Source organism: Lucilia sericata, unplaced genomic scaffold (assembly GCF_015586225.1).
Source record: "Lucilia sericata isolate MDLA Ls3-8-SP2 unplaced genomic scaffold, ASM1558622v1 Contig000367F_arrow, whole genome shotgun sequence".
Taxonomy (NCBI): domain Eukaryota; kingdom Metazoa; phylum Arthropoda; class Insecta; order Diptera; family Calliphoridae; genus Lucilia; species Lucilia sericata.
In genome coordinates, this window is record NW_023994386.1 from 155,079 (window position 1) to 282,500 (window position 127,422).

Here is a 127,422-nt window from a genome sequence, read left to right on the forward strand (position 1 = left end):
GTACAAAGTCTACCAGATTATTGAAGCATAAGCTAGAATTGGTTTAATAACACTTTTATAAAGTCAATGTGTCATAGTGGGACTAAGGCCCCACCCATTTTATGCCTATGGTTCTTCTAAATAGCGCTCAGCATAGGTGTGCTTTGTTGATACTATGCTCTATGTGGTGTCTCCATTTCCGGTTAAGGATTACACTTAAGTCCTTAACTTTGTCCATCATCGGTATCTTCTTGTCCAGGAAACAGGTTTCAGTATACTTAGAAATTTTTGTCTTTCTTGAGAAAAGAGAGATTTCCGTCTTCGCCGGGTTAACATTGAGGACTCTTGGTTGAGCCCAGCTCAAGGCCGTATTCAGAGCCTCTTCAGCTCTTCTACACAAGTAATTTGGTTCCTTTCCCCTTTGGTCTAAGTCCTTTCTCGGTTAGGATTCTTAAGAGGCTATTGATCGTGGTTATCCAGAGTAAAGGGGACAAAATGCCATCTTGTGGTGTACCGCGAAATACCTTTTTCCTGATAGTTATATCGTACATCTTGCAGCTTATCTATCTGTTCCTTAACATGTAGTTGATGCAGTTACGGAGCATTGGTCAACATAAAAATCAATGTGCACGTTATTGATGCCGCCTTTGTTTTCAATGCATTCCGTTTGCTATATAGTGGACAACTTCGTTTTACGCGGTTTCCACCGATCGTCCGTTTACATAAGCATGCTGCTTATTTTTGAGGTCTTTGCTTTTAACCATGCTGTCGACTATGCGTTCCATGGTTTAACGTAGGAAGGACGTCGATAGGTCTTAGCTGTCGCATAACTAGGTTTTGCCTGATTGTGTAAAGATATTACCCTTCCATTCTGCTAATTTCAAGTATGCAGTGAAAACCTTTGACGGATGTACGGAAACCAGCCCCGCCTTCATCTGCAAAAGTGTCGAAAAAATACCATACGTCCTGAAGCTTTATAGGGTGCAAAGCACTTGATTGCCTCCTTAACCATGTCAGTTGTAATCATTGTTAGCCTACCCATCCACTAATATCGGTTCATCTATGATAACCGATATATTAGGTGGGAAATTATAGTCCTTTAGGAGTTTCATTGTCTCCTCCAGTCTCTTCCCATGTCATCTATCATAGATTCTAGTTGGACATGAGTTTTGGATAGGAAATTTTTATCTTCAATACGCCGTTCCCGGTTAAATAGTTTTAGAAGAGTCTTTTAAGGTCAGGTCTCCTCTGTTTCCCGAGGTTTATCCTGGGCAGATCTTCAACCAGGGCATTTGTGAACGTTTCTAATTTTTTTCGACTAAAATGGGGGTATGGGGTTTCTTCGGAGACTCTGGACTAAAATTTGAGTTTAAGTTTTTCTGGCAACACTGGTAGTATTAAAGTTATTTTAAATTGTACAGCATAACTTTCAGCGCATGTACTAGAATTCAGTATCGGTTTGTGACTCGACTAATATTAAAGTATGTGCTAAATGTATTACCATATCATAGTTTTAAGTTATTGCCACATTAAAATTCTACTTTATTTTAGTAGGGTACAGTGTTGCCAGAAATATTTTGACTCTTGTCCCCAAAAAATCCTAATTTTTAAATTGAAATCCTCATTGTTTTGCCCAAAGACATCATCATTGAATATAGCTGAGACAATAATAAAAATTTAAAAATAATAAAAATTTTTGTTGGAAACAATGAAAAAATAGCTATCTGAACCCTTTGACAATTTTTGGTAGGACCAATAGGTGAAAAGTAACACTCATTTGAAGAAAACCCTGTATGACCAAAATGTCCAACTTTGACCCCTTCTAAGACCGACAGTTCTGGACCGATAGCACTCAAAATTTGTATCTGGCCTACTATCCAATAGTAGTAACCTTGGTGCAAATTTCGTCAAAATCGATTTTTTGAGTTGGGTCACTTGATATGAAAGTGCCCATATAAAAAATACAAACTTTTTTCGAATTTTATTTTAATAGGAGAATTCGAAAACATTTTAGCAGAATGATTTATCTATACACAGAACATACTCATGTAGAATTTTATCCGGATATAATTATTTAATAATGAATTATGTGATATTAAGTTATTTTCGGAAGTCGACTTTATATGAAAAAATTTCCTAAAGTGAATCATGTGTACTCAAAAGATAATTTCTGTGTCGAATTTTATCATATACATAGCTTTATTTGACAATGAAATAAAAATGTGCGTTTAACTGATTTTCCCATACTTATGTATATAGCCATATATATATGTATGTATTTCTACTACCACACGGTAAATAACGTCACATTGGGCACTTTTATCAAAAAACTCATTTTTTGGTATATATTTTTTTCGCATTAGGAATTTCGGTATTTGTATATAGAAAATGAGATAACTCGTAACGGTATTATTTTAGAAAAAATTCGTCTATATCCGTTCAAATTTTCCATTAATTCAAATTTTAAATTTGTAATTCTAAAAAATCTCTATGTTATGATTTTTGAACATTTTCGTAAATGCTGTAATAATAAAAGATCCGTTATATTATATATCTATTACAGTTTATTCCCCAAGTCATTATGTTTTCAATGATACCAAGTATTTGTATAAAAACTATAAACTTAATCTCCAGAAAGTATCAAAGTTATACTCCTTTTGATATTTTAAATGCCATTTAAAGATTTTCGGTTACTAGTCCTGCCCTAGAGTCTAATTTTATTTCATCGGATCTAGAAAACTGGCGATAAGTTTTACCCAATCGGATAATGAAAATTCCTGGAATAATGTCATTAGTTATCACAGAATTCTTTCAAATTTACCACTTTTTTTGTTTTAACCAAAATTGTTACATTAAAGAACCTGTTGTTGACCCCTCTACATGGAAATTTTTAGCAATTAAATCACCCTTAAAGCGGAATTATCCGATAATTCAGAAACGTGGTCTCTTGTACCTGTAATTCCATTAAATGTTCCTCAATGTTCTTTAGGAAAGCCATATACGGTAAAACATCACTTTCAAAATATTAGGAACTAATTTTGATAAAGGACTTGGCAAAGACATAGAACATATTACAGTGGCGAAGTTGTGTTCGTAGTCCTGTATGTCCGAAGAGGATACATACATACGTACCATAGATTCAGGAAAATAATCACAGAATGATTTGCATATATACATATGTAGGTATATAAAACATATTCGTTGAGAAATGCATCCTGATATTTCTGAGACCAAGTTATACTTTTCTAAAGTAAGTTCAATATATCTTGAAGAGAAAAGAAGATATATCAGATGTTATGACTTTATTTTTAAGCTCACAGAAGGACTTTCAAACAGCATACAGATTAGCAGAACAATCCTGTTTCTACACAACATATTCGTGTAAACTTGTATCCCGATATCATTATTTAGTAATTAGTTATTTACGATTAAGTGATTTTCAGAAGAGGGCTTTATATGGGAGCTAGGTCAAGATCACAAAATATGTTAAGTGATTTTCAAAAGTGATCTTAATACGGAAGCTGTTATGTGCCGATCCGGAAAAAATTTGTCTTTATAATTCGTGTATGTACTCGTTATTAATGGAGATATGTTTCTTCTCGAAATCATGCCTGCTATATAAGATAATTCATTATCAAATAACAAAAAAAAAACAAGTAAGAAAGCATAGTCGGGCGTGGCCGAACATATGATACCCTACACCAGTTATGAATATTAAATATAAAATATTTTCAATAGGCTTCGTCCTTGGGTCAAAAAAACGTGTGAGCCAAAATTCATCCAATTGCCTTGCGCACAAGGTTTACATGGACAGCCAGCCAGCCAGCCAGACGGACGGACATATCTAATTCGACTCAGAAAACGATTCTAGGCCGATTGGTATACTTTAAGGTGGTTATAGGACGAATATTTTTGTATGTTACAAACATCAGCACAAACCCCTCCCCACTAAAGTGGTGTAGGGTATAAAAATAAACACGAATTATTCAGTAAATTTTTTCTGGATCGACCTATTATAGCTTCCGTATTATGTCCACTTCCGAAAATGTTTATAATTTATTTAGTTGGATTTAAATAAAAGTGTTTGTTTCAATTATGTATGTAAACGAAATAAATTATATTAGTCACTTTTCATTTCAACGATTTTTTAAAAATTAAAATCACTTTAAGGACAAATATATCCTGATAAATGTATGACACATTTTGTATGTACATATGTATGAGTGTTAAAGCATCTACTTAATATGTACATTGTACAAATCTGGTAAATGTCACGCAAAATTGTATCCATTATTATAAAAGTGATTATAGAACAAAATTAACATGACAAAGTTCTGTTTTCCCGTGTTTGTTCTTTCGATGATTTTGTTTTGCAATTAATGCAATATGCAACAGAATCAGTCTATATGTATTTTTGTACCACGTAAGTTTAACATACTACATATGTACATATATGTAAATCGTTAAGTCGTAATTTAAATTTTAACATCAAAATATTATATTTTTTATATTCAATACAGCGATAGGTAGGAGTTTCTTTTGTACGAAATAAAATGTTTATTGCGAAATGAAAAGTATTGAGGGGCGTTGTCAGATTTTATGTTAAAGGGTGTGTAATTATTGCGTGACTGACCGATCACCTTTGACAAACGTTTATTAACATTTTCAGTGTTTGCATTATTTTTTTTTATAATGACATGTGTTAAAACATGATATCAATACGTTTTTATCTTTATGTAACGTTAAGGATGCATGGCGGAGGATATTTAACAACAATCTCTTTGATACAAGAAGGATTTGTGATTTTAAAGTGATGTTAAAATGTTTGACATGCAAATAAGTATTTACAAACATGTGATTAATATATACTACATATGTATGTACTTATGTACATAAAAATAACATGAATTATCCCAGCTAACATTTGGAGGATTGTTGGATGATTAATCAGTAAACTGAGTCTTTTTTGACTCCTTTTGATGATCAATAAGTTGTGCGCTTAAAAAATGATTCGAAAATGATCCCGATATATGAATAAAAAGTGATTATATGAAAACACAATAACAAAATGTATAGCATTCATAAATTGATCATCCTAGTGTTTGAAAGACGATAGCTTTCAAAATTATTTTGTGATCATATTTCAAGCAGTTGGAAAGTCTAAAATTGTTTCTTATGTAATTGTTTTTGTTTGTAACAAAAAACAACACCAACAATTAAAAAAGAATCAAAAGTTATTCAAAAATTAGTCGAAACTGATTAGAAAAGGGGCTCATAAAAGACTCTTTTAGATGAGTTGGCAAACAATTTTGTGTGGCCTAAAATGAGTTGATATAATTCTTATTTCGTTTTTAATATTAAATATATAATTATTTGAGCTTGTGTAGAATAAAGAAGTGTTTCTGTAAATTAAATTTAAATTATATAATGATTTAATTATAATTATAATAATTAACTATGTTTAACAAACTTCTACGGAAGATAGTTGGGTGATCACTAATCACTAAACTAAGTCTAGTGATTAGTCAGCCAACTTGGGTAAGTAGCATGCTTAATAAATAATCATTTCTATTTTATTTTGAAAAAATTAACGTTTATGTTTAAATTTGATGGCCCGAACTGATTTTTAACAATTTAAAAGATTATAAATTTAGGTCTAGTCGTCTGATTTACATTATTTCTTTAATGTAAAAAAAATAGGAAAAAAAGTGGGACACTTCTGTTAAATATAAGGAACTATGTAATCCTAGCTTATTCCCCTGTTTAGACAATTTTCATAGGCATTCCAACACGTCAATAATATTTTAGCCGCAAATTAATTATTGTAATTGGAATATAATCTTAAGATTGATAAAATTTTAGTTATTACAGTTATTCCAATAAATTTTGCAAATAAAATTTGTTAATTAATTAGGAAAATAAAAAAAGTTTAAGCAAAGATGCGTTAGAAAAATATATTCTAGTTCCTGGACTCCAATATTTTTAAAATTTACATAGGCTGTATTATTATTTACTCCAAAATTTAATTTAAGTAATCTTTGAATACAATGCAAATAAAAGTATTCGAAACCGATTTTTCTACCCTCCACCACCATCAGTGCTGATAGAGGATATATATAACTTTGTTATTCCGTGTGTAACACCAAGAAATATTCATCTGAGACCCAACAAAGTATATATATTCTGGGTCCTTATCAAATTCTGAGTCGATTCACCTATGTCCGTCTGTCTGTCTGTCTGTCTGTCTGTGTAAAACACACTTACTAAAACCGAAGCTAAGCAAATTAATGAAATTAATGAATCGAAAGATTCACTATTGTCCTAGGCAGTTTGGTATTGAAAATAAGTAAAATCGGTTAACATCGGAAGAAGTTATGAATCAAAATTTAAAATAACTCCGAAAAATTTACACTTTCTTTACACCTTATAATGTAATTTTCACAAAAACTGTGCAATATAATTTCACTTTTGTTTCTCCATGAATGCTTAACACCGGTTGAAAATTTCATATATGTACCTCCCATACAAAGGTACATATTACCGGAAAATGTGTTTATTGTTAATAACTTCCGTTATAATGCCGATACCTTCACAAAATATTACAAATACAAGTTTAATATCAATAGAATTCATACAAAGAAAAAACTTTCACGATCGGTTCATATTTGGTCATAGCTCCCATACAAGGTCTTTACCCGAAAATCACTTAAACACCCATAACTCATTAATTAATTATACTTTTGTATACAGAAATGTTACCGTAAAAGTTTTTTCCAATTGGTAGACAATTTGTCATAGCTCCCATACAAGGTCCTCTCCCGAAAATCACTTAAACGCACATAACTCATTACTTATACAAAATTTATAGAAAATTTGGCACAGATATTACTTTTTATACAGAAATGTTACCGTAAAAGTTTTTTCCGATCGGCCCACAATTGGTCATAGCTCCCATACAAGGTTCCCACACGAAAATCACTAAAACGCACATAACTCATTACTTAATTAATATATTTATACAAAATGTGTCACAAATATTACTTTAGCATACAGAAATGTTACCACAAACGCACAAAATTTGCCACAGGTAATATACTTTTGTATACAGAAATGTTACCATAAAAGTTTTTTTCCGATTGGTCTACAATTTGTCATAGCTCCCATACAAGATCCCCTCCCGAAAATCACTTAAACGCACATAACTCATTACTTATACAAAATTTGGCACAAATATTACTTTTTTATACAGAAATGTTACCGTAAAAGTTTTTTTCGATCGGCCCACAATTAGTTATAGCTCCCATACAAGATCCCCACACGACAACCACTAAAACGCACATAACTACCTAATTAAGATATTTATACAAAATTAGGCAAAAATATTACGTCTTTACACAGAAATGTAACTGTAAAATTGTTTCCTATCGGTCCACAATTGGTCATAGCTCCCGTACAAGGTTCTGTTCAGAAATGCACTTATATACAGAAAAGATACTGTAAATTTGTTTAACGATCATACATAATTGTTCTTAACTCCCTTACAAGGATCACTTTCACTCGCTATTAAAATATAAAAGAAAATGGTTTTTGTAATGTTCTATCAATTTTGCAATTGTAACAGATTTAAGCTATTTAAATCTTAGGATTTTTCTACTCAAAAACATGAGAAAACTTATTTTACAAATATTTGATCAAAGTAGCTGGTGGAGGGTATTTAAGATTCGAGACAGCCGAATATAGCACTCTAACTTGTTAAAAAGTAAAAACCGGGTTATTCGAACATTCAACAATCTACATTTACAAAAAACCGACACTGGTAAAGCAGAAAAACCGGTTTTAAAACCGATTGAAAAACCGAGTCGATCACCCTAGTAGATACATATAGATACTATATGTATGCTTATGCATGGCTAGATCGTCTTAAAATTGAATAAGGATGTAGAATAAACGTACATAAATATACACCTTTTCTGGGTATTATGCCAATATGTCGACTTGTTACAAACCGAATGACATAATCAATATATAATTATTTGATGTTGGGTATAACAAGAGAAACTGTGTTGAATTTACACAGAACTCGTCTGTGAAGAGAAGAAAATGTTATTGTTGTAAAACAATGTCATAGTCCAACTTCTTATTATTCTTTGGTTGTAAAGTTTTAAATTCCAATAAAAAACTATAGTAAAACATCTTAAAAAATTTCGATATTTTAAAAATATCGAAAATCGAAATAGACGACTTCAAAGAAACGAATAGGTTAGTTTAGGTTGTAGGAAATGTATATTAAGTATTACATCAAATCCGAAAAAATGCAGCTATTCCAGCATATCCAATGTAGTATAGTTGTGCCCGTAATCGCATTTGTACTTAGAATAAGTACCATCACACTAACCACCGACTTGCTCAATCTGAGGTGGCTTCTCGTGCCACTCAAGCTAGGTTTATGGGGATCTTAGTGATACTACCCACCGTTTAATTATTCCTAACAGCCTTATGGGATTCTCTTGTCCATAATTCAGCGTGGAACGGGTTTGCATTGGTTTACTACCTCGAGTTCTCTTCCCTTTAAAGCAAGTACATTCGCTGTTTCGTTGCCGATAATTCCCTAGGATTGGTACACATATTATGCAAGGCTTCTCTCTAAATACCTTTTCATCAGAAATCACCCTAATTTCATTCTGGCTGTCGTTAAATATATTAACCCCTATTAGCTCCATATTTACTCGAATCCAATTTACACATTCCAATATTGCACGGACTTCTGCTTTTCTTTGTTGAATGCCAGGCACGAACTGAATAACTGAATAAAAAACCATATACAATTCTATATTCGGGTTTCAAATCTTCAATTATTCTATCAGACATTAGTTCGAAAAGTTTGAAAAACCTCAAAATCAGTTCATAAATATGTCAGATATGGGCAAAATTCTGGAAAAAACATAATTTCTCCTAAAATGTTAACACATATGTTTAGAATCCCATGTTTGATATGTACATGTCATGGACCCTTCGTTTCTACAAACTAAATATTTTCCGATTTTGTGAATGGTTTTCAGTGACCACAATTCGGCAAAAAGTTGTTTTTATAGGAATACCACTCAAACGATGTGTACAAAATACGAGAACGGATTATACTGTGGTCGCAAATTTTAATCGTTTAATACCCCGTTCACATGATGCAATTATTCGTAATTCACGCTCTCATTCATCATTCAACCCCAATTACATACTGAATGACATGATTGACCATACATAATAAGGCTTTACCTCTCGACATACATACTATCACTAAGAATATAATGAGTTCTAGAAGTGATGATGACATCAGTTCCCGAATGATATTCAATAATCTGAAGTGAACTAGTTTTGTTTTAAGAACAAGTTCTAAAATCTTTTCATAGGTAATTTTATTTTTGTTCAAGAATAAAAAATCTTTCGACATAAATTCGATCCGAAAATTAATTAATTTAATTTTAATTCGATTAATATTAGAATTTGTAATCCAAAAAGTTTTTCGGTTACTTTTAAGAGAAACGAAATAAAAACCCTGTTATTAACATTATTCTATTATGAGAATTTTATTATACCCTACACCACTATAGTGGGAAGGGTATTATGCGTTTGTGCTAATGTTTCTAACGCATTAAAATATTAGTAATATACCCACCTTTAAGTATACCGAACGACTCAGAATCACTTTCTAAGTTGATTTAACGATGTCCGTCCGACCGAAAATAAATCACATTTAATATTCATAACTGATTTAGGGTATCATATGGCCGGCCACGTCCGACTATACTTTCTTACTTGTTTTTAATGCAAATCTCTTAAAAGTAAAATCACCATTTCCCTACATTAAAGTTTAATTAAAACAATTTGTTGTTTTTTTTTTTGCTACATAATAAATCTGTTTTTTATTTGTTTTTCTTTATTTCATCATTTTTAATGCATTTTTTTGTTATTGTATTAATAATAATTAATTAATTATATAATTAATAATAATGAGAAACATAATTATAAATTTATACTTTTGTTTTGTATTTAATAATATTTTGTTGTTGTTTTTTTGCAAATATAAAGGAAATGTAACTATTACTAAAAAAATTAACACTGATTATGGTAATAAAATATATAAAACTATTATAAATTAAGTTTGTTTTAAAAAAATATTTTGTTTTTTTTTTGTCAATTAATTAAAACTACAAACAAATTACAGCGACATACACGATTCAAATTTACTTACAGTTTTCAAAAAATTTGCAATTATTTAAATTTGAATTGATTACTGTTTTAGAACAAATTTACTTAAAAACTAATAACTTGACTTAAGAAAAAAAATTACAAGGAATTTGTTATTGTGATTTTGATTTCAAATAAAAATTGAAAATTAAATTACGAATAGAGAAATTTGATATAGAAACAGTGAGTGGTTTGATAGTTAATTAGGGCAGGAAAGAGAGACAGAGAAAGGAGGGGGTGTGTTAAAGATTCTTGTAAAAGTGTATTAATTTTTTTTAATAATTATTTTCTTAAATTTGGTTTTGCAAAAATTTTAAATTTCTAGCAATAATTTGTAGGTGAACTGTGTTGTGGTGGTGTTTTTTTTTTTTTTTTTGTGTGAAGAGTCTGTCTGTAGGTGAGGAGTTAAGTTATTTTTAATAATTTTATTTGTTAAAAAAATGTTGTGTGTTTTTATGAGTTTTTACAAAAAATTACATAAGGGTTTTTTTTTAAATTTATTTTCATTTAATTTGTTGTTTTTTTATATATGTATATAATTTAAGTTTATAAGTTTGTTTATATATATTTATAATATTTTATTTTGTTTTTGTTGTTACTTATAAATGAATATTTATAAATTGTTTTCAATTTTTTTTTTACATTATTATTAAATTTTTGTCCGGTTTAAAAAAATTTTACATTATTTTGTTTTTGTAAAAAGGTAGAGAAAAGATTGATTTTATTTTTGTTTCTTTTTGAAGAAATTATTTTGGTTTTATTCCAGGATTTTATTAAGCAAAAATATTTGCTTTCTTTTTGTATTTAAATTTTATTTTTATTTAGTTTTTGTCTACAGATATTTTATTTTATGCCAATTTTTCAGTTTCAATTATATAAATTATATATATGTTTGTATATCAATTGTTACTTCCTGTTGTTTATTATTTTCTTAAAAAAAAACTCCTTTAAAAATTTTATATTTATTTTCATTTTTATTTAACATGATGTTTGCTACAAAAAATTACTACTAATTTTATATTTTCTTATTATTTAAGGGATTTGTTTTACCCCTTTTTTAAATTTTATTTTATTATTTTTTTTTTTTAATATTGTTTTCATTTTCAATACAAATATTGTTGTGCTTAATAATTAATATGTTTGCTGCAAACAATTTATTGATTTATTTGAAACTTTCCAATTGAATTTATTTTTTAGTTTTATCATTTTTTTGTAAGAAATATATTTTTTTTAATCATTAATTTTATCTGTTGTTGCCGGGTGAAAATTTTTAAATTTAAATATTCATTTATGTATATAAATATATTTTGTTGTTATTGTTAAATGTATACTATTTTTGAATACAATACAAATACAAAGTTTTTAAGCCATTTGTTTTTTTAAATAATGCTCTTAAAAATTAATTGTTTTAAAAATTGTTTACTTTATAAATGTTTCTTTATATATAATATGTATAATATTTATATAATAATTAGTTAATTAATTAATTTTTATATATAAGTATGTATGTATATATACTACATTTAATACAAGTAAATATTTATAATTTTTTTTATATTCAATTAAAGACAATTATTTTATTTTCAATCTATCATTCCGTACTTTGTTTTTTTTCTCATTTTTCAATTACACCCCGTTTTTTCCAAAACAAAAGATAGTGATAAAAGGATTTATAGTTTACTTTTGCCAACATTCATATATTTTTTTAATCCTGATGTAAATGTCAATCAAATTTATTAAATTGCAATAAAAGTTTGCATTTCGCTTATTTACTACAGCACTGGCATATCATTTCAAGAAAAATGTGTTATGACATCACAACTAACATTTTTGGAAATTTTTGATCACATTCGAGTCATTTATGGTTCTCCAGCGCGATTAATATGATCATATATGCACTCATTTTCTGATCAAAAATGATACTTTCGTGGGGGGGGGGGGAAATGGTATGCGCGACTCTTCCAATTGAGTCTTTTATGAGCCCCTATTCTGAACGGTTCTGACTCATTTTTTAATCTTTTTTGAGTTTTATGAATTACTGGTCGTTGTAGAGTAATTTTTGAATCATATTCTAGTAATTTTTGAGTCTTTTCTGAGTCATTATTACAGACAAATAAAATAATATAGAAAACAGTATTTTGATCTAAAAGAGTCTTTTATGAACCCCTTTTCTAATCAGTTTCGAATCATTTTTGGAGTAATTTTTAAGTGTAATTACTGTTGTTTTGTTACACTCAAAAGCAATTGCATAAGAAACAATTTTAGACCTTCCAACTGCTTGAAATATAATCACAAAATAATTTTAAAAACTATTATATTTTAAACATCAGAATGATCAATTTATGATAACTATACATTTTGTTATTGGTTTTTTCAAATAATCAGTTTTTAATCATATACCGGGTTCGAATTTTGATAGTTTTTTAAGCGCGTAACTTACTTTTAAGTCTTCCAAAATGGAATACAACTCTCATGTATGGGGCTACTTGACCGCGACTGGAGATGGGGCGAAGGTATTTATCCGTGACAGTAGGGTATCCAACTCTATTGACTCATTGGAGCACCGTCGCAAAGTGGGGTATGTTTCACTGTTCTACCGATACAATGGAATGTGTTGTTCTGAAATGAGGCAACTTGTTCCCGAAACCCGCATATTTTTGCTTAACACACGTCTTTTATCAAGAACACACCCATATGTGGTCGACTGTCCAGTGGATCGCACAATGCATTACAGGGAGAATCCGTTCGTTAGTCGTACTGTCCGTATGTAGAACAAACTTCCCCCAGAAGTCTTTCCTGTCACCTGCAATGTAAGTAAGTATAAATCGAATGTCCACAAAGACTACTCCCTCTATCCTCCCTCCTATAACCTATTTTCCCAGTTCCAACATGACATTTACAAAAACAAATCAATGCAATTAACACGAAGTTTCTGAAACAAAAGTTTCTATGTGTAGACATTAAGGAAACTTTAAAAGGGAATTAAGAAAAAGTTTCTCAACTAAAGTTTCCGTGTGTGTACCGTGTGATGTTTTTTTTTGCAATTTACTAGAAATTCAAACATTTGACCAAGACATTTTCATTAGGTTGAAAATCATATTATATGACTTTTTCACTATAAATCCTTTACTTTTAGAAAATGTTTCTTAGTGTAGTGTTGTCAGATTTATGGATCAGTTATTCCCTTCACTAGTCAAAATCGCACATTTTAAATAAGATAATTGAGGTATAATGAGGAATTACTTATAATTCGTTTCGAAAAAATTTCGATATTAAATTTAAAACAAATTGAAAATTATGATCAATTCTATTCTCGATCATAAATCTTCTGTACTTCAGTAACAGAAAAGACGCTCTATAAATTGATGAATTCTGATATTGTGTACATAAAACACTTAGTTACGCTCATTATCCGAAATTTGTAGAAGATGAAACAAAATCGATCTGAACAATAACAAGGAATTGAAAAAAATTCCGATCGGAATAACCAGCCGGTATTATTTAATCTTGAAAATAGACCAGTAAATACATAACCTAAGTTCTGACGACATGTTGAATTACTTAATTCGCGCTCTGAATTACTATTGTGAATTAACCTTTTTTCACGACAGATTTGCAAATCAAATTGATAGTTTATCGCGATTACTTCTGGAATCAATTATGTTGAATATTGTTGTGATTTTAAACTACTTTTAAGAAGTTTTTAAGGAACTGGTTCTTTAGCAAAAGTTAGACATTGGTACTACTCTTGTTCCGCAACGACTTCTTACAACTAGTTAAAAAGAAGAAACGAATGTTCCGGGAGTATTGAATATTATAAAATATCGAGTTTAGCGGCTTAATGATATCAAAATATCGAAGTTATTTCTCTCAATCTTAACTGTTTTAAACAAAAATCTCTGGTTCAAGAATTGTTCTAAAGAAGGCGTTTTGTAAAGTTTCCCTAGAATTAGTTGAGAGGAATTCGAACAAGCCATTGATTAAATAACTGGTTTCAGAGCTGTGCTAATGTACGTCAATTCCATAACACTTCCACGGAACCACTCCCTAAAGTGACAATTTTAAACAAAAATCATTGGCCTCAACAAAAAAAGAACGAGTATAGGCTATAAGTATGCGTACTAGAATCAGTTGTGGAACTATTCCAATTTTTCCCGAGTTGTTTTTGCATTCAACGAATATTCCGGAAGTATAGAATGTTATAAAATATCGCGTTCAGCGTCTTAAATATTTCAAAATATCAAAGTAATTCTTCTCAATTTTAACAGTTTTGAACAAAAATCACTGAAATCATTGGTTCGCGAACTATGTTAGGTAATGCTTCCATAAAACTAATTGCGAGGATGATTGTTTCGAACAAAAGTCATTAATTAACGAACTGGTTTCAGATCTGTACGAAAGTATGGGTGTCAATTCCATAATGAAACCATTCCCGAAATGACCTGGAGAATTGGATTTATCAGAATCAAAAGTTTATTAATAATATTTCGAATTGGATTTTAAAGAGAATTGAAATATAATTTCAAGCTAAATTCAGCATCCTCTTTATTGAAACAGGTAAAACGAATAATTCGTATTCACTCTCACCTCTCTTCATATCTTAACTTAAAATGAGTAAAAATTTCCGAGTTTCGGACTTGATCATCTAAAACACTACACTAGATCATAAAAACCATACATTTAAATAGTAAAAATAAATAAATTATTTAAAAAAACACATTGTAAATGGTTGTGTTAGTCATTAAAATTATCAGTACCTTTTTTTTCAACTGACAACCCGTTTCCAAACAGAAAACAAAGGTGACAGTTGTAATAAAATTATTACAAAAAAAAAAAAACTCGAAATAATGTTGCATTTTAAAAACCTCTTAGAAATTTAACAAAGATTAACTTGTTTGAATTATAAGAAAATATAAAAAAATAACTAAATAAACTAAATAATTTTATACAATTTTACATTTGTTATGGTTTATTTTAATTTGTTTAAGTTCTTTAGATCATAAAAAACTTGTGCATTTTACCTAAATACTAACAGAAAAAAAATGTACAATTTTTATTTATTTTTCATTTTTATGTTAAATTCGTTATTCATTTTCTTTTTTTGTTTATAAGGCCAAATTTAGTTGTTAATAAATTAAACAATAAAACTATTAACTAAAGCAAAAAACTGGAGAAGAAGTAGAAAGAAAATCACGACACTTACTATTTCTTAAGATTGTACAAAAAATTTTACAAAATGTTTATAAAAATTTCTTTTAAAAAACTTTGAAAAATTTACAAATTTCGTTTGCGTTTAGTTTGATTTTGTACAAAAAACTTTGTTCAGCATATTTTACAAAAAAGCATTATAATTTTCACAATGTTTTTTTTTGTTTAATTTTTTTATACAAATATTTACTATTTTTTACAATTTGAGTTTGCTTGTTTTTGCATAGAAAATTTCTTTAAAATTATATTTTAAATTGAGGAAATTTTCTTATAACACAAAAACAAAATTTATTTTATTTTTTTAAAAAATAACTATTTGGTCTATTAGTTTCATTACTTTTTTTTATTATTTTTACAGAAATTATACAAAAAAATGTTTTTCAATTTTTTAAATAATGTACAGAATTTTTAGTAATTTTTTTTACAAATTTTTAGTAGATAATTTAAAAAAAATTCAAATAAAGTTTTCTTTTTTAAGTTTCTATATTAGGTTGAGAAAATGCAACAATTATTAAGTTTGTTTAAATAAATTAAAAGTGAAATTAATTTGTTAAAATTAGTAATTGTTAATTAAAAAAAATTATATATGTATATAGAATTGTTAGTAATTAAATAAAACATACAAAGGTGGGCTGAAAATTGACTTCAAAATAATATTTGTTTTATATAATGAAAATATTTGCAGGTAAATTATTTGAAAAATGTTTAATTTTAGTTTATGAATGTTTATATTGAATTTAACAATAATTAAATTAATTAAATGTTAATTTCTTTTGCAGTTCCTCTTGAAATGCAGTTCCTCTTTAAATCACATTAATTTTAGTTTTGATCGTAATTTTCCTTATTTAGATGATTCCATTCGAATCTAGTTCTAGTTCTATATTTAGCTATAAGTATATCTTTAGAAGCTATTGAAATATAATTGAAATTCTCTGAAATGTAATCAAAATGTTTCGAAACATAATAAGCAACTTTTGAAATTCATTTGAAATACAATTGTAAACGGTGTAGACACACCATATCAAACTAGCTTCCAATTTTTTTATATATTAGAAATCCCATTATAAATTACTGAAGCTAATAAAAGATTGAAATCTAAAGATCGAAATGTTTTCAAATTTGTAGTTATAACTCCGATATATATTAGGATTTTAAAATCATAATGTTCCATTTAAAATTGACTCTGAATTTATTCCGAAAGACATGTTTCTGAAGAAGCAACCGTATTGAAATAATTTCACTTTCGTACCAAATGGAATTCTGTGACAAATCCGTATAACAATTATGTAAATTGAAACCATTCTATATCTGAATGCATGAAAAGTTCGTATATTCCATAATAACCGAGAAATTAAAAGAATATTCAAATTGGATTCGAAAGAAAACGTTTTTTCCGAATCATATAACAGAATAACGTGAGATTCAAGCCTTATTTGTCATTAAACCTTTAAATTCAAAATTGAAAAGTCCACAACGACATAGATTTTATTTAACTTGAAACTTTATTTCAAATAAGAAAACTGGAAAACTGGGGGCACTTTATTGAGAAACTAGTTACAATATGACTCCACAATTAGACAGTACTATTGTACTTTTTGACAACGATAAATATCGCAATTATTTAGAATTATTAGAATTAGATCGATTATTAGTATTAGATCGATTTGAACTGAAAATGGAATTAGATCGATAGTATGAAATACTGCACAGACAACATAATACTTTCTATACCTATGCCTAAATTGTGGCATACGATATCTATCGAAATTTATATTTAGGTTCTATAGAGATTTCGATCGATAACGTAAGCCGAAATTTGGGCTCTGAATATAAAATGTTAACTAGTAGTTAGTATATTAAAGAATAGACAAATCATTTGACTAGTACCTAGTCTTTAACTAGTTAGTATATTAGAGAATATACTAGTATATAGTCCGTAGGCAGGACCATAGATTGGTCAAAAAATTAATCTAGAGACTAGTCCAAGAACTAGTCATTAAACTATTCCATGGACTAATCCATTAACTAGTCAATAGACGAACTATAGACTAATCGAGATACTATAGTACAATGATATAGTTCATAGACTAATCAGTAAACTAGATCGTAGACTCTTCATTAGACTAGCCAATGGACTTGTGAAAGGACCGGTCCATAGACTAGTCAACAGACTCATGAACATTTAAATCAATAGACCACTTGACAGACTAGCCGATACACTAGTTAATAGATTAGACCATAGAGATAGTCATTGCCCATTGACTAGAACATAGACTTGCCAATAGACTAGTCTATAGACTAATCAATAGACCATTTCATGGTCCAATACATAACTAACTAATCAATAGATTGTTCCATGGTCTAATATATTAATTAGTCAATAGATAAGACTAAAGGCTTATCGAGAAACTAGTCCAAAGACCAATCAATAGACTACTCCATAGACCAGTTAGTACATACATATATTAGCAGAAGACTAGTTGGTAGACTAATCAATAGAATAGTCCATAGTCAATAGACTACTAGTTCGTAGACTATTGAATAGATTAGTCCATAAACTTGTGAAAAGTCCCGTTCATAGACTGGTCAACAGACTTATGAACATTTAATCCATAGACCACTTAACAGACTAGCCGATACACTAGTTAATAGACTAGACCAAAGAGATAGTCATTGCCCATTGACTTGAGCATAGAATTGCCAATAGACTAGTCTATAGACTAATCAATAGACCATTCCATGGTCTAATAAATAAACTAGTCCATAGACTTATCAATAGGCTACTGCATGGTCTCATAAATTAACTAATCCATAGACTATTCCATGTTCTAATATATTAATTAGTCAATAGATAAGACTAAAGGCTTATCGAGAAACTAGTCCAAAGACCAATCAATAGACTACTCCATAGACCAGTTAGTCAATCAATAGATAATCAATAGAATAGTCCATAGTCAATAGACTACACAATAGGACGGTCAATAGACTAGACCATTGACTTTTCACTAGACTAGTCAATAGATTAATCCATAGATTAGTTCATATATTAGCAAATGAGTAGTTTATAGAGTAATCAACAAACTAACTCGTATAATATTTAATATATTAGTCAATGTACTAGTGAAAAAGCCAGTCCATAGGCTAGTCAACAGACCAATCAATTGATTTGTCAAAGGACTATTCAATAATTTAGTGCAAAGACCGGTCAATAGAGTAGTCAAAAGACAATAAACTTGTCCAGAGACTTATCAATACATTTGTCCATAGACCAGTCAATAGATTAGCCCATTGATAGGACCATAGACTTGTAAATAGATAAGGCAATAGAGATAGAAAAGCCAAAAAGTAATTTAGTACATTGAATGCCTGCATTCAGCTAAAATTTTCATGAAACCCTATTCTATATATTCACTATATCTGCAATAGAAAAATCATAATAATAATAGAAGCAATACAATTTTGAAATAAGAAGAAAAGCCAAAGAAATTATTGTACGTTTAATTTTCAGTTTAATTTTGTGTAAAATAATTTATAATTAAACAATTTGAATTTACAAACAATATTTTCATTATAATAAAACGACGATTTACAAAATATCTTTTACTTTTTAATTGATACATTTATAATTAATTAATAATACAATTATTAGTTATTTTTATTGTTTATTTATAAGTATGTATAGGTAAAGTTAAAATATATTTAAAAAAACACGAAATAAAAAAGCGCAAAACTTTTTTTTAATTCATTATATTGTTTCATATAAACATTAAAATCAATTATTCAAACAACTTTATTACAATAAAAAATTACAAATTATTTTATTTTATTTAGTTTATTGTAGGACTTAAAACTAAAAACATTAAAACATGAGTGGTAGTTAATAGTACAAAGTAATTTAGTATTTTCAAAATAAACTCAACTAAAACTAAAATGTATTGTAGGCATAGCATTACTAAGGTTAAAATAAATTAACAGTGACTTATACATTTTTTTTTTCTTTAAACAAAATATATATATAAAAAAAAATAATAATTAAATAAAAGCGAGGATTTGCTATATATAGTTGTAATAGTTAGAATAACAGGAGAAAAAGGAGTAGAATAGTATGAACAGAAATATTTTAGTATAAAAACAAAATTACAATTTTACAAAACAGACTTGCAACATATGCTTCTTCTTCTACTTCATTCGGCTTATTACTCGTTTTATGTTTTTTTTTTTTAACAAAATTTATGATTTATGATTTATGATTTTTTACAAAAAATATTACATGAACAAAATATTAACATTGTTTTTTTTTCTAATTACAGATTTACACAGGAGTTTACAGAAACATTATTGTTTTTTTTTTCTCATTAACAAATAAAATGTACAAGGGGTTTTTTGGTACTAAAATTAATTTTAAAATTTAGAGGGAGTATTACTTAAATTGAGGCTTAAATGTTAAATAAATATTAAAGTTTCAGGGGGGAGTGGGGGTGGTTTTGGAAAGAGATTAGTGTGATGCTGGATATCTAAAGAAAAACATTGAATGGTTGTTTAATTGTTAAAAGAGGATGTAGAGGTTATATAAAATAAAATTATTTACTCAAGTATATTTTTTCATATAAGGAACTGAAATTTTTAAATTTTTAACAATTTTTTTTTTTTTAAGAATTAGTTTTAATTTGTGTTCCTTTTATTTGAAATATGCTTGAGGCGTTGGTATGTATTTATGTTTTAAATGTATAGTCACATATTCGATCTTTGTTATTTTCTTTTTGTTTAAAGTGGGGATCATGATCATCATTTTTTTTAATTCTTATTATTTTCTTTGTTATGATTTGTTTGTTTAATTATTTTAATAAAAATTCGCTTAATCGCTCATCATGGTTTAAGTTTGTTTTTTGTTTGTTTAAAAATTCTAATTCTACAGTTTGTTTGTTTTACTAAAATTTATCAGATTATTTATAAGAGATTATACTTTTTTTTTAATAATAATATTTATATATTTATATAGAGTTATGATATCAATGTGTAATTTGTATTTTCTTTTTGTTTTTTTAACTTTTATATAAATGAGTTTTTTTTCTTTATCTTGGTTTATATATATGTATATGTTTATAGTTATGTATGAATATGAATGTGAGTGTGTGTGTGTATAAAAATTTGAAATTTTAATTTTTAATCAATAACAATTTTGTTAGTTTTAGTATAAAATTAAAGGATTTCTTTCAATTTTGTTGTTAAATGTTTTGAAATATTTAAAACAACTTACGAAAATTGTTATATATTTTAAATAAATCTCTTGTGAACATTAATTTCGAAAATTTTAATAAATTTGTTTTATTTATTTACCATATGAGTATTCAAAACTTGTCTTTTTTTTAGACTTTGAGATTTCTCTTGGAATTATAAATCTTGCCGAAGTTTGTAAAAACATTTTGAATTTCTTTTCGAAAAAGACAAGACAAGACATGCATGTATTTGTATATGATTCTATAGCTTATTTTAAACGTTTTCTTATTACAAACCAAATTCGATCCAACTTTAAATTCGAAGAAATGTATTACGATAGTTTAAAAAAAACTTTAACAAAGATATTTTCTTATATTCGCAGTAAATATTTTATAGGATCTTTTGTTTTTCTTTATGAAATTTTCTTTAAAATCATGAAATTTTGTAATTTTAACTTTAACCCTAACAAAATTGTTTTTGACCGATCATTTTCGTTTTCATATCAAAATATATACTTTATGATGCTTTTGTTTTAATGCATTTTTTTTGTTGATTTTAGTTTCTCATCACACCGTTTTTGTTTAATTTAAATCAAACTCTTTTTTTATGTTTGTTTTTTTTTAGTTAATAATAAATTTACGTTAAAAAGTTTAACTTTAAGTTAAAATGACTCTTTTTTTCATCATCATCATCATCATCATCTTCTTTTGCTGCTTCGTTCCATTAAATGTTTTTCTTTCTATAAAGTTTGGTTTTATATACAAAAAAAGTTTACATAAGATTTTCTTGTTTTTTTTTTTCATTACTCATTTTGAAACATTACAAATTTTACATTGAACATAATTTGTTAAATAGTTTTGGTTTTGTTTTTGTTTTTTTCACTTACACTTAAAATTACATTAGTAGTATAAGTAATAGGAGTGTTGGGGGGGGGGGGGGGGTGGTTTATAGGTGAAATAATAAAATCTACATTTACACTTAAAAATTATAAACAAAATAATTAAATAATAAAGTTTTACAATCAATCAGTTTTTCTTAAAAGCAAAAAACAAAAAAAACTACAGTTACTAAAAGTCTCTTAACTAACAATTTAGGAATTATTTTTTATTTTTTTCCAAATTTTCGTTCAAACAATTATTACAAATATTTTCACAAAATTTAAAAAAAAAGTTTAAAAATGTTTTAGTTTTTACTAGCAAGTGGCAGATTAAAGCGAGAGTTTAAGTGGTATTTAATTTAAAACAAAACGTGAGTTTTTTTATAATAAAATTTAAAAATTTTTCGAAATTATTTTAATGGAGAGTTCATACTTTTTCTTCAGAAACATTTTGCAGTATTCTGAAAAGTTTTTTTTTAAAACAATTCTTTATTTATAAAAACTCTCCAAATAATTTTCCTAATTTGGCAAAAAAGCTTTAGTTTTTTTTGTAAATAATTTCTTAAAAAAATCATTAATAACTCTTCGAAACATGCTTTTCTTGTGTTGTTTGCTTTTTTTTAGTCTTAAAAATATAAATATGTAAATATGTATAGTTATGTATTTATAGTATTTAATTATAATTATAATAATAAAAATTACCACTAAACTTAAACAAATTGTGTGTGTTCTCTTGGGTTGATTTCTCTTCATCTTCTTTATTTTTATCATAATTATCAGCAAAATTTAGTTTTTTAAAAAAGTGTTTTTATATTTTTATACAATTTCTTCTTGTTGTTGTGGGGTTTTTTAAAAAAATCACTTATTTTGTTGTTAATTTTTAAACAATTTAAAATCGTAAGTTTGTTTTTTCTGTTTTCTTTTTTTAAACCTTAAAGCGTTGGCTTTTGGTTTGGAGTTTCTTGTTTAGAATTTCCTTTTGTTTTCATATTTATATCATCAATTTGAAGTTTTTTTCTTTTCTTTTTCTTCTTTAACTCTTTAATACGAGTTTTTGATTTGTTTAATTAATTATAATATCTAAATGATTTTTGTTTCAAATAATGTTTGCTGTTGTCTTAAAGTCTAACATTAATTATGTTTATCAAACGTTGCTCTTAACTAAAAGTCTTAAATTAAACGAAAGAAAATTTAGTTTCTATTTTCCAGTGTGTTATGTAAAAAATCCAGCTTACAAAACCCCATTTGTAGTGGGTGGACCAATGGGTCCCAAATTGGTGCTAGTCACTACGGATGTTACCGAATTGCTGACATTGACAGCACTTGTGTCCATAGGTGTGCTTACACTGATGCCATTCTCTAATGATTGCTGCTGCTGGCTGACAGAAGCAGGTGTAACTGCTGTTGCTGTGGCGGTATTTGCTGCTGTGGTAATGGCAGCTGCTGTTGTTATGGTATTGCCCGCTGTTACTGTTATGCCAGCTGTGGTATTAGCCGAGGAGGCCGCTATACCACCTATGCCGACACCCACTACGCCTGGTGTGCTGGTGGCTGTTGTTGTGATGGGATTGGAGGTTTTCATGAAATACTTTTCCAATTTGGCATTAATGTGTTTGCCGTAAGTGTATTTGCGTAGCGCTGCCATATGGGGTCGTATTTTATTCATGAGTTTCTTAAGTTGTGTCGGTTCCGAGACATCGATCATTTTTTGTACCACATAGTTGGCATACTGATCTTTCATCATAACGTGTAAGGCACTGAAAAACGAGAAATTTATTAGTTTTATTTAAAATCATATCAAGAAAAACTAGAAACTTACTTGTCATTAAATGTACAGACTTCATCAATAAGTGCTGTACGCTCAGATCGTGTGGCATGTGTAACACATTTCTCAACAACATTGGAAGCAAATTTGTGTTGTGACAAAACCAATACTTTGCCTCTTACACTATTAATTAAAATTGATTTATCCTCAGGTTTGCCATGTTCTAGAAAAAAAGAAAAAACAAAAATATTATCAAAAACACAATACTTGTTGCAATGCCACAATCTAACTTACCCAATACATGTTGTATAACATAATTGCCATATTGATCCTGTATCAATTGTTCTGTATGCTCGTGTAATTCATCCAATATGGGCTGTGTCTGCTCCGCAGTGCAATGCTCTAGAATGCGTTGTATAACACGACAACCGTAGGGATGAGTACTCAACGAATACACCTGACTCTTGAAGGCATTTATGATGAACTGCAATGCTGAGGGATCAACGCATTCAATGCATTTCTGTACAACATGATTGCCATTCTGATCTTTCACACACTTCAAAACGTTGCCATCCAATTCACGTACAATTTCCTGTTGCTGTTCGGCCGAAATTGATTCTAGGGCTTTTTGTATAACCCGGCAGCCGTACATTTGTAGCGCCAGCTGTAGTACATGACCCTTGACCTGCATGCCCAAAGTGTTTTTCTGTTCGGGAGTGCCGAATTCAAAGAATTTCTGTATGACATAATTGCCAAAGACATCAGTCATGAGACTGTAGGCAGCACCTAGGATTTCATTAAAGACCATTTGCTTTTCAGCTGCGGTAGCACGTTCAAGTTTTTGTTGTATGAAACGGGAGCCATGTTGATCTTGTGAAAACTCGACTATATGATTGGCCAAGTCACGCAACTGTAGATTGGGATAACGTTGGTTGCGGAAATCTTCTAGGAGACGCGAACGACCCGGTTGGGCAGCACCACCAGCAGCCGCGGCTGCTGCTGCAGCTGCGGCGGCGGCCGCTCCTACACTTCCCACACCGGCTGCCACTGTTTGTCTGGTAGCAGCCGCAGCGGCGGCGGCAGCTGCTGCAGCAGCAGCTGCGGCTGGTGTCGTACCCGGTATAGCCAAGTGCTTAGAGAATAATGAACTATTTGAACCAAACATATTGTTGGCAGCTGCTGCCACGGCCGCCGCTTGGGCAGCTGCTGCAGCTGGTGGCAAACCCACAGCCATTTGTTGACGATATTTAGTTTCAGCTCCTGGAGCACGATTATTAATTAGGCACGATTGTGGTGGTGGAGGTGGTGTAATGGCAGCTCCGATGGGACTGGCTGAAGCTGTTGCTCCTAAAGCACCATATGTATTGGTCACTGCACCCGGCCATTTGCCGCGAGCAGCGGCAGCAGCTGCTGCTGCGGCGGCTGCTTGTGCTACTGTGGTCGAAACCGCATTGGCGGCAGCAGCATTACTGTTGGTATAATCCATCGCTGAGGGACTAAAGGCAGAAGTGGTGCGATCAAATGAATCTCGTCTTCCGGTCAATGATGATGTATTCAAAGCAAGACCTAGTCAAGTTGAAGTTGGGAAAAAGAGAAAAAGAATCATAGATTTAAATAGTTGTTAAATTGAACACTATAAATTTAAAAAAAAGTGTAAATAGCATAGCATACTTTTGACCGTTGAAGCAGATTTATAATACACATTTAATTCTTTAATTTTTAATAAATACTTTAAAATATTTTAATTTAATAATTTCCTTTATAAAAGAAAAAATCCTATTAGTCCAAGATAAATCCGGATATATGCAGACATCTAACTATATTTGAAAAGCATACAAATAACAAACAAAGTTTAAATTGCATTTGTGTCTTTTGGGTTTTAACGCACACCAATACTCATTCATTGTCATACAATACTGCAAACATACAATTTAGAATACGAGAAAGAGAGACAAACGGAAAACAAATATTGTTAGAGTAGTGGTGTTTGTGTGTGGCGGTAGTAAGATCCGGAAAAAATCCAATGCACCTGTGAACGGTCACGTTTGAAGAAATTTTATTGTTATATAAAAAAAAAAAGATTTTAAAGCATAGAAATAAACCTCAAACCCACACACATACACACCTATAATATAAACTAACACGTACATAATAAAACTCTCACTCAAACAATGACAAACATTTTAATACAAAAAGACAGACAATGTGAGTGAGAGAGAAGAAGAAAGATGAAGGTAGGATTTTTAATGCAGTCGTAATGTGGCTACATAAAAGGTGGCCTATGGAAAGAAGATGCCAAATGTTGAAAATAGAAAATGGCAAGTATGTATGTGGTATGAGTTTATTTAAGTAGTATTAGCGTACAATTTGTTTAACAACCACGTATTATAATCAAAGAAAAGTAAAATTTAATGTTCTGTTATTCCTTCATGAACTGAACTGAACAGAATAGTTGAAGTATTTTTACAATAAAACTTGGGCGAAAATGTAGTAAGTTACTATGTGTAAGTAATATGACCGTATGTGGGAAGTTTTTTTAACCTTAAAAATATAAAAATAATAAAATTTGGTTGACAGGGAAAAGAAAAGTAGTTTAGCAACCGAATTAGAAAAAAATACAGATAAGCTACTTAATTGACATAAGGTTAAGTAACACAAGAGCCAGAAAGAAGAGAAAGAGAATCAGATTAAATGGAACTCATTTCGTTAAAAACTTAATTACAAAAAAAAAAAAAAAAAAAAAATTAATAAAATAGTTTGAAAATAGAAGAGAGATAATAGAAAACTGATGTTTATTATATGTTAGGTAAAATAAAACATAATAAATTTGATTTTGTAATCTTAAGAGAGCTTTTGAGAAAGGTTAAAAAAAAAATCTAAAAATATACGGGCTTTTAAAAAGAAGCCCGAAAATATGCTATATATTTTAAATTAGTACATGAGTTTTAACCTCCTAAAAGTAGGCAAAAGCCTGCTTAAGCTTTGGACATCTAAAAATATACTAATGCTTTGGTTTAATAAAATTGTTAAATGATTTTTTAGCCCCTAAAAATATGCATTAATTATCAATTCTTTTAAAATGTATATTGTTAACAAACTCCTTAAAATACAGATATTTTTAGGTTTATTTTAGCTTAAATCATTAAAAAATCTGTGAAATATACTACATATTTTAAAACTCCTACAAATATGCTTCATATTTTCAAGACTCCTAAAAGTCTACTTTATTAAAATATTCTTTAATTACCACTCCATTATAACTGTAAAAATTACCATTTATAAAGTTGTCATCATATTATATTAGCTAGCTCCTAAAAGTATACTTTAATTTATAATAATTTAATGTAATTCATATATAAACACATGTTAAATAGTTTCGTTATTATTTTACGTTTTTTTCTTTCTCATTTATTTTTAACAAAACATTTTCACGGCAATTTGTGGCAAAAACACACAAACAAACTACTTTATTATTGGTTAGAGAGCAAAAGTAGAGAAAAAAAATAACAAATACCAACATATGCATAAACAAAACAATTATTGTTAACAATTACCCATGCATGGTAAACAAAACTAAATACTTGTTTAGTTTTAACCAAAAACAGAAATGAAAAAAAAAAAAAAAGAAATCACAATAAAAACAATAATTGTTATAACTGCAACAGCAGCAATTGTAGCAACAATCATTTTAAAATCTACATCCATATTGCAGACAGCATGTTTATGCACAGTAGTACATGTGTTGCATTTCTATCTGTGATAAAATATAATAAAATTTAGAACAATTTAAAATAAAAATTTTCCCGCAACGTTTTTAACCCATTTTTGCAATTTTTATAAAAAGTGAAGCCTATTAGTAGGGGTTATAGTTAACTGTAGATAATTTCATTCTAGTCATTTTATTATTCTTTAGCTGAAACACTGCTATACTTTTTTGAATTATGACAATTTTATAGCCTACTTTTAGATGCCAAATTGGAGATCTGTTAGACTTTGCAAATCAAAAGATTACTTCAATTGTACAAAAACCTTCTATCGCCTCCTATAGGATTAATTTATCTCGCTTTTTTACATTTTTAAAACAAACACGTGAATATGATTTTTTTTAATATATTTTATATAAAAGTTGCCATAATCACATCCCTACAAACACGCAACGTGACTTTTAACACATACAAAGGACACATACCTGTTCACATAACTACATACATACCAAAATATTAATAGTTTCATAAATTTATACAGTAAATGTGCAAAAATACATATAAAAATGTAATGCATTTATAAAATTACCCACACAAAGACAGTTATCAACATACTATAGACATAAACACTAGTGGCAGGAGGAAGTGGAGTATGTTATATGTAACATTGTAGTTGGTTGTTGGTTATTTTTAATGTTTTACCACTAAAAACGTGGCAAAAATATATTTTTTTCTGCACACACACACATTCACACCATAAATATGTATACCCATGTTATGATTGTATTACAATGTGAATTTGTTTGTATTTATGATTATAAAGAGAGATATAGAACAAAAATGTTTGATGATTTTAAATCTTAATCAAGAGAGTCATAAAATGTTAACTGATTTCGTAGTGTTAAAAAAATTTAATGTTTAAAATGTTCATTGGGTAATTGTAGCAATTTAATATAAATTTAATTTGTTTTCATCCTAAAAGTAGGCAATATTTAAGGTTTAATACAGTTTGTATATGATAAGCAGCAGTATTCAGCAGCTAGATGTGTATATAGTGGTGGCCAATTATAATTAATCAATTGTTTTTCGAAACGGGTCCCAGTCGTAACAATTTCAACGAAAATAAAATAATTATAATTAAATTTGAACTGTTTTATGGAATATGTATGTTCCCTAAAGCTTTCTTAGAACTAGTTACGGGGAAGAGGGATGGTTACAAATTCAAACAAAATCTTTTATTAAAGAGCTGATTTCATAACCATCCCACAGAACAATTGTCAACTTCATAACGTCTCCAAAGAACCAGTTCGAAAGGTGGCAGATTGGAACAAAAAATAATGGTTTCAACGCAAACTAGAACATGTAAAGAAAATAATAATGAGTTTTAGAACTAGAATATTTTTAGCATTTTACAGAAAGAAGACTTGTCTTGATCCTAAAATTAGGCAATTTTTACGCCTTTATAGTCATCCCAAAAGTATGCTTTAAATTTACACTTAATACATTTATTGCATATCTTAAGGCATATAATAAAATATTCATAAAAGAAATACTTTATAAAAGCATACACATTAGTATTTTGAAATACTTAAAAGCTTTTCAATCTGGCCACTAGATTTGCCTTGATCCTTAACATAGGCAATTTGTAACGCCTTTAAAGTCTTCCCAAAAAGTAGACTTTAAATTTATACTTAAGAACATGTGTTATATTTGTTAGAACATAATCTTATTTCTTTTGAATTTCTATTAAAACATTCACCTCAAACACACCTCGTATAAACAATTCATAAATAAGCTTTAGTAAAACCAACACGTGCTTAATTTTCATACATGGGAGTAGTTAATTATATCGACTAATTAATTGACGATTTCATTAGCATTAAATTGAAAAAAATTATAATTATTTTTTTTTTCATTAGCATTATTTTGTCTAATGGTAATGGTTTTTAATGAAACGATTTCATTAATAATTATTTAAAAATAAATTTTCATTACCATTATTCAATGGATTTTAAAAATTTTCGAACATTAGTTCGAATTTCGAAATTAATTTCGAATATCCGAACATTATAATGTATTGTCAGTAGGTGAAATAATGTATGCCAAATTTCAGCACATTCGGACTAGAAGAACTAGTTTTAACAGCTTTAAAAATTTTTCGAACACGAGTTCGAATTTTCGAATTTTTTTTTTAGGTTTTATGACACAGAGATTAATTTAAAAACATAAAAAAATTTTCGAAAATAACTTCGAATATTCGAACTTAATTTCGAATATTCGAACATATTATTGTATTGTCATCAGATGTACTTATGACTGAAAAATTTCAGCCAATTTGGGCTACGGGAACTGGTTTTAAAAGCTTTCAAGCCTCGAATCTTCGAAAAATTTTCCTTAATATATTTTTCGACAATTATAAATACTAATTAAATTCGTTTTTGAAAATTCATTATCAAATTCATTACCATTATCAAAAAAAGTTATAATGAAAAAAATATAATTTTCATTAAATGGTACTTAAAATATTTTTCATTACAATTTTTTCTATAAATGGTAATGAAATTTTAATGCTTAATGAAAAATTCCCATGTATGTTAATTTTAATTGCCGTTTATATAAAAATATTTAAACATTTAACAATTACATTTTATTTACCACTTATTTTTATGCAATTTTATATTTAATTGGTTTATTATTTACATTTGGGACAATCACAGTTTCATATTATATTATTGTAAACAGAAATTTTAATTAAAAATATCAATAGCATACTTTAGGGAACTTATATTTGGAAATAAAAAATCATTAATTAATAATAACAAAAAGAAATATACTTAAAGTATGCTACAATTTAAGTCTATTACATAAATCTCTAATATTTTTGCTATTTATAAACGATTAAGAAACAGTCAGCTAAAAAATATTAATATTTTTTAAATGTTATCATTTTATTGCAAACTTTAAACAACTTTATAAACGTTTAAAATTTATATATTCGTTATTATATACGTTCACACATACTATCGTAAGCGAATACTTAAATCCACTTTTAAAAATTTCGTTGACTATGTATTTTTACTAACGAAATTGATCCTCATGAGATATTAAGGCAAATTGTGTGCAAATTTTTTTAAGCCTTTTTGCCAAACTTTTTAGGAATAAATTGCATTAACACCATTGATAAATGGCTTTTTATTTAAGTTAGTATATATAATTGTGGGTATGCATATGATTTAGCTTACTTTAATAACGAATGAAGTCTAAGGAAAAAGGCCTAAGCTTAAAAAATACTCACTATAACCATAATTTAAAATATTTATATTATTTTGCCTACTTTAAGGCAGTTATATATATTAAAATGTAATATATATTCTAAGGCAAATGAATATGAATATTTTTTTAGTTATATTAACTTTTTAATAAAGAATTCCATTGAAATTATTAACTAAAGCGAGCAATAGTTCTTAATATTCTACCAACTAAGTAAGTTTACAACTATTTCAATAGATATGTAGACTTGTACCTATACAAACTTAAGAGTTATATTTAACAAACTATTGAAATCCTAACGTTTGCATATCATTTGTAAGAGAATTTTGTACAAATTATTTACAAAAAAATATAATGTTGCATATTTTGAGGCTTACAGTATATTAGTGTATATCAAACATTACCAGTATGTTTGACTACTATGTGTTTAAGTAAATACCGTAGAGTAAAGTAAAATTTGAACAAAAATTCTTTGGATATCAAGTAATATGTACTGGCATTGCCAAGAATTGCTGTAAAATATTTTAGAAAAATTCCAATACAATTTATTTTTAAATTCTAGGAAAATATTTCGTTTAGTTTTAAATATAATATTAATATTTGTTTAAGTGGTTTATGAAGTTAAGGGAATTAAAATAAAATGTTTAATTAAAGAATTTATTATTTATTAAATGCATAATATAAATACATTTATTGCATATCTTAAGGCAAAAGAATAAAATATTCATAAAAGAAATACTTTATAGAAATCTACAACAAATACATATTAGTATGTATTTTAAAAAGACTTAAAAGCTTGTAAGCTAAATTTTCTTAGAAAGAAATTTACATACACAACCTAAAAATAGGCAATAACTATTGATTTTTTATTCATATTAAGGTTTTATTATAATGGAATTTATTTTCTTTTACATTGTTTAACTTTGTTATTGCTTACTTTAAGTTTTCTAATTTCTGATTCCAAGTTAAGTATTTATCAAACCTACTACGTATATTAAACAAATAAAAACGCTTTAGCAAAACTAACACGTGTTTAATTTATATAGCAATTTGCACAAAAATATTTATATATTAAATAATTGCCTTTTATTGGACATTGTTTTCTCGGTATAGAATTGTATTTAATTGTTTACTCATTTACATTTAGGAAAATGTATTTATAAAAATTGTATTTAAATAATTAATATTTAAAGCATATTTAAAGGGTTACATTGGTAATAAAATGTAATTAATATTTTATATGAAAAAGTAATAAAATAGATTATTTCTAATAGCAATGAATCTATAATAAAGTCTACTTTTAGGATAGGAAATTGCTCCTTTAAAGCTTTATATTCAAATTAATTAACAACTAATGCCTAAAACTTTAGCATATATCAAGGCGCCATGAATGAAAGAATTAAACAAAATTTAATTGAAATTCATAACCATTGCATTTAAGAAAGTGAATTTGTTTTTAATGTTTTTTTGAAGAACAAACTATGCGGGTGGGAGAAAAGAAAATATGTAATTGACAACAACAATAATTGTATCAGTGTCTAACAGCATGTAATACCCGAATGGCCGAAAAGCAGCAGCAAACTTCACATGTACATTTTTTTTCCGATTTTACTAGTTGTAGTCGAAACATAAGGTTAGCAGCAGGTGGGATTTTTAAACAAACAAAACTTAAAAAAAAAAATCTCAAAAAAAAATACACCACCCAAACAAATATACAAAACAAACAATAATTCTGCCAAAAGGGATTTGTAGCAAACGACTAGACGTCTATTTTTGCACAAGAAACAAAACCCAAAAAAATTAACTACCAACATACACTAAGATTCAAAAGAGAGTGTGTGGTAAAGAAGATGAAATGTACACAAAGGATGCAACGAATGAAATATAAAGTAAAAAGAAAAAAAAAAGAAATGAACTGGATGAACATGTTGCAGACATAAACAACAACAATATAAGCTTCATTTGATACAAGCCGTAACATTAGACTACACACACACACATACTCTAAATAAACATACATAGCCATACTCACTTACAAATGTTTATATGAATGTGTATGAGTTAGATAACTCCCCTGTTGAGATTGTAGGTAATCAAGTAGAATATAATATCTCTCCCCCAATGTCTGTATAATACACAACTAAACACAGGTGCAATAACAATACTTTCTCTCTCTCCCCACCACTATTCTACTCTTTTTGTTCAGTCATACTCTTTATGCTTTATTGTGATAATATGAGTGAATACAATAATGCAATTGCACACAACACTTAATAACAACCGAGCATTTGGAGAGCTTTACAAAGTGGAGTAGTACGGGGAAATAAGGCAAAAAAATCTCTATTTCATACAAAACATTTATTTATTTTACCACATTTTTTTCTAACAAAATGTAACAAGTAATTGTTGTTCAAATCTCATATGTGTGTTTAAGGCACAAAAGCAATTTTATTACAGACATAAAATATACACTCATTACTAATACATACTTAAATGCAAACATACTAGCAGATACAGTTGCAATAATACACATGTTTTCTATTCAATTTATTTAACAAAAGGATGTTTTAAAAAGGATATTGTACATAGTAGAGTTTAATCGGCCACAACGAAATTTTTTGTAACGGATTTTTTATGATTTTAATGTAACTATTAGTTAGACTGGTTTAACATCGACATTAGTTAACAAATTTTAAATTGGGAAATACAAAATTAAAAGCCGACTAAGTGGAAAATGTTGCTCCCTCAAATAGTTTAGTATTTATGAGAGTTTTTCCAAGATTACAAAAAGATAATTCTTCATATAAATCATATCAGCAAACTATACCTTTGTTTAGAACTTAGTCTGAAATATTTGTTTAACTTTAAAAAGATAACTTTATTAACTAAATGATAATATCTACTTCTAAAAAGTTTATTTTTACAAAAATGTTTCTAAAGTAATAATAAATTGTAACAAATTTATAACAAATTACAAAAAAACAATAAAGACAATTAAGTAAACTTATTTGGTTAGGAAAATGTTAAATTATGAATTATATTGTCCAATTATATAGTGATGAAGTATACATATCTCTATATAAACTTACACTACTGTATCTTCTCTTATACTATTTCTACAAACTGAGAACATAATGTTATTGGTGTTGTAAAACAAGTTACAATTACAATCATTAATATTTGAGAACATAATTTCTTTGTGTGTGAGTCTGAGTGTGTACAAAAGAGATAATGTTTGATATCCCCACAGTTCGGACTGACTGTACCGATATAAGGTTTCAGAATTTGTTATGCTTCTAATTACTTCTCTCTAGATTACTTGCGCTCATTTAATCGGCGATTAACATCCCTCTGCATTACATGTGAGCACTAAAGAGACAATTGATTACTCCAAGCATTGCAAAGACTACATACATAAGTGATGAATTTTGTAACCAGTACACAGTGCCACAGTTACGTCGTAAATTCTGGTTTAATTTTAGAAGTATAGACTTCATAATAAGAGTTAGAAAACTCGCACCAAAAAGGGGCGGTTATTTTATGTCCACGCCCACTTTGTATGTTAGTGCTAACTTTGGTATTCTAATAACAGACAAATTGAATCAATCCTTATAAGATCGGTATGCTTTAAAGAAGTAGGCGTAGTTATAATAAGGACACGCCTACTTTTTATATAGAAAATTCATGCATGTAAGTGGAACAATGCGAGTCAATTTTACAAATTATTTTTAAATGTATTAAAATGTATACCATAATCTAATATGATTTTTACGATAACCATGCCCACAATATAATATAAAACGTTCTAGATTGAGAAAATGTGGCACTGTGTAGTTAGATATTTTGAAAAAACTACTAACACATGGATGTGATAAAATTTTTTAACTTTCTCAATATTACTTGTGGACAATAAAGTGACAATTGATTTAACTCTAGTTTATAAAGAATACTTTCGTGACAAATTATCAACCAAGTCTAACTAGTTGGGATACATTGGCTCCTTTGAAAAACTGTTGGAATTAAACTTTGTAATTGAGTATGTTTTAATGTACTATTTAGGTAAATGTATTTGTGAGTTTATAAGTAATTTCACAAAAAAAAAAAGAACTTTTGTAGTTTTGATAAAATCTGAAAAAGTTCCTACCACATATCGACTGTAACAAGGTAAAATTATATACTAACTACAAGGACAGCTAAACTTATGTGTCTATGTCTACATTCAACAAAAACAACTAATGTAATAAGAGAGATTTTAAACACACAATTATTTAGAAACAGACACACAATATAAAGCATACATTTAGGCATGAGTCAACTAACTGCATGTTCAATTGCAAATAACAGCATATAATTATAATTAAATATGTAGTTACATACTACTGAAATAGCTGGAGTGGGAGGTAAAGTGTTTAATCATAGTATTATTAAATTAAAAAAAAAAATATTTCTGACTATCCTTAACATTTATAAGACAAATAAATATATAAGTTAATAAACATACATTTATTTTTGTTATAATTAAAGTCAATCTTATAATATTGCTCCTTAGCCATTCTATAGAAATTTAGATGACATTTAGGTTACCAAATATTAAAATACTAAATTTGTTAACGTTCTTAACAAATATCCAACAAAAGATGTTCAAATTAAAGAATATGTAAAATAGTGTTGCATAGTTTTCGGAGCAAAACTATGTAACTATGAGAAAACTTTAACCTATAAAGAATTTAATTTACTATTTTATATACAATATTCGATAAATTTTCTGTTTATGGAAAAATTTTCATAAATTCTCTATCAAAGAAAGTTTGTGATAAAATCTTTTATAACAACAATTTTGGTAAATTCTTTATTTTTTAGAAAACTTTGTGTAGAACTAGTGTTTACCAAGCTCACGAAATAAATGAACAATATTTATGAACATTTTGAGTTATAATAAGCTGTACAAATCTATCATATGATTATATAAAACAAGTCTTATTAGATACTAACTTATATTGCCTACTTTTAGGTGCTATAAATAAAAAGAATTAATTCCTTTAAAAATTGTGTAAATTAAATGTTCACCTACACTTTACATTAAATATCTAGTATATAAACTAAAATACCTTTAATAATAAACTGACATGTTATCTGCTGCTGACATTACATGAGTGTTGTTGTTTTCTACATACTATATATATGAAGTATAATTTCAGTTTCCATTTGATACCTGACTGACAATTACCTGTCTAAGGTAAACACCTTTATGAACATGTGTGTGAAAGAGTTTCATTTGTTTAGTCAGAAAATCGATTTTTATTAAAAAAATACGGAAAAAAACTAAATTATAAAGTATTAAAACAAAAAAATGGAAAAAAAGTAAATATAACAAATTAAACAACTGTAATGTTAAAGAAAAATAATAATAAAGCATACATTAGGGAATTTATTTTATATAAAAACTGAGTAACTAATGTTTTTGGTATATAGTATACAAAAATGTTAATTTCACAATTAATTTACAGCAAATAGTTTTTGTAACAATTAGTAATTAACATTGGTTTTTTTTTCTAACATTTTTTTAAAGGTTTTATAACAATATAATTTATTTTAACCCTAAGGTATGCTTTAGTTTTTTTTTTGTATATAATAACCATTTCCATATATTATTTAGTTTAATAATTAATTATATTATGTAATTGCATATAAAACTAATATAATGTTAAAACAAATTAAATTAATTTGCCATATTGAGTAATTTACTATATATTTAATATTATTATTATTTAAAACAATTTATAAATTTATAAATTTATAAATTAATGAAATGTTTAACACTGTACTAGAGTGTGGTTGCAGCTATTAAATTACTAATACAATTTATTGTTTTTTTTTTAATTTTTGCACATTTTTTTCCATTTAAATAGGTTTTAATTACATGGAATGTAAAATATTTAAACAATTAATAAAATGAATAAAAAAACATTTAAAAAAAATGTGTTTGAAGTTAAAAAAAAAAAAAAAATAAATAAATAAAAAGTCATGGTGATGAATTCAAATAAAAAGTCAATAAAACAATAAGGGCCTTATTCATAATAATTTATCAAAGGTTTATAAAACCAATTTTCATACAAAAGTTGTTTTAAAAACCTGTGATAACTTGTTATGAAAAAGGCAGTAAATCGATAAGTTTTTTTGATATAAATTTTTGCTTTAAAGTATAAAACGCGTGTCGCAAATTAATTAAATATTATATAGCCTATTTTTAGGTTAATGTTAAGGTTTCATTGCTATTCTTTATATATAAAATTCTTTTAAAATCTGCTAATTATATATAAATTTTCCTTATCTATTATACCTTCTTTTGGCTTATCAATATTTAATTGATTTCAACAAAATATAGTATTTTTTTTAAATATATTTATAGAACCTGTTTAAATATCTTCTTTTTTATTAATATTAAATTAATTATTTTTATTGAATATTGTGTATAAGGTCATTTAATTATTTTTTTATTAATAAAAAAACGGCTAATTTGTGGCTTAAAATGTTGTTAAAATAAAATCATTAATAGTGTTTAATATATTCATACAGATGATTTTAATAATAAACAAACATATAAAGCAAAACAGTTGTGAATTTAATTTTTTCTTGTTTATTTTTCTCATGACAACTTCTTTTCGATACAAAAGTTTAATTTATGTTAATTGTATATTTTAGGCCTCATTTAAATTAAAAAAAAAATAATAATAATAAAACGCAGTTTTTCAGGGTTAATACGGGAGGTTACACTTTAAAGCGCAGTCAAAATGTTTATAGTTGATTTTTGGTATAAAGCCAAGTCTATATTGTGTCATATGTTTAAATATAATAAATTTATATAAAATGTTTGATGGTCAAATATTTTAGAATAAATATTGTTTAAATGAAATGCACAATCAAGCACTTAATAATGTACAATATGAATTGTTATATTATTTATAGTTTTATTACAAAATAAAAAATTAAATTTTCATTACAGCTTTGATAAAGTCGACTTTATATTTTCAGATGTCACGCCCACTATTGACAGTTTGCCCATTTTTGTGCTAAATATTTATATTTAGCCAGCATAAACTAGGTAATGGCTTTCAAATCTAATTACTTACCTAACAACATACTTTACAATGAGTACCACTTATCGCCTGGATTACATAGTAGTAGTCTAATAAGATCTTACTAATAATGTATTATATGAATACTTTCTAATTCATTAGTCATCTTGCCAGTGAAGATATAGAAGCAGTATACATTTTTTCATGAGATTTACAATGACTACTTTTTGTAATTACTTATAATCGTTTGTGGTAAGTACTTGCATTAGTAGTTTAACCCCTTACTTGGTAATGAAAGTTTTTACTGGGTATAGTACAGTTATTCATACAAAATTTGAGAACTCTAGCTCTAGCTCTGTATATAAAAATACCGATTTTGAATTTGAAAATGCAAACAAAGATAGATTTTTGTAGTTTTTGGCCGAAAAGGGCCATTAGTCTAAAAACCTGAAAGATGGGATCACAAAACGGTAAGCCGCTTTAGAAACTTTCCTGTTTTCCTTATTTAATCCTAAAGTATTTTCGCAGAACCTAAAAAAATCCCAGCTAACAATTGGAAGATTGTTGAATGATTAATAAGTAAACTGAGTATTTTTTGACATCTTTTGATGACCCAAAAGTGTTTAAAAGGTTGCCCGCTTAAAAAATAATACGAAAATCGGATACCGATATATAATTACAAACTGATTATTAGAAAAAAAAAATAACAAAATATATATAACAATCATAAATTGATCATACTGATGTTTAAAATATGATAGTTTTCAAAATTATTTTGTGATCATATTTGAAGCAGTTGAAATAGTTTCTTATGTATTTGATGTATATACATCCTCTTTTCAAACCAACTAGCAAACTAACTAACTAACTAACTAACTAACTAACTAACTAACTAACTAACTAACTAACTAACTAACTAACTAACTAACTAACTAACTAACTAACTAACTAACTAACTAACTAACTAACTAACTAAATAACTAACTAACTAACTAACTAACTAACTAACTAACTAACTAACTAACTAACTAACTAACTAACTAACTAACTAACTAACTAACTAACTAACTAACTAACTAACTAACTAACTAACTAACTAACTAACTAACTAACTAACTAACTAACTAACTAACTAACTAACTAACTAACTAACTAACTAACTAACTAACTAACTAACTAACTAACTAACTAACTAACTAACTAACTAACTAACTAACTAACTAACTAACTAACTTACTTACTAACTAACTAACTAACTAACTAACTAACTAAGTTAATTAACTGAGTTAGAAATTATCAGAAGAGGGGCTCATAAAAGACTCCTTTAGAAGAGTCACGGTAAGGGTACCATTTTCTCCCTACGAAAGTATCATTTATGATTACAAAATGAGCGCATATATGATCATTTTAATCGTGCAGAAGAGTCATATATGACTCGAATGTGATCAAAAATTTCCAAAAAAAAAAAAAAAAATGCTAGCAAGGATGTGGAATTTTATATTTTATATGGGTGGTGCCACTTCTACTATTGCTAGTTTAATGAATATGTAACAGACAGATAACTATTACATATTCCTGGGACTTTTAATACGTATTTTATAAGTGGGCGAACCAACTTGAACAAAGTAGCCTGCAGTTCTTTCTAGTCTTACAGAAAAAAAACTGTAAAAATTTCTTCCTGTTTTATTACAGGTTTATAAGAAAATTTAGTATTAAAAGCTGCGTAATAAACTCTCTATAAGCCATTGATAGATAACACAGACTTCATTAACTTTTTCGATGGTTTAAGTTGCTCTGAATCAGAATTTATTCATCACATTGGGTTTTTTTTTTAAATAAACTCCATTTTCTGCCATATACGGCGTTATAACGAACGAGTACGGTTTTTATTATAAAATTTCTTATGTCTGAAAGTCCTATATATTGGTTTCAATCTTCCTAATCATATCTTGTTCTAAACAATATTAATTAAATAATTAAAGCTTTTTGATTGAGCTTTTTTTGAAGTTCCAACTCTATGTACATTTCTCTAAAATTTAATCACTTTTAAGTATTTTCGCAAAGTTTAGCATACAGCGATTTATTTTATTTTTATATAGAATTGAATTATTTATAAAAATTAAAATTGTTAGTTTTCCAATAAAGCAAATTATCATTTTTGCATAATCTTTCAAAATTTACAATATCATATCTTTCACTTTTATATACAAAAAAAAAAAAAAGAACTTTACATTATAAATACATATTTATAAAAAAATATATAGAAATGTCTCTTACCTCCAACACTTGAACCATTTTGTTGTGAATATAAATTCTGTTGTGCTGTTTGGGGTTGTGGCGGATATAGTTGGGGTGGACCTTGTGGTGGTGGTGGTCCGGCACGTGCGGCGCCTGGTGGCACTAAAACAGGTGCTGGACTAACAAGGCGCATTGGTGTTCCTGTACGTGGTCCCATAACAAGCGAACCGCTCTGATCAAAAAATGCCGGTATAACCTGATGTTTTAGTTTTTCATATTTATTCACATAAGTTTTAATTTTTTTAGATTTTTTTTTTGTTAGCATTTATGATGGGTTTTATTTAGCATATAGTTTTTTTTTAATATTAATTTTATTTTGTACAGAAGTTAGATTTTGTTTTGTTGAGTGGAGGAATGGATGGGTTATATGTCATTTATATAAAAATAAAACACAGCCACATGAGAGAGAGAAAAAAAAAGAGAAAATATTTTTTGTTTTATGTTTTATATGTTAAGGTTTTACAATATATAGAAGAATATATTTATATTTATATAATTTTCATTTTGTTCAATGTATTCATATTTATACAAAATATTGTGAATTTTACAGCTATAGTTTTGTTTTTTTTACAATATTGATCTGTTTCATAACTTTTGTTAATTTACATGTAAAATTACACAAATTTTATACTTAAAGCGTTTGTTTTCTACATTTTAATTTTTTTTTTTTTTAAGTTTTTATTACCCACCTGATAAGATTGATTTTCGGCCCCTTGTTGTGAGGGCGTTAACGGCCTTCTTGGTTGTGTGCCTTGTTGTGGTATTAAATTGCCTGGATACATGCCCCAAGGTGCTACACCATAGTATGGTGGCATTTGTGCTGCTATTAAACCCATATAGGGTGCTGCATCTTGACCCGGATTAATCACGTAGGGTGCTGCCTGCTGGGCTGCATATGCAGCATTCTGTTGGGCAGCCAAGAACTGTTGTGAGGCAGCAGCCATTTGCATTTGTTGCGGTTGCATTGTGCCATTGGGTGCGCCAGGAGGTGCACCAGCTGTTGTGGCAGCCGCAGCTGCTGCAGCTGCGGCGGCAGCATTTGTAGCAGCAGCAAGGCCAGGATTTTGTGAGCGGAATAATTGCTAAAATGAAAAAAAGAAATATATAAAAATACATGTTAATACTTTGAATATAAATTATTAGAATTTAATAGTTAAAGACTAAAGGCAAATTGTTGGAAATAAGATTTTAGTGAAGCTTTTGGTAAAGCACACTAGCTTTTAATAAAGCCTGTGAATTAAGTACTTTAAAGCTTTTTATAAAGTTTATTAAATGCAAAAGCTCTTAACCAAGCTTTATATAGTTAAAAGCTTATGTTAAAGCTTAATCTATATTAATAGAAGATTTTAGTGAAGCTTTTGGTAAAGCACACTAATAAAGCTTTTAATAAAGCCTGTGAATTAAGTTTTACGTTTATTAATGACTTATTTCTATTAAAACTTTTTAAAAAATTAAGCTTTTAATACACAAAAGCTTTCAATAATGTTTAATATTAAACAAGTACTTTAAAGCTTTTTATAAAGTTTTTTAAATGCAAAAGCTCTTAACCAAGCTTTATATAGTTAAAAGCTTATGTTAAAGCTTAATCTATATTAATGCTTGGGTTAAAATTTTATTAATATTAAAAGCTTTATAAGAATATCATCAATAAAAATTCAATTTCCCAAAACCAAAATGAAAATTAAATTTTATTCAAAAGAAAAATTGTTAAACAAACATTTATTATACTTCTTCAACAACTATTGAACATATTCTTTGTTTATTTTTATTACTATGCAAAAATCTTCTTTCTAATCCTACAAAAATTTCTACAAAAAAAAAATACATACAATAGAACAAATATGTAGAAATAAGAAATATGTAGTTTTACTATTTTATAGCAACTATAATCTTTTACGTATGACTATAATACTAAAAACTGACTCGTAAATTTAAAGATTAGTTATATGCTCTGATAGATACTGACACTTTTACTGCAAGTGCTTTTGATACATAAATATGTACATTTTAGTACTATTTTGTATATAACGCTTTCTTTATTTTTTGTGCTGAATTTTAGTTTATTTGCGCTTCTTATTGCCCTGACATAGTTTTTCTTACACGAAACAAAAAAAAAAAGACAACAACGATGAACTAGTAATAACAATAAGCTTTTTGTAGTTACTTTAACGAAATAAAAGACAATGTCAAATAATATTTTATTTAAAAATTCCGCTGTATATAAAGAAAATTTGCATGGATGAATTTCAATTGCAACATGGAAAAAAGGAAGAAAATTTAACATACATTTAAATGCCAGAGAGTTAAGTAGTTTTTAAGGGGTTATAAAAAGCTTTTATGATAAAGTAGGCTTTTAAAGAATTTAATTTTTTGTTGTTATTTTGAAAGCCTTCTTAATAAAATTTCAATATTAAAGTATGAAAAATCAGTTGAGTTGTTAATTATGAAAAGCTTTTGTTTTAAAATTTATAAAGCTTTCATTAACAAATTTCTTATTAAATTTCACTTTTTTACTTGAGTTGCTTTTAAAATTTTTTTTGTTAACATAAAACAACTTCCTACAACAATATAAGTTTTGTAAAGAAATCGGAAATAATTTTACATTTTAAGCCTAAAAAAATGCCTTCATCATTTCTGTTTTTTTTTTCTAAACTTTGCCAAAAAAAAATAATTTCTTAAAAGAAAAGTTAAATATAAATTAAATTTAAAAGTTTTATTTAATTCATATAAAAAACAGACACACACACATGCCGTTTACACATTTCATCATTTTTGTTATCGTAAATGATTAAAATTTTAATTTTCGTTTAACTGTGCTAAGACTCCCTAAAGTATGCTTCATATTATTTTTCATTAAATAAAATTTCTAACAGAAAAACGTACGCGTGTGTGTGTGTGTACTTAACGAAGAGTGGTTAAAAAACTGATGGCATAAATGAATTGTGGAAACACTCTATGAAGAGGTTTGCTCTATGAAAAGCTTTACTTTATGAAAAGCTTTTCTCTATGAGGAAAAGTTTATGTTTTTATGTTTAGTTTCCTAACTGAGATACTTCTTATTTAGTTTTACGCATATTGGCAAGACCAGTTTGAAGTGATTTTTACTTAGAACAGCTGATACAAGCGTTCGTTTGAGCTTTGGTGAAATAAAAAGCTTTCAACCATAAAGCTTTTTTAAATTCAAAAATGAACGTTGTCGTTAGTATTATTGTATGCAAAAAGTTCAAATGAATCCCTTACGTCCACTCGGATCAATGAAAAGGTGAACACATCAAAAGCAGGACGAGAAGCCTCCTTAGAATGAATAAGTCTGAGTTAAGTATGATGGTATGTATTCCTGGTGGACACATAAGTTTACGGCACAAATATATAGAACATGCGGAGAGAATAGCGAAACTGTGGTTTTCACTGTAATTAGATCCAAATATCTTTGGAGTGATGTTATTACAGCTACAACAAACCTCAGGAACACTGATTGGAAAATTCGAAGGTACTACATCAATGAACGCACAATAAGCTCTAAAGCAGCCTGGGAATGTTTTTGGAGTTCAGACCAAACATATCACCAAAAAGGATCATTGTTAAGTTACAAATACCATTTTTTCAAAGATATGTTACCAACCACTTCCTAAATCTAAAATACCCCCTCAAATTTAAGAGGAGGATTATAAAAACATAATAAAAATTCCTTTTCACAAAATTAAAACAAAACAAAATGTAAATTATTAATGAGAGTTGTGTATTCAACATTTGTTCGTACGAGAAAAAAACAAACTAAATAAAAAAAAAATAACGGAAAAATAAAATACTCGCTTACTCCTACAGCACAATAAAATCAATAAACATTAAAAATTAATTTTATGATGCTTAAAAGTATGCTAACAAAAAAAAATCCTACATACACATAGACATTTATACAATCATACGTATGGCAACCAACAGGAAAAGGAAAATACCCCTAAACATTATGCTACAAACATCTCGATTACAACAATGATGAAAAGGGAGTGAAAGTAGAAAAAAACCAAAACAAAACAAACACACACACACCCATGATGTAAAAAAAACAACAAGAAAACAAACTAAATACAATGTTGAAAATGATTTCAACTGTGAAATGAAATCATATCAACATGTGTTTTTTATAATACACATACAAAAACTTTGATTTTTATTTCAGCATAATATTAGAAAAACATGTAAAACGTAACGTTGGCTATACATACGTACGTACTTACACACGCCCAAAAGTATACTTCAAAATTTGAGAATGTTGTATAAAAAAAAAACAAGAAGAAAAAGAAGAAACAACTACAAATGTAATATAACATGAGAAATGAGAATAATAACATTATTTTCAAGTGAAACAGAGCATAACAACATCATAATCATCTGCAACACAATTATTATTAAACAATATTTTATTGGTTAAGAGAGAAAGTGATTTCTTGTTAACAAATCTTTTTTTAAGAGAATTTTTAAAGATTTTTTTAATATTTAAAAAAAGAAACATTATTTATATGAAAAATTAAAGCATACTTTCCAGTGTTTAGGGGAAATTAAATATTTCATTTCTATTTCGTTTTTTTCTTTTCCTTTCATCTTGTACATTTTGTGTTTTATTATTAATAAATAAACTAAACAATTGTATAAAACTGTAATAAAATCAACTAACCGCGAGTAAAAACTGAAAACCATGAACCAGAAAATATATACCAACCAACAATACATACAATACAATACCATACTAAATATATAAAAAAAAACTAAGAAACAATAAAAACCATTGCCTACATTTTGACTTTGAATGTGTTAAAATGCCATTATACAAATCTCTAGGGTAAGATTATGTACATTTATATTTTTTTATATACCACATACTGCACATACATTTGATATAACCATTCTTATTTATTTATATATTTTTTAGTTGAAAATTATGTAAATGTGTGTATTATGGCAGAGAATCACAAACGCAAATTGTTATTTGATCTGTGTGTATAAAAATAACAAATGTAAAGTAGGCATGAAAATAATGGTAAATAAAAATAACAACAACAACAACGAAAAAATAATAATAAAATAAAAACGTAAAAACGATTGTTAGTTTACCAGAAAAAAACACCCCAAAAATATGCCATCAAAATCACTAATAATTTATTTACACACTTCCTTACATACTTACACAATATACAATAGCGTAAGTAATTGAATATTTAACGAAAAATACTTGCTATACAGACACACGCACACACACATTTGTATCTAATATATTTGTTAACTTTTTTTTATATTTATATAGAAATATGTTGAAGTTGGAAAAAAAAATCAAGACAAAACGAATTGTAAGAATTTAAAAAGATATAAAATATTGTTGTCTACCCGGGGGAGCAAATTATAAGTTAATATAAAACAAACAAATTCTAAAGGAAAAATAAATGAAAAGAAAAGTTATTAAATTAAAAATTTGAAATTATGAAACTATAGTAACATGATAGTCACTAAGGGTAATGATTTATTAGGAATTTGTGATTATATTTAGACGGATTTTCTTTAATAATTTTTCTTGATTAAATTACTTTTTATGATAAATTACAGTTTTATTAATCCTTTGGGTGTTTACATGAGTTGTAGAGTACTCAAATGGTACTTACTAACAACAAAAAAATATGAATTTACATCTACTGATTCTGAGAAAGTGCCTCAAATGTTTCTTATCATCAAAGGTTTTTGAAATCTGTTTGTATAATATATTATTTAAAAAAACAAATAGCACCTGATGTTGCTTGGGTATAAATGATATCTCAACCAAATCTCGGGAAATATTACTGGATTATCCCTCTAATCGAAAAATAAGATTCGGGTCTTATGTGAATAGGCCAGGTTGCAGGCCTGCTTTGGATTGGATATATTGAACGTTATATACAAGCATCAGAAATCGCGATCAATCGTAAAGTTAGAGCAAACTCAGGCGGCAATCTGTTGTTACGCGGATGGTTGCAATCTAAGAGCAAAAACGGATCTGGGGATCAACATACATTGAAACCCGATATAACAAGATATACTAGAAATCCGTGCTGTCTTAAAAGTGTAAAATATATTATATATGACGCCAACTATTCGAGCGATATCAGCTGATAGGGTTAAATCCAAGAATGTATTGGAATGTAAGATAAACTCTTTCTTTGGTAAGCTCTGGGTTGAGACCTTGATAATTATACCCTACACCACCATATTGTAAACCTTGTGCGCAAGGCACAGGTCGCAATTTTCAAGATATTTTGATGAAATTTGAACCATACGTGTTTTTCGGCCCAACGAAGCCTGAAAATGGTTAAAATCGGTCCATTATTTCACCTAGCCCCCATACCGTACCACCCGATTTGGGCTGTTTATGCCATAATTACGTCAAATTAGAATTATATAAGTATAAATGACACTGCAGATTTTCGTAATGATCGGCCCTTATTTGACCCTAGCCCCCATACATTCCACCCTTCAAAAAATGTCTTAAATGTCTAAAATTGACTTGTAACCATTTGTATCGCAATGAAACTTAACTAACTGTTATTTAAAAATATATCCTTTTCCCTAATTTAATGACGATCGGCCCATGTTTGACCTAAACTCCTATATAAAGCGTCACTTAGAATAACTTTGGAATTAAGGTAAAATTCAACATAGAAATTTCTTTATGAAAAATAAAAATTTTAAAAATATACTCATGGTGTAGGGTATATATGGTCGGCCATGCCCGACTATACTTTCCTACTTGTTTTCTAAAGTCTCTGTTTGGTAAAGAGCTGCCTAATCAATTTACTATTTATAAAAAGTGTTACATACTTTTAGGAAAACATTTCTAATATCATATTTTTAGAATTCAATTATTACATTTATTGTTATTTATAGTTAGCAACGAAAAACTTTAACAACAATTACACGAAAATAAACTTCAATTTCCTAAAGTTCAAAGTAGAACAAATAATAACAAAAGAAAACCACATACCTATTGGCAAAATAAAAACAAATTATTTTCAACGACAAACGTTAACTATACAAACAAAACACTTTTATTTACTTAACATTTTCAGCAATTTTACGCCCCACTAGCACGCACACACAATAATTTACACTTTTAGCACCACAAGAAGTAGCAGCAACAACAAGCTTTATAGCACAAACAAGGAGACACTCTGCTAAGGGAATCCTGTAAAATAATAACTAACTTTAAGCTACCATCATATATTCATTCATAATCATACGGCTATAATGGAAAGCGGTAGAGAGAAAGCGAGAAAAGAAAGAGTAAAACAAATGAAAATGTTATAAAATAATAAGGTGGAAAAGTGTAAATAAACACGCAACAAATATCCACTACTCTATACATAGAATCATCACTACTCTATGGTTAGAATGTTAAGAAAATTTACAACTTGAAGCTATAAATTTTTGAAATAATAAACACTAAAGACCAACATTTTATTGTTTTCTTTACTTTTTTTCTTCCCTTCATTCATAAATAAAATATAATAAATAAAGGGGAAAATGTTTATGTGTTTAACTTAATAATACTTATAAATAACAAATACAACACTTAAATTCAAACTTAAAGCACCTACAATTATGCTATGTTTTATTGATATTAATATTTTATAGCTTTTCTTATGCCCAAGTTCAAAAGACTTTTAACGAAAATGCCTTAAAGTATGTTAATTAAATAGTATTTGTAAATAAAACTTAAGCATTTTATAAATCTTTAGTTTTAGTACATTTTAAGGATTTTTGCCTAAAAGTATGCCACATTTTTTATAAAAATTATATCTTAAAATATGCTTCAATTAACATCAATAGGACGTTTAAAAGTAATTTTGTTTCTAGATTGATGAAATCCTGAAAATATGCTATATTTATTTATAAAAAACTGTCACTTTCAAGTCATATTTTGTAAGTTTAATTAAAAAAAAAAAAAGATAAATCCAATTATTATAACTTAAGCTTCTTTTAATATCAGTGTTTTTCGCAATCTGTGTTTTATTTTTATAACAAAAAAAATAATGAAAATATTTTTTCCAGTGCACATTTTTTTCGTTCATTTCTTATGAAACAAGCTTTAATTTAAAGTTTTAAAGAAAAAACACAAGACATAGAGAGTAAGAGAAAATGCTTTCAATCAAGCAAATACTCATATAAAATGATTGACTTGACCGTCTTATACATTAAACTGTAATTACTAACATGTCATTTCTTTTAGATTTTCTTTTTCAAACGCTCTCTTACTCTCCTCTACTACTACTACTGCAATTTTGCAATTTTAAAAACACATTCTTCATACATCAAAATAAAGTAAAAATAAAACTAAATTATAGAAAATATTTTTTCAAGAAAAGCAAGTTGCATTTGAACTTGTTTCATTTCCACTTAAGTTTAACAAACAACAAGAAAGTGGAAAATTAGATTAACAGCACTCTGAACTAGTTAGGAGTGATAGTCTGCTAGTCAGTCAGTCAGTTAGACATTGAAGAAACACTTTAACAAGCAATCTTCATACCACCAGTCAGCCATGTGGATGGCATATAAAATGTCTCTAGACAGTTTGTGCATTTTTAGTCTGTGATTTATTTAACTTTTTTCTTTCTTTCTACTAGAAGAAATTACTTTTAAAATGCACTACTAGCTGCTTTTGGCTTGTCAGTCTGGCTTAGTAATTACTGCTGCTAAAGTAGCTTGCAAATCCATCATATTTTACTAACTGTTTTAATTTTAGCCTTGAAATGTAGTGAAACACGAAAGAAACAGGTTGACACATTCAATGTTTGTCTGTGTCTAACAAGACCATCAGTTTCTTGGAAGGAATTAAACAGTGTGTTAGAAAGTTGTTGATTTTGTAAATTGCTGTAATTAAAACTAAATGGCCAGAGTACGTAACAAATCATATGTTTGATTGAAAATTAAATAAATTTTATTTATAGGAAAAAAAAGAGAAATTTTAAGTAATAAAAATAATTAAAATGTCAAGCAACTTAGGATTATGAATAATTAAAGAAAGTATAACTGTCTAGAGGTGTTGTTAAAGTTTTTGATTTAATTGTAAAAATGTATTGCATACTTTTTGAGGAAAAATGTTATAGAATGGTGTCTAATGGTTTAAGACATTTCTTTATATAAATATAGATCATAGTCTAGTCAATAGACTTGTTAATAGACAATTATGTGAACTAGTGAATAGATCAATCATTTAGTTTATTAACTAATTTGTAAACTTATCGATAAGCTAGCCAACCTACTATCCAATATGATGAGTTTATGGACTGGTTACTAAATTGGTCTTTAGACTGATCAACAGATTGACGATCTCATGGCCAAACAATTGGCTCTTAACTCAGCGTTAGACCCCATGCTGCTCGTGACTGAAAATATAACTATATCGGCCATGCAACTATCTATAGTCAATAGACTTGTTAGTATACAACTGAAATAGTGAATAGATCAGTCATTAGATTAGCCAGTAGTTTAGTTTATTTACAAGTTTGTAGACTTATCGATAAACTAGTCAGCCGACTATCCAGTAGATGAGTTTATGAACTAGAAAATTGACGAGTCTAATAAATATTCCAGTCCATAGACTGGTTACTATATTGATCTATAGACTGATCAACAGAGTCATGGCGAAACAATTGCCTTTTAACTCGGCGTTAGACTACATGCTGCTGGTGTCTGAAAGTCTGATGCAACTATTCAAATGAGTATAAACTATATTTCCGAAAAAATTGGCTACTGTTAACCAATGACCCTCCTGATAAAAGTTTCTCAGTTGGTGAGTTATTAATCGAGCGCCTCTTAAAGACATGACAAACCATTCGTTTCGCGCCTGCACATAGTAGAGATTGATACATTAGTTTGTGCTCTAATGAGAGATTTTCAAGAATGACCTGCCCTCTTTAGGATGGCAAGGTCTAATGATAGCCATATCGGTAATGCAACTATCTATAGTCAATAGATGTGTTAATGTACAACTGAACTACTAAATAGATAAGTTATTAGATTAGCCAGTAGTTTAGTTACATACTTACTAATTGAGTCAACAGACTATCCAATATATGAGTTTATGGACTAGAAAATTTACGAGTCTTATTAATATTTCAGTCTGGTTAGGCATAGGCTGGTTTGTAGATTGGCTTATAGACTGATCAAAAGACTCATGGCTAAACAATTTGCTGTTAACTCGGCGTTAGAATTCATGCATCTGGTGTCTGAAAGTCTAAGCATATCGGTCATGCAACTATTAAAATGAATACAAATCATTCGGTCCCGGTCTACGTTACTATGTGTCATAATTTCATACTGAAAGTCTCTTTCAGCTAGAACAATACAAATGGTCATCCCTAATCACCTGCTCGATGTCAAGAATTATCTGGTCTCTTTTTGATGGCTACGTCTATTGGTAGCCATCCCAACAGGACAGCTGCGCACGCTAAGAGACTGAATCTACCATATAATGAATACTCACAATGAGGACTAAGAGGGAACTTAAGAATACAAACATCTAATGTCGTTTGGGTGGATCCGTTATATAGTAACACAAAAATAGAGTAATTAAAGTTAATACTACATTTTTTATAGTTATATTTAATTACTTTAATTTTCTTGTAATCTTATGAATATTAAACATTAATTTCACCTTAAAAATTAACCACAAACATATTAGATTACATGTGTAGTATCTTATGATAAATAATTAATCAAATCAAACAACATTTAAGTAGTGTTTAAGATTCCACTCCTTAAACCTAAAAGAAATTATCACCACAGTTTTGTAATTAAAAGGACTTTTTGTCATTACCTTTTTATGATAATTTTTGAGGTTATAAAATATTCAAAAAGAAAACCAAAATTAAAGTGAACATCAATCGTAAAGCTTATTACAATAAAGTACATAGTTTTGAGATATAAGAAATACTATTTACTTACAAAAAGTACCTTTAAAAGAAATGATGTGCATTTTTGCGCCCCCCCCCCCAATCTCTTTGAGATAAAATAATTAAAAAATATAAATTATGTATATTACATTATAATAAAAACAAAATTTTAAGGATATAAACAATAATCAAGAAACTAACACTAATATGACAACATATGTCACATTCAAACACGTATGTACGTACATTTGGAACGATATGTATGATATAGCACAGACATAACTATAATTTTAGATTTGGGTGTGTGTGCATTACAACGTAGTTTCTATTAATATCTTAAAAAAAATTGTAAGACTTAATTGAATGAATTAAATATATAAAACAAAAACAATCTAAATAAAAATACATAAAGGAAGACGTACTAAAACACGTACACACACTATGACACGCGTTTACATACAGACATGTACACATATATACACACAAATTAAATTGTTATAGACTCTAATAAACAAGCTAAAGCTAAAAGCAATATAATGTCTTAACAATCCTACAGTACGGGATGGCTAACTCACATTACAATTAGAATTAGACAATTGAATCTATAAGTAACGATCGACTTCTCACCAGATTACATAGGACGTGTAAAATAACTAATTGTCTTTGCATTATAAAAAGTTTAAGACGTAGCTACTAAACCAAATTATACATTTGCCAGATATTTGGGACATACAGTGCAAAAGGTATATATACTCCTGATAAAACTACGGGGAAGTTCGAGGAATGAAGTGTAATATTTTGCCATTTTAGTGTACAGTGTAGTATTCGTAATATAGTAAATGTATTATTGTTGTTAGTATATATGAGCAGAAATATGTACAAAATATACGTTTAAATGTATAGTAAGTATGACCTCATTTATATTTCACAAGTTGACCATATTTACTTAAGAGACATACATACATACACACGGACTTACACACACTGAAACTGAACTGTACATACAAATGTATAAGTCCCTAAACATATGCACATAATTGTACAATTTTATTAGTGTTAGAATATGAGTACACTAGATAGATACACTATTATATTTTATACCTAGTATTTATACTCATACATATGTACATATGTAGATATTTGGATAGAAACTTATACATACATTTACAAATACAATAAAACAACAACACGTGTCCTTTAGTGACATAATTTGAAACTATAGGTTTTCGAAACAAGTAGAATATTTTTGACTTTTCTTGTAGCCACTATAGTAAGTAAAATAATTATAGGTACAAATCTATTAAAAACCATAAGATCATTTTTAAACTCAACGCCTAAAGGCAGTATATGTTTGTAAATGTTGTTTTTAACTAACACATTAGAAGGGGGTCGGAGGTGACAGTTTATGTTGATAGTCAGGCAGCACTTAAGGCCTTGAAATGTCATGTAGTTTACTTCAGATAAGTAAGCAGCTGCAGGGATGCTATCCGCGAGCTATCTGGGATGTATACAATCTGGTTAATGATATCGCAGACGAACAGGCCAGACAAGGGTTAGATCTGGACAATAATAGTGGAGTTACGTCGGTGAAACCTCCTATCTGCTACTACTATAGGTTAATCTCCGACAAATTCAGGAACTCCTCCAACCAATCCTGGCATAGTAGGTTGGATCGCAGGGTATCCAAGGCCTTATGGCCAAGGTTAAATGCCAAGGCAACCAGTACACTATTAGGATTGGACAGGAGGATTATTAGAATTTTTGTAGGAGTGATAACCGGTCACTGCGCAAGAGTAGCCTTTTTGGGTAATTGGGTCTTTAACACACATGAGTTTTGTAGGTTGTGTGAGGACAGTAGAACATATTTTGTGTGACTGTCCTGGTGCACAGAGTCTGAGGCGGAAATGGCTATGAAAAACATTCCATGATGATTTAGGAGATGTAGCTAGATGTAGTATAAGTGACATTCTAGGTTTTGTCAGTGGAGTGGATTAGCTATTTAGACGTCGGACCTCGTAGAATTCCCTTCCAATACTATCAACATTCTTTCTCTATTAGGATAGAAATTCATTAATTTCAAACTTATATCTCCGGCTTTTCTATCTTCTTTCTGTTTATTTTTCTTGTTTCTTCTTAAAGGGAATCACAATGGATTCTATTGGGTCTCCGAGTGGATGTATACCTTTTTTGGTATACAACCATTTTAAACTAAACTAAAACCCCCGGATGATAGGCAATAGTTTTTGTTTTTCAGTAAAAATTATCACTAAAATATCAATTAAATCATCACTATATGAACGTTGTAGTAGAACAGAGTCTCAAGAGGGAATTGAACCAATGGCACCCACACTAATAGATTGGGGCACTTATCATTTATAAATATTTTTTAATAAAATTACAACATAAATTATTATACTGAATGTTTAAAAAACCAGTCAAAATGTTAAGTAATTTGAGTTAAAATTAAAGGGTATTTTATTCAATCAATCCAGAATCTATACGAATATCAAGATCTATGTATATATTGATTTGTCATACACGCCTGGTGCCAAATTGACACCAAACTGTTTATAATTTTTCAATACCATCCGTTGTCAAAGTGTATATATACGTACGACAACACTATGTAATGTTGACAATATTGCAACAATTCGTTGTCGAAATCTAAATTTTATACACATCCGTTGCCAAATGTTAACAAACGTGGTAAGCTCACTATTGACAAACAATCCGTTGCCAATAGTGAGTTTACCACGTTTTTTAACATTTAGACAATAAAATTTAGATTATGACAACGAAATGTTGCAATATTGAGAATGTTGCGTTGTCAACATTACATAGTGTTGTCGTACGTATGTATATACTATGTTATTGAAAAATTATACACTCTTTGGTGTCAATTTGGTACCAGGCGTGTATATTTCCTTTTCCTTCTGTGTACCTTAAATCATTTCACTTACTGTAAACATGTGCGTGCAATAAAACTGAGAAAATTATGGTCAAATCCTACGATATTATACCCTACGGTAGTTATCATGTAAGCAGGCATTCAAATGCAAAGTCTATATTGAGTCAGCGTTTATACAAAGTGTCAAATCTCCTGGCAATTACAGACCTAAATACACAGATTTGTAAATGTAACAAAAATGTTAAAATATACATACTTAAGAATATAGAAAGCAAAACACTTTTGCTTAGTAAATTAATTATTAAAGCAGTAATATTTAAACAAATATTTTCAACAATATTCATTAATTAAACAATACAATTACTAAGCCTCCCCAAAAAAAATTAACTAATATAAAAACAAAATAAATGAAGCGAAAAAGTAGAATAAAAACACACTGCAATTAATAATTTAAATAATAAAAACACAGACTTCTGTGTACTTATTAAATAGGTCATTTGTTAGTAAAGAAGAAAATTAAATATGTAATATAGTATGTAATCAGGCGCTACAAAAAGGTGCTTACTTATAAAAGCCGAAGAAATCTTAAGCAATTATATTTAACAAATTGTTGATAAACATACAACAGTAAAACAACCAGGCTCTTACACCCCCAAACCAACAGTAGACATCCTTTTTAGGACAATCCATTAATGTTAAATAAACCCCATTAAATTGTGCGCAATCACTGATTGTTGTACAAATTTGTGTGGGTGTGTTTTGGTATGTAAGTATATGTTTGATAAGAAGAGTAAGACAAATGGTTTAAGGAAATTTTTAAATACAATAAAAATTTCTAACCGAAAATAAAACAATACAATACCATGATTATAATTTATTCAAAAGACATTTATACGACATTATATTTCTCTAAGGAAACCCTAAATGTAGGCAATGAATTTATTTTTCTTTTTTTATTGTGAATTTAATTTGAGCATAAAAAATACGTTTATTTTAACAGAGTAATTAAATAACAGAGAAAATAGAGTGTTATAATCAGCTGTGGCAGATTTTTATGTATTTTTTATGAAAGTTGTTAAATTTAAAGCTGTAATTTGCAAATCATTTTATGGCTTGAAATTTTCTTTACAATTTAAATATTTTTATAAAGTGAAAATGTTGTATATTTAACAGCATTGAAGATTTAATTAAATGTTAACAAAAGTAGAAATTTATTGTAACAAATTGTTATATGAAAGTTTATAGTCAGGATGTAGGCATATTTTTAATTATTTTTTAAATAAAATCAAAATTTAGTTGAAAATACTTTATTTAAGAAAAACATGTCCCCAAAAATGTCTTCAATTTATCCATAATTTTATTGTCAACTTAATTTAACAATAAATTTATATAAAATTAATTTAAACATATTTTCAAAATAAACTTCTTAAACTATTTCTTTTGTGTTATAGCACAAATAATAAACCTTTTTCTTTTTAAAAACGAATTAAACATATTCAAACTAAAGAAGAACAAAAAAAATGTTCAGAAATTTAACAACTCAGTTGTGCTGAGTTTTTATTACGACCATCATATTTTGCCCATAAACTACAAACTCATTTACATTTTTATATCCTTTTTCCTATTTCTTGTTCCAACTTCCTGCCGCACAGCACCAACTAAAGCAGCAGCAACAGACACAGCCACAGCATCTCATATTTCGTAACCAAACACAGTATAACACTTAATATCAATACGAAATTAATTGCCTAGAAAAATAATTACCTCAAACTTTAACTATAACTTTAAAAGTGTTTGTGCTCTTTTGCACACACTCGCACACAATCACATCTAATACTTTTGCCGCACCCACCCAAACTCACACACACAAACTATAAAAAAGTAAGTCAACACTGTTTCTTTTGCACACAAACGTACATATAGAAACTCAGACACCCAAAACTATACTACTCCGGTGAACAACCGGGAAATAAGAAAATATACAAAAAATCGGCAAAAACGTTAAATTATGTGCAGAAAGACATTTATCAGAATGTCAAGAGCATAAAAAGGCTGTATTGTAGTAATTGTTGTTGTCGTAGTAGTAGTAGAATTACTGATGGCAAATATAAGAGGGTTATATGAGAAAGTTTAAGTTGAAAGAATAATTGCACCATAAATGAAACATTCTCAACATTTTTTATAATGGTTCAAATTAAGGTCTCTGACTAGATTAGGTTAAGTTTGACAGGTCGCTTGGTGAGATCAAGAGATAGAAAGGTGAAGCAGAAAGATGTTCGAGAAGCAAATGTTAAGGAAGTAAAGAGATGAGAGGGACGCGACTCGTACAGATCTTTACGATCAAGAATTACTATTTACTACATACTATTTTCTAACCGATTTCAGTGCTTGTTATGCACAGAAAAAAATATGCACATTTTTTTCTTAACAATCGTTTGCTTAAATTTAATTTCGATTTTTATAAAAATTTTTATTTGGTTTTATAACGAATTTGTTTGATTTTCACGCAGAAGGAAAATATTTTCTAACAAACACTTTATTGAAATAAATTTAATTTTCAGTAAATATTTTTACTGGTTCAATAAATGTTTTTGTTTGAGTTTTATTTATATGTCAGCATATGGAATACAACAATAAAACTAGTTTTGGAATGTACTAAAATGAATTGATATAATTCTTACTTGGTTTATAACATTTAATGTATAAGTGTTTCAGTTTTCACAGTACAAATAATAGTTTCTAGAATGTGAAATAAATTTGTTGTAAGTATATAAGTACTTTTTTCTACAAATTTTAATTTTATAGAATTAGTAAAATTTTTGTTAAAATTCAATATATATTTTTTTAACAAAATTTTTATAGATTCAATAAAAAATTTTGCTTATTATTATTGCCAAAATACAATAAATAATTTAACTGTTTCAGATAACCTATTTGCTTGAATTTCAGTACAAATACTAATAACTTGTGTTATTGTTTCAGTAAAATAATTGTTTGGAAATGTTGCGATTATTTATTAATGTTTTTCGTAAATAGTATATTATTTTAATAAGAAAAATCCTGAAATTTTTTCAATAAAGAATTTACGAATTTGAGTACTTGATTTTACGAATTTCGTGATAGGTCCTATTTTAGTTAAAAAAATACTTGGCTTTATGAATTTTTTGTTTGATTTTGAATTTCATTTTTTTCTGTGTGCGTTAAGTCGGTCTATCCTTATACCAGACAAGCACTGAGAAGTCATCGCAGATCAATGAGAGAGAAGATGCTCAATTGATTCCTCTTTAAACGGAAGTGATTACGGGTATTTCAAGTCTTTGAAACTTAGTATTGGCCAATTCTTTTTGGTTATAATGTCAGAAAGTTCATAATTTCATCTTGTTTGAGAGAAAACAAACTTTTTTCATTTGGTCGAAGGAAGACTTAATATGAATTTGATGACTTCAGTCTTAAAGACACTTCAGTCACCTTGAAACTTTTAAAACAACCCACGTCATACCTAACGGCACACAACAATAAAATTACAACACAATTTTGCTAAAGCAATCGAACGACTGTGATAAGCTACAACAAAAGAAAACGACAAAAAATCCTACAGCAAAAAAAAAAAAAAAAACAAGAAATGAACATTTAAAAACGAATGACTCTACAAACGTTATAAAGTTGAACGTAATTAATTAATGTAAGTGTTTGGGAAAACAGTAAGAATAGCAGAAAATTACGAGAGAAAAAAAAAACAAACTTAAATTTAATCCTACATTTACTCGTAAAATAAACTAATTACTAAAGTTGAAATGATTTAAACTTGTAAGCCTTAAAATAGGCAACACTTTACTGCAAAACAAAATGAAATAAAAGCTAGAATTTATATAAAGTTGAAGGGATTACCGAAAGAATGTGTCTTATTTATTGAGTTTTAATTTAAATGCATAACTTTTTGTTTTTAATTTAAACATATTTTCTTTCGCGAAACTTTTTAATTTAGTTAATTAAAATTTTAAAAATTTGCTGTTCTCTTCTAATAAGTTTTTGTGAACGCCTAAAAATAGATTATTATTTATATAAAAGCATTAGAAAATTTGCAATAATTTGCAATAATTTCGGAATCAATTAAGACATTTAAGAACATTTTGGCCATAAAAAATAATGGAATAATGCCTTAAATAAGCAATAGAGAAATTTGAATATGATCCCTATATGATACTTTAGTGGTCGCAGGAGTCTGTACTGATATTACTCACTGCTCAAACCATACATCTTCCTTGATAATGTTGAGGATATATTTAACATTTATCACACATATGTTCTCTATTCTTGACAAAAAGGGAGTACCAAGGTAATGAACTCTTCTATTATCTGTAAGTATAGGGCAGTAGCAGGATAGATGAGATACTGTCTCATTTCCCTCTTCATTAAGACAGCTTCTGCAGTATTCATTATATTCAAGACCTAGTCTTCTGGCAAGAGTATTAACGATACAGCGTCCTGTCTGTGCGGAAGCTTATAAGTAAGCTTGACCTGAAAGCATCATATAGAGGCTAGGCAATGTAGAGCTCGATGTCTGACTGGTGGATTTATTATCTTAAAATGTCTTGCTATCTCATATATTTTACCTAGATGTCGTAAAGACACCCACTAAATTCCAAATAGCAGCATTGCTGTCAGAATACATACATACATACATACATACATACATACATACATACATACATACATACATACATACATACATACATACATACATACATACATACATACATACATACATACATACATACATACATACATACATACATACATACATACATACATACATACATACATACATACATACATACATACATACATACATACATACATACATACATACATACATACATACATACATACATACATACATACATACATACATACATACATACATACATACATACATACATACATACATACATACATACATACATACATACATACATACATACATACATCCCTCGATATTTGATAATACTTCAGTTAGATCATTGATCGTCTGATAGACATTTCTGCCTGAAGAACAGCACTGTAATAAGACAGTCTGAAGGATTATAGTATATCTGAAATCCTTCAATGAAGAAACCATCCCCCACTTTTCCACTAATTTAGGAGCCATATTTGATAATACATCAGTCAGATCGTCTGATAGATATTTCTGCCTGAAGAACAGCATCATAATAATAAGGCAGCCTGAAGGATGATTATATCCGAACTCCTTCAATGAAGAAACCATACCCCACTTTTCCACTAATTTATTTGATAATACCTCAGTCAGATCACTGATCGTCTGATAGACTATTCTGCCTAAAAAACAGCACAATAAAAAGGCAGTCTAAAGGATAATTAAATCTGAAATCCTTCAATGAAGAAACCACCACCGACTCCTCCACTCCTTTAGAAGCCATCAGAGTAAACTTTTGTTACACCGGGAAGCGGGTGAGGTCAGGTACTGTATTTCATTCAGGAATCCAGATAAGTGTTTAGCAAAATAGGGTTTCGTAACACAATTATCAACATTAAAATGAACAGATTCGAACTATTAGATAATTCCTGAGCTGCCCTCATTTCTACAGCCAGATCACGAACAAAAAGCATTCATAAAATGTCCTTAAAATAACTTAAACTTAAAAAATACCTTGACAGGATTTTGCAGGTATTCATTAGAGTCGAAACTTACCTAAAAAGACAAGAAAATATAAAAAATATATTAAATATTTATTGAATAATTTTAAAAACATAGCCTAAGTAAAACTTTAATATATAAAACAAATATATATTAGAGGAAATAAACTAAAAGCAAACAAAATACACAAATTCGGTTAAATAATAGAAAACAAAAAATTTGGAACAAATAGAGTAAAGATCAAATGCATTTCTGACACTTGATATGATTGATGTTTGTAATTTGAAATTATATGCAAATAAAATTGTTTAAATCTTTTGTAAATTTTGTTTGAGTTGGCGTTAAGAATTTAAAAAAAAATTATTATATTTGTAACAAACTTTTATTTTAAATACATAATTATTTAAGGTATTAAATACATACTTTAGGCATGAAAATAATGTGCAAAACTATTTTTTAATTAATTAAACATTTACCAATAATTTAATACTATTGATATCATATTAAATTGTTCATTTATTTATTGACGTTTTTTTTTTTTGCTCTGAAAATTGTATAAATGTTAAATGTAATTGAATTTTCATGTTTGACATGTTTGTCTGTTAAATACATGTGTATGTTGAGCAAAAAAACACGCATTAATTTGATTATTTACAACTACATATTCATACATATGTTGTTGATAAATACATGCAAATATTAACAAGCCGCTTAAAAGTAGACAATAGTTTTTTTGTGAACATTTGTTTATATTAAAATTAGTATTTATCACACAGGCTAATAAAATTAAATTTGTAGATTTTTTTAGAATTTAAAGGGAATTGTTTTTGTATAGAATATTGTTTCCTGCAATAAAGCATAATTTTTGGTGTTTTTACATATAATATAAAATATACAATCTAATTTTAAAGCCTATCTTTGGGCCAAAAATTTAAAACTTTTTAAAGCCTACTTTTTTGTTTAAATTAATTTAAATTAATTTAAATTAATTTATTTATTTGTTTAAGCTTACATGCTTTTTCAAGTCTTTTTTAACAATTTAATAATGGCTTTTAGTTATTTTGTCAGGTTATTTTGTTGTTGTTGCATGAAATAATTTTTTAATTAAATTGTAATTATATTTAATTGACAAAATGTTTATTTTAAAAATGCAATTAAATTTAAAATTTTTTACTGCAATTTCTACTATTTTCCATTAAAATCCATCAGACCACTTGAAGCTTTATATAAAAAAGGCATTAAATTTTATAGCATACTTTTAGGAAGTAATTAAATTAAAAATGTTTTATTTTTTGTGCAGTAATTTTTCTCTTTTTTGTTTGTTTATTATTTTGGGAGCGAAAGCAAATATAATGAACTAAATGTTTAAATACTAAATTTATCAACTACAAATAAAATTTATTGCTTTTTTCCCCTGGAAGTGTTTGTGTATGAGTGTAGCTTATAGACATAAAAAACATACATTTCATTTCAAGATTGCTTTTCTTTTATTTAACAACTTTCTACCACATTGTGTTTGTAGCACATACACAGGGATTCAAAGAGAAGAAGAAGGATCAGTAGAAAAGGAAATACGCAAAGAAACATTCCTTTATTTATAATGTGGCTTACCGACACTTAATTGTATAAATTACTGTTTTGTAAGTTAAGTGTTTTACTTTACACACCGTCATGGTTGGCCAACAACAAGGACTACAAAAAAAGAAATGTCTTTCTTAAAAGGTATTAGTAGTGGTGTGTTATTTAAGGGTGTGTGTATTTATTATTTTATTAACAACACATGCCTAATTGTTTAGGCATTTAAATAATACAATAAATTACTATTTTAACAACTCAGCCCCTGTTAGTGGATTTCCTTTAGTCATCATCATTGAAGAGGGAAATCATTGATTACTCTAAAATCAATTACCATATTTTTTCCTCCTGACTTAAGTTATTTTCTCCCCCATTTATTAAGTAAAAATGATTTTTTCAAAAGCGGAAATCGTTAAGTAATATTTCAATGTGACATAAATGATATTCATAACAAAAACTAGAGGGTTTTCAACTTTGTTAACACCTTCTTGTGTGTTGGGAAAAACATAATTTGAGCCATATTTTATTCATGATTTGTTTAAATTTATAAACACCAAAGGGGGGGTTTATGGTTTGGTTGTTTAGTGTCAACTAAATTTTATACAATTTATGTTCAAAATTTATATTTCATGACTTTTTTATACAAAAATTTAATAGCCTTAATTTGTTTGGTTTTTATTATTTTCCAGAAAAAAATGCTTAAATTTATGAGTTTGTTATGATTTGCTTTTTTCCAACCATTTATTGTTTTTTATTGAATTTTTTTTTTTTGGTTGTTGTTGAGGGTTTAGAAATTGGATTTACATGTATAAACACGCTTGCTTAATGGAATGTAAAATGCAAAGTGGGAAAAAATAACAAAATTAAAATGTATAAGCCAAAAAGTAGGCAATACATTTTGGGAATTTAATACTGGAAAAATGTACAAAATATAAGCGTAATTTTAGTGCTAAATTAGATTATTGATAGATAAAAAAAAATATTTGGACTTAAAATTTATATAAAACAAGTAAGAAGTTATAGTAGAGCGAGGCCGTGATTTAGTGTTCATAATAAAGCATTTAAGTTGAATTGTACCTTGTCTCAGATATACTTTAGCCATTTCTTGTTGAATAAAATTGTGTACACTATGCATAGCTATGTCATATTTCGAAGGGAGATTTGTATAGGGGCGAGAGTCAAATGAGGCCCTATCATCAAAAAATTCATCAGGGTCATGAATTATGAACTTAAAAGGCCTATTCGAGGGGTTCAGTTGTATGGGGGCTAGGTCAAATATTGGACCGATATTAACCATTTTCAATAGGATTCGTCTCTAGTACAATAGATGATCATGTGCAAAATTTCCTTGAATTATCTTCAAAATTGCCACTTGTACTTTGATTACAAGGTTTACATGCCCTTTTTGGGGGTTCAGTTGTATGGGGGCTAGGTGAAACAATGGACCGATCATAAATATTTTCAATAGGCTTGGTCACTGAGGTAATAGAAGATCATGTGCAAAATTTCCTTGAATTATCTTCAAAATTGCCACTTGTACTTTGATTACAAGGTTTACAAGCCCTTTTTGGGGGTTCAGTTGTATGGGGGCTAGGTGAAACAATGGACCGATCATAAATATTTTCAATAGGCTTGGTCACTGAGGTAATAGAAGATCATGTACCAAATTGAATTATCTTAAAAAATGCGACCTGTAGTTTGATTACAAGGTTTACATGGACGGACGGACATAGCTAAATCGACTCAGAAAATTATTCTATGTCGGTATTGGTATACTTTAAGGTGGATATAGGACCAATATTATTGTGCGTTACAAGCATCAGCACAAACCCAATATACCCTCCCCATGGTGTATGGTATAAATAGTTGTGGAGTTTTTTTATACCCAAATCGTTATTAGTATATATTTAATAATCTTTTGAAATATTATTTAAATGCCCCTAAAAGTTTGCTTTAATTTGTACATATATATACATATAATTATATTTTTAGCATAAACTTTTATTTCTTTCATTTTTTAACAACAAACAAAAATGAAACAAACAATTTTTTGAAGAATTTTACAATTTAGTTATAGCATACTTTTTGGGATAACTTTTTCGTTGCATAGTGTTTCGGCAGTTTGTTTTATTTTGATATTATATGTTTTTCTTTTTGCTGTTTCAGTATAAAGCGCTTATTCTGTTACTTGTGAACTTGTAAAACAGAAGGCTACTGCTACTCACTACTGTCAGGACAACTATCAAGTGGAACCTAACACAACAAGTACTTTTTATGACTTTCTAAACCATTACAATTACAAAAAAAACGAAATGTTGAAAGTAAAATACTAACAAAAAAATTTTTTAAACTATAACCATGGTAAAGTTTTTTAAGTTAGTTTTTAACAAAAAAAATACAACACGATGACTTTGTTGAAGTGCATACTTTTAGGATGTTATTTCTTGCAGTGCTCTCTTAGAAAAAAACCAAAAACAAAGCAATTTTATAAGAAAAAAAAAAAACTTTTCAATAAGTATAAGTTTCAATAGTATTTTCTCACTTTATCTCTTCAGCAAAAACACAATTAGGTTGTGTTTACGCCACCACTCTTTCAGATAAAAGTAATAAACTCTAAAACAAATTTCCATTAGTGCCGGGGTAATAGAATTTAATAAAGGACACAAGGTAGACTAACATTCAATTGAAAATTTCATATTATAAAAAGTTGACACTTTTTTTTCTTTTCCATTTTTATCATTAAGTGTAAAACTTACCATAGAGCATTATATTTAATTATGAACAAAAGTTATAAAAGTTAAGACAAATTGATAAAAAAAAGAAGAAAAAAATGACTAAATAGTTTAATTTTCAAGTTATGAAACGCTTGAATCTATAGCTATCATTAGATTCAGAGTACATACAGAGCGATGTGATTGTCCAAGAAGGCATATTCCTTAATTTTCTATATAAGATAAAAATTTGAACAGTAAAATTATGTATAATATGAGTTTATGTACACATGTGAATAGAAAATTAGTTGTAAGTATTTGTTTTTTGTTTTTTTTTGCAGTGAAGACGATAGGGAGTTTTGCCTCAGCCAGACCTTGCTCCTTTCAACTGCTTTTTGTTTCTATTGATACAGAATGTACTCTCTGAAATACGCCTTACTTCAGATCAGGATATCTCGCATTATATTTAATTACGAACAAAAGTTATAAAAGTTAAGACAAAATGATAAAAAAAGAAGAAAAAAGTGACTAAATAGTTTAATTTTCAAGTTATGAAACGCTTGAATCTATAGCTATCATTAGATTCAGAGTACATACAGAGCGATGTGACTGTCCAAGAAGGCATATCCCTTAATTTTCTATATAAGATCAAAATTTGAACAGTAAAATTATGAATTTTGAAGTATAAAATTACTTCTGTCATAAATTTGTTAAACGAAATCCTACATACCCACGTTTATATATCCCAAAAAATGTTGCCTACCTTAAGGCTTATATATATTACAAAAAATATTTCTTACGAACTTTTGTTTTTAGCCTTGAAAAGTATCTACTATCAAATGTTTGAAAAACAATACCTTTTTCTATATATTTTGTTTTTCTCTTTTAATAATTGGACACACCTTGTAAGGATCTTTTGACAAAAAGGAAATAAAGACACACACACCTACATATATATCGTTTATAGGAAGCTTACCTATATACATTTGTGTATAGTATAAAACATATTCTAGGCAAATATAATTAACAACAAAGAGTACTTCAACTATAACAAAAAAAAAAACCTACTCGTGCCATAAAAAAAGAAGTCCTTTGTCACTATGTGTATGAAAAAATAAAAAAGTTTTTATTTTTGTTATTTTGCACAAGCAAAGAAAAAAAATCGATTACATTTTTATAAAACTTTTACATATTTGTTCTATTCCGTTGGTCTATGGGACTGAGTTACTCACTGACTGACTAATGGTCGTTTGGATGGCTGATTGTTTGATTCTATTTTACTTTTATTATAAAACTACTTATTTGTACAATATTGTAGTATGAAATGTAATTTACTAGATATTTTCCTTTTTTTTTTTTGCTGTATTCTATTTTTTTTTTTTTAATTTTTGGTCTAACAACTTATTAAGTGCATGCAAAATTATATTTTCATATGTGTGTATGTATAATATGAGTTTATGTACACATATGAATAGAAAACTAGGTGTAAGTATTTTTTTTTTGTCGTAGGCATCAATGCAGTGAAGACGATAGGGAGTTTTGCCTCAGCCGTTTTATATTGCAGACTTTGCTCCGTTCAACTGCTATTTTTTTCGATCGATTCAGAATGTACTCTCTGAAATCCTTTTGAATCCATATGTTGTCAGAAATATGCGAATAGTTCAATGCTAAAAATTGCGTACTTTAAAATTAAACTTCCAATAACTTTTTATAGTCAGCAAGTACTCGAATACTAAACAGAGGGAAAATTAAATATACATTGACACCAAAGTGTTTATAATTTTTCAATAACATCCGTTGTTAAAGTATATACATACGTACGACAAGACTATGTAATATTGACAACGCAATGTTGTCAACATTGCAACAATTCCTTGTCTAAATCTAAATTTTATACACATCCGTTGTCTAAATGTTAACAAAGTAGTAAGCTCACAATTGACAATGGATTGTTTGTCAATATTGAGCTTACTACGTTTGCTAGAATTTAGAGAACGGATGTATATAAAATTAAGATTTCGACAACGAATTGACAACGCAACGTTGACAAGATTACACAGTGTTGTCGTACGTATGTATGTATATACTTTGACAACGGATGTTATTGAAAAATTTAAACAGTTTGGAGTCAATTTAATACCAGGAGTGTATATTTCTTTTTCCCTCTGTGTAGATATTTTATTCTGAGGACTCAATTTGATTGTTCCTGAAAAGGAAGTCAATCCCCCCGACCTAAATCCACAAGAAATTTTTTGGGGACTTAAAAAAATCAAAACGTTTTGTCCCAGTACAAGCTTCTTTCAAAACTAATATTATTTCATATAACTCAACTATTATTCAGGCCACATGTGTAGTTATATACAAATGTAAGCAATGCATTAAAAAGGACACTTTTTTTCTTCCTACACCCACTACCACTCTTACATATTGGCTACATTTATATATTGTTGTAAAGCGTGTTTCTATGTAATTTTTTTCTATCGAAACTGTGGCTAGTATTCAGCTGAGGGTCATCTGAGAAGTTGGAATATTTATGATTTAGCAATAAATTTGACATTGAAAAGCTTCCTAAAAGTCCTTAAAATCAGAATTTAGGTTTATTAATAGAAATTTTTCCTTTAAAATTGCTAACAAATTAATTGCTATAATTTTAGGAAATATATTTTTAACAAACCTCGTACATTTCCTAATATCTAGCAGAATTGTCGTTTATAAAACTCCTTGTTTTTTGATACATATGTGATTTTTTTTGTATACATTTTTCTTAAAAATCTCTGTCTATTTTACTATCATTCTGTCGAGTTTTTTTTCTTCTTTTCGGTGAATTACTTACAGTGTATGTGTGTGTAAAGAGAGAGAATTTTTTATGTATGTAAGTATGTGTATGTTTGTGTGTATTATTAAATGGTATATTTGCTATTTGCTGTAAGCAGTAATTTAGTTAGAAAATGCATTAAGCCACGCAAACATGAAATCAAATTAAAAATGCTTTCAAACTTAATGCCACTATACACAAACGCACTCACACTCTAATATACGCTTCCAACAATATTGTGTTATTTTATTTTACTTGCAACACACACACACAAAAAGAGAAAAAAGTAAAATTTGATCATCATCTGCTGTTTGCTATGACAGTAAATGTAAAATATTCATGTCTATGCAACGAAGTGTATGAATGTAAATGGACATGAACACAGTAAGCAGTAAGATCCCAGCAAATCAAGGTGACTGTCCGCGTATTAGTTAGTTTAATTTTCAATTTGAAATAGAGTTTGATTACAAATAAGCACAAAATACATTTGAGATAATTGTAATAGAAGTTTCACCAATTACATTACTTAAAATTACAAGTAATTTTACAAAACTTCAATTACAATTAGAAGTAATTATGGTTGGTTATTAGTTACACATTACTAGTAATTGTAAATGGCAAAACTTCAATTACAAATAATTGTCATTGGTTATTGTTCAATTACACATTACAAGTAATTGTAATTGACAATGTATTGAATTACTTTATGTAATCAAAAGGATACTAGGATCCTTCTAAAACAACTGGCAAGAATGTGAACAGACCAACTAACATACAACTATAGACAATTGGAGACTAGCTCATGACATGTAGTGGTTAATTTTAATTTAATACTAACAAAAAAAAAACAACTCAGTAAAAATTGTAAATTTGCACATTAGACCAAACTTTTCAATTGTCGTCTTATAAAGAAAAAACACAAATTAATCAAAGCTTCTATTGAGGAAAATTATTTATTTAAGCAATTATTTATTTTTGTATAAATACATTTATTAGTATGTACATTAATTACTGTCAAACGTTAAATGTAAACATTTATTACAAATAAAGCATACTTTTAGTATAAATTAAAATTTCTAAAAAATATAATAAATTATTAAAAAAAAAAAGAAACAAATGTCAAGGTCTATATTTATTAACAAGCAAGTACTACATACATATGTGTAAATAAAATATTAAAACTACTTTTTAAATAACTGGCAAAGAAATAACTAAGGAACCCTATAAAAATATAAAAACTAATCTATTATACCGGACAAGCAACTGACTTTTACAAAGCTTTGAAAAGAAAAACCTTAATAGAAATTTATATTAATAGTTAAAGGCAACGTTACAGTTTGATTTAGGTTGATTTAAAGTTTCTGTTTTTAAATATGTAGAGTGCTTTTAGGTTTAAAAAGATTAAATAAAATAAATACAAATATTTGTTTAGAAAATCTAACATTTTTTTATGTAAGCTAATACCTTAAGCTTGTCAATAATTGATAAAAAAAAAAACAAGTATACCTTTAGGTGCTTTCCGTAACAAATAATAACTAAACAAGGTCAGTTTTGTTAGTAAAAATGTTTTTTAGGTTTTATAAACTACAAAAAAATAAACTATTTTAATAAATAATGAAACATTTCATGTGTGTAAATATTATAATATTGTATATTTGTATACATGAAGGAATATTGTTTAAAATATATGTTACATACTTTTAGTTAAAAATAAGTATTGCCTAGTTTTAGGCAAGGAATTATGAATTATTAAAAACTTTAGTAATTGGTTAGTGTAAATTAAATGTAAACAAGAAATCATTTAAATAAATAATAATTTCTTTAAGATTGTTTCTTTAAATTTAAATATGTATAAAGCAAATCCATTTTGTATGCAAATTGTCATTTCGAATAGAAAATATTCTACAATACTCGTTTTCACTTTAAATAAACACAATGTTAACCATTTCAATCAATAAATACTAAAAAAAAAACAATTTTAAATAATATATTTATTTTTAAACTTAATACATACACCTTGATTCAGTTATAACTCCAATAAAACAAACCTGGTGACATGAAGTCGCCAAAAGCTTGAAATAAAATACACTACAAAACGAAAAGAACCTTAGCAGTATTTTTCACTTTATTTAGGTGTAACAAACAGTATATTTTCAACACTTAACTAAACAAAAAAAAAAAAAAGAACAACATATACAAACACAATAAAATAACAAAAACAAAACTTGGCTAAGATGTTTAAGGTAAAAAACACGCAAATCTTTTAACTGTTAAGGTGGTGTAGAGTAAAGCTTTTAACGTAAAACCCTTGAAAAACAACAACCAAAAACTCACATTACAAAATGCTGCTTGTAATACTGCTCCTCTAGCTTTACTTTTTACAATTTTCCCCGAAAAAAATAATAATAAAAAAACACAAAACTCCGTGCAAAAAAAGTAATTTAAATAAATGACAACGTCACATATTTTATATACCACAAATTTATATACTTTTCCACCGAAAAAAAAGAATAACAAAATGTATAAAAAAAACCCCACTCTTTAGTAAAATTAAGCCCTAAAAGTATGCAAAATAAAAATAACAAAATGTACAATTGTTGCCACCGCCAACACCGCAAATAGCTTACAATGTGTATATGCTTGAATGTCTGTGAGAAAGTGTTTCTGTATTTTTTTTTCTTTGGTAAAAATTACGTGATTTCTTTAACAAATGTACTTTTAACAAAATACTAATGCCAACGAATTCTTTAGCTATTTTCCCTTTTTTTATTTCAACTCTACACGCACCTTAAATGCTTAAAAGCGGGGTAAAAATACTTACAAGCAGAGCAGCATTGAGTCGTTTACAATTTACACTTAAAACCGGAAAATAAACATGAATTTTTATATATATTTTTTCTACAACTAACTACTGTTGCTTTAAAGCTCAAAAAAATGAGAAAAAAATCTTAATTACTATACTTAAACTAACAGTAAGTAAAAAAGGCCTACTAGGTAAGTATTTAATTACAAGTTCAAATTGAAAAAGCAGGGGGACCATTAAGCGAAAGAGAGAGAGAGAGAGAAAGAGTAGAGGTACAAGATTTTAATGTTAAAAAAAGAAACAATTCAAAATAATTATGACCTAAACAATGTGCTGTGAATAATAGCGGCAACACTACTAAAGCAACTAAAAGTATGCTATAGTTTTTTCAACATTTCTTAATGAAAAGTAATTGTTAAAAAATGAACATTTTAGTTTTAATTTGAACACTTTCTTGGCATTTAAGGTCACTGGAAATGTTGTAATTGTTAAAAGAAATAATACATTATGTTTTGGTGTTTTATTTTTTATTTATTTTTTGGGTTTAATGTTACTATAATTAAAATGGTTCAAGTTTTATCCTGAAAAGAAAATTTTGTAGGCTTGCGGTTGAAATTTTTAATAAAATGACAAATAATCCTTAAAGTAGGCTTTAATTTACAAACGCCTTAAAAGGTCACGTAGTTAAACAAAACTAAATGGGTTTGAGGAAACATGTAGCAAAAATTTGTGAAAAAAATACAAATTAGAATATAAAGACGGGCATCCATTTTTAATAGTCTTCTTCCTTGGGTGCCAAATTTCATAAAATCATCTTGAAAATTGCGACCTGTAGCGTGAGCAAAAGATTAACAGGGACACACAGACGGACGGACATAGCGTAATCGACTCTCAAAAAGTGATTCTGAGCCGATTGTTATACTTGTAGGACCAATATTTTTGGGTGTTACAAACAAACAATTGCGACCCGTAGCGTGAGCAAAAGATTAAGAGGGACACACATACGGACGGACACAGCATAATCGACTCAGAAAGTAATTCTGAGCTAATTGGTATACTTGTAGGAGCAATATTTTTGACAAACATCAGGACAAACGCATAATACCCTATCCTCTATAGTGGTGTAGGGCATAAAAACACAAATAACAACTTTTTACTCAACATTATGTTGAACAAAAAAAGTTTATTTGTTAAAAAAAAATATTATCACCTGAGACGAAATTTTTGATCTTGACAAGTTTTGTAAGTTTTTATGACCCATTAGGATTAAGGGTTTTAACGCTTGAAACACTGTTGTTGTCAAAGTATAGCTTCAAATTACCTCATACGCTGTCAAAAAGTGTTTAAAGAATTGGTTTCTAAAACGGATCTTGGTAGCTTTCATTTGTGTATTTAAACTTCGTTTTATACTAGATCTTTTCAAAATCAAAGACTGTTTAAAATTTGAATTTTTTTACAACAAAAAAACAAAAAATAAGAGAATTTCTTTGCTTAAACTTAATCCTTGCTTCTTAATTGATTATTAATAGTTAAATAGTTTTAATATTTTCCAACTGAGAAAATTGGTGAATATAATAATAATTACAACAATAATTTGCCTACAATATATTGCCTACCTTTAGATGGCTAAACAAAAATACTTAAGTGATTTTTTAGTTTCCTTTTCAATCAACTTAAAAACAAGCAAGTGGTGTACTTTTCTCATGGAACACAAACACACACACACATAAAACAACTTAAACAACAACATATTTCCTTTTACTGTGCTTGAGGACACAAAAAAAAACATTTTTATTGTTATTGAAGCATACTTACAGGGGCCTACAGTGTTTCTTTTCAAGAGAAAGAAAAAAAGAAATAAAAACAAGAGCAGTAAACGTAACAGCACCCACATACTTAAAGCAACATTTATAGTAGTCAATAACCTTGAATTAAACAACAACAAGATGCTTACAGCTTACTAGACCTAAAACAACAACAAAAATGGGCCAGTTGTGGTGACATCAAAAAAAAAAAATATGCGTCACGCAGAACCAAAAACGACTAAAGGACCCTAACAATACAAATGCTATTAAATTTAAGAATTTACTAGGTTTCTCTAAGATGGGTAAAGGTCAATAGCAAATGACAACGAAATAGAAAGAGAACGAAACAAAATAAAATGTTTGTTTTTGATCCACTTATTGTATTATTTTGTTTTGGAGTAAAAGTACTTCAATACAATGTCTATCTAAATGGCTACTTTTCCCAATAAGCAAAAACCTTTGAAATGATGTAAATATGTATTTGAAAACCTATTCAAATTTCATACATAGCCTTTGAGAACAAATTTGAAAATTTTTGTTTTCAAATGGAAAATTATGTCCTTCTCAAACAAAAAGGCAGTTAGAAATCAAACGTATTTTTCAAATGTATTTCAAATTTAAAAAAAGGCTAGAGGTAAGCTTGAAACTAAAAAAATTTTCAAACGTATTTCAAGTATTCTTTATTATTATTTTCATACATATTTCAAACCCTAATTATAATGGTAACTATTGCAAAATTCATATATTTTTTTACATCACCTGAAAATAAAACATTCATACATTTATTTTAGCATATTTTTCTTTCATATCTCCGATTATTTCTCCTATATTTAACGTTTTTTCGCTCCCTTGCTGTAGAAAAAATGTTCTGTTTTTATTTTTCTAAAATAATTTATTTTTTGAAAGAAACTTTTCTAAGTTCAATTAAAACAAAACTTTGAAAATTTTATAAATATCACACATTATATTTTTTTAAACGTTTTTTGAAATTATCATGTTTATTTCAAAGGCTAAACTTTAAAATTTGAAAACAATTTGGAAAATACATTATTTAGTTAAGAAGATTTTCAAAAATAATCACAGGTTTGAATCGATGTTTATTGGGTTGTAATAGTAGAGCAAGGAATTTATACATACAAAAGTACCTTACAAGTACTTGGAAATTTATTTAAACAAATTATAGTATTTATTTTATGCTCCATTTTTTCCTCTCTTAATATTTTTGTTAAGTGGATTTTTCTTATTTTTTCATTTTTATAATAACAAGATTTATATAAATTTAAAGCATACTTTGGGGGATTATAATAAATTGCCATACTTATGAAATAAATTAAGCAGAAATATATGAATGTAAGTAAAATATAAAGTCAACATTTAGGATATTACAAAAATAACATTTACATGTTGAAAACAAATAAAATAATAAAGATAAACACTGCATATATTTTTAAAGCATACTTATAGGATTTTAATAAATAAAATATAAAAAAATATATAAAAAGAAAATACTTTAAATAGATTAAATTATAAAAATAAAAATTTTGTTAAAAGTTTTATGATTAAATTTATTTCATTGAAACTTTCATTTTCTATAAATTTATAAAATCTATGATACTTTCACACTATTAATAAATTTAAAAGTCATATATATTAAAGCCTAATTTTAGGCGCTTTATTTTTATTTTGTTGAATTGTTTACAAATAGCAGCATTTTATATAAAATTTATTACATGTCATAAATTTTAATGCATTTTGCATTGTTTACACTATATTATTTACAAATTATGACTTTTTCCTATAATTAGTATTGTCATATGGACAACAATGGCTAGATAGTGTGTACTTGTTGTAATACAACAATAATGTTTTCTATAAATATTCATAATTGTTTGTCTGTGTGTGTGTGAGTGTGGATTTAAATCATAATTTATAATATTTATTTTATGCAAAAAATTTCCAAATTTAAAGTCAAACGATCAAAAATTTAGACAATTGTTTATAGAAATGCTGCAATGGTGCAAATAAAGCATATTGAAAAATACCATATATTTTGTTATTTTATAACAATTTGCAGCAAATTAAATTAGAAATAAGAGGGTGGAGTTTATTTAAAAGTAGTTTTCATATAACCAAACGTAATAGGAATTAAAATGTTTTCTGTTATTTGTTAGATATATGAGAGATAATTAAGTTAAAGATTAGTTTGTCCCACTCATAACAGTAATATGTAGTTCCTAGTTAAACTATTATGTTCTACAAATATATCCAATAGCTACATTTTTCTAAATACTAGTGTTCTTACCTCATACTATAATAACCAAAAGTATATTTTTTTTCATTTCATTGTAATCATATTCCTTTTCCACTTCTAATCGTATAAACATTTCATCAAAATAATTAATATTTTCCAAAAAAAGCAAATCCTAAAACTAGACAACACTTTTCTCTAAAACAAAAATTACATGCACTTTTAATTACAAATTTCACATCAAAATAAAAACAAATCATTTAAACAAAACTTGGCCCTTTGGCATCAATACGATTACACTCTACAATAATAATTACACAAAAAAATTACTAATATTGGTATAACATCATTTAACCTCGACCCCTAATTGTATGCTATGTACATATGTACAAACATATTATAATTTCTACTCTAACTCTTTCGCCACTTTACATTTAGTTCAATTCATCTGCTAATGACACATATCATTGCATATCAATACTTAATTAAGCATTTTAAGTATACAACAACATTGAATTATCAGTGAGTGAGTGAGTTGTTTTTTGTTTTGTTACGAAAATAAAATTTTCATCATTATCATCTACAATATCATTATGTTTAAGGGAAATGATAATAACGATAATGATGTTGATGTTGCTGATGACAACGATGATGCTGTAACAGTAGTCATCATTTACATATGACTGAGTTTTGTATGATCTAATATGTAGTTGTATGAGTTTATTTGTATGTATATTAAAGCCAAAAGTATAAGAACAAAAACCCCAACACCATTATTTTAACTAATTTTTACTGCATTGTATATATATTGCTAACTTTAGCATACATTGTTTATTTACATACATACATATGTATATAGTATACATACATATATTTGGATATAACAAAATTTACTTGCATAAATATGTGAGCAATTTCCAATTCATATGTAAATTTTTTTTCACAATAAAAATTAAAAACCATTGGAGAATTTTTCGAATCCAGCATAGTTATTGTATCTGGTATCCATCATTAAAGATACACAAATACACATACCTACATCTATACATAAAAACATACATAGATATTTGATGGTATAAATAAGGATTTTTCTCTTATACATTCTCTGCATGCCAGCTTATTCGTACAACTACATTTACACAACATACGTACATACAAATATGAACTCTATATATAAACATACATGCAACATGCTGATAATCCTTTCGGCTTTTGTTGTTAATTTTGTTATTATTGTAGTCGTTGTTGTTGTTGTTTTTGAAATTTGAACTCATTTTGTAGTATTATCACATCTAATCATAGAGCCATAAACAAACAATATCCTTCATTAGTTTTAACATTGTTATAAACCCGATTTCACTTCTCTCACACTACTAATTTTATGCTTGCTTTATTATAAAATAACTCTGCATATGTATGAGATAGTCGGAGTGTATATGTGTGTGTGTGTTATTTTGCATAAATTATTTATACGTATAAAATAATTTTATATCTATGCTGGACAAATTTTTAATATCATTATTTATATTTGTTAAAAATAACAACGAGACTAAACGTGATTTGTAAAACATTAAAAGGATTTGTTGGTTATTAGTTTTGTTCAATGTGTTTGTAGTTGCTATTATCGTATGTTAGGCAATTTTTAATTTATTTGTTTAATATCAGAGTTTTTGAAAGGTTGTTTTTAAATAAGGTTGATAACCTCGAGAATTAAGGAAAATATTTATAAATTATTTTATAAATAGAGGTTTAAAAACAAGTGTACCGATAGTTATAATGCTAAAGACCTTGCTAAATAGTTTAGGTTACTGAGGCAGTCCACCTAAAGGCCGACTCACTAGGGTCTTTGAGCTGGTCCCATTGTGTTACCCAAATGCTGTCTAGAACTACCCACAGGAGATTACTTATCCATGCTTAGTATGGAATTGAACCGTTACGAGGCACGAGCTAACTACTATATCTTGTTAATATTACTTCTAGAAAGAAATGCAACTGCAGAAACAATATTAGAGACCTTCGAGGCCAAATAGGCCTTGATAAATAACACATGCCTACAAAAGTCGAAAACCAGAGGCTAAAATTTACTTTTTTGAAATATGCTTGGGGTCCAGGAACATTGCTGGGTCCAGAAACCTAGCTCGACCTTCCTTCGATCGAGACACATGAAAGATACGAATGGCACTCACTCGAGCGGTTCTTATGTTTAAGTTAATTGAACAAAGTCGGTTACAGGCACGTCATCAATGTATACTGGTTTTATTTAACGGTTATACAAAAACGCCAGACATGCACGATCTTATTCCGGATACAGAAATTTTCATTAGCTGTGAGACATTGCTCAAAATAGTACATTGTGATAAAGTGGACTATTTAAACAAAACCCCTTTCGGAAATCTCTTGTTAAATGTATAGCTTAAAACTACCAGACAAAACGGATCTAGGGATATACATTAAAAATCCGGAAACCAATGTGTTAAATAGATTGGATCGAATATGGCGCGAATAGGGGTTAACATGGTTTTCAGAATGCAATTACGTCGATATTCGTAGTAGACGCACAGGTTTGTGACATATGTAGAGCACGGTGCACAAAATCATTAATGACCCAGAATAAACGTTCCGAAGAAGTCACATTTTTAAACACCAATGTCCGGTACGATTTTGAAAATCCCCCAAATTCATGGTAATACATACCATGTATGTATCGGAGCCACAGATACATGAAGTATAAATTTCACTAAACAAAACTATCAATATATTGAGTATGTTCAGTGGATTCCTTACAGCAGGGGCGATAATAACATACACACACCATTAACACATTTTCCAACTGGATCATTAGCTAAAGAAACTAGAAAACTTTCTCTTTTTCTTTGTGTCAAACAATTTTCGATCTTAAAATTAAATTTAAGGAAAACTATTGCTTCAACTAAATGTGAATGTCAACAAAAACTCGATTTCTCTTTATATTTCCTTTTAAAGGCAGTAGCAACAACAGCAACAACAAAAATTAAATAAAAGCAGACTTATTTAGTTGGAATTAAAAAAAGTAGGAAAACAAACCAAGTACTAGTACTACTAGTATATTAATACAAAAACACAAACTACAAAAAATAATAAACACATACACAGAGAGAGCGAGAGGCACACACAAACATATGTGTATATTGAAATGGAAACTATCGTTCATAGTAGTCGTCGCATATAGTTGAGATGTGGGTTGATAAATACCTTGTTGACCCAGTTTTTACCAGTCATACTCGTATAATTTTCCATAGGTTTTTTTCTGTGTTGTTTTCAATTCTTTTTTTTCCTATTTGTTGGTTTGGAATCCTATAAGGAGAGGTACATACCAATACAAATGTTATACATACATACATATGTATGTAGTTATGTAAATGTTTATGTGTTAGAAAATGTTAAGAGTTTGTATGTCTGTACAAGCCATTGGTGTTGTTCTTATATTCTTCCTCTACTTTGTTTTTATTGTAGTGTTGTTGTTTTTGTTGTAGCTTTTGCCTGTTAACATATCGCAACTACACCATAGAGGATATTGTACTCATAGTATGTATTTCCAATGACGTTATATTTTTGTTCTGTTTTTGTTGCTGTCGTTGGTGCTGTGTTATATTCTTTGCCATCAGAGCATAGGTTTTTGCAGTTTTATATAAAAGTGGAACATGCCTCATATTGCATGTTGTTCTTATATGATGGAATGGTAAATATATAAACAAATATATTTATATACTTATGTATGTATGTGTGTGTGGTATATGTGACTATATGTTTTTGAACTCATAAGATAGAGAACAATTTTACGCTAATTAAGTTAAATAATGATCTACACAACTTATTTTTTTAATTATGCCAAATAAATTTATAAAATTAAATTAAAAATTAAACAAACCAAGCCTAAAAGTATGCAAGTATATTACTAAAAACACTTGAAATTAGTATTATGTATTGGGAATTATAAATATCTACACTTAATATTAAATTAGTCAGCCCCAAAGTATGCAATATTTTTAGGATTTTGTCATTTACTGTTCTTGTTTGTCTGGCCAAAAATTTAAGTTTAATTTAAAATTAACCTTTTCAAAATTATTAGCGTAATATTAACAATAGCTTAATCATTACTTTAAGCAAATATTACTAATTTGTTGAGAAATAATTGTCAGCGCCTTAATTAACATATTGTATAAAGCAAATACAATTGGTCCTTTATTACTGTCACCATTATTAATGCAACCACAGAAAATAATGCTTAATTGTGTATTCAAGAAATTTGATAAGTATTTGACATAACGCTGAGTGCAAGTGTCAATTAAATTAGATTTATGTCAATTTTACTTATAATAACAGCTGTAAATGAACGTCAAACTCAGGTTATATTTCAAGAAATATTACAAGGTTTGTTTACAGAAAGAAAGGAAAATTAAATTTAAAATTTATTAATTATAAAAACTTATTAAAAATATGCCATTGTCAATAAATATTTCTCACTTTGTGTCTCTGTGTGTGTGTGGTAGTCTGTAAAAATTTCATTACTTATCATGGTGTTAAATAAATTTTCATTAAAATTTTCTTTCCTATTGATTATTTTGTTAGATAAATTATATTCAAATTCTATTATTTTTTCTAAATAAATATGTGTTTGCATATAGAAGTGCATGTGTTAAAAATTGAATTATTTATTATATGTAAATTTTTACTCTAAAACTTTAATACCTACAAACAACATACATAAACCAAATCACTCACACTTGGGTGGCTATTTACATACCAATACCAGTATAAATTTATATGTTTGAGTGTAAAGAGATTTGCAAGTATAAATAATAGATAATATACAACTGCTAGTATAAAAAAGATTCTTTCGTTTTAGATGTGTGAATAATCTAGTAATTTTCAAATAGGATTTTGTTTAGGTAGTTGCAGTAGTGACAGTTAGGATGTTATTTTAAGTATAATATATTATATACTTAAAATAACATATAATATATATATTCTAGTTAGTTGGTTTAAAGGGAGTATGTATGTTACATCAGATTCGAAGAATAGTTGGCCATTATAGGACCTATTGTTCGCTACTTCACTAAAGTTTCTGATGGTAATCAAACCCACCTTTGTACTGACAGACTACAACACTGCCAACTTTTTAATATTGATATTAAAACAATATCGAGTGCCAAGACCCATCATACGGGTCTTCATCCTGATTTTCTTTTGTCAACATAATTATAAAATGTGAAAGCTCCCTGAACAGCAGTACATAGGTAGTTCGCAGCTTGAAAATTCAAGACGATAACTAGTTTTAAGTTGTACGGTACGATCACTTCTTGATGGCGTGTAAGCACAAAGAGAGGAAGCTTTAATTACAGTATTCTGTTAGCATTCTCTATCTCAGCCGTCTGACTGGCGTGTAAACACAGAGAGAGGAAGCTTTAATTACAGTTTACTCTTAGCATTCTCTATCTCTGCCGTCTGATAAAGTTAAGGTATATTTAATAACTTCTTGTCTTAACTGCTTTATTTCCAATTGGGTTTGTAAAAGTCTGTGTGTGTATATATTTCAAATATTTACATGTGTATTGTTTATAGTGTTATTGACATTTTAGTTACAATCCTATTTTCTTTTAACACATAGATTGTTGTACATTTGTTATTCTCTCTATATAAATATTTGTTCGTTGTACATATGAGGTTATATACAATTCTAACAACAAATCTGTTTTATTATTATTATTATTTACCAATACATTTATCGCCTGGTTAACTTAAGTTTACTGATTGTCATTTGTAGAGTGTAAATGTATTTGGTTATTTTACAAATTTGTTGTGATTTCTAAAACATCATTAGGGTGGTATAAGTGTTTAATTATGAAATTCAGAAGATTTTTTAAACTTCTTTGATGTTTTAACTTGTTACAACAAAGAAGTGATCTTCTATTTTAACAGAATTAAAATTTACCACCCTAATATTTTGAAGCCATAACCTTTTATACATCTTTATGTTTTTAAAACCATTATTATTACACTTTTCAATCTGTCAATGGCTGCAGTTGTATTGGTCACAAAACATTTCAATATTTTGACATGATGACAAGGCTACCAAAATTAATAAACACTAAAACATTTATATTTATACAAAATAAACATAATAATTTAAATTAAAAACATTATTTATGTTAAATTATTTTTAATAATAAATTAAAGGACTTATTCAAAAACAAACTTTTAATTCAACTAAATATTTACCATCAACTAAATATTTAGCATACTCAACTAAATATTTAGAATACTTTTAGGCCTAACAAGAAAATTAATATTTATAATCTACATTTAGGGTTGACTTTTCAAAAAACAATATCCCTAAAGTGTTAAAACGTATAAAAATTGCTTACTAGCTAATAAAACAAAGTGACAAAAACAAAGAAATTATTTGTCAGCTAATTTCCAACGTATGTAAAGTAGGCATAAGAGTAGTTTATGAATTAAGGAATAAATAGGGTAAAAATAGAGCAAAAAATCTCAGACATACACATATCGTTGTTTGTTTAATCAGTGTTAGTAATTTTTAGTTGCAGTAACAGTATAATAACTATGCTAACATCATTCTCAAATCTGCAAAAAAAAAAAAACATGAAATAAAAAAACTCAAACAATATTTTCTAATGTTGTTTTCAAACAGCATGTATGTACTACATAGTTCATATGCAAAAAGCATCCTTCACCTTTTGCCTTCATCTCTAGCATTACAAACAAGTTGAGATGCATGCTACTATCATTTCTAGACGATTGGTGACAAATGATAACTACACTCTGTTTATGTGAGAACATACAACTACATACTTCGTTCATGTTTTTGTTATTGTTGATGATGATGATGATGATTATAATGGTGATTTATCAAACCAAATATGCAACCTTTACTCTACATACTTATTAAGGATATGACATCCTTTGTATACCTTTTTTAAACGAACTTACATAGAATCTTGATAAGACACAAATTGTACACACACACACATATTGCTTTGGTGTTTCATTTTAGTGCAGTAACATACACTAAATTTCGAAATAAAGTAAAAGATGAAAAAAGGAAACAACATGTTTGTCATTACAATATTCTCTTTAGTACTTTGGTTGCATTTTTTGTTTGGTTGGCATGAGAAAACTGTTTACAAGGTAACAATTTTTCAAAACAGCTATGTAAACTACTGTATGGTAAGCACTTCTTGTTACACGAGCTTAGTTTAAATGTATGCTGCATCTTACCCAAAAAGTCCTTTTTCCTGTCTTTATTGTACCAGCTATTTTGCATATATACAAATTTTGTGCGTCAAAACAGCAATTGCAGTAGTATTAAGGTATACAAATGAGAGAGAGAGAGACATATACATTTAAAATGTTTTAAAGAGCAACAACAACAATACTACTAGTAATATGTCTATAAGTTACAACCAACAAATTGTTTGATATTGTAATGTTCCAGGCGTTCTTGTCGGTATTAGTTTCCAGACAATGTCTGTCTTTGTTTTGCAAACACAACTGGGAGTAAGTTATTCTCATTTTATAGTATGAAAAGAAATATTTAAATGTAAATTGGCAAAAATTTCACACAAAAGAATTTTTTTACGTTTAGCTATAGTTCTTGAAAGAAATTGGTGACAATTTTGGTTAAAAAAGAATTTCTTTTGAAATTTTTTTTTATTAAGTTATTAAGAAAAATTGTATTAAAAACATTGTAGCTAAATTGAAACTGTTTAACTTGTAAAACGTACATTTTTAAAGCTCTGTGTGTTTATTATAAATAATTACTTTTTTATAAATCAAGTTAAAAGAAAATCCGGATCGAAGAAAAGTAAAAAAAAACTTTAAAAACCTAAATTATTTTTAATTTAATTGAAAAGTTAAGAACTTTTGCAATTCTCATTTAGTTAAAAATATTTTACTCATAAGTACATACATGTCACATTATCAAAATAGTCAATTGATTTTCTTTTAGGACCAGCCTATGTTAAATAACTAGTACCAGGGTTGGCAAATAGAATTTCCAAATTGTACAAATCTGCATTAAAATTATACTTTTTTGATTCCAATTGTACCAAATACAATTCAAAATTAACAGTTCATTTGTATTAGCCCATAGATTTTTCTAGTCTAATAGTTCATTTGGTCCCCAGATTGGTCAATGGACTAGACAATATATTGCCTTCATATAGACTAGACAATAGAGTATTATGTAAACTAGACAATAGACTACTCTATGGACTAGACAATTTAGATATTAGAGTAGTGTATTGACTAGTTTATAGAATAGAATATATATTAGTCCAATGACATATTCATAGAGTAGTCTGTAAACTAGATAATCGAATAGTCTAAAGACTAGACTCTAAAGACTAGATAATAGATAGGATAGTCGGTAAATAATCTAAAGACTAGTCCATAGACTAATTAATAGTAATTATACTATTTGCATTCGCAAAAAATAATTTCATTTTATTAATTAATTAACTAATTTTAGTTTTTAGACTTATCCAGCAAATGCTTGGTAATTACTTGTACTAACTCAAAACCTTACTTTTCAATGTATATTGTAAGCGAGCATAGTAACAATTTTATTAATTCCCTATTTGTAAGCCAACGTAGTAAGTTCTTACCTCCAATGACATCGCCTTTTTACTTAATACACTATGGTTTTATAAGCTTCTTAACTCATTACTTTTCAATATGACCCAGCAAAAAAAAAACTTCCAAAGAAGCGAAAAAGAAGTAAAGTTTACTCAGTGGAAGAACTGAAAAAAAAACAGCAGACGTGATGATTTTAACATAGGCGTGTCATTAGAGGAATGTCCTTTTTATTTAATTCCAAATTCACTACTTCAGAAGTCATTCTCAAGAAGTAATTTTTACGTTCTTTTTTGAAAGTTATTTGGAAGTGAAATTGTAGTATTTTAAAATACAACTGATTTGACTTAAATAATATTAACATTAATAAGGGACATTAATAGACACAAAATCCCAAAAATAGCATTTTTAACTCATAAAAATGTAAGAACAAAAAAATATATGTATCTTCAGCATTGAAAAATTATTTTTGCTTCTTCGGAAGTCATTAAACATCACTCGCTAAGAATAAGTTAAAAAAAATTACTTAGTGCTAGTGAATTGCAGACCAGAGTAAGGAGAGCGTTGAAATTGATTTCTCTCTAGAGAGATATTAATTCGAGCGAAATAAATTATTTACTTTATTGTGAATATATCTTTATTTCTCCTGAGTTTAAATATAAATCTCACTAGAAATATTTAAATTTAAAACATTTCTCTTATAAAACGAGTACAAATGAATTTATCGGGAGTTTTATAATATTGAATATAAAGTCAAAAACATATTTCTTCGCACAAGCATGCACACACACGCGCTCATCTTTTTTCGTGTTTTACGACCTCACACACATGCACATTTTTTTCATAATTTTTTTTTTTTACACCGCCGTAAAACCGGTTTTGCCGCACACATTTTTACTCAAATTCTATTCATTTTGATATCTCTCGTGAGATGAATTAAAAAATCAAAATACATAGATATCGCTCATGAAGTGAACATAAAAAATTAAGAGTTGAAATAAAGATACTTCTCGCGAGTTTAAAAATAATTCTCGTGAAAATGAGCTGTATAACGAGAGAAATAAATAAGATAATATTCACGAGTGCAAAAATTACTTACTCTGTTGCTGACAAATGTTATTATTTTAGAAGTACTTTGTTTTACTTTTGCTGGGAAGTTTTGATCAGTTTTAAGAGGGAGTTTTAATTACAGTTTCCTGTCGATACAATTTCAAATTTTAAGTTGTTTTAAGCAACTCTTATACTTTATTGGTAGTTTTATTAAAAAAGTTTTCAAAAGTTGTATCAAAACTATTTTTTTTTTGTTATAACTGTTATAAGATTTAACTTTTATAAGAATTCAAATATTAAAAAGTGTTAAAAACTAATTATAAATATATATTAAAAATAAAAAATATAAAAAATAAAAAAATCCTTACTTGATTCTGATTTAAGGCATTTGCAAGCAGATCATCACTTACCTAGAAGAGAAAAGAAATACAACATTAATTATTATATAAATTTAAAAAAATTCAAACATTAAAAGTAACTTAATGCACTTAAATTTATTCTCCTACAATTAATTAAATATCATGTTAACACAACACATCCATTTTTACATTGAAGAAAGAAGACCTAACCGAAAAAAAAAACTTTTAGACAAAACAATAGAATAAATATATTAAATGGAAAATATAAAAGAAAATTACTAACAAAACCTATTTAGTATTATGTATGTTTTTATATGCTGTACGTTTTAACATTTCTCTTTTTTTTTTTTTTGCAATACAACCCCTAATTAAAAGAGCATCAATTACCTTGAAAAGACTAAATGATAATTATGGTTTGATTTTTAATGGATGCACACAGGCACATAAAAATTATACATGCACACAATGAAATAGAGAGAGAGAGAGAGGGGGGAGGCTAAATAAAGGAAATGAGACCATATAATTATGAGTCATTCTAATAACATTAGAATGAAAATGTAAATATGTAATTAGCTTACTGTAGTTGTGTGTGTGTGTGTGTTTTAAGGAAATGTACAAATGTATTTCTTGCTAAAAAGGGTGTTCATGTCAAAGCGAAATTTGAAAATTTAGTTCTAAAAAGTTTTTTTTTTTTCAATTTATAACATAATTAGAAAAAGCTTTTCAAAGCTTTTAAGCTGAAAGTGAATATAATGAACATGCTTAATAGTTATTTTATAGTCTATATTGTAAATACAGCTGGAAAATTAAAGAAAACCTATAAAAGTCAAGGTTTTACCAGGATCTTCTAATTCCTAATAACAGCAACATAAAACAAATTGCTCAACAATAAAACTTTACCACATAAATTAAGGTAAAAATGTATTAATAAAACTGACACGTGTCCATTAAATATTAATGGAAAATACATACAACAATTTAAACAAATACTTTTCATTAGACCCAATACAAATATAAAACCCGCATGTAAACACACTTTTCAACTTGGTTCTATAGAAAGATGACATCTAGTCATCAAAATAAAATTTACATTTTTATAAACAAAACACATACATACATACATACAGAACATAAATAAAATGTATCTGCCAACTTTGTCTACTCTATCAAATATTGCTTGCCATCAAAATGACGTATAAAAAAGAAAATGATAAAGTAAATGTATAAAGAACTAACTATAGTAAAATCGAAGAAAAGTATATAAGGTCCCTTGACAATTATTTACTTTGTTCCCTTTCCCCCTTCTACACCACTTGGTTATTGTATATGTTAGCAGAAGTTTGTTGCTTTTAAAGAAAATTGCTGGTTTTTAAATAAAAACAAAACAAGGAATGAAAAAAAAACTACACTTTATCTGTAAGAAAGTAAGAACAAATGTATATGTTAAGGGAAAAACCAGTCAACCCCTTCAACTAACTCCCTTTGCTCGTATCAAATAAAAAGCCAGTATAACAGTTATAAACTTATTCATCCATCCATTTATAAATAAATATTAACAAAGTAAGATGACAAAAACAAAATATAGAAAAAAAACCCTTTTTATTCCTTCTAACACTCTAAAATACAAATTGTATGCACTCAACTCAACTTAGCTCAGCTGAGCTCATATTTTATTAAGTTGTATAGGGATTTGTTTTATCATTACGGCTTGTCCCACAATGTTTCTAGGAATAATCATAATAAAAAAAAACTGCAAAAGTAAATATTGGTAATTTTTTATGATTGAACAAGGATTATCCTTTTTTACAGAAACACACACACCTTTTTCTTTAGCTTAAATATTATTTTGATTGGATAAAACCTAATACTATTGCATACATTTAGGAGGGATATGTTGAATCTGTTAGCAAAAAAGTAACAAATTAGTTGTAATGTATTTGTTTTTTGCTTCGAAAACAAGATAAATAATAACATTTGAAAAGGATAATAGATAACAAAATTTAAAGGTTAAAAAGCAAGAATATGTTTTATAAACTGGAAAAAATAAACAATTTATTAAAAAAGGTTTGTTAGAAAATATGCTATACTTTTGTTTGTTAATAAAACTAACATTAATTTAATCGAGTAGATTTATTTGATGTAAACAGTAGGATTTACATAGATGTTTTTATGCAAATAAGGAAATCTGTTTATTATTAATTGACTAGAAACTGATAACAAAAGCTTTAAGAATTTTCAGTATTTATGGATTATTGATGAAGTTTTCCACTAAAAACTTTACACACTAGTGGTATGGATTGACATAGAAGGTTCCCACAATAACGGACAAACTGATACTCTTATTTAATCCTTACCCCCATTTCCTGATGGCCAGGCGTTTCGTAACTGGAACAACTTCATGCTAAGAAACAGATGAATAAGCTGCGAGATGTACGGTATAACAAATTGGTATTCTGGGGTTCACCATGGGGTAGCATTTTCTCCTCTAACTCTGGATAACCACGATTATTAGCCTCTTAACGAATGGACTAGGTCCTGTCTGCTGTACAGACGATGTCGTTATACTTCTAAGGGCAGGGAACGAAATTACTTGTAAAAAAGAAGCCCAGACCACGGCTTTAAGCTGGGCTCAACTTAGATGGTTATATATTAAGCCGGCAAAGACGAAAATATGTTCAATACTGTTTCCAAGGCACGAATATCGAAGTGCTTTACGTAAACACCTGTCTTGACGGCCTTATTTCACGGTGGTCTTTTTCAACCACTGGGTGAGCTTTTGCAACGACTCACCACGGCTCCATTGTGCTTCTCACATGCCGGTGGCAATTTACGTATATGGAACTTCCGGTCCAGTATGCGTGAATTTTGCTCGAGCTATCTAATCTCTTGCCATATTGGTCCCGTTGGGGAATGACTGGTGTCATGAGCAAGCTAAATCACTGGTTAGAGTCGATAGGAGGGGCGGACACAACATCAGGTGAAAACACCCTATTGATGGTATAAAGAATGTCAATGTCGCCACAAACATTAGAGTCGATAGAAGGGGACGGACCCAACAATGTCCCCACAACATTCTCATCATCTAAAGACTCACCCCAGTGCATTACTGGACCTCTTAATGTAGCCAAACACACTACTGAGATGGCTTCTGTTGATTCGGCACCTAGCCAGACTTATTTCAGTGGCCACAAGGACCTACTGTGATAAGTTGAGCATGTTTAGAGTAAACTCCAACACACTCAACCATAAAGGAAAATCACTGATAAATTAAAGATTAAGGTATTAACAACACCGCAATCTCTTACTCCGTTTCGTCAAACCTTAGCTCAGCACACCATCTGCAACCATCACTCCGTCCGACTAAACTTGGATAAAACTCAGAATCCCTCTAATCCATCAGATATCTGATGGTTCATAGAACACAAACGCATACCCAATTTTTGCATTATCAGCTCAAATCCAACATTTTATTAATCCACAGCCTTCCTTTGTGGTTTGTACCGAAACAGAAACTTATCCCGAATTGGGAATTTGGATTTAATCCACAGCCACTACGTGGATCCTGAAGGAAAATCAACCATCAGACCAGTCGGGACAAGTGTTATGGGCTTATGTGGTGCTCTGGTTAGACCACATGTCAAATCATACCAAGGACTAGACGAGGAGTGAAGTGACATCACCAGTTTATAGTCCCGGCAGACTAGAGATACTGGTAGCACCTCCTTACCCCGGGATTACAATACACAAAGATGAGGGTGGGATGTTTCCAAGGCAATATGACCGACAGGTGTAAACCTTGACGGTCAATTAAAATGGAGACAGCACAGAAAGCATCAACAAGGCAGTGCTGGTGATGGGCACTATGTAGGAGAGTATTTTGTCTTACTATGACACACAAGCTTTATAAAAGCGAGATTACACCAACTCCAGCTCATGCTTCAATAATCTAGTGACAAAAAGTGTAAAAATACCCCTTCGTAGAAAGTACAGCGTACATGCAGCGGGTGTATAAGTGGGTCCATGAATGAAATTTAATTATTTTCTATTTGTAACATCTCTATTTAATAAAACCTAACATAATTTACAGCATTTTACAACATTTTACGAATTGTATTCATATCTCTGCGGAACTACATAAATTTAATACTAAATGACTTTCAACACTTGTTTAAGAAAATTAATTTTAATTTACATTTATTCACTTAAACTACCCTAGAAACGACAAACAAATATTCTACATATTCCCAAAAGCTAAAGAGAATATATTAAAAGTTGAAAAAAGAAAAGAAACAAACAGAAATGTTACTGGAAAAAGTCTTGTTGAAAACCGCCAAAACCACATTGCAAATTAGTTTATGTTCTCAACAGCAATTTCAAACTCCTAGATGTATGCTACATTAAAACATACACATAAACAAAAAGTAACTAATACTTACACTTACAAACATAAAGAGAAATAACAACCCTACAAACATTTTCTATTGCGGAAGTTACCCGTGTGAAACTTCCAAACGTGCTAAAAGCTCGCCAGCGATGTTGCGGAAGTATAAGAATTCTTGTCACCAGTCGGGAAGAACTGATGCCGAGCTGGGGAACGTCTAATAGTAACTTGGAAGATACTTCTGGAAGACCCGCAGAAGAAACTTCTAGATGACTCTTGGAAGTAAGGTATTGCCAAAGACTCTTCTAGATGTGACTAGGAAGTCACTTCTTGAAGTGACTACCTAGTATCCTCTAGAAGTGTTCCTATCTTATCTTCTAGAAGATGAGTTTTCTCTTCTTCTAGAAGATGAGTTTTCTCTTCTTCTAGAAGAAGAGTATTCTCTTCTTCTTGAAGATGAGTATTCTCTTCTTCTAGAAGATGAGTATTCTCGTCTTCTAGAAGATGAGTTTTCTCTTCTTCTATTTGTATACTCACCAAAATAAAATCTATAAAAATAAATCTAAATAAAATGAAATTTTATAGTTTTTATTGAATTAATTGAAATTAAAATAGTAGAAAATATAATTGATTTAACAACTAATCTAAAAAAAGTAATATATGTACATTAGACCGACTCACAAAAAATGGTGCTTGAGTTACCCCCTCATAATATTCGCTGTATATGATGTTACCCAAAATATTTTCGGTTAAGTGTTGTCCATTCGTGAGCTGGACAGTTTTAAAGAAAATATCGTATGGGAACACGATTCTTCATGTTAAATTCAATATTTTATCCAGCTTCAAAAAATCTTTGTTATGTTTTATAATGGTTCCCAAAATATTTCTAGTCTATCGATGGCCGTTCGTGAGCTGAACCGGTTACAAAAAAGTCCCTTTTTAGTTATTTTGTTTTAAATTATACAGCATTTCTTAAACAATATATACAGTATGTGGTATCATTTGAAAGGTTTTTTGAAGCCACATCTAGTGGTGCGCAAAATTTGCAAAATTGTGTATATATTTAATTTTTCTTAGTAAAAACTTAACAATTTTAAATATTTTGGAATATGACAATTATAAGCAAACGGTTATTTATGATTAATACATCGTTGGACGCGACTTTAAAATACCTTTTAAACGATACCCCGTATTGGATATTTTGTTTCAAAACAAACAAAAATTTTAAAAAAATAATTCCAAAATACCTTTTTTTAATTTGGTCCAGCGGTCACTTAAAATATTTTGGGAATCATCATAAAACATAGCAAGGTAAATTTTGGGAGGGGTAACAAAAACACGTTTTTGCTTTCCATACAGACTGAGTCGGTCTAATGTACATATGTATCAAAAATTTAGAATTATTACCTTATAATAAGATCATTTTCAGGGAATCTGTATTAATATTCCAACTGCTGACTGGTATACATCCAAAAATTGTAAAACGTTGGACTCTTAAATATTTTTGTAGTTCTTCATCAATTTTATGATTAATCCATCAAATTGTAAGAGTTATATTATGAAACGCATTAATCCTTCAACGAAATAAACCAAAATAATCTTATAATTAATATTGAATATACATACTTTTGTATTTATTGAAATTACCAGTTATACTTTAGGAAGCAATAAAAATATGATTCTCTCATGTCCAATATATTTACCACCAAAGTTTAAACGGTCAGATCCATTTTTTACATTTTCTGCAAATAATCGACATTTTTAATGGAACCACGTGATGAAATAAGACATATATAACTAACCAGATCCCTTTTTTATATTTTAATTCGGTTAGAAGTATTTTAATAGGGGGTACAATATTAGCTACTGCTTTCTAAAAAATAAAATAATTAAAAATTAATTAATTTATTTATTTATTGTTTTGAATCAATAAAAACATTACCTTTCATGAACATTTTTTCAATAACTTGGAATTAAACCGTCTATAAAGATCTGAAATTACTAAGTCATGGATTATTTTTTAAATTATTTACAGTCACCAACGATAGAAACACCTTAACGACCCTAAACGGGATATTGCTTTTGACACTAATATTGCAATACTATTTTAAATCCAAAGCTATATGAAAATTAATAAAATTGTATTTATTTAAAAAAGGTGGGTTTAAAACTATCTGATTTCAATATTAAATATCTTATATGGGCAATTTCGTGTCGAGTGACCCAAGTCAAAAAATAATTTATGTATAAAACAGTAGTATTAATTTCAATATAATGATTCCAGGCCTAAACGCGCAAATAGTTTTAAAAATATTGAAAGTTAAGATTTAACTCAAATAAATCTAAATATGTTAAAAATGCAATGTTCATCAAATGAAAGCCGAAATGTGCAACTTGAAAAAGTCTTTAAATGCTTATACCTCCTAAACATTTTTAATTAAACATATTAGACTTTTTTAAAAATAATGGAAATGGAAGCCGTTTAGAGTTGTTAACATATTCCTAAAATGGTATTTTAAAATGACAACTTACTTTTTAATTTTATTTATATAATCCTTCCTTATACTTTTTGGTATATATTTAATACACTTCGCCAATTAAGAAAACCTTCTTAAATGTTTATTAACAGTTGATTTTTAACACAACACTGTCATATTGTTTTTTATTACTTAAGATTCACAATATTTTAATTACACTATTTTTCTATGAACATTAAATTCAATAACTCATTTAAGTTTTACGATGAATAATTAAAACTGAACATGACTGAACAAAACACAAAACATCACTGAACTTAGCAAAATTTCTGCATTATTTATTTTTATTTTTTTTTCACGCTAAAAAATGGAGTATTTATATTTTTTTGTTTTTGTACTCTTCTTACTATCATCAGGAAGTAACCTAAAAGTATACTTCCAAACGGCGAAAACTAGAAATCAATGTATTTTGTTTTTGTAAAATGTGTGCTCTCGTCTGACAATTGTACAGAAGTGACTACAATCCACACTTCCAGATGAATAAAATACAACATTAATGTGAACACTCTTCAAACTGTCTTCCAGAAGTGACATAAACATACAAATCAAATTAGGAAACAATGTATTTTGTTATTGTAAAATGTGTGTTCTCACCCAACTCTCATACAGAAGTCACTAAAACGTATACTTCCAGATGAAAAAAATTCAACAGGCATGGTTTTTTGTTTAAGCAAAATGGATGCACTCTTCTAACTATCATCCGGAAGTAACTTAAAAGTATATTTCTAGAAGACGAAAATTCGAAATCAATGTATTTTGTTTTTGTAAAATGTGCGTTCTCGTTTGACAATCGTCCAGAAGTGTTTCTGACGTGGCGTCTGGGGTGATGCGCAATAGTTTTCTCTTTTAAATGTTTGAAGGGAACCAAGTAAAATACATACATATAAAGAAAATGTTTTATTTTAAAATTCAACATAAATATTGCATACTTTAAGGCATTTTGCTAGTAGTTTTACTACTACAACTACTATATGTCTCTTACTGTGTTTTATATGTAGTAAATAAAACTTATGGACAAATATATAAGTTTGAGCTGAAAATAAAATGAAATGCAATAAAATGCAAAAAAAAAAAAAACAAGGTAAACAGAAAATGACACACCTATTTATGTTTTATTCATGTTATACAAAAATTTGGAAAAAAAATCATCTTTTTTTAAGGATTTGAAAAAAATATACAACGAACTAAGAAAAACTATTTTAAGATGAACAACTTGATATTTTCTTCATTTAAAATACTTATTCTAGAAGCTTTAAAACAATATTATTTTAAATTTAACAAAAAAGCAATCTGTTAAAAAATATTTGTTCAGAAACTGCTTTAGACATTTTATGTCCTTTAAGGCATAAAACATAATTTTCTATGTTGGTTTTTTAGTTAAAGGAAAATGTCCTGTGGCTTTTAGTAATGGCTTTTATATGGTTTGTTTTGGTTTTAAAATATAATTTTTCTATTTCGTTTTTTTTTCTTTTTTTGTTAAGTTTTTTTCTTATCTCCCCGACAAATAAATGGAAAATGACAAAAACATAAGGAATTTGTGATTTCCTTTTTATTGTTTTAGAAAAATGGTGAATAAAAACAGAGAAAACAAATTAAACAATTAGGTTTTTAGTAACAACAAGGAGATTGGGTGATTTTGAAATTTCTACACTTGAAAATTTAAAATAGGAAGTTAATAATATTAATTTTTTTGTAAGAAATAAAAATTTCAATAAATTTTGAATATTTAAAAGCTATTGTTAGGTGCTATATAAACAATATTATCTTCAAAGCCTTAAAATATGTGATAAAAAAAACTAACAAGCAATAAGTGGTTGTCTATTATGAGTGTCAGGCATGTGTAAATTTTTTTAATAATATGAATTGATTTCGAAACACGTGCTCTACTTTTCTATGCCTTACAGCAAAAAAAAAATGTATTTTCGAAGGTATGTTAAGAAAAACCTTATAAAACCTACTTTAGGTAAGCTTTTGAAATTTCTCTAACAACCCCCTCCCTCTACAGTAGTAGGTTTATTATTAAAGATTTTGACAATTTATTACACAACAACAAAAGAAAATTGTTATCATCCACCACCCAATGCACTTATAATACTAAAAGTAAAAAAAGAATAGAATACAAAAAATATAAATCCATACAATACAACATGCTCATATTTCAAGACTTTATTAATTTTGTCATCTTTCATCATCATCACATGTCATACATCACAGGACAATAAAACAAACACATGAATGCATACATATACTTGTAAACCCACAGCCAAACACACACACATACATATGAACAAAACAATAAATGAAAAAAGACAGGACAACATATTATTATTATTAAAGAGACAAAAATCTAAAATATTATGTCAAATAAAACCTTAATCACTAAGGCAACAACAACAATCATATAAAGAATAAGAAAAAACAACAACAACAGCAATAATAAATACTTAGCAAATGACCTAAAAGCAATGGCAAATAGCAAAACAACAAATTAAACAATGTCAACCCAGCAACAACCTCCCCTTAAAATATATTATACATTTATACATATTTTTCTACTTTCATTTGTATTTGTACTCTGTAGTATATTGTGTTCTTAAATATAAAATTCATAACTTGTTTAACTTAAACACTCCTGACCTGTCTAACGTAAAAATATCTCCCTTAAAATAGACAAATCAAATTGACATTAACCAACCACTACATACATATGACCCAAATGATTTCCATTTAGTCTCTTCCTGCCTGCATACCATATTAAAGGAGAACATTTTTTGGCAAATTTTTGTTTCTTAAATTTGTAGTATAAGTTAAGGAGTAGCTTTTAGATTAAGTTTTTCTTTTTCTCTATTGAAAATCATTTGTCTTGTTGTGTTTAGTAAATGGTTATAATATAATATATTATTATGCATAATATTTATGTTTTTATCTTAAGCTTCGTTTTTATTTGTTTTATTCTTTATGAAATTTTATTATAGTTTTTAGAAATGTTATATAATGGAAGATTATGTGTATGCTTTTCAATGTCATAATCAAAGTATAAGTTTGAATATGAATAGAAATAGAAGGAGAACGAACTTTAAGAATAAGCTATGAAAGGAATTAATTCAATTTATGATCCACATGATCCCAATCTTTGTGATAGGTTTTGAACATAATTTCTGAAATTTCAATAAAATTTTTAAAGCTTTTCTAGAGGATACTTAATGGAAAATTATTCAAAAAATGTACACGAGTACTTCATTTCCATTTAACTTAATTTATATAAAAATGGGCGGAATAAAAACCGTAGGCGTGGCACTTCTTACAAAATAGTTATTATTGAATATTTTTAGCGCCTTTTGCAAAAACGATTATTAAGTTAACAATGGTTGTTAAAACTTGTTTCTATATGGAAAAAGTGTGTAGTAAACCATACATCTTAAGTAACAGAAATAAAAATGGGCGGCATATATAGTGGGTGTGGCATTTCACTTTAAAAGTAACTTTTTTATTGCCAAAAATGTTAAGTGATGTTAAAGTAAAGCCCACCACACTTAAATTATTATTTTTACAGTAATATGTTGTTATTATAAGAATTAGCGGGATCAAAATAAAACGGTCACGAACGTACAGACCGACCGTTTTAGTACTTTCACAATAACAACAAGTCATGTTTTTAAATGATAAAAAAATTGAGCCGAATCTCGTCGAATCCCATAAGTTGCATTCCACGGATATTAAAAGTAAAGCCAAAGTCAATACGTCATTTTGATCTGTGGAATGAGATAAAAAACATTTATCGATTTCGATTAATTTCGACCAGGTTAACAATTACAAGAGGGATAATACACGTTTTTAAATTATACACGCCTGGTACCAAACTGACATCAAAGTGTTTATAATTTTTCAATAACATTCGTTGTCAAAGTATGTACGGATAGTTGTCAAATCCAATAACAAAGTTTTTTGTCGAATCAACAATAGGAATATAAAAAATGCACGACGTTATCAAATCAACAAAAAAATAATAATGCGTTATCAAAGTGTCAACGCTATGTTGTCAAACAGAACCTTGCGTTGTCGAAATGACAACGATTCGTTGTTGAAATCACAATGATGCATTGTCGAAATGACATAAAGCGTAATTGAAATGACAAAAATGCGTTGTTGCAATGATAACAATGCGTTGTCAAAATTGCAACAGTGGTTGTCAAAATGATAACTGGGTGTTATTTAAATTCTATACAGATCCATTGTATAAATCTTAATGGTATCAATTTCGGTACTTTTCTACCGGTGTTTATCCTCTGTGTATGTGATTATAAGCGGTAAAGCTTCAAGCGTTCCAAAGGTATCCACCAAAGTTAAGAGTTTTAATGGACTATATCAGAGTATTTTACTTTGAAAGAGGGATGTTCGATACAACAGGTCCAAAGAATTAGATTAGGGTCTGTGGAACTGCTTCTTTGGTGGGAATTAATAGAGTATCATGAGGAAATTGATTGATTGACCTCCGGACAGACAGCATAGAACACTATCAACTTATCTACCGGAGACAATCAATGACTCATCACGCTTAAATACTAATTTTTAATTTGATTGAGAGTTCAACGTTTTAAACAAAACTTAAGTTCTAGCATAAGTCATTAATTGTGATTTAAATAGCTTAAATCAAAGGATTACTTAATAAGGTCGTTATTCAAAACTAGCAGGTGAGCCCATCTGTCTCATGAATACATAAACTGTACAATCCCCATGATCCATAAGCATCTAATTTTATAAAAACTTAAAAAAATACAACAAAACAAACAAATATTACAAAAAGATAGAATACACATGTCAGACACAGGTATTAAATTCTTAATAGCATTTATTATTGTTAAATATTGTTGTTACAATTTTCCAAGCATTTTTTTTTTTTTTTTTTTTGTTGCTCCCCCTAGTTGACAACAATAAAAATAAAACAGTAAAGATGAGAGGAAGAGCAAGCAAAAAAAAAAAGGACGATGTCACAGTGGTAATAATAGTAGGTTCTTTTTTCTTAAATGAATGTGATTTTATATTCTTCTTGCTACTTCACAGTGTTCTTATCCTTTTTCATATCATTAGTTTTCATCAGTAGACATTTTTATTTCATTTTCAAGCTTTTTGTATGTTGTCGTCGTCGTTGTCGTTATTGTATTGTAATATTTAAATAAATAAGAAAATAATAAAAAAAAAGAAAAATGTTTTAAGACAGCTATACATAGATATATAAAAATATGTAGGGTGATTTATGCTGTTGGCAGCTTTTTAAATGTTGCTTTCGTTTTTTTGTCATTGCTGATTTTTTTATTTTTTTCATATTCTTTACTTATACTCTAGCCATTTCAATTGCTGTCTTTCGTTTACAGTTTTTTTTTTTTTGCATTTTTTATGTTGCTTGCTGTTGCTGCCCGCTGAAAATGCTGCTGCATATTTATGAAACAGCATGCAAAATAAAAAAAAAATAAATACATTTTAAATGCAAGTAATCTTTTGAATAATAGATTATCATACATGCATGCATATTAAAAACTTTTTCATGCTTTTTATAAATTTTTCATAAAATTATTTTCTTTTATTCAAATCGCTGTTGTTGCTTTATAATAAGTATATCGCTGTCATGCAAGTAAATGAACTGTTAAAAGTGATACATAAGAAGACAACAAGCTCTAAAAAAATATATAAATTTAAGACAATAGTTAAACGAATTTTGTAAAGAATTTGCTTGAAATTGTCATTATGCTGCAGAATAGCCAACCATATCAATCAAATCGGGGTTTGCATAATAAAGCAATACATTTTTTTCTTTTAACAATTGCAGCTAAAAGTAGGCAATAGAATATTGAAAATTCCATAAACCTAAATATATGTATGTTAAAGATATATTTCAATAAAGTTATTCTATTTTTATGCAATTCATCCATTCATTACTTGGAAATATTAATTATGATTCGAAAGCAAAAGAAATTGTTGATGAGAATTGTAGTTGTTTACAGATGAAACTTAAAATAAGTAGAACAAAGGAATTTCATTAAAAATCTGTAATAATTTGGATAAAAAAAGCATATTGGCACAAAAATAGGAACTAATAAAGTTAAAGTATAATGTCTCCTTTAAGTAGGCAACATATGTTATCTTAAAGTTATAACAGAAAGTTATAATTAGATTCAAAACCATTTATTATAATAACATAATAACTAAAGATTTCCAGAAAACAATGTGAAATGTAATTTTATATATAAATAGTTGTGAACTTTCTTCAACTTTACTATTAAAATAAAAATTATAAATTAAATAAAGTTTTAATAATAAATTACAAAAACTAAATCGTCTTTTCTCTAAAACGTTTAAATTCTCTTAATAGTCTACTTACTACCACAGTTAAGTTCTATAAAATAATAAAAAAGTAGAAAAATAAACCAACAATAAAAAATATTTACAATGAAAAAAACAACAAAACACAAACAAATCATTTACCCCATAGACCACTACTAAGCGGATATCCGTTTTACAAGAAAGATTTATCTCTACAAACAAAACAATACACAAACAAATACACACAAATACACTACTACAAATATACAGACAGACAGTTAAGAACAATTGTAATATTTTGTAGAAAATGTCACACAAACACAGGTAAAAACGACATACAATAAATACATCTATTCTCATGATAAATTGTTGAGGGAGAGAAACGGAAATACAATAAAAAATATATAAAAGAAAACAACTATTTGTTTAAATGCAATTGTAGTTGAGAGATATTAGAAATAAAACTTAGTTAAATAAAACAATTGGAAAAAAAACAAGATACTAAATTTCCGGTAGGTAATGAAGTTATTATAGAAAAATATGTATAGCATACTTCAGGGGAGGAGTTGAAAGTAAATAAATGTTTTTTAAGAGATTTTATTTTTTAAATGATACTAATAGAAATGTTAAAATGATTTAGATGTTGTCATAAATAACTGTTAAATATTCTACAAAAATTTCATTATTTTCTTTAAAAGATTTATATAAAAAAAATTACTCATACTACACGTAGTCCAATACTCATACCACCTGTAGTCCACTTTGCCATAAAATCATTTTTTTAATTTTATATACTATTTCGAATTTACTTAATAAACAACATGTTTAATATTTCCTACATTTCTTTGTCTATTTTTAGGTCCAACCACTGTAGTTGCATCTATTTCCAAAGAAATCATAAATTTTTTTGCAATTTTCATCATTATTTTTGCAAATATTTTACAACAAAAACCACTTGTACATGCAAAAATTCGTTGTTTTATTTTTTGATGTTTCCGCCATATTGTTTTGTAAAATTTTTAGAAAAATCTAAACTAAAAACCCAAAACAATAAAAAAACAACAACAACCCAGAACCATCCTTACAACATTATACCGGAAATTTAAATAGCTAGTAGTCGTACACATGTGTACTTGACGATGAGTTTTTGTTGTTTTGATTTTATATTTTCGTCATGTTAAAACCATAATGAAACAGATTTTTTTATAGTTCACAGATTTGTATTTTAAGTAATAAACAAAAAAAAAAAAAAAACATTCTCATGAACAGCATCATCATCATAAACTTAACCAGACAGACCGACCAACCATATGGTCGGCCACAGATTTTCCTTTTTATACATCTATTTCTATATATATTTTATTTATCTAACATCTGTTAGAGAACTATATTGTCATGTATAAGTAGTTGTATGTTTAAGCCACTGAATGGTTTATAAGTCAGCAGTTAATAGGGGTATTCCTGGGATAGTCTGGAAGAGCTATTAGGAATGTACTTGTTTGTTAACAAACTAAAATGTTCTATGGTGGACATTGTGTCAAATTTACATAATGTCATTGGCAAAAACAAAGGGATAAAGGAGCATAATGTACTCGAAGAGCCTTTAAGCAACCAAAGTCTGTAAATACATGTGAGAGTGCCGAATCTGAATTTTGGAATAATATCAACAACACTTTCATACCTTATCCCAGCAAGAATGAAATAGAGCGGAAGGTGGAGGAGGTAAGACATAGCATGTCCAAGCATCAAAAACGGAACATCGGAAGAAGTTGTAGAAAATAAACGAGAAGATCACATTGGGTCCAGCTCAGTATACTCCGAAGAGTAAATCGGATTCTCCCTCAAACCACTTCTGCGGCAAATATATATAGTCACTGAGGAACAGAAGACTGAGAATAGACTAAAAGAAACGCTATCCAATTTACTGCCAACGTCATTTTACTTGGTCGAAAGTATCCCTCCAGCCAGGGTAAGTTATCTCAACGTCATTCCAACAACTGTAGTGTATTTCAGGCTGAAAATAGGTGGAATAACCTAGACACATGAAAAGGGGACAAGATAATGTGGCCCTCCTTCAATAAGAAACGCACAAAACACCTTATAAACCGAAGTAGACGAGATTAATAGCAGTAATAACAGAACACTGGGTGCTAGGAACACTTTAATGAACACTGTTGCAGTTGCAAAGACAGGGTCAAGGAAGATATCGTCTTCCATCTTCTCTGCGAATGTCCTGCTCTACCCATTAAAAGAAACCGTTTTATTAGCAGTTACTTCATATCTAACCTTGGTGAGATATCTGGATCTAAGCTTAATAATATCCTGAGATTTCTCACTGCTACAGGCTGGATCTAATGCTATACAATACAACATCTGACGAATGGAGTGGTCAGGTCAAAACGGAGTCTTTTAGACTCTACTTGACTGTTCGCGCGTAGTGAACTACCACGCCAACCAACCAACCAACCATCCCTCCAGCCTGGCACGGTGCTAAGCTTTGACTGGTTCCTCATCTAACTTTAATGACGGCCTTAAGTACTTTGACGAATGGCGTCTAAACACTTCCAAAGTAATCATTCAAGTAAATTTTTTTAAACACTTTGAATGTGTTCTGAAAATCCGATAATCGACTCCTGTAAAGGTCTTCAAACACATTCAAAGCATTCATACAAAAAAAGTTTGTAAAAACTGACATTCAGTAATGTCACTCGACTTTGTTCTTTCTATAATTTAGTGGAAATTTAAATCATAGATTTGTCCATATCTTATAGGTAGTGTCTAATTTGGAACAGGAATATCCCTAATAGTTTGATAACTTTCAACACATAAACAAAACTCGTATAGCCAAATGCACTGAACTGTCTATTTTCTTTATCCTGCAACAATATACATCCGTTTACATTGTTTTGTTGCTCGTACATAGTACAGCTGTATATGTTTTTTTTTTCTTGTGTAAAATGTAATAGTGTAAGTGAATAAAAGGTTATAAGGTTGTATACATTGAAAAGGATTCTATTTCCATTTCTTTTTACTTTTTATTCAAGTTTATAGTCAAAACTAAAAAAATGAAAGCATTTGCGTGTAACAAAATACAACAAAAGCAAAAAAAAAAATACATAAACTTCCTATACTTGGTCAGGTCTATAACTCATAATAACTATGATGTTGCTCTGCTGCTGCTGCTGCCATGTTATTCAGTGTATAAAGGATCTACACACACTCAAACCTATCGAAGGTCATGTAACGGAAGTTGGCAACAACATTTATTGTTAAACTTTTGTTCGGATGCGTTGTATAATCACAGCACAAGGTTGAGCAAGTGTAAGTGAATTTATGTCTGTGTGTGTGTTGGCAATATCCCTGAATTAACTTTATGATGATGCTTTAACTGACAACCAACATTGTAGGAATGTTTTTTGCAAAAAAAAAAAAGAACACTATTTTAACTGGCTGACTGACTCCACACACTCACTACCTTTAGTCGGCTTTTTGGATTGGTCACTTTTTTTGGTAAAATAAAACAATATATGTTTGAGTGTGTGTGTGTTTGTTTTTTTAGTGAAATCTAGTGAATTGAGTGAAGTTACGGTTTTTATAGTTGTAATTTTCGTCGTTTTTTTCCTGACTATAATATTTTTACATTTATATTTATTGTCTTCTTCGCCACATTGAGTTGATGATGATTTCCGAATGCATTCCATTAAGCACAACTTCCTGTTACATTCATTGCGGTCACAGTTGAACAACTGCAGAAGTAAGAGAGGGATAGTACCAACACATTGAATAGAGTTCTAGTGTCCTTGTATTAATGCATTGTATTGAGAACTATAGCACACAAACTTAAATGTCTATAAAAAGGGAAAAGTACACACATTCAAATAAAAGTGTTTTTTATATAATTTCGTTATATTTATGTATATGTATTTGTATTTTAAGACGGTCGGCTTAAAAGTTATTTAATTAACTACTTATATGATTTTTTTTATTATAATAAGTTGCCTTTAAAACTCTATTTTATGATTTATTCACTTGCGAACATGATTTAAAAGAATTGAATTCAAACTTTATAAAGAAATATTCGCGAGCTTTCAAAGTAGTCATGCGAATGAATGTAAATATAAAACTAAAGGCAAACTAACTGTAGGTAACTGATTTTCTTGGTGAAAGATTGAAGATTTAGGGTTAGTAAGGGAGCCCCTAGAATCTTAGCTTGTCGAGACCTCAATAATGGGCAGTTACATAGAATATGTTCTGAGGTTTCCTCTTGTAGGCCACAGAATCTGCATAGATTCGTTATAGAGTTGCTTAGAGTGAATTGATGGTACCTAAGACCACAATGTCCAGTAAATAATCCCATTAGTACTCTAAGATCGCTTTTATTTAGCGCTAGTAGCTTAGTAGATTCCCATTCGGATCTTCTAATAATGGAAAAAATGCCTCTTTCGAGGTATTTTTGGGGGATACATGGGGGTGTTGGATATAATGAATACCAATCATCTATTTCATAAAAATCTATATTTACAATCAAATTTTTTAACAAAAATTTTACCACCCCCAACAATTAAAATTGCAAACATAAAAACAAAACGACACTCACCAAAAATTATTATTTTTAAACGGAAAAAAGCCTTTGAAGCTTTTACTTTCATGTGGTAAAAAGCACAATTTAATAGAAAAAAAAAACACTCTCACACATACACACAAAGCAAAAAGAAAAAAAAATAATAAATTAAAAAATAAGTGAACATTAATGAAATGTTTTAAGAACTTAAACTGAAATATGAGCCTAAAGCTAAAAAAAATAACATAAATAGAAAAGAATTTCACAACTACATAGAAATCGGCAAAGAAGAAAAGGAAAGAAAATTTCAATTAAAATTTATATGTAAGTGTAGGTAGGTTTTCAAAAGAAAACTTTTTCTTATAAGAAGCAATAAGAATTTGGTTTAAATTCCTTGAAACACACAGAGCTAAAATGTTGTTTTCTAACATAATAAAGTCAACAGGTTTTTTTGTTTAAAACTATAAAAATTAAAGCATATTTTTAGGCATAGTTAATAAAGCCCGTAATATGTTAATGCTGATCTCTACTCTAACACTTTACTTAAGTTTATAGGTTTTCTTTTTTATTTGTTCTTTTTACTTAAAACTTTACTTAATATTAAACTGCATATTTATCCTTTCTAGTTTTTTTTTTGTTCAGGTCCTTTTTAGTTTTATTTTAATATCTTTTTAAAAGCTTTAAAAGAATGTTATTGTTGTTGCTGTTCATGTTTATATTTCTTAACTAAAATATTTATAAAATAAAAAACAAAGTTTCTTTACTTTTGCCTTGGTAGTTGTAGTTTTTGTTTGTATGCATGTACATATGTATGTGTGCTAAGTATGTAGTTATAGTTGTTGTGTTTCTATCATGTAGCAAACTTTTTTAATAACTATAAGTTTAACATATTCTTGTTGGTTTGCATGTATGCAAAAATGTATTTGAGTAGAGATTTTGTTCTTGTTGTTGTTATTTCTATACTGATTTGATATTTTAACATGTATGTATATTTATAACCTTCCTCCTATTCATAACACCCACAAATTTACATATATTCTCATAAACTGCTTAAATAAAACTTTTGTAGTTCTTCTTGTTTTTCTACTCTCTATATACCCAACTGTTGACAATACTTGAACTCTTTAAGCGTTTTTTTATTTTTTTTTTTTGTTCATTGCGTTTACATGCGACAGAGACTGCTGTTCTCTTTTGTCCCCCTTTTTTATTTATCTACCTTAAATTAAAGGTGCTGCGTTGTGATAAAATGTATGTATTGCGTTATAATTTATTGGGTTGGTGCTTAGGATGCAATTTATAGCATAATTTTAGGAGCCCATTAGAATTTTGCACAGATTTTAAATATATTTTAAGTTAACTAAAAAAATTTATATATTATTTATACATTTTAGAAATTACTTTTTACCCTCACCCAATATTTATGCATTTATGATAATAATGATTTGTTCAAAGGTTGTTGTCTGCAGCTACTACTGTCATTTTTGTTTAAGGTTACTCTTTTTGTTATTGTTGTTCTATTATAGAAGTGCATGAGTGTGTGTATACAAGTGTTGCATGTGTTTAGAGTACTCCAAAAAAACATAAACACACATACTATTCTATTCTCCCCCTCTGCTATATCGTAGGGTTTCTCTCTATGCATTTGTGTATGTTTGTCTACGAGTATCTACTCTGTTGTTGTGTTAAATGCTTTGTTTGTTAAACCCTTAAGCACTGCGTTGTTGTTTTGTTTTTGTTTAATTTTTTCTCATTCTTTGTTATTTTTTTATTTTGTTATTTTTTCTACGAGTATGTACATTATAACACTTTACCACTTTAATTTAAACATGCATAAAATATTTTTTTCTGTTGATGATGATGATGCTGTGAATTTTTTATATTTTCGTTTTTTGCAAAATGATGTGAAAAAATAAGAAATTTGTTTAACAACAATTTAAAGTAACATAAAATGTTTAGGGCGTAAAACATTTTTGAAATTAATTTTTGTTATTATTATATCAAGCAAATAGTTAGAAAAATGCTTGAAATCTACACTTCCAGGACATTTTTGCGAAAGTATCGATACACATTTATTACGATTCATTTTCCAAATTGAAATCCTTAATTACTATAATTATTATAAATACCTTATTTGTATAAAATTGGGGTTTATCATTATCGAAGAGACTTACCTAAAAATAAATATAAAAAACAATAAAATTAACAAAAAGTGCAGTAAAATTATTTAAAAATATGCATTTATATGAAGAAAATAAGAGAAACTCATAGAAGAGCGCTTAAGCATTAAGAGAAAGAAGAGAAGAAGTAAGACAAGACATCCTATTTCCTTCAAACCTAAGATAGATCTATAACTGGTTCTGTTTATTATTATTTTTATTCAATAAATTAAATAAAGCATACTTATGGGCAACAAAAATAAAACACAAGCTAAAAAATTAAACATTTTTAATTCAATAACAATAAAAATCAGCACGCACAGTTGTAGGCTATGTATATTTTTCATAAAATATTTAAAATTATCACACTTTAGCAAATCATAGCATACTTCTAGGCTATTTTAAATGCTATTAATGCAAAAATTAAATATTTATTAAACAAAAACATTTACTATTAAAAACAAATAAAATTTTTATCATTTATTTTATAAACTACACATATATACATTGTATATGTATTGTTTAAAGTGTTTTTCTATAAAACAACTCTTTTTTTTTTATTATATGTTTAAAATTACACATAAAACAATTCATATGTGGTTCAGAGTGAAATTTTTCGTATTTTTGCTGTCAGAATGAGAAACTCTTTTTATATTTATGAAGTAAAACAAAGGGGAAATAATAGTGTAAATAAATGTAAACAAATCTATTTAAATAAATATTATAAATGACAATTAAAATGACAGTTGCAATGTGTAGATAAGAAATGTTTGTAAAAAATTACAAATTTAAATAATTATAGAAATGATAAAATTTTTTTAAATAATAAAAGTAAATATTTTTGCTTGAAATGAATTCGTTATAAAAATGTAATAAAAACAAAGTAGTAGTGTTTTACTCATAAAATAGTTTATGTTGTATTTGAAACATTAAAAGTGCTACTTATTTTCTTAATTTAATTTTAAAATCAGTTTTTCCTACTATAGCTTTCAATTCTATACTTATTTTGAAAAAAAATATGCTTAAGCTTCCTAACTAAAATGTTTAGCATAATTTTGGGAGTAGGTACTTTTAAAAACAAAAACAACATATTGATTGTAGTAAACTTATTTCAAATTAAATGATTTTAAGCTTTTCATAATGAGGTATTCTAATGCAACAAAAAAAGGACTACATGTACATTTACCACAAACTACTACATATACATTTTATAGCGAAAAATACAAACTCTACCTTTTCTCGAAATGCAAACTAAAACCTCATACATAAAGTTTAACACTTAAACAGCAAACAATCAACTAACCAATGGAAACACATACACACGTACTTTAAAACGTATGTATGTGTGTATAAAACAACAATAAAATTTCAACCACTATACTTCAAAATCCTAAATACAGATACATTTACAGCAAAGCAGAAGCCAAAGGTTGCTTGCTGACTATAAGATCTAACAAGTACATAGAGTATACGAATGAGTGGCCACAACTGAACAACTGACCGAAGAGTTAAACCAACTAACAAAACCAAATTTTCAAATATCAGTATCCTCACACATCCGTTCTCATGTGCTGCACTTACTTTAAATGCACAATATTACTGTATAAGGTAACTGTTGCCGACAGCAAACAGTTAACAACAACTAATGGGGTTACCTTACCAAACATACTATCTGCCGTTTGTTTGGTACATACGTACACAACCCTGTAGTTTGAAGTGAGTTTCCGGAACTAGTTATTTCAACTTGTTTCAGGTGGAAGAAGATTCTACTATAGATTATCTCTGGCTCTGAAGATAGATTGACTTTCTCCTAGATTACCTTGGTTCTACAAAGAAACCACTTGACTTATCTCTCTTTTATTCTCTTATGTTGTTGTTTATTGATCAAAAAAGTCTGCAATAGATTACCTCTGATATTAAAGGGATATTGATTTCCCCCTAAATAACCTATGATATATAAAGTAATCAATTGCTTAATGACTTAAGAATGATAAAATTCTAGTATCCAGCACTTACATATTTGACAAAAGTAATCTCCCAAAGGGATACTTTGACTGCCTGCAAAACAACTGGGAAACGTTCATTCATACAGGAGGGTATATCAACATTTTCCCCAGTTAACAACAATGATCAGAGTTGCAAGCAGACAAACTTGATTGTTTGGCAAAATGAAGGGCCGACGGAAGGATACTGGACTACATATTAGAGTACTGTGTCTTTCAAAAGAAACCAAATTTTATGTAAAGTTTTGTTCAACAAAATGTATTTAAATTTCAGTTATATCTGCTATTACAGTGTATGTAAAAATTTACGAAAAATATTGTATGGATGAAGAAAATTTACGGTATATTCCGGTTTACAGACTTCGACTGACCTAGACGAACTAAGAAGAAGAACGTAGCAGTTAAGAATTGTATACGAAGTAATCTACTCTGGAAGCAACAATTATTGTTACGAACAATTGGTTGTTTAAATTTACAATTAATTTAAAAGTTAATAAATCTTACAAATAATGGTCTGTTTTGACTATATTCCCAATCACTGTATTTTAATGCTTGTGTTTCTGAAGTGTCCAAAACAATTTTCACAAAAAAGCAACATCATTGACCAAAAAATCAGAATCTAAAGTTTATTTTATTGCAGTTAATGATTTTAAGTAACCACTTTTGCTGAAACCTATACATACTAACAAAAACATACATAGACAGACAGACAAATCATACATGCACGCCTGGACTTTTATTAAATAAACTACTACCCTGCAGTTCCGAAAGCACAATATCAAAAGAAGTTAATTGACTATAATCAAACTTCTTAAAACAATGATCAATGATTCTGTTTCTAAGTTACTTAACGCAAAAATTTTCAAAATGTCTACAATCTAGATTACATAGGTACAATTGAATAACTACTAGCAAACTGTCAGCATTATTTCTTGATACCAAAGTTACTATTGGCTGAGTATGCGTCAAACAAATACCCAGACATTTTGGGAAGTATAACTGACTTTTAAGAAAACCGCAGGGTTTAGTTAAATAAACTACAACAGCTACTGCTGCTATGAGAAATACATCGAGATGCATGAGTTACTACTGCAACTTAAATTGGATATTTACAACTACTAACTACCACTACCATGACTACCAGGCAACATTAGAATAACCACAATATGTTGCTGTTGATGATGCTTAATATTTAGTTCATATGAGCAGGCAAACCTAGTCCGACAACAAAAGGAAAAGCGCAATATGTCTATGTTTTGGTTGAGCAAAAGCAAAGATACCAGCAGCCAACAATAAATGTAAACTCTCTACCGTTCTCTAACTTTACCACAAAGAACCAGAAAGCCTAAACCAGCAAAAAATAAAAAAATTCACATGAAAACTGAGAAAAGAGAGGGAGAAAGACCATTATCATGCAAAAACAAGGGCCTAAAACTATTAAAGGTTTTTTAAATACACACACCCATTCACTCTCTTGTTTACATTTTCTATTTATTTGTTGTTTTCATTGCTGATAGTAACAGTAAAAATATTATGTTTTATTTCAACAAAACCAACAATCCAGAGAGTAATAGGAATGAGAGAGTGCAAGTAAATGTGTGTTGTGTGTGTATTAGTAAGCTTGTGTTTTGTTTGTTTTTAATAGTTTCCGGTTTGTAGCGGAAATGTGATAATGCATAATCTATTGTGGTTAAGTAGTGCACACACACACATACATATTAATCGTTACCGGAAGTACAATGTTAGTTTTTTCTATTGTTTTGTAAGTTTTTCTCTGCCTCTCTTTTTATTGAGGATTGTTTTAGACTTAGTTAAAATGCAGTAAAGATTATGAGAGTTTTTTTTTACCAAATATTTGTTAAAAATTTTTGGAAAACTGTTTATTTTAGTAAAAGAAATACAACAAATTGAGGTTAAGTTACAATATTAAAAGATATGTTTAACAAATCCGAATCTTATTTTAGCCATTAGGGTAATTTTCGGAACGGATTTTCTGTTATGGATTCTCTTTATAATTAATATTGTTCGGTAAACAAGTGTTTGTGTTTAAACAAAAGATATTTACTTACATATTGCCTACTTTAAGGAGCTCTTAAGCCTTAAACATAAATAGCTAATTTATGTTTATAATTAACCTCCACCTACTACTACAACTTTTGCTTAAAAAATAATTAATTACAAAACCTATACCAAAAGTTTTCCTCTATCTGAAGACAAAGTATAAAGTTCAGTTAAAACAGCCAAAAGGCAATAAAATACTTCAAAAATAAATCTTACAATATAAAAAAAATATAAATTTATTTGCTTATTTATAAAAACTTAAATAAACATTTTTTAAAATATTTTCTTAACATGCCTTTTTTTCCAGTTCCCTTTCATGTACCAGCTCCTGTAGATCTTACATTTTAACAAGCAACCAAAGAAAAAAAGAACAACTTTAAGGAAAACTTCTGTTCTGTGTTTGAAGAGATATTTAAACATTATAAATGCTTATTTCCTTAATGATTATAATCATAATCATGGCAGTTTGTGTGTGTGTTTTTTTTTTCGTTATTATGTCTTTAAATGTGTAAGGGGCGATAGTGTAGGAAAGGGGTTTGTTTTAAGGAGTAAAGGCGTATAAAGAACAACATAAAATGTCATACAACATTTACGCAAGTAAATATTTAAATGTCAGATTATCATTCATTCAGTCAAGTTGACTGCCATCATCTACTAGCACAGGCAGTCAGTCAGCTCCATCCAGCCTTAGATTGTCAGCCATCTAAACAAATACGTTAAAGCAATAAGTATAAATAAGTATAAATGTCTTAAAATGACAAAACGTACATGACTTTGATACTGTGTTGTAAACAGATTCGTTGAACAGATGAACATTTATGTAGATTTTTTTCTTTTCTTTACTTAGATGAGTTATAGTAGCTGAATTATTAGAATTTATTTTTCTTAAATAATAGGCATTGTAGAATTTTAAGAATGCTACATTTAGATTGATTTAGATCTGTTTTAATATATAGAAGTTAAGATCAGCGATCGTTAACTGGTTATTTTATTAAACAGAGTTATACTGCGTTAAACAATTTGTCATGACAAAACCAGCTACAAGTGGCGACTGAGTGGAACAGGTATTTCCCCCGCCAACCTGAACACTTTTTTTACATTAATCCTTAGCAAAAATACACAAAATACCACCGCGAGTTAATCACTTAAGCTTACTATGACTTAAACTGTAGCTTAAGTTATTAAACATTTGTTTCAATGTTACCCATGCTTTGACAAGTCACTTTAGTCTACTAAAACCTCAAAAGAAAACTTTCGTCAAACGCTATACAAAAGACATAAGTCTGTGACTGGCAGTCAAAACTCATAAAAATACAAATAAGACAGACAACTGTAAAATTAAACAAAAAAAAAATTACAAAGCTACTTAAAAGTATTTAAGTAAAGATGATGACGACAATTTTCTTCATTTTTCTTGCAGCTACTTACCCTCAACCATCCATCCATCCGTCCGTCCGTCCGTCTTCATGCTTATAACTTTTCTAAGCTTAAGAAAAACGGGCTGTTTAAATACTGATATGAGTGGATAGCAGCAACTGACATGTCAAATTTTATTATAACAAAAACTGAATGAATAAATGTATATGACAATTAAACAAGTGGGAAACAAAAAAAAAAAAACACAAATTTTTGTTGTATAAAACTTGGTAATTTTACAAATATAAAAATGTTTGCATATTTTTGGGGGAGTTGACAGCCAAATAATGTCCGTTACCAACATCCCATCTCATCTTATGTTAAACAAATAACAATGAATGAATGAAAATCTACTGTAACGGAAATGTGCGACCATCATTTAACATTTACAAATGATATGTGTCTCAAAGAAGAAAGAAAAAAAGTCTGGCAGAGAATTGTTTTCTTTTTGGAAGAAAACAGAAAAATGGTTATGAAAATGTTTAATTTCACACAAGGACAACGAAGTAGTGACAGTCAAAAAAGGAGCAAAATAAAAAAAATGAATACATGTATATGTGGGTGTTATAACAAGAAATTCTTAAGCAAAAGGATATAAGACTTGTTTTCATGTAAAAAATAAAAGGAAACGCATTTATAAGAAGGTATATGTATATACAGGTCTTATGATAATATAAAGTATTGCTATTCACTTTTATTTATTCTTCTTCTACACAAGATCCATATACATCTTCTTCTATCTATATATACATATAAAAAAGTTGCGTTACTGACTGACTGATTCTTCAACGCATAGACCAAACGGCTGAATCTAGAATCATGAAATTTTGACAGGAGAAATGTTGGAAATTTGTACATTTTAAATGCACCTGTTTCTATTCTTAAAATGATGAGATGGGTGTCTGGTACTTTTTTTGAAATTCGTACTTTTAAGGGGTGAAAATGTGTAACAAAGGTGATTTTGGTACCTTTACAAAAAATTTATTTTGTTTATTAGTTACAAAGTTATAAAGGGCCAATAACTTTGTAACTAATAAACAAAATAAATTTTTTGTAAATATTTTGAATATATCTTCCAAAATTATGAGAGACCTGTTACGTACTTTTTTAAAATTCAGTCCTTTTTGGGTGTAAAAAGGGAGAAAACTGTATTTTTGGTACTTTTTTTTAGCACATTAAGAAAACTTTTTCGACTTATTGACATATACCTATTAAATTTCGTACTAACTCTGTAATATTTATTGAAACAAAATATTTGCTATTTCTTTGCGGGAGAAAAAATGTACCAAAAGGGGAAAAAGTACCAAAAAAGAAAGTACTTACTTCCACTATTTCGTTTTAAACGATTTTTTTTAACATAAAAATTTAATCTACACAGTCCTGATTGGATAAGAAATTGGGAAATTGTTGATACCTTCATCAAGTGGTACTTTTCCTCTCTAAAATGGTACTTTTTGTATATTCTATAAAAAAAAGATTATTGAACAAACACAAAATTAACTTTTTTAATAGAAAACTGTTTGGTACTTTCTCGTAATTCAAATGCATATTGAACATGCAGGTCCTGACTGAATAAAAATCTGCAAGAGTGGACTCTTTCTCATTCCTTAAATGAAAAAGTACCAAACGTTTTGATGTATCTATAGTGGGGATTCGAAACAAAAGACACACGGTTTTTATAAAATAAGCACTTATAAAAGGGAGATTTTTGGTACTTTAGTACTTACTAGAAGTAATGAAAATTTTGTATTTAATTATCATTTGGGTAGCGAAGCAACCAGGATACACTGGTATGTATATATGTATGTATATATTTTTTGGCAAAAATAAAAAATAATCAAAAATATAAATGGAAATTTGTTTTCGGAAATCAACTTCAAGGAAATGTAAAACAAAGTGTCTGTCTTTCTTTAAGTTTTCTTAGAAAACTAAAGTTGGATTTTAGTTTGATGAAGGTCTTACAATTTTTTTTAATAAAATGTTTTATTTTGATTCTCAAATAATGATAATAAATAAACTGATAGCAAATGAATGCTATGAAATTGCTGTATAAAAAGGCAACCTAAAATATGCTAAAGTTTTTTAAACAATTTAAAATTAATAAAAACTGCTTTTACACAATTCTATAAAATTAAATTTTACAAAACGTTTATTAAGCTTTTAAATTTATTTTTTAAATAAATATTTACTGCAATTTCTATAAGAACAAATACACATGCAGTAAATGTTCATACTTTTTTGTGTTTGCTTTAAAAAATAAAAACAAACATAAAAACAAAGAAATATATTGCCTACTTTTAGGATTATTATAAATGAAAATTTACTTGCCATTATAAATTTTTCGTATAAATTTTTTTGTTTTGTATTATTAAAAGCTGATAAATTATAAATGCTATGGCAGTTAAAAGCCTATAAAATATTTGTTATTTTAATGGCTGCTTTTTCTTCAATATTAAATTAAAAACAATTTTATTTAAAATTTATAGAGAAACAAGGAAGTGGAAATAAAAACTCAAACCTAAATTTTGAAAGCTAAACAAGTCCTGTTAACACATAAACAAAAAATACTTTTACCCTCTTTATTTACAGCCAACAGAGAGAGATAACAAAATAAATATAAACAACAACAGCAACATGGTCAGAGGAAAATTAAAAAGGAAACGGAAATAAAACCTAGTCTAGGCAAAATGTTGATATAAAGGTAAACAAGTGTTTTAAAAGTTGATAATGAACAGTGAGCAGCAGCGACAGCAGAAAAACAACCTGAAAATTGCGTAAAACAAAAGAAAATTATTTTTTTTTTTGTATTTGGCAAATGACTGGGGTAGTAGTGGTTGTAAAAAAAGGAGAAAAATATAAGTGAAAGAAGAAACAACCACAGAAACATTAAAATGGAACCACTTAAATTAGTAAAAGTAAATAATAAAAAGCAACAACAACAAAAACATACAAATTTTAATAAAAAAGGGAAAGTACAGTGGGATAGAAAAGTGAATTGTAATTTGTAAATAATTGGTCTTAGCTACAAATTTGAGTCTATAGGAATTAGATAATTTTGGAAAAATTGTCCTAAGTTGTCTAATCACAATGTCAGAATAATATTAAAAATTGGTGAATTTTAAACATTATATTGAAAACTCTTTATGATAGTCAACTGTCTCTACTGTAATTACTAGAAAGGAGTTTATAAAGCAACCCTTTTCATGTACAGCCTTTAAATATTGTACAATTTTCTGCTTTTCTTTTTGGTTATTTTTACTCTGATGCCAGCAAATTAAAAACAGAAATTATGGTTTTCAAGGCAAAATAGTTTATATTGGAATTTTTTTTTTTTTGCATTTTCTTAAAAATAAACATGAACAACGAAGAAAAAAAAAATCAGTTAAAAGGTTTTTTATCAGGGGGGGCATTAAAAAGGCATTTTAATTTAGTTAATTTTACAAAGAATTCTCAACTAAAAGGGCAGTAGTAGAGCAAAGTGATTAAAAGTGTTTTATAATTAGTTAAATAACAAGTTAAAAGTGTTTAAGAGAAGAAAAAAGAAATTTAAAAAAATATATCAAAGTGTTGAGAACACAAGACAAAAGTTGGCTAGAAGTACAAAATGTTAAATAATACTCTACCAGGGAGTTTAAATTTCCATAAATTTAAACATATTTTCTCAAACATAAGCCATTTATTTGGCTATGTAAAAAAAATTCATATATTTTCCCCCCTATTTTATGTCCCTTACCCTTAAGAAAGCATTCACCCCTTTTAGATATACACCACAAGCAACGCAAAAGTAACAGCCCAAATGTATGCTGTATAATGTAGCTCCCTTTTTTGCCTTTTCATTTTTTTGTTTGCTGTACTTACGTCACAATAAATTTGCATCAAATCAATTAATTTTAATAAAAATGCAAATTTTATTTACGTTTTTTTATTTTCCTTTTTTTGGCTTACACGTTTGCTGCCATAACATAAACCAATATTGTGAAAAAAAAGTAACAAAAAATACAAATACTGTCAGCCATCTAGTTGCCACTTATCTTCTACTGGCTTTAAAGGCAGCGTACACACGTAAATACAACATATACATACATATAAAATCTATACATATTATGCATAACATCATAAGCGTCGTAATAGAAAACCCTCTAGCGTTATAGCAAGAAGCTTAATTTTATTTTGATTATAATTCTAATCCATAAAATACGGAAATGGGAAAATTAAAATTGATGTTGTTTTAGCATTATGTATGAGCAACATCCCCCCTTTTAATGTATGCAATACATATTTTATGTCTAAAGAATTTTAAAGTCCTTAAAAGTATACTTCTAATCAATGGCTTATAAAATATGTTACGAATCATAAGCTGTTATAAAACAACAGGTAAACACTTGTTTTAAACCTTAATGTATGCAATGATTATGTTTAATGTTTTCTGGTAAGATTACTTAAAGTATAATAAATTTGATATTATTTTAGCATTAGAAAAATTAAAAAAAAAAACGTTTTTTCTGTTCTACCTTAAACCAGTCTTTTTTTATTTTTTTATAGCATACCCTTTAGGCATAAAAACTTTATGTAGTATTTAGCCGAAACATTATGTTTTATAATACAATTTATTTAGCAATTTCATAAATTTATTATTGACATTTTATTTATGAAAAAATATGTTAAATTTATTACATGCTTTTTTTGTACATTTTGTACTTCTGGCCATAGAGAGCTTGTTAAAATAGTTTTTATATATTTTTTATTTTTATGAAAATAAAATAAAAAGTTTATACAAAAAAAACTGTTGCAGTTGTTTGTTCAAAACACAAGTGTTTAGGTGTCAAGTCAAGCGACTATTAAATTGTAATGACTATAACATGTTTTTAAACCTAAAAAAATATATATATATAAAATGTCAAGAGGAATTTTTGCGATAGCCAGCGTTAACGAAACAAATCTGAGCTCTTCTATAAAATAGGGACCGAATTATCGCATACATGATCGAGTTGACATTCGATATCGTATAAGAAACTTAAGTTAATTTCGATATTGAATTGTGTTTTCGATATACTGGAAATAATCCATGCTTTCATAACTACTTTTTTCTTAATATTTACGAAAATTTCGTGCATAATACGAAATATTATTCAATGAAAACTTTTTGGAATATCTTTTTTCTTATATATATTAAGAAACTTTGTTTTATTTTACAAAAATAATTTCGTTAAGGCATGTAACATTTAACGAAAGTAAACCAATTTTTCGTAAGAAGCTAATTATTCGATTATATTTGCGGTAATTTCGGCCCCAGTTTTATATGGATTTAGTATTACTTTAGTTAAGCTGGGACGACTTTCATCGAAGCTTCAACACTTTCAAGAGGGAAACCAGATGAGCTAAGAAGGAATCTTGGAAGAGTTTCTGTGAGGAACTAGAGAACCAATTGATAGATGACTGGGCTTGAGTAAGACGAAATTCAGGTGGTCAAATATCACCACTTGTAGAATATCGAGACTACTCTTGCCCACTCTGACAACGGATAGGACTCTCTTGTCTTTTAGTAAGAATTCGATTAGGCTTCAAAAACCTTCTATGTGACTGCCCAGCTTTACAAGAGGATACACAGAGGGTAAAAGTAATATACACTCCCGGTACCAAACTGTTTATAATTTTTCAATACCATCCGTTGCCAAAGTATATACGACAACACTATGTAATGTTGACAATATTACAACAGTTCGTTGTCGAAATATAAATTTTATACACATCCGTTGCCTAAATGTTAACAAACGTGATAAGCTCACTAATGACAAACAATCCGTTGCCAATAGTGAGCTTACCACGTTTGTTGCAATGTTGACAACGTTGCGTTGTCAACATTACATAGTGTTGTCGTACGTATGTATATACTTTGACAACGGATGTTATTGAAAAATTATAAACTCTTTGGTGTCAATTTGGTACCAGGCGTGTTTATTTCCTTCGCTATCTAGGTAGAGCTCTTTTCCATGATCTGGAGTTTTTTTAGAGATTCGTCACTACATGATCGGTTTTATTAGAAATACCGTTTGGTTTTCCCCGGGACCGCAAGAACCAAGTAGTCAACGAAATTAGGAAAGGAAACCATTCTCTCAACATAAGGGAATGCTGTTTCTAGGTCTCCGAGTGAACTCACTAACTAGTGAGCAACCCACGTAACCTAAACCTAGTATTACTCTATTTTTATTAAACATTTGTTGCGAATTTGGGATAATTTTTCAACCTTTAGAAAACATTTTAAATTATCGAAATGCTTGCGATCTAGTTTTCATATGATAAAAACTACTTTACAGGATACGAAACTGATCATGATCTTCAAATACAAACACATTTGTTCTTTTACTTTTAGGATTAGATCTAAGTATAATAAGATAGATTTAAGTATAAGTTGTCATTATCTCTTTCTCTTGGTCACACCTAGGTCTCAAAAAACTTGACTTTCTAAGAAAGATTTTTTTATAGCTTCTGATTTCGTTGAGGAAACTGCAATTTATTTCTCTTGCTACATTATTAATTTTGAAAATTTTCTTTTAATGAAATGTGTTATATGATTAAATGTTAATGCAAGTGTTACATATTTATTTAAAAATTTTATACTAGATTATTTCGTCTGTAGCGGAAAGTTTTGCAAAAAAAAACTTAAAAGTGCTATAAATATTTTTGTTTACAAAACTTTTGTTTTGCAAAAAAAAAATTTAGTTTTTTTTAAGAAATTTTTATTAAAATATCATTTACATAAACCCAATCATATTTTAGCAATTATAAATTACAGACAAAAATAAACATTTGTGTATTATAAGATAAGGGGAAAAGTATATTCTTATTTAAAAATAAAATATGTGGAGATTTGTATAAAGGAAAAATTGGTGTTCACACACATGCAAATAAGTTATCATCAACTTAACTTTGACTATAAAATCTATGCAAAGGTGTGGCTAAGTGGGTATGGTTAAGTTGGCGTGGAAAAAATCTTTATTCAGAATTGAAACAAAGTTCATTAAAACCAAGATCTTTTTAACAGAAAACGTTTATTTAAAAGAAATATATTTACCATTTGGTATTTAAGTACTTTTTCCCCTACCCAACTTCTGTACAAACAAGTATGTATGTATAGCTGTATGTACATTTTAGCAAAACTGTTATGGATTATTTAAAAACTGAAAATTTTTTTTACAATTGTAATAACAAATCATAAAATATACAAGACATGATGATAAATACAAATGAATTTATTAAAATTTTCGAAAAAAAAAATTTTTTTCTAAAATTTAAGTGATTTTGTAATCCTATTGAAAAACATAATTCTATTAAAATTATTTGTAATTTCTCAAAATAAAAAAGTATTTAAGTGTTTCAATGCAATTGTGTGTGTGTGTTTATATTGGCACCTGAATTTCTTTACTAATATTTCAAATAACAAATAAATAAATATTTCTTTGACATTTAACATTGGTGTCTATTTTTCAGTTCGAAATTTATAATTTAAGAAATTAATAAGAAAACATTTATAATATTAATTATTCATAAATGATAATTGAAATACAGTTGTTAGTATATAAAATGCTATTTTCACATGATGTAATCTAGAGAATGGGTTCAGGGGCTTCTATGTTGTATACAACATGAATTTGTTTTGTTTTAAAGCGTATAAAGTTTTTTAATGTTTTAAAGATATTTTTAATAAATTTATATTTAAATATGTATAAAATTATCGCTTAAAAAAATCTTCAATGTTTAACCACAAAATTTAATTTAAACATTAATCATGGCGGAAATATTGTTGAAAAAGGAGTGAGTGAGTGACTGGCTGGTTGATTGGTTGGTTAACTGTTTGAGTAAATGATGAAATGAAAACTTATTTCTGTGTATTCCCGTAAAAACCACAAACATTTATATAAAACCCAATTTGTACTAAAGTGTGTAGAGTATGTGTGATTATGTTTATAGTTTTATTTTTATAAAATATTTGAGGAGACTGTCGACAATTGTGTAAGTAAATGAGGATGACGATGTTGATGACTGCTGTTAAACCACAAAATAACATGTAACATGTGATTACAGTACATATTAAAAATTTATAATAAACCATAAGAGAAACTAAAAAAAGTCATGAATTAAACAATTTAATAACAAATAAAACACATTTTTAGCATTCCAAACTATAGAAAATATCTATTACTTTACAACAAAGAACAGGCTTTAAAAGAAAAAAATAACATTTATTGCTGCCTACATATAGGCTGTAAAATGTAATTTCTTATCTATTAAGAACATTTGATCATAAATTCAAGGCATATTTTTACACAAAAAGTGTAAAGTCAATATTTGTTGGAAATAATTTATATAAATTAAATAAAATGTGTGAAATTTACACTTTTGAAGCCAACAAAGCCAAATAAAACAAGTAAGAAATTAATGTCAGGCTAGACCGACCATATAATGCCTACACCTGTTACAAAAAAATGTGATTTAGTTTTCATAATAAAGCATTTAAGTTGATTTGTACCTTGCCTCTGATATACATAAGCCATTTATTGTTGAATAAAATTGTGGAAATTTAAGTCGAATTTTGAAGGGAGCTTTGAATAGGGGCTATGGTCAAATGAGACCCTATAATTAAAAAATTCATGGGGGTCATCAAGGCTAGTATGGAACTTGGTTTTGCAGCTTTTTGTCGAGATACAAGTATATTAAACATAAATATGAACTTAAAATCCCTATTAGTCCGGTTCAGTTGTATGGGGGCTAGGTGAGATAATGGACCGAGTTTAACCATTTTCAATAGGCTTCGTCTCTGGTACCAAAATTCATTGAATTATCTTCAAAATTGCGACCTGTAGTTTGATTACAAGGTTTACAAGCCATATTCAGGGGTTCAGTTGTATTGGGGCTAGGTGAAATAATGGACCGATCGTAACCATTTTCAATAGGCTTCGTCCCAGGGACAATAGAAGGTCATGTACCAAATTTCATTGAATTATCTTCAAAATTGAGACCTGTAGTTTGATTACAAGATTTACAAGGACGGACGGACGGACAGACGGACGGACAGACGGACGGACAGACGGACGGACATAGCTAAATCGACTCAGAAAATTATTCTAAGCCGCTTGGTATACTTTCAGGTGGGTATAGGATCAATATTATTGTGCGTTACAAATATCAGCACAAACTCAATATACCCTCCCCACTAAAGTGGTGTAGGGTATAAAAAGCAACGTATTAAAACATGTAAATGTAATTTATTTTACACACACACACACCCATACTTATATTTGAGCATACAGAAAATGAAAAAAAGCATCACATACTCTTAGGAAATATATTGAAAATGTTTGCCTAATAAAATATGCAAGAACTAATACAACATGTTGGAATTTCTTATTTCATTCTTTCTCCTTTAACATTTCTTTAGTTAGTTGAATTAGAAAAGCAAAAGGAAAAATTGAACACAAAAAAAAAAAAAAATAAATGTAAAAAGAAACATCAGCAACTACTACTTGAAAGCAAAAAAAAAAAAAAAACAAGAGAAAATTCAATTTTCGTTTATTGACTTTAGAGGTTTTCCAACTTTGTCGTCGATGTCGTAAAGTTTCCGTCAAACCCAATGTCATACATACAGTACAACAACAAAAAGCAAATAATATGTCAAACGGGATGAACAAAAATAAAATACAACAATACACGAAATTAAAAAAAAAGAAATACAGTGTAAACATTATACATGTACTTTTTTATTTGCAATTTTTTCCCTTTTTTTACAAAAGGAAAATGGAATTTGAGAACATAGGATGCTGAAATGGAATACATGACAAATGTAAGTAACGAAATACTGAAACTTGTACTATGTTTACTCACTTTTTCTCTCTCTCTCGTTTTTCCCGGACACTTGTACACACATTAAACATACAAATATCATGTGAAAAACAGGGAAAATTGTAAACGAAAACATACATCATCAATACAAATTAATGTTTTTATTTTTTTTTTCTTGATTTTTTTTGTACAACTGACTGTGTGGCAGACTCAATGCCAAAACACAAAGCAGTTGACACGTTCGCAATGAAAAATAATTTTCAGTTTTTTTTGCAAAGGATTAAGATGATGCGAGAAGTTGTATGAAATTGATCTGCAGTTAAGTGGAGAATTTTTGGTAAAAGAATTTGGTAAAAGAATTTCGTCAAAAAAGGTTGTATACTTTTGGGATCTTCTCTAAATTCATTACAAAATAATATTTAAAATTTTAAAAGTATTTTATAACTTTATGTGTTTGACTTAAATATAGTTATTTAATTATAGAAGCAGTTTACTGCCAACGCCTATAAGTATGCTACATTTGTTCGGCTTTTATTAAGCTTTAGAAATTTATTAGTAAATTTCATAACATTTTTTGTAAAGGATTAAGACGAAGTGAGAAGTTGTATGAAATTGATCTGCAGTTATGTGGAGAATTTTTGGTAAAAGAATTTCGTCAAAAAAGGTTGTGTACTTTTGGGATCTTCTCTAAATTCATTACAAAATAATATTTTAAATTTTAAAAATATTTTATAATTTTATGTGTTTGACTTAACTATAGTTATTTAACTTCTCAAGGAGGTTACGGTCGACGCCTATAAGTATGCTACATTTTTTCAGTTTACATTAAGCTTTAGAAAATTATTAGTAAATTTCATAACATAACAGATTTTTATAAAAATCATTTTATTCAGAATAAAGTGTTCTTTATAAATTTGTCCTGATGGAAAATCCTGTTATTTCCAAGCCATTATATCTCCATACATGGTTTTAAATTATATTCCAGTATATTCCCAGCAAAAAATCTGAAATTTTTGGTAATAGCCAGTAGTTATTTCATACATTACTTGGTAATGAGTGTTCATTATCATCCACATTATTTCATTTAGCTGAATAGGTTATTACTGGTAAAGAACAAAACAATTTGGATTTGTTATGGCTCAATTGTCTAGGTCATTCGTTTAACAAACAGGAGGTTCGTGGTTCGAGCCCTGCTGGATACTGTTTATTTTTTTTTTTTTTTTTTTTCAAAATTACATTCATTTATATATTTTTGTAAAAAGTCGTTCTCAAAAAGCAACATGTTAATGGAGCATCGAGTAAGCGGCTGGAGTGAGAAACATAGAAAACAACTGAATGCCTGGGTTCAAATTCCCGGCCGAGAAATTTTTTTATTTTTTGTTTTCTACAAAGTCGGCCCAAAATAACTAGCTATCACATAACATATTTGTAGGTTTATTTGTAACTAGTTATTTCGCAAAGTTTTTGTAATCAAATTAGTAACCATTTATTAATTTGTTTAAGGTAGGTACATATTATTTGAACCTCGTCGAACAAAAATAATTAGTTATTCACCCCAAAAGTAATTAGTTTCCAAGTGATTCCAATATTACTTTCTAGATTACTAGGTAATGAAAATTTTTGCTGGGTTCTTATACCTGTGACGACCCTCAATGAAAAAAACTAAACATTCATTGTTTATAGAGAATAACCTGTTTTTCCGTAATAGGGATAAATGGGGTTTAGGGTCAACCGAACCCCCATGAGGGTCGATCAACTCTCATGGAACTTGGTGGAGAGATTTAGGTTCTTTAATACTAATTTGTGTTGTGTTTTATAGTCAATTAAGAACGTACAAGGAGGGCCTCATATCAATAGAGAATATTTGTGAAAAATTTCCGTCACCAGTTCTTCCACCTAACGAACCGTCAATTCAAAGTTAAATACAATGATTATTGGACAATAGAATATAGAATCTAAGCCGGTGTTCCACAAGGAAGTATTCTTGGACCAACCCTCTATTTAATATATACCTCCGACCTGCCTACATGTGACAGATTAACAATTTCTACGTTTGCTAATGATACCGCGATCATTAGCGTGCACATAAACCCACACATAACTTCTAGCTAATTGGACAACTACCTTAGACTGGTGGAGACATGGTTGAAAAAATAGAAAATATGAGTAAATGAATTGAAGAGTAAACATGTTACGTTCGCACTGAGGAGAGGAAATTGCCCATCTGTCACACTAAATAGGAAAAAGAAATATACACGCCTGGTACCAAATTGACACCAAACGTACGACAACACTATGTAATGTTGACAACATTGCAACAATTCGTTGTCGAAATCTTAATTTTATACACATCCGTTGCCTAAATGTTAACAAACGTGGTAAGCTCACTATTGACAAACAAAGCCTATCGTACGAACAGGCCGACGAACGGACAAGGGCCTATGCTACAAACGTAATAACAAAATCAATATATTCCCCCACCTTTTTTGTTGATGATGGGTATAAAGAATACGTCATTCATTGAAATTAAAAATGATAGATTAACATGACAACAGTACGTGTATGTGGATGGCAACCTTGGTAAATCCTTATGATCTATAACCACCAACCGAGTAAGTATGGTAATATTTACATTACATTAACATTTTATCAAGGGTAAAGGCAACTGCAAAAAAAGGATTAAGTTAACTTAAAAAACACGAACGCCAAACTTTCTATTGATACAATAACAGTTGTTAAATAAACAAACGAACTGAGAGACAGAGCCAGGATAAAGTGTGAGTTACTTACTGTTTACTTGTCACTTAAAAAAAAGGACGAAATTAAAAACAAATTTGCTGTTATACTTTACAACAAAGTAACTTACTCTGCAAACACTAACTGAGTGGAGTGATTTTGGCACGTCTCACGATGTTTCTCTGTTGAAAAAAACTTAAATTTCGAATGAATGTTTTGACATGTTTGTGTATACATATTTACAACTATTTTGTTGTTATTTCATTTTATTTCTGCACATATTGACAATATTGCAATATTATTGCATGTGGCTGATGGATAGAGAAAATTCTGTTTAATATATATATTTTTTTCTAATAGAATTTTATTACATTATTACTTTTATTCGATATCACAGTTGTTTCTAACTGTTGCTGCTGGTTGCTGGGTTTTGTTGCGATATTTAAACTATTTTGTAGCATAGTTTAAGGCAGCGAAAACTTATAGTTGTGTATTTTATTACATAAAATATGCAAAACTCAATCTATCTTTAGGGTTAGGGTATGAGAGTGAGTAACAAATTGTTTTTTACAATATTTTTTAATAAAAAATATTTTTATTAAAAAAATCTATATGGAAAAGTCCCTGGGGTAAGAAAAAATTGGTTTATTATTCATTGAATATAAAATATATTTTTTCTGTAATGTAAAATTTATAATGAATTTTTAATAAAGCTTTTTCTTACATATTGAAGTTATATTTGACAAAAAAGAAAACAAAACGTATATTGTGTCTCAATTAGAAATTTTAGTTTTATGCTGATTATTATAACTTGGTTAGGCTGTCATTTTAGTTTTTGTCTTCAGTTAACTTTAAGTTTTTATTATAATTTGTTTTTATAACTTAAGTCTGTTTATGTTTTTATTATTTTTAGAAATTTGTTTATTTATTTTTAACCTCAACCAAACATTTTAAAGATTAAGTTTTGTTTTAGTTATAAAGTAAAAAAATGTATGTTTTACTAATTGCTGTTAATCCTTAACATATGCTAAGCCTTATGTTGTATGGTTTTTCAACAAACTTTAAGTTTTAAACATATTTGGGTTTGTCGTTTTTGAAGTTGGTAAATATTTTCAATGAATTTTTAAATATTAAAATGTATTTGATTTAAAGTAAAGCAAATCCTTAAAGTATGCAAGGTTTTTTTAAGAAAATAAAATAAGATAGAATGACTACAATCAGTTAGTTATTTGGTAAAGCAGAAATGTATTAAAAATAACCTAAAACTATGCTATAAATTTAAAATATATATAAACAAAAGACTACAAAATCCTCCTAAAGCTATACATTATCCACTTAATCCTCACAAAAATTACGTCAACCATTTTGTATCAAGAATGTCAAATTCATTAAGTTACATATATTTATGTATAAAAACATTATTAGTTGTTTTAACAGTAATTAAATTACTGTTAAATTTAACTTGTAAAACTGAGAAAAAATTATAAAACTGTTGCATATTTCTAGGAAAAAATAAATGAAATTGTTAATTGAAAATACAACTTTTTTTGGGGAGGAATTTCGTTTTAAAAACATGTACTTAATTAAAACTTGTGCTCTATGTAATTAGAATTTTAATTATTTTGAAAAGGTTTTATGGATAGATGCACATTTGGAAATAGTTATTGTGAAAAATAACTCAATATTGAACAGAGTAAATAAAGAAATTTAAAATGGTATGAAGTGACAAACGATTTCTAATGAAAATATGCTGTTAGAGTTAAGAGTTGGCTCTAAGCTTTCTTAATTGTTACCGTCGTAATATGAAAAATAGCTTTATTATAAAATTTTGCTTACTTTACCTAAAAATATGCTCTACTTTTTGTTTCTCTTAATAAATATCGAATATTAATACTTTACCCATATTTATAAATCAATATTTGTTGAATTTCAACTTACCTGCAAAGAGAAAAAGAGATTACATAAAAAATTTAATTAAAATTTTGTGGAAAAAATATTTATATATTGTTTGTATGTTTTTTTTTTTCAAAATTAAATATAAAATACCACCAGAGTAAAAACTGTAAACATGAAAAAAGACATGTATTTAATTATAATTTTTGTGATGTTCTCTTATTTATTTTTGACAAATATTTATATGTCAACAACTGACATTTTTTTGCTCTTGTGATGCCGATGATGTTGTTGGTTTTGTACAACAGACAACAAATAAAACATATGGCTCCTATCATGATTTTCACATCATTCGCACGTCTGCAGTCTGAATTTACAAGGTGGTCATAAAGCACCACTACGACAGAAGAAAAAAAATTAAATTGTTCAAAAAAACAAAAAGACTAGAGAATGTGTTTGGTACGCTCACGTCTTTAACATTTCAATTTACGCACAAAAGCATAAAATAAATAAAATTGATATTTTTTTCATACATACACATACACACACACAAAAAAAAATACTCAAAGACATTAAAATATTTCCATGATTATTAAAAAATACACAAAATGAAGCCATACTGTTTATAGGGATAACACGCAGGATATCTATTTGAATATCAAATAAGTTAAAGAATTCCTATTTGCAAAAACGAAAAAAAATATACAAAAATATAATAAAATTAAAAATTCCATAACGTGACAAATATCATGACAGTTTACATTGAAATGTAAATTATATATGTATGTTTGGATGCTTAGAATTTGTTGTTAGAAGCAACACGTACATACTTCAGCTTCTAATTCACAAGACACATGTTGTAAAACTCCATAAAAAATGACTCTATATATTAGCAAATTCTGTATTTTTCTTCAATTTTGTCATCATCCTCCTTATAGACAGACTATTTGTCTAATGAAATTTTCTGAATTTTGTTTTCTTATTTCTATTTTGTTTTTCGCTATTTTCCTATATTAAGTTGTTAAATGAAGTAGTAGGTTTTAAGGCAAACAATACGTGACAAGCATTTTTTGTTGTTGTTTTATAACTTTAGCAGTTAAATACATACCAATAGGAATAACAAATATTTGCAGAATACATCTTCAATTTGCCCAGAAATATAAACAATTTAATCTTTTAATAAGTTTGTAATGATAAGCTTTTTACATCATTATTTTTACTTAAACTTACTACGGGAGAAGTTAAAAGTTAATAATAGAGCTGAAATGTTTTGCTAAAAGCCTAAAAATAGGCCACAGTTTTTTTGGGGGGGAAATTTAAATTTACTTAAATTGTAAATGATGTTTTAAATATATTAAAGATTCTAAACATGTTCTACTACTTGCTGTGCATAATTTTTAGTCTTTTGTCCTATATAAAAATTTTGAGAATATAGAAAGTGATGTAGAAACTATAGCAGAGTTTTAGGCGCTTTTGAAATTTATCAATATAGAGCCAACAATATAAAAAAAGTCTAAACTTTATGAATTAGGTCTAAAATCGAACAAACAACTTTGTCACGATATGGGCATTTTAAATAATGTATTGTTTGTCCGTTTATGTCTCAAATTGGGTTGTCAGCTAGATCTTTTGTTCATGACAGACCTCAGATTCACGTGAAATTTAGTATTATAGCAAATACTTAATTGGTATTGAAATTATTCTATAATTTACAATTTATACCTTATGGAATTCTAGCTGAACCCAATTCATATTTACTGGCCTATGGTACTCTACACGTAAGGATCTTAATACTCTTCAAATATAAAAATAATTGATACATCGGTAGGAAAGTATAGTCGGGAATGGCCGACTATATGATACCCTATACCAAGGATATATTTCAATATATTGATGAAAAACTAAATTAGGGTCAAATATGGGCCGATCCTCAACAAATTGGGTGTTATGCTGAATTTAATCACGATACTAATGGTTATAAGTCAAATTTTGGACGTTTAAGTTATTTTTTAATGGGGGGTTTTTATGGCGACTAGGGTCAAACGACGACCGATCATTATAAAAATTGGCATGGTTTTGATGAGATAGTAGTATATTTGCGTAGTTATGAGTTAAAAACCCCTAATCGGAAGGTCAGTTTGTATAAGAGGCGTGGCACCTCTCTTATGAATTAAATACAAAAATTCGTATATGTGGAAAACCATAAGAGCTCGAACTTTTGAACGGGCAACATTAAAATCCATATGAAATGGCCAAATTATAAATATGGGCGTGGCACCTCCCATATAAATTAAAAATAAAAATTCACGTTTCTGAGAAACTATTGCTGCTGCAATCTTAAAATTTTGCACGAACAACTTTGACATCCATGTAAACATTTGGGTAGTAAATTGGCGGTTTAGCAGTAGGAGGTGTGGCATCTCCCTCATGAATTAAATACAAAAATTCGTATTTCTGAGAAAAAAAGGTAAAATACTCAAATGGCAGAACTAGCAAAAGATCGCGTGGCATCTCCCATACGTGTTATACACTAAAGAGAATATGAAATCGTAAAGGGTTTGTTTCCTTCACGAAGGGTAGTCATCTTGTCGCGATGTGAAGGCTTAAGTGCGATGAATCTCATGGGCCATGCTGACGGAGACAGCTTTGCTTGAGCTGGCTGCCTCCTAGGGGTCACCCTTGTCAGACGGGTCATGAGACGAGCACGAAACTACGAACTACCCCTCCCACCTAACAGATGCCTGTTTCCCACATTGGGCGGTCTGTTAGTAACGATCTGTTGATTTGCTTCTCCTGTCACTGAGACAGGGCAATCAACAGAAAGTCCGTTTTGAATCATTTGATTCACGCACTTAAGTGTGCAAGTCCTGAAATCCATCAAGCGTCTGTTCCAGATTGGACGGCTTGATGGTCTGTTTGCTCCCAGTGGGACGGCAGTTTATAGTCCTGGCAGTAGGCCAAAAATGCAACAAAACAACCCCCCCCCAAGAATGTCAGAGAAGAAAGAATGCCCCTCGTATCCGGTCCGGGGCTTGATAATATCCGAAGACCCTATTCCCACAGCGGCGACACCGGGCTGTGGTGAATCGAATGCGACTGGCGTCCGGACTAGTCAGGTGGTAGCACCAGGCTTGACTACTCCGCTTCTGGAGAAACAACAGCAACAACAACAACCGCAAGTAGCCGGCCCAAGCTGGCTGCTTGTAAACCAAAACCGCCCACTAAGCCTTCGGGTGTGGGTAAAGGTCCCAGCGGTGAGGTACCTCTGGCTGTCGTGGCGAGTACCTCTGCAGCCGCAAAAGCAGCCCTTGCTGATTCAAAGTCAGCTCAACCCCTGTCTTCGGGTGACAACAAGGTCTCCCAAGTGCCCTGTGCGAATGTGGGATCGTCGACCCTGATGTCGGATTCCTCTGCTGCACCTTCCCCTACATTGGAAAAGTCGTCGAACTCGTTGTCGGGCTCTTCCAATGTATCCCTAGAGTCTTCCCCCAGGCACAAAACACCTTCCAGAAGGGCTTTTGTTCATCGGCGGGCCGCGTTGAGCGTCATGGCGCCAAACCCAACGATGCTTTAACGAGCGACGAGAAATCGTCCCTCGATTAGGCGAAAAGCCTCCTGGCTAGGCTAAAGGGCTCCAATCCTCCAGCTGAGGCAGAAGTGGTTAGACCTGCTGCCGAGGCGCCTAAACGGCAACGATCTGAGGAGGAGACCCTTACTTCTATGCCGAACGACCAGCCGACTAAACGTCAAAAATTTTGCCATAGACGCCACGTCAATGAATGTTCCTATGACTTTTTGCAATTTTATTCTAATTTGCATTTAATACATTTTCTTGTTGGTTTTGTTTATTTAGCCACGATTATGTATTTCCTTTTGCACTATTTAGCTATAGAGATGCATTTCTATGAGTTTTTTTATCTTAAAAGTTTTTTCTAATATGAATGTTGACATTATGGGACATTATGCCAACAGTTGTCATAATTTATGACAATTATGATTATAGCAAGTGTGGCCCAAAACAATATGGTGTATTCTAGGGAATGCATTAGAAAGAGATGCAAATGCCGCAAACAAAATACCCCTTTAACAAAGACATTTATTTGAGAATTTGTTTTTTTTTTTTTTTTTTTGTAGAATTTTTAATATATTTTTCTATATTCTTTAAGTTTGCTGTTTTGCGAAACTTTTAATAAATATTTATGATTAATAGTAAAGCATATATAGAGAATTGTAATGAGGAAAGAAAAATTTATGATTATGTTGCTAATGATAAATTCATATAAAATTAGAAATTTATAATTTCTTTAGAAAAGAACGGATGTATGTACATAAAAATTTCTTAAGGGTTTTAAGAATTATTAGACTATTTATAATAGAAAAAAATATATAACCGATTTTACAGTGTGT

General features: G+C 28.4%; 1 protein-coding gene across 1 annotated transcript; it reads right to left on the minus strand.

Moving 5' to 3' along the window:
- Positions 1-22,015: 22,015 nt before the first annotated feature.
- LOC119604161 (maternal protein pumilio-like) lies at positions 22,016-121,583 on the minus strand. Its single transcript, XM_037956637.1, has 8 exons — positions 121,494-121,583; positions 83,126-83,167; positions 59,129-59,170; positions 40,326-40,718; positions 39,616-39,832; positions 23,583-24,854; positions 23,343-23,511; positions 22,016-23,280 (listed from the first exon to the last, which is right to left on the minus strand). Exons 1-8 carry the CDS (start codon positions 121,581-121,583, stop codon positions 22,755-22,757), a joined length of 2,751 nt encoding a protein of 916 aa, XP_037812565.1. The 3' UTR covers positions 22,016-22,754.
- Between the last annotated feature and the right edge of the window lie 5,839 nt (positions 121,584-127,422).

Coding starts and splice junctions, on each gene's coding strand:
- LOC119604161 (XM_037956637.1), bottom strand. CDS start 121,583: ATGCTACAAAATAGTTTAAATATCGCAACAAAACCCAGCAACCAGCAG. Junction 83,168..121,493: donor TATCGAATAAAAGTAATAAT/GTAATAAAATTC, acceptor TTTCTCTTCTAG/GTAAGTGATGATCTGCTTGC. Junction 59,171..83,125: donor ATGCCTTAAATCAGAATCAA/GTAAGGATTTTT, acceptor TTGTCTTTTTAG/GTAAGTTTCGACTCTAATGA.